The following is a 128162-nucleotide window of genomic DNA, read 5'->3' as shown; positions in this document are numbered from 1 at the left end:
AATAATAGAGTCTGGACCAGACAATACAGTGATCAGCGTGAGCGTTGATCTCCGCAACTGGGATACGATGACAGCTAGACTGACCACTCAATCCCGTTAGTCACTTCTCACTAGGAGCATAGGTTACTGAGCCCGACTCTAACCAGGATCTTCATGAAAAGTGAATGTGTATGGCACTGTTAGTATTCACTGCTAACATCCATGTGGGCACTTCATTTCGAACTTAAAATTTACACTGATTAAACAGAGAAGCGTGACCTCAAAGGACGGTCGTGACAAGAGGTCAGTGCCGGAACGCTCTAACCGGTCACGACCATTGATTAACGAGCGCTTGTCCAATTTCTTTCAAGGTCAGGGGCTGATTCATATTGCACTCGCTTTTCCAGTTCATCCCAAATGTTTGCAATCGGATTCCAGTCTGAGGACGGGAACGTTAGTTCTTGACATCGACGTCAACGTTACGTAAGAGTTGACCCTCAGAACTGCACCAAAGGACGACATGATGTCAGGAGTGTTGAAATATCTCTTCATGACCATGTTGATTGACTGATTGTTTGATTGTGGATTGAGGCCGCACTCAGCATTATTCCAACTACATGGCGACCGTCTGCAAATATAGCCATACAATCCAGTGATCAACAGTATAAGCATTGACCTACGCAGTTGGGATACGATGACATGTGTTAGCCAAGTAAGCCAGACTGACCACCCGATCTTCTTAGTCGCCTCTTACGACAAGCATGCGTTACACCCATTTGTTCGAGAGGTACGTGCTCACTGCTCACGTGCCTATCATGTGATTATTTCATCTTCCCGTGCTCCTTTGGTTCCTGTACATCCTTTCTCACACACCTGACTGTTCCTCTCTTTCCATTCCTTCCTCGTAACACATAGTGAACTGTGTAAACAAAACTACGTACTTTGTTAAACAACTTATTTTCAGGACATAAATTGTGCAAAAAAAGTCACAGAGCTGGTCTGACGTTTTGAGTAGGATCACTGTTTCATTGAGTTAGACTGCAATTTATCGGTCCGCTTTTGGACCAAACAGACTGTACTTGCATGCCGATTTACACTATATTATATCATAGTTCGGTGGGAACGTAACCAGACAAATCCAGGGCTGAACTGCAAAATCCTCTTCAGACTGACCTTCCACTAGACACACTGATAACCTTGAATATTTATATTTCTGGTTTACACCCTTGGACAACATCCATGTGCCCTGAGTAATACCTTCCCAACTGATAGACGTTGAAAAGGTACTACACCTTGATTTCCTGTGTGATTATGAGTCACGGTATAACTGCACACGTGCAATTCCCGAGAAAATGTCTTGCCGGAATGACTACAAAAGTACTACAAATGCTATCGTACTGGTAACAAGACCGGGACAACCAGTACGAAGTGATCATAGCATTGCAGCTACCTCAAAGCTCAGTTAGAGCATGGGAGTTACGACGCTGCAGAGCAAAGGTCGCTATGTGCATGTTGTCCCTGAAAGGTCGCACAAACTCGCATGTAAACTTAATGCCACAAACAAGACTATTGCGAACACACGTGTCAACAACATCGTCATGAAAGAACCTTCTTGTTTGTTTCTATCTAGCCTCTATCAAACATTGGTCTATACGTTCAATTGGTTCTCATTTCAGAACAGATATATGGGGTATACCAGATTAAAGCAGCATGGGTGCACTATTATCCGTTTGGTTGTATTAAAACATGTATCAAGCACATGTGATAAATGTGGTCTCACCTTAGGCAAGTGAGTTTGTTCAAAACTGCTCATGTTCCACGGGTACCCGGTGGAAGATCATTAACAATAACATACTTACAGGCATCAAAACTAACAGCTTGTGTGTCTGATTTGTTCTAAACGTGGGCAGGGTTGATCAAGTTGCCTGAGGCGTTAAGTCCTGACTTAAGTGTCCTTATTCTTGGGTTCGAATCCAAGATGGGGCCGAGAATGATAATTGGTTAGAAGGGTCATGCTCTTGTTCGTGCGCTGTGGCCATGGGTTCGAATCTAAGGCGTAGCGTGATTGTCATCATTGGCTCATACCGTAGCTAGCTCCTTAGCTCAATGTGATTTCGCGTTCGCCATTACCGTGTTGACATCACACATAGCCTGAAACCCAACGTACGCCTCCCATTCAGAAATGTCTCAAGAATAATATTACAAGATGCGTCAAAAGTATTTTCTCGTCAAGACGAAATTTCTGAATCAATTCTCCTCATTCACACCATGTGTCCACTACCCATTTCCGGCTGCAAATCCAAAACGCAACACTCACATAAGCACATCAATGCTGTTTTTAATAAGCTTACAACGCATATATTGTAACTTAACTGCAAACGGAAAAGTTGGACATTATGTATTAAGCCATTTTTGAGTGAGTGCGTTTAGTTTTACGACGCAATCAGCAATATTCCAGCTTTATGGTTTCGGTCTGTAAATAATCGAGTCTGGCCCAGACAATCCAGTGATCAACAGCATGAGCATCCATCTCCGCAATTGGGAACCGATGACATGTGTCAACCAAGTCAGCGAGTCTGACCACCCGATCCCGTTAGTCGCCTCTTTCGACAAGCACTGTCGCCTTTTATGGCAAGCATGGGTTGCTGAAGGCCTATTCTACCTCGGACCTTCACGGGTCAAAGCATACTTGAGATTGCATGTACGAGCTTACTGTGCTCAACATACAATAAGATTTTGCACTATTTATCTTGAAATATTTTTTATTTCTGCTGACCCGATGCTTTTGTTGAAAAACAGTTTGAGCGATTTAACGCCACAACATGAATATGTGGCCATTCTCGGGGAGAATTAGACGAATGGTCACTTCTTGAGTTGCATGTCAGTACACGTTGGTTTCGGCAACAAAAATAACAATGGCTTTAGTTTGTTCTTCTATTGTTTTTCGTCAAACTAGTTTCTGGACATCGAACTGTGTAGCACGTGTTGAATTTTACTTCCCAAACAGTTCTCACACTTTCATAGTCCGTTTAGATACAAAGCGAAGCGATAAATTGCAATCTATCTCGAAAACTAATAAACATAAAATACTCAGTGAAACACTGATCCTAATGAAATCACCAACACTATGAACCTTTTGTAGATTTTTTGTCCTATCAGTTGCTTAACAGACTATCATTAAAATGTTGACACAGTTCATTGCCTCCTACGAGAGAGGAGTGCAGAGACGGGGACAGGTGATCGAGAAGCACGTGCACAAAAGCTGACAAAGTTATTGCTTCAATAACCTGTGCTGTGCCGCCTCAATTCTTTCTCACACACCTGCCTGTCCCTTTCTCTGCACACCACCCTCGTAGCAAATAGTTAACTGTATCAATGTTTTTATGACAGTTTTTAAACAACATTTTTTCTCAATATAAAGACGAAAGAAAACCCATCCTCAGTGAAACGGCCATAAAAGCATTTGGTCTACATGACTGCGACCTCAAGGCTGTGGCACGATAAAAGTCCAGCATAGTTCAAAGCTAAAGTTCAGCGCTATGCTCGCAAGTCATAAAATCCTCACAACTGTCATGTTTAATGAAAATGACGACGACGACGACGACGACGACAGCAACAACAACAACGTGAATCTAAACGTGAAACCTCAGTGATTCTCATAAATGTTCAGCTGCAAGTACACAAAAGATATATTCAGCGTATCTGGAACTGGATCAGGTTAGAGCGAGGCCTGTTTACGAAGAAAAAATGATGGTTTTATGTTTGAATGTAAATAATAGTAAATACTTGTTTTGTTTTTGTTTGTTTTTTTAATTTCTTTCCTGCAGGAATGAAAATTATTCAACACTTAATCGTTTACTTGTATACAGAGCACAATAAAAAAATCAATAAAACAAACAACACAAAACAAAACGGTTATTTCCATGGGATATGTTCAACAGTTGAATAACAGTTTAAATTATTTCCGTGGCTTTGGTACGTTTTTGATAATCTCCATGCCACCCTACATACGCTCATAGCAAGGGTGAGTGAGTGAGTGAGTGAGTTTAGTTTTACGCCGCACTCAGCAATATTACAGCTATATGGCGGCGGTCTGTAAATAATCGAGTCTGGACCAGACAATCCAGTGATCAACAACATGAGCATCGATCTGCGCAATTGGGAACCGATGACACGCGTCAACCAAGTCAGCGAGCCTGACCACCCGATCCCGTTAGTCGCCTCTTACGACAAGCTGAGTCGCCTTTTATGGCAAGCATGGGTTGCTGAAGGCCTATTCTACCCCGGGACCTTCACGGGTCCTCATAGCAAGGGGGAAAAGGGAGAGAAAAAAAACCCAAAACACTTCGTATAAAAGATTCAAGCCCGAAGCCGCAAAGTTGTCAAAACCTTACTGTGTGCATACCACACCGCACTCAATCATACTCCACCTAAAGAGCGGTGGGCAACCCAGTGATCAACGGCATGAGCATTGTTCTACGCAAATTGGACACGATGACATTTGGCAAAAAAAAAGTCTGCGAGCTGACCACTAGGTTCCGTTAGTCGTCTCTTACGACAAGTATGGGTTACTGAAGATCAGTTATTATCCGGATCTTCACGGGACTGTGATTCATGAGTCTTGAAGCTGGAGACAGGTATATTAAAACAACATAACGTCCAGTCAAACGGGGTTGTGGAGAAGTTGGAGGGGGCAACACCGTTAATACAGACGTTTGACACAACCTAACATGGAGAATGAAGAAGTAAAACGCAAAGAACACTCTTTGGCTTCGAGACAGCTGTACATTCGACACATCAAAGTTCGAGACAGTAGTGTTTGACGATACGAGTGAGTTTAGTCATACGCCGCTTTCAGCAATATTCCAGCAATATCACACCAGAACGGGACGCCAGAAATGGATTTGGTGATACGAGTCTTCCTAAACAATTTAAGGGAATCTATCATCTGAAGAATCAATGGCGAACTACAGCATCCTTCAGCCACTTGCACAAAGCTGAAAGCGGTCTGCAAATAATCGAGTCTGGCCCAGACAATCCAGTGATCACAACATCGATCTGCGCAATTGGGAACCGATGACATGTGTCAACCAAGTCAGCGAGCCTGACCACCCGATCCCGTTAGTCGCCTCTTACGACAAGCACTGTCGCCTTTTATGGCAAGCATGGGTTGCTGAAGGCCTATTCTACCCCGGGACCTTCACGGGTCGACGGTGAATGGCAAGATACGCCAATTGTATTAAGCTGAAACCCTAACCCAGATTCGTAATACCTTCGCGGAACATGAGAAGATTACTTACACCGTTTATCCCCGGTTACAGAAGCTGAAGTAGCTGCATCATTTTGGTTGAATTGGTTCTTTATTTGGTGACAAGGTGATTTGGAGTACCTACATTTTCAATTTCAGACGAACAGTCTCATATTCTATAGTCAGCAGACATCACCATGCATAATCATACCCCAGTCAGAGCTTCAAAGCTCTTTAGGGACAAAAAGGCTGAAGATATAGTCTGACCTATTTGTGTAGCTTGACTGGTTTTTTTACGTCGCACTCAGCAATGTTCCAGCTAGGGTGGCCGTCTGTAAATAATCCACTCTGGACAACACAATCCAGTGATCAACAGCATAAACATCGATCTAGGTAACTGAAATAACCTAACCACCCGACCCCGTTAGTCTCCTGCATGAGACCAACTCTTACATGGATCTTCATGGATCTCTATTTGTGTGATTTTAAGATTTTATAATTTGCAAATTCAATTTGGCGTGACATTTATCATTTTTTTCACAGCGTGAGTTTCAACCCAGGCAGGTATGCACAGTACAATGTACTACGTATGGTTGACGATTCGAAGAGAGTTTTATACTTCCTCGGTATCTGTCTGTCTGTTTCTATTGCAAGTTGATGTCACTGATGTACATACTCTTGACTGCTCTCGGACACGTATTTGCTGGACTTGGAGTAACCTTCAGCACCTCCATGGACAAGTATCCCCTGCATGGCTCTTCCGAACTCACGCTTGGTCGCCGCGTTGTGACGTCTTCATATATGTGGGCCTCATCACAGTCAGAACTGCCACAACTTGCATTCACACGAGAAAATCTGTTTTTCCAACTTTTCTTCTGTGTCATGCTTTTCCTATTTCCCCCAGGATTGTAATTGACATATTCGTTCGCAACGGAAGACCTGCTCTCGTCGGCGGTTGTGTCAGCGTTGTCTTGGCAACACCAGTTGCTTGTGCACAGCCTAGAGAAGACATTTGTTACGTAAAATATTTAAATGTATGTTGGTTTGTTGTTAAATCTACATGGCGGCGGTCTGTAACTAGTCTGGACTAGACAATCAAGTGATCATCTTCATGAGCATTGTTTTACCCAACTTGGATACGATAACATGCGGCAACCAAGTCAGCCTGACCACCCGATCCCGTTAGTCGCCTCTTACGACAATATTGGTTACTGAAGATCAACTTTAACAGGATCTTCGCGGGTTGTTAAGTGAAACAGAACAAGCACAACATAAATAGTGATATAATCTACTAGTTGTCCTATAAAACACAACGGATATAAATTACAATAACATAATAATACACAATTTCAGTGACAGGCGACTAATATCAGTAATTTATACTAAAAAAATAAACGTTTGTTTTTTCTTGCTGATCGGAAGACATCAACTTTGTCACTAACTGTATTTGACAAAATACACAAAATATTGTCTGTTAATACTGAAAACATGAATACCAAAAACTGAAAATATTTGGTGAAATAATTTCGACGGTAGAATGCACATTATCTTTTCAAAAGTGGTCAGTAACATATTTGTTTTTCAAATACACTTTCTCAGTAGGTGCAGCTTCAGTCACATAACCGCCGGCAATCAAAGCCAGCCATCTAACCCGCTCAGCCACTGCGCCTTCCACAAAAATGGACGTGGGGCAACTGGTAGTCTAGACCACGCACTTTATATATCCATCTGACAAATTGTAATATTATTTTTTATTATTATTGAAAACTGTTGCAATTTTATTTCCGATTAATGTATCTAAATGGCATTGTGTACTCATTGCTGGTACAGTCGGACATAATCCATACACCGTCTGTATCTTTCTTGGAGAAGCTAAAATTACTGTTTCCACTGCGTACAGTGACTATGCCGATGTGAATAATACAATCTTTGCACAACTGGCGTCTCAAACCACCCCATCTGACAATCCTGGGCCCCGTTTCACAAAACTCTCGTAAGCCTAAGGTCTCGTAACTTTTCTCGTAGCATTTCCACCTCCTATGTTACAGTATACCAGGTACAAATGCTACGAGAAAAGTTACGATACCTTAGGCTTACGAGAGTTTTGTGAAACGGGGCCCTGTACCAATTAGCTAAAAAGTCCAGGCTAGCTATTCTCGAACGTTCGTAGCCCTACGAACTTCTTAGGCCTATTCGTAACACATTTGGTACGATCAAAGTTACGAATTCGTAGGGCTACGAACGTTTCGAGAATAAGAGCTCTGGGCCCCGTTTCACAAAACTCTCGTAAGCCTAAGATCTCGTAACTTTTCTCGTAGCATTTGCACCTCCTATGTTACAGTATGCCAGGTACAAGAGCTACGAGAAAAGTTACGAGATCTTAGGCTTGCGAGAGTTTTGTGAAACGGGTCCCTGGTCCACTTGCAGAGAGCGATCTTACCGCTAAGGCTGTCGTAAGTCTATGTTAATGTTTGGGGTAACGATCGTAGCAGGGCAAACATCGCGTTGTGCAAGTGGGTCATGAAGAGAACAGAATGTACGCACCCAGCAACGATGATGAGAACCACACCCGCGATGACGATGACGCTGACAACAACGGCTGCAACGTCGTACACCTGCATTCAGTACAACACACATGATCAGCGATCAGCAGAGTCCCAGACAGCATTCATAGTTGGTCCAACACTGGCCAAACGTTTCCCAATGTTGGGAAAACTATGAATGTTGTCTGAGGTAACTGTGAAATATGCATACAGGTAAGACCACAATAAACGGTCTCATCGCAGCGTAACAAAAGGCGAGTGAGCAAACGTTGATAAAGGACAAAACATTATGACTGCTCAATGAAATAGAAAACTATTTCCCAACAGCTGTTAATCACTGGATTGTCAGTCCCAGTTTTTATTATTAACATCCTGCAGGTATATAGCTGGAATATTGCTGAGTGCGACGTTAAAGAACAAACAAATAAGTACAAATTATAAGCCCGCCACATATTCTGACCTGGAATCCTAATAGAAGCTTGGTAATACCTGCAGACCAGACAGAACTTTTTACTGCCTCAGGTTAGCATTTCCTGGACGTCGAAGGAACAGTTTTAATTTCATTAGACTGCATAAAAAAATTAAATGTTTCTCGGGTACATTTTTTCAAACGGTGGTAGGACTTCTTTTTTCATTTGTTATAGAAACAATAAGTGACGAGGGAGGAACTTATTTTTATTTCTCTCAGAAATACAGCTTGGAAAGTTTAGCACGTGTTAATGAGTTGCAGATTCAGTCACACTCGTTCTTAAAGACACTCATTCTTATAGTGAGAAAATCAACATTATTGTTTTAAATGGCAATACAAAATGTTACGCGCACAAATGAAAGTGCCGCGCCGATGCTCGAGAGACATTTCACTTGTTTCATTCGTGTGCTTTCTTATAAAACCTGGTGATATTTGCAATAAGCTGTGACGTTCTGGTACAGATCATGAAGATCGCTTGACAAAGGCCATGGTATATATACAGCTCTATACCGCAACGTCCTTCTACGTGAACGTCAAAGAAAAGGTGTGGGGGTTGAGAATGGTTTTGCGCCGCTTCTAGCAACATTTCAGCAATATCAATGCGGGGGACACAAGAAAATGGGCTTGACACCTTGTACCTATGTGGGGAATCGAACCCGGATCTTCGGCGTGACTAGCACACACTTTACCCACTAGGCTTTCAATGTGGTCTGCATATGATTGTAGCTGGGATAGAGCAACTGAAATATATTTACTTGAGTTATATATTCGTTGATTTTGTTATTGTTCAAAGAGTGAGTGAGTTGGTTTTAGGCCGCTTTTGGCAATATTCCTGCAGTATCGGTTCTGGGGAACTGGTCTTCACATATTGTATTAATATATTCTTTAGCGATATTTTTCCCAAGTGTCTCCAGACAAAATATGTTTATTCGACCGTGTTTCATTTTCAATTTGTGAATGCCCAACATAGAACTCTTTCTGCTGTGAAACGGGAAATGTACATGTTCCTCAACAGAAGGAAATAGTCTATTTTACTGAACATTACAATTAAATGGGTCACTTCAAGTGGTCAGCTTATGTACCCAGCGGCTGTGTCGCATTAGTTTTTTACACGTTTTTTTTAAAAAAATGTACATCAATATAAAGACATTTATCAAGTAATATTTGACTTGCTGTGACATTAGCGACGACGGGAGTAGATGGGTGAGTGAGTGAGTGAGTGAGTGAGTGAGTGAGTGAGGTTTTATGTAGCTGTTAGCACATTCTAGCAATATCACTGTGAGAGACACCAGATGGACTTCACGCACTGTACCCATGTGCTGAATCGAACCCGGGTGTATAGCATGACGAGCGAGCGCTTTAACCATTTGGCCATCCCACTCCCCGCCTTCGAGAAACGGGAGACATCTCCAACACAGTGTTTACAGACGAAATACTTAATCAGATAAATTTATATTCAACTATGCCTCATAGGAAACCAAGCATTACCTTTAACCGGATAGATGTCAGACAAACAAAAATATAAGTAATCATGGTTATTGCTCTTGTAAATAACAATTTCGGACGTAATGAACAAGTCGCTTGGAGGAGTGATCTCCCTTTCTAATTGTTTCTTTATTGATTAACGCCACACAATATTCTTGCTTAATGGCGACAACTTTAAACACTCGTGCCAAGTGACCGATATAAATGGCAACGATACGATGAAATTGAATCAACCAAGTCACTATGCCAAATTACAAGCGTACGACAGCCATATTCTGACCAGATTCCTTATGTACAGGGTTATCCTATTACCTAGGTACAATATTATTATTGCTCATTTTATACGTGAAGATGTGGGTTAGAACTGATCTTCAGTTACCCTTGCTTGTCGTATAAGAGGCGACTAACGGATCGGGTGGTCAGGCTTTGTGGGCGGCTGACCATGTCTTCGTGTCCCCCTTGCCCAGATCGATGCTCATGCTGCTGTATTGAAGTGTCCGGTCCATATTGTTTAAAGAACAAACATAAAAATACTGTTATAGAGCCGATCCCAAATCTACGTACCCACTTCCCGTTTGTTCGCGCGTTACCTCCTAGCTTGCTTCCTAATTCCCAATGAGATGAGGTAGCCTAGTGGGTACAGCTTTCACCACAAGACCCAGGTTCAATTCCCTACATGGTATGGAACCAATTTCTGGCGTCCCCATCTGTGATATTACTGGAATATCGCCTCCAGCCACGTAAATCGTATCAGTAACTAATTTGCTGCTTATACCCTATCTAGGATTACACATACCATTATGCGTGGATTATCAGTCCGAGGATGTTACACCATTCCCATTAATCTGTACTCCTCGAGACTCCCATGAAGAACACCTTAAAAGAAAAGATGGAGTACACTGAACATATATTGTATCATACGTTTATACAAATAAAAGCAGATTCTTCCAAACTGACACATGTTAATCTCGCTTGGGGGGTTCCCTTTTAATGAGTTTCAGTTCCGGGTGTAATGAGTTCAGTTTCAATATTTAAAAAAAAAACAACATCAGTTATTTTGTGAACGAAACGAGTTCATGTTACCTTGTACAGAGTTCTATTAAGTAAATCTGATGTAGATACACAAAACACTTGTTAGAGTATTAAGTTTCGATTTCCGAAATAAGTGGAGCGTTATATAAAATATCCAGTGCGGGTGTTATATGGACAAATATTTGTATTCACATTCTCATCGACCTACCTGATTCTGACCAATTTCCACTTGGCATGTCGTGAACAATTACATGTCGGCTTCAGCTTCGGTTGATCTCGTTATGTTTTCGCGTCGTATTGGAGACAACGTAGCTTCCGGTTTTTATTTCCTAGGCGCAATCGTGTTTCTGACAGACTCTGTGCTTTGTAACACCGAGAACACAAAGTTCAGCGATAGCCTATTTCAAAACAAAGATGTGAAACTGTGGAAATGTTAGGTTGAACTATTTGGGAAGACCAATCCATATTTAGAGAAGGTTCATCTGGTAAATGGTTTAGGGATGTCATAATCACTTGAATTTATAATTAAAGGAAATATTGTTACAGACATGATGACACTGCTTTGTAATCAAAAGAACTATTTCTGTTCCGCTTATACAAAACTGTTAAAGTTAGGTTTCACTTGTTAAACGTGACAATCATGTGACCATATAATAGCCATTTCTGATTTTCACTTTTCAAAAGAAGTTAACCTCTTTTGAGGAAAAAAATGCATGTTTTCCAAAAGTGCATGCACCCTGATGGAAGTAAAAGATAATGTCCAATGTGGATTTGTTTTTAAACTAAATGTACTAAACCAAATTATGATACTCTTTTTTTTTAACGAGTTCCTATGTACCAGCCTACAATTTTGCAAAATATACAGAGTTTATTTATGGTATATGTCACACAACTGCTTGAACGTGTCAGTGGAGGATAAATGACAATGTTTACCGCTGGTTAAAATATTTTCTGTTGACCTATCTGTGGGTTACAGATTACTGACGGATCGAAACATCTGTTACCATGGCAACTGTACAAGGTACGCCTTTGTGATGGTTCACCAAATATACTTTATCATTTAGAAAAAAATCAAACGAGTTTAGTGCCGTAAATTTATTGGTCAGTATTGTCACACATGATCCACATATTCATTAGTTTGTTGTTTATCCTTGGAATCTGTAATATTTCATCGAGAGCTACCGTCTGTAAATAATCGAACATGGACCAGACAATCCAGTGGTTAATATCATGAGCATCGATCTGTGCAATTGGAATATGATGACGATGTGTCAACCACACTGTAAGCGTCGCTAAATGTGCATTATGGTTTATTTCTCGTATCATTCATGATACAGTTTCGGACCACCAAAATATGACTGATGACATTGTTACATGGACAAATAAATGATACATTTGTTGATATGTTTGAGTCTCAAATTAGTAGGAAAATATATTCTTGTACGGGTCTTACTACAAATTATTGGAACGTTAGTATGGTGTTATGCATGTACGTGTGTGTGTGTGTGTGTGTGTGTGTGTGTGTGTGTGTGTGTGTGTGTGTGTGAGAGAGAGAGAGAGAGAGAGAGAGAAAGATGGTGAAGTAATTATCCGCTCTTGATTGTTTAATTTTTTTGTTGATATATATGAATATAACTGTCAAGTTTTACCTAACACGACGTAAGACTATAAATAAATAAATAAATAAATAAATAAATAAATAAATAAATAAATAAATAAATAAATAAATAAATAAATAAATAAATAAATAAATAAATAAATAAATCTGTCATATCATTCATTATTTTCTGAAACTACGTCACTACAAGGAAACTGGCAGTAAACATTCTGTGTTCTGAAAAGCGACGTCTGTGCACGTTCGAGTCATTCCGTGAGGAGCCGAATTGACTATGTCCGGAAACTCACGAGTACTACCGAAGCATTTCTAATGTAGCTATATAAATTAGGATATTGTTCTGACATCACTGCTCTTATATGAAACGTATATGTTACATGTGTCAAACTTGGTATAGCTATATTTTTATAAATACCTTTTTGTTGACAGTTTTTATGCCGATGTTTAATTTTGTGCGGAGCTGTATCATGGTCGCCTACACGTGAAGTCGACGACCAAGAGAGTGTGCAACGATGAATTTACAGCGTCTTCGGTTACCTCATTTGAAATTATTGTTAGAATGTTCAAGGTACACGTAACATAATTTGCTTCTTTCACGCTTGATTTCAGAGTCTTGATGTAGTCACGTTTTTTCAGACACTTAGGCACCACACACGTTTGACATTGAACTTTCATTTAACAAGCCTGGTAATCACTAAATGAGTAAACTTGTGTGATAGTGCTGATACAACGACCTTGCAGTCAGAGTTTCTTAATGTTTCTTAATTCCTGCTTTGTTTATATTTGTCACTGACATACTGATCTGTCACAAATTACACATACCAGCTCTGTCGAACCAGCATGATAAATCTATTTACTAAATTGTTGTAAACATGAGGGAGTATGAGAAAAATGCTCCTCACTATTCCATTGGGCCCCTTCCATTGAATGGAGCACCTATAGAATTCAGCACCACAATTTCTCATGAGGACGTTCTCAGCCGTAGGTCACATGTCAGTGAGACAGGCAACCAGTTGTGAGAACCCGTCGGACGCTCACCCACGACTTCGGATTCTTAGCCCAACATCTAACCGACTGAGCAACGCCCAGATTGTTGCACAATGTGAAAATTTAGCAAATTCATTCATGTGAAGTCATGGAAATGAACGGAAAGAGTCCACTTGGTTTCAGACAATTACGAAGGTTACGGGTAGACTTGGTGTCTTGTGCTTTTAGTCTACTGACGGTTGCCGAACGGCCCCAGTATCATGTGGCAAAATCATACTATTCCATAATCTACATGATACCCTGTTGTATGGAAAGAGCCGACATGGTTCGAACTGAAAACGGCTGTAGACGTCAGACGTTGATTTCACGGTGCATGCATGAATGACGTGCTTGTATAAAAATCATTGTGTGCTTTTGTGACAGAAAAGTATTGAAGGGTACACAGTAAGGGTAATGTGAATTGTGCTAAGGAATGAGTGAGACATGGGCATGTCTGGTGACGGCATGAGGGTTAGTTAGACTTCGAATCATTATTGAAAATGTGTAGATCTAGAGGTGAAAGTTGCTGGAGGCTGATTTCCATCAGCCCAAAATTTCTACATTAAAACATTTCATTGTTTATTTAACTTTTGAAATTTTTGGTCTCCCGTTCTTTCTTTGTGAACAAGTATTAAAAATGGAAAATGAAAACAACTGGTACTCATGCATCTACCTACTATATTGTATTAGGTCCCTTACCCAAACCCTAAACCCTAAACCTAACACTAACCCTAACCCTAAACAATTGAAATGATTTTAATAAATAGAATATGTTGACCAAAATGGCATGAAAATGGCTGACGTCTCCAGTGTAATGCATTCTTACCGCTTCGAAAAGTAATTACGAATGGTACAAATTACTGAATGACAAAGATATATATGTATATTAGTTTACATTTATAATTCATTTGATCAAAATAGTTACGTTTGAAACTGAAATATAAAATATATTTAGATTAATTAAATTGATCAAAACTGTGAATGATGAAATATGGCAAAATGTGACCAATGTAAGTCATTCTTACTAAATTAAAAAAATACGCAAAATATAACACCTCAGCACCTCTTAGTACAAAGAAATAAGAGCATATTAGTCAAAAAAGAAAACTATTTAAAACTGGTGCTCACAAAAAATAGTGCATCTGCTGGTGAACAACTACTGGAAACTCGCAACATCATTTGGTTTCTTTAATGACATGGCTGGTAGAGATGAAACATCAATGAGAGGAGCTCATATGCACTTGCTGAGCTTGATGACCTTGTTGCTTTGCCGGCGTCATAGGGCATTGTTTCAAGAACATGCTTTTGAACAAAATCACCTGCAGTTACGTATTAATATTATGACATGTCTGTAAAGTTTGTGGTGCTGTATTCTAAAGGTAGGCCCATGGAATATATAACATATGATATGTTACAAGTGACATTTCAGTCACTTGTCACCAAGTCCTTACCTAGACGTAGAATGTAACAGTGTTTCCTGGACAATAAGCTCACACAATAAATAACAACATTTGTTTGGTCCCACAATTAATCCACCTCATCCCTTTAAACAAGTAGTACTCCAAACAAAAGTTCATGTCTCATATTCATTTGAATGCGCCTAACATTTCTCTGAAACAGCGCAAGTCATTTTGCGATGTTAAGTGTTTTGACACGCCGGTAACCTCTGATTTTGGTTTGGATCCTGGTTTGCTTGAGGATACTGAAGACACAGGCTCAATTCCACATATGGGTACAATGTGTGTACCTCATTTCTAGTGTCTCCTGCCATGATATTTGCTGGAATATTGCTAAAAGCAGCATAAAAAATAAACTCACTCACTCCAATATCTTGGTCATTGTGATATTCAGATACAGTTCATTCATCACAACAATAACCAGTAACCGCATATCATAAGAGCCTTGACTGTTATCCTGCTTTGCTTTTATATGTTCCATTTTGATGATAAATAAGACAGTCTAAGTAAACTTATCCTCAGTGCTTTTCGTTACACTCCACTACTGAGTCTAACGAAACCTTATGGGAGGTCGCGTCAGGTAACCTTTGAGATTGACCAATCAGAACACAGCTTACCAAATCGCGAAAGTGGACATTCACACACACCTTTTGAACTTTTTATCTCGAAAAGGTTCGGGCCCACGAAATACTCATGAGACTAAGTTTACTTAGACTGTAAATAAGACCAATTAAAGTAAAAAACATTCTTCATTATTCTGAATAGTTAATTCTTTAACAACAAATTGAATTCACCCAAAGATATAGTTCATATTTCTGGTGTTCCTGCTGTGATATTGTTGGAAAATTGCTGAACAGAGCACAGAACCATACTCAGTCCAGGTGGTGTTTGTCAACTAGAAGTACATCCAAGGGAGATAACTCAAAATGAGACCTGCAATTTCAGTCATATTCTTGCCTCAATACATCTCAACCATTTGCAAGCAACATCACTTTGAACAGTTATTTCTGCTATGTAACACTATGGATAGTGACATGATATGGGACACTGATCACTCAAACTGAAAATTATGCATCTATTTCAAAGTCATATTGTCAATTCAGTACGTGTAGTCAGCTATCATGCATCTTCATTATCATGTTATTCATCTAATTGTAAATAATTAGACATCATTTTATGCTGTTGACACTCATACAGGCGATTTTCAAATTTGCAGTCATAAAGGTTTCCAGTTGTTGGACTAATAGTTTGGTTTGTGTTTTCAGACAATGGATGACTAATGTTCCATCAAGCGTTGCCATTGGGGAGAGACTTGGGGCAGCCCGGCACTTCTCAGGCACACATCAACTGAATAGGAAGAAGAAGTTTCCTTCAGAGGAAGACACAGACACCAGGTGACACATTATACTTCATGATACACCTGTTGATGACTGCACTGATTGATGCTCATTATGTTGATCAATGGATTGCTTGGTCCAGACTTTTTAATTTATAGATTGTTGCCATGTAACTGTAATGTTGCTGAGTTTGCCATTAAACAACAAACCATTCGGAAACAAAACGCTAGTGATTCCCACTTGAATCCCAGAACATGCCTGCATCACACTGTATGTGCTTTAGCCATATTCATTTGTATTGTAATCTCGCAACATGATTCACTACTTCAGACATTTTTGTCTTTTAGTGTCAAAAACAACCAATGCCATTTCCACACAAGGGAATAATGTGTGAAGTCGATTTCAGGTGTCCTCCTCCATGTGATATTGCTGGACTATTTGCTAAAAGTGGCTTAAAACCCAACTAACTCCCTCCCTCACTCCCTCACTCACTTACTCAGTGGATGTTCACTTTAACTGCCATGTGAAATATGATTAAATTTGATAAGAAAATTATCACCCCGATTTTAAGCATCTTTTGAGTTCAGCTTAAAATTCACCATGTTGTCGAGTCAATCATTCTCATTTTCCAATGTTACAAAAACGTTTCAGATTTTACTGCAGGAAAATACGAAACGTATACCCGATTATGGTTGGAATATATCTTATCCACTCGCCTACTTGTCCTCAAAGGATATGAAAAAGGCACATGTGGGCACTCACTCATTCACTTGTCCTGAAAGGATACGTAAAAAGCTTATGTGTAAAGATGCAACATCATGCAAGTTCTTTACCGTTACCATAACTGCAGGGAGACAGATGGAGTTGACAGCTCCCTGAAGGAAGCAGCCAAAAGTGTAGCCAGTTCTCTGCCAGGTGATGCCAAACAGACGGAATCTGACCTCCTCCAACAACTGCACAACCAAGCCAAACTAGCACAGACTCAAAGACAAGGAAGGGAGGTAATCCCCAAAGGATCTCCTAAGCCAAGGTAATTTTGTTGATTGTCACCTAGAATGAGTTACTGTTCTCAGAGTGCCTGGTCACAATGAATATCTAAATAGACATTTACTGAAAATTGTTTTCTGTTCAATAATATATTGTATTGATAATAATGGGTCCTCCAGTGGGAGCACAGACCTTCTGACACTCTGGGTAATGCAGAAGTGCTACAGTGTTGGGGAGTGTTCTTATCCTCTGGAAAATTCCTGCTGCCATATAGCTGGAATATAGCTGAGTATGAGGTGACATTAAACTAAATCACTCGATCTCTCACTCTGGCAAGTTCTTGGTGGATTTGATATGGCAGCAAGTTCATGGGTGAAATCCCATTCGTAGTCCTAACTACATGAAGGGGCAAGGGCCCTGAGCTGATGATGAACCTTATCAGCCTGACTGTGCCAGGATCACCCAAACCCTTACCTCTGTATTGTCATCTTAATCTGTGAAACATAATAATAGTAATTATTTATATAGGAGTCATTAGGACCTATTTCCAGCCCATAGAAGTCTGCTGAAACGCACTTTTGAGGAAAAACTTTCTGTGGCAGAGGGTATTCACTTGTATGCCAACCAGAGCCTCCTTTCACAAGGCACTATGTAATCATAAGTCACTAAAGTAACCTTTGAGCAGTGTTAAAAAATGGGAGTTAAGTTGAACCTTAGTAAAGGTAGCTCTGTGAAAGGAGCCTCTGAAGAGGAGCATATTCAGGTATTGTAAAATCACCATGCATGTAAACCTTGAAAAGAAAATTTAACCAAATTTAATTTCACTTAATGTGGTCGCGACATTGCAACTGCCTTGTTAAGCTACAATCACTGATATATTTTGAGGGCTACACCCAGAACTTGATTCGATAACGTTTTATTCAATTCTTCATGCAAATGAACCATCAGATTCCATTCAGCACTCAGACTCTGCCTTTTTATTGTGAAATCCATTGTCAACTTGGCAGTATTTACTAACAACAGTTCTCATTTAATAATTAGCCTGGCCTCAATCAATCACATCTCGCCTCATTTTATCTCTCAAAACTGCTTGATTTGGAGTCAAAATTACGTTCTGGCTGTGAGGAAATGATTTAAATAGGTATTGAAAAATTAGTGATCATAGTTAATCAAAACTCAAAACTAATTTTTCAGATTCAATTTTTGATATAAATCAAACTGAATCATTGCAGCCAGAATGTTTTGGCTGTTACTTGCTGCAGGCTTCAATATCCAATCCAATAGGCCTCATGTCTGTGCATCAGCCCACCCTAAGTTATTCCATGTTGTGTCAATGAGCAGTATCTTTGCAAGGAAGTGTTCACCAACTAAACAGTAGTAAAAAGGATTCGTGAATGTGTAAACTAGCTGTTTCCTTGTGTTCCAGACAAAAGTCTCAGCGACCAGAGTCTGAATCCAAAACAGGTGAGTCTCTCTGATAATTAGGACTGCAAAGTGCAATGAATAAACTGAATATCAGGCAAATAAGATGTGTTTTAAGAATATATTTATGTGTTTTAAGAAATTATGAATATTTATTCATGAAAACCTTAGGGACCATTCATAATTTATGGGTTTAGGGGGTGATGATGATTTTTGCATGTACAGTGTGATCGCCCCCCCTAAAATTAATGTACAAAGTAAGTGACCCTGCTTGGGTGACACCCCAGCTTCTTTCAGCAACATATCACGACTGGGGACACCTTAAATGGACTTCATACATCGCACCCATATGGGAATCAAACCTGGGCCTGTGGCATGATGAACAAATGCTTCGACTGCTAGGTTTCCCAACTGCCCCTTCATTATGTAAATGCAGTGATTTTAACAGAGACATCTCATGCTACCTCACATATTCTGATTTGATTGTCTCTCGCCAGCTTCGAACACCAGACAAACCAGATCAAAACCCTTGGATTTTTATTTCCATGAAGATGAAAGCAGAGGCAAAGATACTGCCCCAAAAGACAGTTCACCCAGGGGTAAAGATTCATCGCCCAAAGGTTTCCCCAACTATGAAGAAGGCTCTGTAATATGGGAGTTGATGCAGAAAAAGAAATCTTCATCACAAGATAAGCCCAGACGTAAGGACTCAACATCCAGTAGAGATGCCTTGCAGCCAGAAAAGGCTAGGAGCAGAGATACAAGATCCAGGGAGTCTGGGTCCAGGGAGCTGAGATCCAGGCAAGAGTCCTTGCTTCAAAGCAAAGCTTCACATAGAAGCCCCACTCTGAGAGATGATCCAAGAGGCTGGGTTGAGGCGAGGGGTCAAGATTTATCAGCATGGCAAGACTCTGTCCTTCCAGACCGGCCTGGACAGAGAGGTCCCAGGACACAGAGTGCAGCAGCCAAACAGAGGTGAGTAGCAATTTTTAACAAAATGGCCACAGTACTAAAAGCATGATTACCTGGGATATTTGCGAACATTAAGTCCACAACAGTGTTAAGGACCCTGTGAAAATCCAGGTTAGGTCTTCAATAATGTTTGTTGTAAAAGGCAATTTAGGGGATTGGGTGGTCAGGCTGGCTGACTTGGTTGACATGTCATTAGAACCAAATTGTGTAGATCTTGTGTAGATCGATGACAATTCTGTTGAACACTTGATTTTCTGGTTCAGACTCAATTACGTAGAGACCACTGCAAAATAGCGGCAACACAAACCAACAATGATAGGCTGAGATTGTTTTGTTACCTTGGCACATTAATATTGCACTGCTGACGTCATTAATAAGTGAGAATTGTTTACCTCTAATTAGATTATGAAGATGAAACCAGTGCAGTATGTGACTGTATACGTAGCACATTTACGCAAACATCCCATATTAGATAGTCTCTGTAATGTTATCAAAATCAAATATGATCCATCTTTGAACTTGCCTAGAAGTAATTTGTAAAGATTACCTTTAGTTCCTGTATACTAAAAATAACCTTCAGTGTGCTTCCTAGCTAGCATGAACTTGCTTCATTTTGCAGACAGATCAGGAACTTCAAGCTTTTTGCTGGAGAAGGCCTTGGTATATTTGACCATGTGGCACTAGACAAAACAGGTACGGTCCATGAAAAGGTGAAAACACTGAGAGAGTCTGATGGGAGGTTTTCCCACAATTATTGGTTCATATGTGTATGTTGCCTGCCTGTTTTTCCATCCAGACGCATTCCTGATTTGAATTGGTTTTCAGTAAGCCATGCTCATTGTAAGAAGTGACTAAGGGGATTGGGTGGTCAGACTCGCTGACTTGGTTGAAAAATCATCGTATCCCAGTTGTGTAGATCGATGATAATGATGTTGCTCACTGGATTGTCTGGTCCAGCCTTGATTATTTACTGCGACCATGCAGTAGGACTATTGCTGAGTTAAGGGTTAAAAAGTAACCACACCAAATCCTTCCATTTGTTTTATTTATTATTTTTACATGGATGTATGGGAAGGCTATATGTTTCATCCGACTTTCAGAAAGCTCAAAGACAGTGGTGTGGCCTAGTGGTTAAAGTGTTCGTTTGTCATGCCAAAGACCTGAAGTTGATTCCCCACATGAGTATAATGTTACATGGCCATTTCTGGTGTAACCTGCAGTTATTTAATCAATTTCATGACTTGTTTTCAAACGTGTATGCCTGCTGTATTAGAATTCTGGCAATTCTGTAATTCATTCCTAGCTGTTCCAGAGACAACTAGGCAGAGATCCCTGTGGGATGAGGTGCAGGAGGAGACTCTGGCGGCTCTTCAACAGAATCCCACAAATGCATTTGAGGAGATGATAGAATGGACCAAAGAGGGCAAATTGTGGACATTTCCTATAAACAATGAAGCAGGTTGGTACTTCTCATAGCCAGTTAACTCTTGAAGATCTAGGTTAGAGGTGGTTTTTACCAGACTGGGTGGTCAGGCTTGCTGACTTGGTTGACATGCTATTGTTATGTTATGTTATTGTATCCCCATTTCATAGATTGATGCTCATGCTGTTGATGATAGGATTCACCATTCAGACTCAATTATCTACAGACCGCCACCATACAGCTGGAATTTTGCTGAATGGAGCGTTGAACAGCAAACCAACCTAGGTTTTGAACATTTAAGCTGACATATAAATGACTTAAAATCACACAGTCATTCAGGGTTTTAAAAGAGGACCTCTTGTTTGTCATTTGAACAGATTATGTGGTTGTCAATGGCTCAAGTTTTTCATGTTGGTGGACAGAGTTAGGTCCCTTCGCTAGATCAGTAACTATGGTTGGCATTTTCGATTTCATGTTGCTCTCAATTCTGGTCAAGACTCGATTCTTTACAGACATCATTGCCATGATATAACTGGAACATTGTGCCATAAAACTAAAGTCACTCATATGGTGTTCCAAAATATACAAAACTCAGAGATTGAAAAGAATTATTGACTGTAAAAAACACATTTTCGATTAATCAGAATTATGTTGTTGTAGTATATCACACTTAAATGAAAAAATGTAAGCATTCAATTTGATGAATATTCATGAACAAACATGGGCTTAACAGCGTGAAGCTGTGCATATTATAAAATTATATTTTAAACCCCTTTTATTGTTTTGTTACAATTCCAGTGTCATTCTTACGTTTGTTCATTTCCTTGGATAACAGTATTAGTTATAAAGAACAATAATTAGAAAATGCCTTGAATTTTCATTAAAATATATATATTTTGATCATAATCGATAATCATTCATCACAAGTTCTCTGATAATCAGTAGCGAATATTGTTGCTGATACCCAACACTATTCATCCACTCACTAAAAAAGAAGTTAAGTTGAGGCAATTTCATCTGACATCATCAATTTTCATTGGATATTTCTGTCCTGATGAGAATGTATTAAAGATTCGCATATTGTGTCTGTTTTGTTCATTCTGCATGTTCAGTCACCCGGTTGTGTTAAACATCAGTGGTGTATCATATTTTGATTTCAAACAAATAGACCCGCAAAGGTCCCGGCGTAGTATAGGCCTCCAGCAAACCATTCTTGCCATAAAAGGCACCTATACTTTTCGTAAGAGGCGACTAATGGGATCTGGTGGTCAGACTCGCTGACTTGACTGACTCATGTCATCGGTTTCCAATTGTGCAGATCGATGCTCATGCAGTTGATCACTGGATTGTCTGGTCCAGACTCAATTATTTACAGACCGCCGCCATATAGCTGGAATATTGCCGATTGTGGCGTAGAACTAAACTCACAAAATCACCGTGGAGATGTAATTGCATCTCAGTTAGTTGAAGACCAGTGTGACATCATCACTTACCATGACATCTCACCAATCTCTCTGCCACTGAAACTGGTCAGCCATTCTTTTACTCTTAGGACGTTTCTTTTTCAGATTTTAGACAAATTGTTGTCATATACTCATGGAAACAAATAAGGAAACACATGAAAGGTCAACCATTTCTTTCTATATTTTATTTACATATTTTCACCCACTGTGTTATAACTTATACATACCTTGTGAAGACACCTGGAAAAGAATAAAAGTACACCTGTACTTTTATGTGTTCCCTTATTCGTTTCCATCTGTATAAGAGATAAAAGGTTGAGTAACTGAGGTCCCAATTTGAATGCTTATTCATGATTATTATAAGGTACAGTGGACTCTGTTTATTGCGGACTGGCCTGGAACTGACTCATTAGGCCAGATTGTAAAGTAGTCCAGTTACGACAAATTTTGTCCGTTACTGTAGACACAGCCACATTGACTTACAATATGTTACCATAGATAAGCCAAATTGTGAGGATGCAAAAATTACATTCTGTAGAAGGTGGTCAAAATATGAGTTGTATTGTGGTCTATGTTGGCTGTGATAAGGACCCCAACAGAAGTAACAGAGATTTTTTTTGCAGCGGACTGTTATTTTAAATAGATAAGTCCAGATTACAAAGCATTGTTCTCATGGTAAGCTTATTTTTTGACTGTCATGTTAGTCCATAATACATAATTGACAGAGTCCGAATTATGATGCAAGCTTTAATGATAAATTAACAACAATTTTTCCAGGACCCAGAGTGTAGTCCGGATTATGGAGAAAACCAGATTACTCTGAGTCATTTTGTAAGATTCCACCGTATAGCCTATTTAGAAGTCCAGTCAATTCGTAGGACTCGTATCTATCTTTTACAGGAATGCTAGAGGAGCAGAATGTCAGCTTTAGTGAACATGTGTTCCTGGACCAGCATCTAGAGGGATTCCCCACGCGAGGTCCTGTCCGGCATTTCATGGACCTTGTAACCACTGGCCTGTCCCAGAACCCGCACTTGACTGTTCAACAGAAGAAGGATCACATTGAATGGTTCCGACGGTATTTCACGGAGAAGCAAGCGGTGCTGGAGGAGAACCTTGGACCTGATGGAGTCATGAAAGAAGTTGTGGACACGCAGCTTCAGTCACAGTAGAAGATGTGGAGATTGTGTGTGAATGCATGAACTGATGCTGTTGTAGATTCAAAGAGAGCCTGCTGGAGTGAATAAAGGCTACATTTATTTAAATTTTGTTTTTTGTGTATTATATTTTATTTCCAGTCTGACACTTTATTGTTTTGTTGTTGTTGTTATATATACACTGACTCGGCAATATTCCAGCTGTATTGTGTCAGTCTGCAAATAATCGATGACAATGTGTGTAAATCAGTGCTTATGCTGGAAGTCTTCAATAGCCATATGGAAGTCTTCAATAGCCATATGGGAGTCTTCAATAGCCATATGGGAGTCTTCATTAGCCATATGGAACTCTTCATTAGCCATAGTCATATGGAAGTCTTCAATAGTCATATGGAAGTCACGGAAATGATGAGTGATGACACCTCACATCAAATTCTGATGAAACTACTGTCGGAAATCGAGAAAAAAAAAAGTGTTTTATGACTGCTACTCTGGATCCCTAAAATGTACACAACTTCAAATAGGATATGTCGAAATAACCCACTTCAGCCTAACTGGGCGTTTAGTGGGATGTGTAATAGGATATCCAGAAAAGCATGTTTACTGGTGAAATCGGGCAAAACTTATACTGATGCTGAAAACAATTGATCAGACTATGGTTGGTAAAGAGGTCTCTCAACCAGCTATAAGGTCTGTTGACTCACTTGGCATGCAATGCATGTGCTGCCTAAGTGCACCAATGTCCATCTCAAAGATATTTCATGCCTTTCTGTGTGTGTAGATAGTCTCATCTGTTGATTAACATCCTGTATGTCTTTTTTCATAAAGGTTATGTTGAGATACTAAAGAGTGTATGATAACCATAGGAAATTCAGCCATCTTATTAAATGTCTCCAAAATATATAGGTGACATGACCACCCGATGATCGACAGGACTGGATATTATTTGTAAATTGTTAAGACATGCCTTTTGCTTCCCCAGTTTTAATCCCCAAAAGAATTATCTTATCTCAGCTGATATCTCTATTCTCCAGCCCGACCCTAACTACTATCTGTGACACCACGTCCTGACACAGTTTGAGACGATACCTCCGACCTGATTAGTTTTATAGTGATTGTGAGACTCCTTGATAACTACATCCTATTAAACTTGTTATTTGTACACCAACTATCGTTTATAATGAAGTTTATTTTTAGAAAGTGTCATTTGTAATACAATATCATCGCACACTAGTTTGCATACAGCCCTGCCCTGTTCCAAATGAGTTGCTCTGGATTTGTTAAAAAAAACCGCATTTCTCGTGTCTGCACTAATGTCTCCTCAACGAAGTCCTTTTTCTACATTCCCTATCTCTACCACGCAGACTGTAGTTAGTGTGTTTAACGGATATTTCACACTTTCACACATTACCTACATAAATTGTAGATACAAATGCGAAAAAAAACAGATTTTTTCTTTTTCCGACAGTACATTAATTAGGTGCAAGGGAAAGATATAATGATATTAATGAGTATTTATAAACCGCTGTAGCCATCCATGGGGTGCATTCTACGGTGCCATTGTTCCTACAGATTGACATTGTTTACTAGGCCATGAATTGTCCGAACGGATATTAACATTCGGTAAGGAAATATATATTTCCACAGCGGGTTAGGCCAGAAATTAATTTCGTGACTTCCTGATTGTGAACACTGAATATGCCTTTACTGGAGACCCAGTTTCAGGAACGATGAATGTTTCATCAGTATGCAAAGCTCGGCGCCACCGCGGTAACATAATACGCAAGCATTCGACCTGATCATTACAAATAGAGAGGGAATATATATACCACAAACAAAAAGTATGGGAATATTCTAATATTTGATAGTCATTTATACACTTAAACGTGGTGACCTCTTTTATTCTCTAAGATAAAAGCATCTCACGTCAAAATATTGATCACAATGTCTCGTTTCCCGTTAACCGGATTCCGTCCTGTTGCGCAACTTAGTGCAATAACCAGTACAGAAATTTTAAACTAATTGATAAAACTGGATACATAGATTATATTAATCAATGTGATTCGATTCATCTAGGCACTGGTGTATTGCAACACTACTCTCCTTCTGATTCATGTAAAGACAACGTACAGCGTGCTATTTCCTAGAGCGAGCTGTGACAAACGGAAACCTGGAATTCTTGGGAATCACAAAACGAGGCTCTACCCCTGAACAAGTTGACGGTCTGTTGCGGAATTGATATGATATCAGTCTCATCGTGCGCCACATAACTACATGGAATGAGCATAAAAATACACAAGTGTAACCAGTGAGCCTGATGCATTGTGAATCATTTTACTTCATCAACAATGGACAGTCTGTGACGTCTTCGTCATGCTGCCTAGAAATACGGTGTTATTAAAGTTTAAAATTACAATTCATTTGTAAATATAATTTTTTTAAATGAAAGATTGAATTTGAATTCAGTCTAACCGGAGTGTAACAAGATAAAATTTGTATCGGTTGAAAAGTAGGTTGACTGAATAGGTCAAGGAGAGTCATGTTTCTGTATGTGTAGACATAATGGTTGTTTCGACCACCTGGGAGTTTGAGTGAAATGAAACATCAAAAACTGCGAAAAAAGAGTGCTGAAACAAATCAGCCACGTTTGATTCACGGTATCCTAGTGGACAGCAGACTTCCTATGCAGCTTATGGCGACTGGGCACTGACAATCCCCAGGGCTTTGAGCACATCATATGGGCCATCTGCCCTTGGTGTTTTTCTGGGCATTCCAGAGGAATTTCTGTGGACTATCAGTGGACTGGAATCTGTCCCAAAATCTGTGAACAACAGAGGGGGGCACATGAAGATGGAGGGCAACATTCACCATCCTGTAACCATGCAATGATCGTGCTTCTGTCGCGAGCGTTTAATGGTCTGCATTGTGGCATGGTGAAGAAGCTGTGAGGCTGCAGGCCTGCTGACTTGGTTGACACATGTAATCGTATCTCTGTTGCCTAGATCGATGCTCATGCTGTTGATCTGGTCCGGACTTGATTATCTACAGACTGGAGACTGGAACATTGCTGAGTGCGTTTTTTTCTGAAACCTTTGAAGAGAGGCAATAGAATATGTCAGTTTTTGTTTTTAGTGTGAAGGAACTCTCCGCTGATGTCAATGTCTTCCTGATTGTCGACCAATATACAGGCAGGTCGAATATTTGATGCCAGCTTTTTACAAGTTTTCAGGATAAATCCAGTATAATGTGTGAATTATGAAAGAGAGTCATACGCCTCGGGTGGTTCGAAATTGCAAATTTTTCGAAATAAGTTACTTTGAGGTTTTTTTTCCAAATAGATATAAGATATTCATGGCGAAGTCTTTGCTTCATTTGAGTTTTAATGCTGATGATTACTCGCGAGAGACTGCCTGCATTAGTTTAACATGTTCACATTGTAAAGGTTTCCCACCCCTTGATTATCTTTAAATTCTACAAATTGCCTTTGGGGATGTAGGTTAGATTAATGGTTAAACCTCGGTCATCAGAACGGTGATGACCGAGGTTCGATTACTCTCATGGGTACAATGTGAGAAGCCCATATCTGGGGTCCTCAGCCGTTATATTGCTGGAATATTACTAAAAGCGACGTATAACTATACCCACAGACCAATTATCTCTGTTCATATGATACATTTACGGCATTTCCAAGGAAACTCACAGTTTCTCGAAACTCACGATTGTCGATTTCTCGGCACTTTTCATGTGTCTGTCAAGTGGTGGCATCCATATCATCTGTCAAATCTAATTGCTGAACATACAAACACATGTTTCTAGGGCCATTCAGCTGCTATGTGATTTTCCTCTCTCCTTACAAATAGTAGCTTGCGGCCCAGCTTGCTGACTTGTTTTCCGACAGTGGTACTGTGTGTAATGAGGTGATGATTAGCTTTGAGAGATGACGTGATGCCGGTGTCTGTTGATGGGTTGATCCACTGTTTCTGGTGTCTGGACAGTGGTGGAATGTTACTGGAGAGACATATTGTTTATTTACTACTCACCTTGTGTTCAACAATATTATGAACATATTTATTCATCTTACCTGACACATAAATGTCTCTTTCAGATTGATTTGAGCGCTTTTCTATCACATTCAACCGTACCCCGCTTACAAGCAAGTAACATTTCTTTTTACACCGCTGGGAATGGCGAAGTCATTTCGTACTTCATGGTCGGAATTGTTTATCTCGGATAACATTGAATCACGTATGATATACGGAAATTACCGATGTTTTTGCGAATGCAAATCGATGGAAAGGAGATAACTTTAAATCTGTTTTTCTTGTGGTCTGCAAAATCTAGCGACGGCTACAAAAAGGATTTGTACCCGTGCTTCAAACATTTCAAAATTAGCATTGTTCGGTAAGATAAATACGTTGATTACTGGTCCTGGTTTGAAGTACCCTCGATGTTTGTTTCTGTTCCCTTTACTGAATGGGGACATAAACAAACATCGAGGTTACCTCAACCCATGGTTCCCTCATGACCAGTGAATAGTTTAATGTACACAAGCCATTATTGTAGAATTGTGGGATACTGTTAGGGTAAATACATTTAAAACAATACATTTCTTCACATAATTATGCACGTGTGTAATATGCTCGTATGAAACGCCGGATATCAGTCACGGGTCAATATATACTGCTAGACACATATTAGATGACCCTGCGCACTAAACGCATTTGTGACAAGAGAGGCGGTACATCGAATTGGGCGAGTACACTTGGCTGCTGCGGGTAGCTTGACGATTATGCACGTGCAATACATGCTAACCGTGACATGAAATCAACACCGCATATTCCTTCGAATGATAAGACTGCAATTTCAAGCATAAGATACTGATATTCCACTCTAACCTTTAGTTAAGACTAAGACAAATAGATGATTGGGGCATTGACAAGCATTTAAGATATTCAACAATTTTGTTAAAAAAAACGCAGGAAAATGTCATTTGCTTCGTGAAATGGATCGGTGGTCCTAAACATATTTGCTCAGTATATTGTGTTGATTTAATTCGTTGGGATTGTACCTGTTCCCAAATCGAGTGTGCAACAACAATTCATGCGTGAAACGCACGGGGAAAATGAACTTCTCGATATTTATCAGACAACCTGTCTTCCTCTTGTTTCAAGTGGATAGTTCTGTGGAGCGTTCCCAAGTATGCACACTGGGGTCATTTGTCAGGTTGTGGATCATCTTATATGTGTTTACCAGCAGTTACATCACAGATACAATAAATCCTGACGTCGAGAGTATAGCAACGGTAAAATACATCTGAAAAAAGCTGAATTTGTGTACATCAGGTGAAAGTTCAGAATAAGTATTTGTAAACCAAACCAAACCTTAAATGTTCAAAGCAGATCAGAATAAATAGCACATTTGATTATGACGACGTGTAGCTTATCTTCTAAGCAGTTATTTGTACACAACGTGCCCTTTGAGTAACTGGACCATGTTTACAGGTTTATCACTTGTGTTAGTGCTGGTGCAGTGGGAATATATATCCAGGCATACTAACTTCTATTAATCCTTCTGTGCTGTTCTCAGGTGTTCTACTCATGATTCTCAGGAGCTCTAGTAATGTTTTGTATGCGTTCGAGTGATGTTTCTCAGGTGTTCTAGTGATGTGTCTTGGGTGTTATTATGTAGTAGGTGTTCTACAGATGTTTTGTATGTGTTCTAGTGATGTTTCTCAGGTGTTCTATAGGTGATTTTTCTAAGATGGTCAACTAATGTTTCTCAGGTGTATATTTGTTAACTTTATCTGTTGAAAAGACCTTATGACTTTTTTGTGTTTCCAATCTCCATTATGTTCCGAATTTTCATTCTAACGGAAATTAATAAAATAAAGTTTAAGAATATCCTAAAGTGAACTAAACATGAACAATTGTTTTCTTCGTCTGCTCTCGCCCTAGGTTGAGGTTGCAGATGAGAAATACTGAAGTTCTGATGGCCTCGCTGTGACCTGACTGTCACCTCCAAGTTGACCTCAGCTACGTTTAATTGGTATTTAAATGCATTATTGTGTCCCTGGAGTTTCTACTTCATCCATCGCTTGATGTATTCACAGGCCGCCGTTAGGCATCAGTACTGCTGTGATTCATCTTGCAATTTAAACGTATTCCTGCAAACAGCGTGAATGGGTATCGCAGGGAATGTTGATCATTTTGTGTACGGTGCCATTAGGACTGGGGGATAGACAAGAGTGGAAGTCCGAACCGTATTTGCTATTTAGCGACCCATGTTTGTAGTGAGAGGCGACTAACTGGATCTGGCTGACACTTGCCATTACATTCCCACTGCGTTCGTCGATGTTCATGCTGTTGATCACAGGGTTGTCTGGTCCAAACTCGATTATTTACTGACCGTCGATATGTAGCTGGAATGTTGCTGATTGCGGCGTTAGGCAACAAACCAAGACAAAAACTAAAATTGTTGTGTTGAGGAGGGGTTTACACGGCTGGAAATCGAGTGAAGAACTAAACGTAACTTTACTCTTTTCTGAAAATATGAAAAGGTCAAGCAAGCACTTTATTTTTGTAGAATTCATGGGCATTTTATTGAGCTTGTCTCAAATTCTTCATGTCATTAAATTGAATATGCTTCCTTGATTGTAAACAGGTTGAACTTGATCTTTGAGAGTGATGCGTCTGTATACATGAATTTAGCGATGTGTCGCCCTTTGAGCTGATTTTATCGAGCTTTGGTCTTCAGTGGATGAATGTGATGAACATGCCTTCAGTTTAAGTTAAGTGATGTATTGGTAGGCCTGACGCACGACTTTCTTGCTCTGTTAACCTTCTGAAATTTTGTGCAGCATTATCGATAGGTCTCTTATACCACTTTCATCTAGAACAATCCAGCAAGTAATGCACTGATGCTTAAATAAGATTAAATGTTAACTGAGACACTGTCAGTAGGAAAGAACTACTATGATTTTTTCGGATAGTAGTCGTGTCCAAATCAAAATAAATAATGTGAACTTAAATAAAATCTAGGCGATATCCGCGACAAGGTGATTCTGCAACACGATTGTGCGGACCATTGTGCGTTTGGGGGCACAACAAGCGATTTTGCGATATAGCGGAACGATACAGCGATATAGTGATACCAATCCATAGTCACATGTTTCGGTTCTGACGACCTTTTCGAAGGATTCCGGAGCAAATAAGAAGGTAATTATAGAGTGGGTGCGTTTAGTTATACCTCGCTTTCAGTACTATTCCAGATGGGAATTTCATTTTCACGACTGGGACACCAGAAATGGGCTTCAGACATTTTACGAATACACGGAATCGACCTGGGTCTTCGTGGTGGCGGGCGAACACTTTAACCACTAGGCTACCCACCAGATGATCTTCGAATCGTGTATCCTGGCGCTTAAATGATATTCTACCATGACTTCAGTAAATACTGGATTGTGATTGGTTAATCAAAATCATTCAGAGGTATATAATCACGTTATATACCTCTGATTTTCCAACACAGTATGTTTATCTCCTAAATATAAATACTCTGTAGATAATTCACAGATGATACTGAAACACATACGCTAGGTTAAACATTTTCTGGAGAATTTGAGTTTAGTGATATTGAGTGTTAAACAAAGAAATGATATTGAAGCCTGACGGATCGCTTATTAACCATAACCAGAAACACAGTTATTAACAATAACCATCAACAGCTTAGTTTCTTTCAATTCAGAATACCCGGGTTCGATTCCCCACGTGCGTACAAAGTGTGAAGAGCATGTCTGGTGTCCGACGCAGTGATATTGCTGGAATAGTGCTAGAAGTGGCGTAAACGCACCCCTGTCACTCAGTCGACCCGTGAAGGTCTACCCGGGGTAGAATAGGCCTTCAGCAACCCATGCTTTCCATAAAAAGCGACTATGCTTGTCGTAAGAGGCGACTAACGGGATCGGGTGGTCAGACTCGCTGACTTGGTTGACACATGTCATCGGTTCCCAATTGTGCAGATCGATGCTCATGTTGTTGATCACTGGATTGTCTGATCCAGACTTATTTACAGACCGCCACCATATAGCTGGAATATTGCTGAGTGCGGCGTAAAACTAAACTCACTAACTCACTCCCTGTCACTCAATCAGTTCAAAATGGATCAAATCTTCTACTCATATAAACGTTGTGTCTTGCACTGGATACAGAGATTGTATCATTTGCGGCTTGATCATTGTTCCCCGACAACCCATCAAAGAGTGAGTGAGTGAGTGAGTTTAGTTTTACGCCGCACTCAGCAATATTCCAGCTATATGGCGGCGGTCTGTAAATAATCGAGTCTGGACCAGACAATCCAGTGATCAACAACATGAGCATCGATCTGCACAACTGGGAACCGATGACATGTGCCAACCAAGTCAGCGAGCCTGACCACCCGATCCCGTTAGTCGCCTCTTACGACAAGCTGAGTCGCCTACTATGGCAAGCATGGGTTGCTGAAGGCCTATTCTACCCCGGGACCTTCACGGGTCTCCCATCAAAGAGCATGTGTTAAGTGTTTACAATGAGTCAATCCTAAACATCACTCAACCCTTTGCATCAAAGTTCGAATGTTAGAGAAGATTTACTTTGAATAGCACTACATGCAATGGACACTGGACATTGGAAAAAATAGATGAGTTATGTATTGACAAGAAAGAAACAAGTCTTCAAACATCGACCTGCCAACATCAATATATTGAGTTTCAGCTATGGTCACAAGACCAATACCTCTAATAAGGAAGATCGATTGACCTTCCCAGACCGATCTCTTGACCTCACAGTCCCAGGAATAAACAGATCCATTATACAAATCAAACTATTTCGGTTTCATTACTGATGTATGAGCTGTCAAACAGTAAGGAACGACCGCGTCAGGCAGAGTATATTTCTTGGAACTTGATCCGAAACCAGAGTACAGAAAAGGTCTAGATACATAAAACTGCATGATCAGAACAAACTGAAATAAATTGATGAATTTTATGGTCTAAACATTCATAACAAACGAATTCATTAACTTTATGGCAGCGTTGATTTGGATGCCCGAAGGTGAGTACAAGGTTGGTCTGCTGGTAGATGCTTAACTCCGTACTCTGTATTCCAGCAATATGGCGGCTGTCTGTGAATAATCGGGTTTAAACAAGACAATACAGTGATCAACAACATGAACATAGATCTACGCAATGAGGATACGATAACATATATGCCAATTAAGTCAGCGAGTCCATTTGTCGCGTCCTACGACAAGCATGGCTTATTGAAGATCAATTCTAATCCGGATCTTCAGTAGAGCTTACAATTTCAGCTTCCAGAAATGCTAAAACTTAACTGTATGGAAATAAAGCTATAAATAAATAAAATGGTGAAATGTTGTCAAACTAATTCTAACCGTGCATAGGTTAGCATAGCAGGACTAACTGACAAGTGGCGTTTCACGTACTCTAAATACCGTGCACAGTGAACCAGATTGGATATTGTGAAGTCCTGCTTAATATGTTTATTTGTATCCAAGTGCGTCTTTCAGTGGGATTTCGATTAAATGTAAATGCTTTACAAAACTTAAAAGTGAAACGTAAATGCCTAAGCTGGTTAGGAAGTTTGCGATTGGACAAATAAACAGTGTACATATGTTTTGTAGATTTCTAAGCACATATCTCGTTTAAACAGTTTTCTTAGATATCCTATTGAGCAGGGGGCTCTTTTTCATGATTGTTCTGATTGCCATGGGTTTTTGTAGCCCTGTTGTTCAACAACGCGGCGGCAGTCATTAAATTACTAGTATCAAGTAAAGACAATCCAGTGACCGACATCATGAGTATCGATCTATTCACTTGACCACCTGATCCTTTTAGTCGCCACTTTCAGCAAGCGTGGGTGTTTGATCTACTCACTTGACCACCTGATCCTGTTAGTCGCCACTTTCAGCAAGCGTGGATTTTTTATCTACTCACTTGACCACGTGATCCTGTTAGTCGCCACTTTCAGCAAACGTGGATGTTTGATCTACTCACTTGACCACGTGATCCTGTTAGTCGCCACTTTCAGCAAACGTGGATGTTTGATCTACTCACTTGACCACGTGATCCTGTTAGTCGCCACTTTCAGCAAGCGTGGATGTTTGATCTACTCACTTGACCACCTGATCCTGTTAGTCGCCACTTTCAGCAAACGTGGATGTTTGATCTACTCACTTGACCACGTGATCCTGTCAGTCGCCACTTTCAGCAAGCGTGGATGTTTGATCTACTCACTTGACCACCTGATCCTGTTAGTCGCCACTTTCAGCAAGCGTGGATGTTTGATCTACTCACTTGACCACGTGATCCTGTTAGTCGCCACTTTCAGGAAGCATGGATGTTTGATCTACTCACTTGACCACCTGATCCTGTTAGTCGCCACTTTCAGCAAGCGTGGATGTTTGATCTACTCACTTGACCACCTGATCCTGTTAGTCGCCACTTTCAGCAAGCATGGATGTTTGATCTACTCACTTAACCACCTGATCCTGTTAGTCGCCGCTTTCAGCAAGCTTGGATGTTTGATCTACTCACTTGACCACGTGATCCTGTTAGTCGCCACTTTCAGCAAGCGTGGATGTTTGATCTACTCACTTGACCACCTGATCCTGTTAGTCGCCACTTTCAGCAAGCGTGGATGTTTGATCTACTCACTTGACCACCTGATCCTGTTAGTCGCCACTTTCAGCAAGCGTGGATGTTTGATCTACTCACTTGACCACCTGATCCTGTTAGTCGCCACTTTCAGCAAGCGTGGATGTTTGAAGATCAATGCTAACCCAGGTGATGGAAAGTCATTTCATTTAATTCATCCACACAGTTGAGACTTGACGACTGTTTCAAGTGTAGTTAGACGGTTAAAAGTCACATGACTTACCCCACTGCTGGGTGAACAGAAGCAGTTTTGAGAAGAGATACAATCTTGACTAAGGTAGATACACATGTGTCAAATGTGTTTCGTTGTGGATCAGGACAGAAGTCCTAGAAACTCTCAGGGTCAAGGTGTCAAAGACGGTCACCCAACTAGGACTCTCCTTGACCAACGTTGCTTAACATCATCTCATTTGTGACCTGATCTATAGGCCACACGCCACCACGCTGTTTGATTGAATGCTGATTTTGCTAGGCGTATGTCAGTTTTTGTAAATTAATTACAAGATCCTGAAATGGGCCACGGTAGTTCTCGAATGGCCGCTATAGATATGTCTTATTTTACTGATGTAAGACATTCCCTTGTCTCGACATGAATCTTGATTAAACAGACGCTCATATCTATTGAAATATAATACAAATGACTACTGAAAGGGATACACTGCGTATGTTGGTATTGCCCTTAATGCACCGTAGCTAGGTGGAGGATTTAATTGTTGCGGGTCGCTAAATTATTAAACACGACCTAGTACCGCAACTGGATTCAGAAGCAAAATTGAATATCACTTTGAACATTGTCTGGTGATCTTCACTGCGAGACGACCTTTCCGCATTAAGTGGCTTTAAAGTCAGGACATGCAACCAGATACAGTAATTTAGTTATCTGGCATGTTAAAGATTAGTGCATTATTAAAGAGAATAGTATCTCGGGGATCCATTGAAACCTGTTTTTGTAGGATTTGTTTTCTTTCTTTGTTTGTTTGTTGTTTATTGCCACGTGTTATTAAAGAGAATGATATCTCGGGGATCCATTGAAACCTGTTTTTGTAGGATTTGTTTTCTTTCTTTGTTTGTTTGTTGTTTATTGCCACGCGTTATTAAAGAGAATGATATCTCGGGGATCCATTGAAACCTGTTTTTCTAGGAATTGTTTTCTTTGTTTGTTGTTTATTGCCACGCGTTATTAAAGAGAATGATATCTCGGGGATCCATTCAAGCCTGTTTTGTAGGATTTGTTTACTCTGTTTGTTTGTTGTTTATTGCCACGCGTTGTAGTCCAGCCATATGGCGGCAATGTGTAGATAAGCGAGTCTGGATCAAACGGTTTAGTGATTAACGTCATGAGCATCGATCTGTGCAGTGGGATCGCAAACTCATACATATCTTGCTTATGGACAGACAGACAGACAGACAGACAGAAAGAAAGACAGACAGACAGACAGACAGTGTTCGTCGTCGGTGACCGTTTCGATTACACCGATGTAGATGATGCCTCACAATATGGTTCACGGGAATTTCTGGTCCACATTTGATTTTTTAACGGTCAGCGAAATAGTTAATAATAAACAGAAATTATTTGCATACCGCTCCTAGAAAGTAACCACAGTGGTTTGGAGAATTCCATTCCCTCGCTGAGCTGAAACCGATTTTGTTTCAAGCAATGATAGCACCACACCCAGTCTCAGTGGGGTCCCCGAAAAGGTCAGCATCCGTGACCCGCATCACCTCCGGTTTTCCCCCATCAAGTTGACTGGACATCATGGTGTGAGAACACTCACTCATTCACTCACTCATTCACTCACTCATTCGCTCGCTCGCTCGCTCGCTCGCACGCACGCACGCACGCACGCACGCACGCACGCACATGATTGTACAAGCGGGAAGAGAATATTTAATTGTGAATAGTCACTTTCGAAACAGGGTTTCAGAATGTATTCGAAGGTGCTGGTTAACATATCCGTGAAGACAAAGATCCCTGACAAAGGCCTGGAAGCTCACTGCGAGCAGATATATGTAAAACAGTATTGGAGAACAGTATTATTCGAAGGTAGGGATTAAACATACGTGAATGCTATTTGTACAAAATGGGAAAGTGTCGAAAGACAACAGAGAAATGATATTTCAGAAATGCACTCGTAGGTATTGGTAAACTGGTGGAAAAATGCTGACTTAAACAAAGCTAAAAGCCCTCAATGATGAAATTTTTCAGAAACCTTTTCGAAGGTACAGTTAAATGGGTCATGAAGCTGGTTTGGACAAAACTGAAACTTGTTAAAAAGTCCACAGTTAAACGATATATCAGAAACACATTTGGAGGTACGGTTAAACGGGTGATAACGGTTGTTTAAACAAACCTGAAAGATGTCGACAGTCAGTGAAACACTACATCAGAAATGGATTTGGAGGTACGTTGGTGAAACTGATAGTTTATGAGGGCGACCTGTCTTCTGAAGAACAGGATTTCAAAACAATAATTGAGTCATTCATCAAAGGCGACGTAAATGGCCTTCGGCTGCCAGAAACCTATGATTGACTTTAATCATATCCATCTTCGTGGTTTTCCCCGAAGTGTTAAACTTGAGAGACCTGGCCTCGGATTTCCGTTCCCTCATGAGACTGACACATCGTCGTCAAAGAACCACATTAGGTAACCGCGATCTGAAGGTTGTGCTGCCTCCACTTCATACACGTCCCACAAAGCTAATACCTAGGTAATATTCTTGGACGTAGACACAACCGACAGTTCCTCTTGCACATATTCACTAAGTAACGAACAGAGAGATTGGTCACATCTAAGTCACATATCCAGGAAATGATTCTGTATAAATTACAGTTTGTAGTTATAGTTATCTAACTAACCGATATTAACCAACAGCATCCACGAGAATGTGAGCCAATGGTATTGGAGTAGAAACTCAGCTGAGTGGTCATTAGGCTGCAGACAGCCAGCCGCGTCGGAGGTTGGTCGTGATCGCTATGAACACTGGCTACACGGCATTAGAATCGGACAATGCTGATGAGCTCAGGCTGAAGCTGTCTAATAATGAAACAGATCTGGACTATTGGCACGAACTGATTAATGCATACAACATAAGGCCACTTAGCAGAGAGGGATATTTCTGGACCGGGATATATTTGGTTATTGTAGGTAAGTGTATTTGTCAAAGGGGCGTTATTTATTGAATGCGATTTGTATGCTTTATTAATGTGATTGTAGAATACATGGCGTTTAGTCATGTTTAACAAGGGATGGGAGACCGTGGTGAGTGTAACAAGGGGTTTGTGGTCATATCGTGTCTAAATCCTGGTGTCTTGTCAGAGTAAAATTCTCTAAAATTATTCTTGTCATGGCATGTGTCAGGCATTGTATTTGGTCTCACCATAAACGAGGTGTCTTGACAGGGTATGTGTCGGGCATAGTATATGGTCTTACCATGCATATAACACAAGGTGCCGTGATATGGCTTGTGCCGTACGTTGTGTTTGGTCTTTCCATGTATCTAACACAAGATGTCTTGATATGGCATGTGTCGGGCATTATGTATGATCGTACGATGTATCTAACACGAGGTGTCTTGTCTTGACATGTCTGTCATGCTGTTTGTTCGTATCACGAATCCAGCACGAGGTGTCCTGACATGAAATGTGACAAAAGTGTTTGGTCATACCGCGTGTCTTTTACGAGGTGTCCTGACATGCGACGTGCCTGGTTATATCAAGTGTGTGACATGAGTTGGTCTGATCATCATGTGTCTGACAGTTATGTCTCGTCCTGAAGTCCGCCACTTGCCTTCTGGTGTGACAAGTGTGAAAGGTTCTGACAATCACAGCATTTCATAGAACCTCATATCCACATCTAAATTTCAATGTAACAATTCACATCAGAGATTTTACTTGTCTTTTGTTGATCAATATGGCATGGACATTCTTGCAGATCTTTCAGCCTTGTTTCTTATGTTTGCGTTTGTACAATCACTCTCGAGCAATCGATATTGTGACAAGAAAGGTGTTTTAAGCGCCGTTGTTGTTAGATATCGGAAATGTATTTCACAACCTTTCCGTGCAAACATGAAGCCACTGTATGGTCGCTAAATACATGTCAGTGGAACGTATTGTTTAGTTTGTATCGAGTACTGAAACACCGATAACGTGTCCTGCTTCCTCATCCAACGCACATTCAGGAAATCCTTCGACCTGTAAAAGACCAAGTTACAATTGATCCCCAACAACCCACGCTTGTCGCAAGAGGTGACGAACGGGGTCGGTTGGTCAGACTCGTTGATTTGGTTGACACATGTATCAGACGGCATTCATCACTCGATTGCCTTGTCCATGCATGGCTGTTTACAGACCGCCACAGTACAAGGGGAAGGTTGTTGAGTGGTAGTCAAACAACAAACAAGACACAGCAATATTTGTCTCTTCGTTAAGCTGTCGGATGATTAGATCATATACTCTGCTCGTTTGACTTGCCACCTTTCAGAGTGATGTCCAAGCGTTAACTGGCGATCTGTTTCCAGCGATATATTTCATACGCACCTCTACCCTGACCTTGTGACTTGGCGTCATATATTGGCAATGTCAAGGAAACAAGCATGGCAATGGAGGAATCATTGTGATTAGTTTTACAAGAAGAGTACAATATGTGTGAAAAGAAAGTTTGTAAATTAATAGGGTTTGTAACCGGAAAAGTTGAAGTAGATACAAACACAGGAAAACAACCTATCTAGACCACCCATCTAAACAAAGTCTGTCAGTCATAAATGGCAAAGTACGACACTGAAGAACGTCAGTATGTCGCGTAGTACGGCATCAATAGAGCGAAGAGCTACAAATCTGCTTTAGGTGAATTCCAAAATATCAAAAATAACGACAAATGTGACGCTAGCGCTTTACGATTATTTCTGACAGACAGAGTACATCACAACCAAAACTAATGCCAAAGAATACTTTTTCAAACAAATAAAGAATTAAAGTGCTCTGCTAACCAAACGAATTCTCAACTCGTCTCTCTTCCTTAGCGACGCTTTTGGCTTTAGTATGACTCAAACATACGCCAACCCGCGAAAACCCGGGTTAGAGTTGATCTTCACTGCTCCATGCTTGTCATAAGAGGCGACTAACAGGAACAGGCGATCAGGCTCGCTGACCTGGCTGACACATGTCATCGTATTCCAACTGTGCAGGGCTCCTGAAAGTCAGGATTAGATTATTGTCCTTCAGTTAACCATGCTTGTCCTATGAGCGACTAACGGGGTCGCTAGTGAAACTCCATAACTTAGTTGAGACATGTCGTCGATGCGCATGCTGTAGATCACTGGATTGTCTGGTCCAGGCTTGAATATTCACAGCTACTACCATTTGGCTGTACTATTGCTCAATGCGGCGTAACACTAAATTCACTCACTCACACCATTTGCGTAGATAGATGATCGTGTTGTTGATATCACTGAATTGCCTTGTCCAGGCTTGTCTCCATCTTTTTGCTGCGTCCGGTGCAAAATAATAATCCAACCAAACACGCATACACCAAGGACACAGAACGTGTTTAATTATACGGTTTTATTTGTGTCGTTGTTCCTATTCATTTCACTCTTCTCGTGTCATGGAATTTGCTTTATACCAACCATACAACTTCAGTCCTTCAATCGTCAATACTTAATGAAAGGGGCATTGGCACCAGGTGTCCGTGTAAAATAGCGGCATTTTACTTTTACTGAAAAGGTAAGTTGTACACTTGCAAATCAGTTTATAACGTTTATAAGACAGAATGTCAGATGCTCAAATAACAAACACTTGGCCTTGTTGATTGGATTTCAAACGCAGCGAAATACCGAAAATTACTTGGCTTTTTGGAATGCTTGGGATGTTCGTATGTGCATTCGTTTTCTAAACATATGTAATTATTTTTTCACAATTACTGAACATATTGCTAATGTCTAAGGTTATGCCGATGGTGTTGGCCAAAGAGGGCCATTACCAAACCTGTTTTAAAAACACTTTGATACCTCCAGTTGAGTCAACAGTTTTCAAAAGAACCTTCCGGTGACCAAATACTCAATAACATCCTAAAACTGAATGTTTACCTCCTTAATGAAGGAGGCTGGATTGTGATCGTTAGTTTTGACAATCTACTGTGTCAAATCAATCAGTACCTCCGCAAAGTAACAATGCTGACCAGTAATTAGCTAATGAGTACATGTGTATAAGTATTTATGAGATGCAAGACCAAATTATATAGCAAACCCACGTCCATATTCCTGTACGCGGGTGACACGGTGATAATCGATAATCAATCACTAAACCACTGTAATCATTATACAAAGGACTATGTAAACTAACTGTTAATTTGGACTATATGGAGGTAGGATTGTCGGGGTTGGGATGTGTGTCGGGATGTGTGTGTGTGTGTGTGTGTGTGTGTGTGTGTGTGTGTCTGTTTAGGTGGTGGTGGAGGGGAGTTAGTGTTGGTGGGGAGAGGTGATGCTGCAAGGTGTGGTTGATTGTTGGAAGGGGGGGGGGATTGGGGGGGTAATGTTGGTAGGGGGAGCTAGTTGAAAGGGGAGGTGGTGTTGGAAGGGGAAGGAAGCTTTCGTTCAAATATCAGACGAGTGGTCTGTAACCTTCGATCTTGTTAGTGCTCATTTGTTTTTGTGTAACGCGTTGTTGTTACCGTGGCGACAGGGAGCACAAGGACGAACAGGCGTGAATGGGTACTCTATATGTGCATCGACTTAGACTTAACTAGACCCTTTATCAACTAGACCCTTTGTCAACAAACTCTACACTGGACAGGATAAAATGTCGGTCAAGGTAATTAAACTGATGGTGTCGAGTGAGACAACAGAAACGGGCTCACACATGGTACTCATGTTGGCAATCGAACCCGGCTCTTCTGCGCGACGAGCGACCGTTTTAACCACTAGGCTACCCAACTGCCTCATGCCGTTTAAGAATACAGAAACGATACTACCACATTTATTGAAGGCTGTAATTGTGTAGATGTCGAATTAAACAAACACTGTCGAATATTCCCGATATAAAGTGGCCATTTTACCAAGTGTCTACCGTATTACCTATAAGACGTGCGGTACAAAACTGTGAATAATGTTCATTTAAAAGGCACGGGGTGAATCTTTATCAAAGCGGGCCATGGATATCTTATGAAATATCCTTTTAAAATGAATGACTTAGCGTGGTTTTGAGCCGCGTTTAGCAATAGACAAGCATTATCATGGCGGTGGACATCGGAAATGGACTTCATACATTGTAACCATGTGGGGAATCGAACACGGGTCTTTAGCGTGGCGAGTGAACGCTTCAACCACTAGGCTACCGCACCGCCCCTCGTAACAGAGCTTATAGGTTATATTACACAGTTACCGTATTACATGTATTTTGTGTCCTGTGAATATTGTGAATCTAAAAAAAAACACCGGGGTGAACCAGGATGAGTGGCTACCATATTGCCCTGAGGCAATCGTAAGAAGCGATATTGTGGATTGTATGGTCAGGATCGTTGATTTGATTGGTCCTGTGCCCTTGATTTCCTTTACAGTGTAGTTCTTATTAAAAAGCACATTGTGAAAGCAAATCACCTGGACGGGCAGATACCGAAAATATTGATTTCATCCCTTTTGGGCAAGAAGAACCGTTACTTACTTACTTACTTACTTACTTACTTACTTACTTACTTACTTACTTACTTACTTACTTACTTACTTACTTACTTACTTACTTACTTACTTACTTACTTACTTTGAAGATATATAAAACTACTAGTGCAGAAACTTTTACACCACTTCGAAAAAAATTATCTTTGGTTAATTTTGGACACAAAGTTAACGCAAATTGAACAGATTGCTGTGGCCATGGTAACGGTCACGTATTTGAAAACAGGTCGTTGGTTTTGACTATCGATGTAAGTGTCCATTCCAGAACGTGTCCATTTCAGCAAAACAAGTCGGCTTGAAATGCCAAGGCAGGATGCTATTTCCTGTTATAACATGATCCAAATGTCATTATTGGTTTTCAGATACTGCATTGTGATCTTTAGTTTAATACAGGTAGTTTCACGTTTTTGAACCACACTGTATTACATTGTATTACATTGTTCATTTGTATAGCGCAAGTTTCAAGTTCCGTGTATAATCATCAAATGTTATTTTGGAATAATTAATAACACTGCCACAGTCACAATAGCCTAGTGGTTAAAGCGTTCTTTAATCACACCGAAAGCCCGGGGTCGAGTTCCTAACTGTTACAATATAAGAAGCCCATTTCCTGGTGGAAATTTGTTCGTTATGGGTAAGTGAGTTGGGTATTAAGCTGCTTTCAGCAATATTGCAGAAATATATCACGGTGGGTGACATCTAAAATGACCTTCACACGCTGTACCCAGGTGAGGAATCGATCCCGGATCTTCAGCATGACGAGTGAACGCATTAACCACTAGGCAACTCCACCACCCCTAACTTTTATAGCATTGATAAGCCATGCATTAATTTTCAGTTTGTATTCATTTTGTCTTGGTGATTGTTTTTAGCTTATTAACATTGTGATAACAACTGCACTTGATTGGTCAAATGGAAATGCAAGCGTATACTGCCTATGCCCAACAATCACCAAAGATAATGTAGATCAGATTATACCACAATAGTTAGCCCAACAATCACCAAAGATAATGTAGATCAGATTATACCACAATAGTTAGCCCAACAATCACCAAAGATAATGTAGATCAGATTATACCACAATAGTGATCCCAACAATCACCAAAGATAATGTAGATCAGATTATACCACAATAGTTAGCCCAACAATCACCAAAGATAATGTAGATCAGATTATACCACAATAGTGATCCCAACAATCACCAAAGATAATGTAGATCAGATTATACCACAATAGTGATCCCAACAATCACCAAAGATAACTTAGATCAGATTATACCACAAAAGTTAGCTCAACAATCACCAAAGATAATGTAGATCAGATTATACCACAATAGTGATCCCAACAATCACCAAAGATAATGTAGATCAGATTATACCACAATAGTGATCCCAACAATCACCAAAGATAACTTAGATCAGATTATACCACAAAAGTTAGCTCAACAATCACCAAAGATAATGTAGATCAGATTATACCACAATAGTGATCCCAACAATCACCAAAGATAACTTAGATCAGATTATACCACAATAGTTAGCTCAACAATCACCAAAGATAATGTAGATCAGATTATACCACAATAGTGATCCCAACAATCACCAAAGATAACTTAGATCAGATTATACCACAATAGTTAGCTCAACAATCACCAAAGATAATGTAGATCAGATTATACCACAATAGTGATCCCAACAATCACCAAAGATAACTTAGATCAGATTATACCACAAAAGTTAGCTCAACAATCACCAAAGATAATGTAGATCAGATTATACCACAATAGTGATCCCAACAATCACCAAAGATAACTTAGATCAGATTATACCACAAAAGTTAGCTCAACAATCACCAAAGATAATGTAGATCAGATTATACCACAATAGTGATCCCAACAATCACCAAAGATAATGTAGATCAGATTATACCACAATAGTGATCCCAACAATCACCAAAGATAACTTAGATCAGATTATACCACAAAAGTTAGCTCAACAATCACCAAAGATAATGTAGATCAGATTATACCACAATAGTGATCCCAACAATCACCAAAGATAATGTAGATCAGATTATACCACAATAGTGATCCCAACAATCACCAAAGATAACTTAGATCAGATTATACCACAAAAGTTAGCTCAACAATCACCAAAGATAATGTAGATCAGATTATACCACAATAGTGATCCCAACAATCACCAAAGATAACTTAGATCAGATTATACCACAATAGTTAGCTCAACAATCACCAAAGATAATGTAGATCAGATTATACCACAATAGTGATCCCAACAATCACCAAAGATAACTTAGATCAGATTATACCACAATAGTTAGCCCAACAATCACCAAAGATAATGTAGATCAGATTATACCACAATAGTTAGCTCAACAATCACCAAAGATAATGTAGATCAGATTATACCACAATAGTGATCCCAACAATCACCAAAGATAACTTAGATCAGATTATACCACAATAGTTAGCCCAACAATCACCAAAGATAATGTAGATCAGATTATACCACAAAAGTTAGCTCAACAATCACCAAAGATAATTTAGATCAGATTATACCACAATAGTTAGCCCAACAATCACCAAAGATAATGTAGATCAGATTATACCACAATAGTTAGCTCAACAATCACCAAAGATAATGTAGATCAGATTATACCACAATAGTGATCCCAACAATCACCAAAGATAACTTAGATCAGATTATACCACAAAAGTTAGCTCAACAATCACCAAAGATAATGTAGATCAGATTATACCACAATAGTGATCCCAACAATCACCAAAGATAATGTAGATCAGATTATACCACAATAGTGATCCATGTAATCTTCGAATTCCTCAAGGAAATTATCGTTACCATTATTCGTGAAGGAATTATCAGTCAATATAGGCGATTGATGTCCTTCCTTTGTCGGTGAAGCACAGAACAAACAGAGCAAGAGATCAGTGAACAAGAATTCATTCATTAATTATGCATTATACCTAAGGCAATCTATGACAGTGCTCTTTCCTCTACAATGCCACTGTTCTTGGAGCACTTATAGGACTTCCCCTAATGCTCTAATGGCACAGGCGTTTAGGTAGATTTTAAGGAACAATCATCACAAGAGGAAATGATTTCGTACTAACCTAGTTAATCACCGGTAATTTCCGCACAGACGCAAGTTAATAACTGTAACACTGATTAACGTCATTTCCATCGGAATTCCAATTTGTATAGGGAGGCAAGTTTGAGACGCACTCTTGATACCCGTGTCCTTCCTTTGCCTTTCTTTTATTTGTCTTTACTTTGCCTTTCCCTTTCTTTTCCCTTGTCTTTATTTTACCTTCCTTTTCCTTTGTCTTTAATTTGCCTTGTCCCTACTTTCTTTTTCCCTTTCTTTTCCTTTTATCTTTTCTTTGCCGTTCCTTTGTGTTTATTTTTCCTGTCTGTTCCTTTGTCTTTTCTTTGCCTTTCCCGTTCTGTTCCTTTGTCTTTAGTTCATCATTAAGCCCAATTCGCCTCACCTCACCCAACTACTTTGCAACTATGCGCACAACACACGTACGCGCACATGCACTCTCGCACACATATCCCCGCTCGTATATTTAATATTTTGAACCCATTTCACCTATCAGTGCTTGTTTATTTCTTACATGATTTTTCTTTCTACTCAGTAATCACGTGTAGATATATTACAGTCGAACCGGTAAATGCAGAAATACTTTACAAATGTCTTCCTCTTTCACAATACTTCATATGTGAGCGAGTGTAGGTTTACGCCGCACTCAGCCGTATTCCAGTTATGTGAGGGCGGGCTGTACATAATCGCGTCTGGGTCAACAGCACGAGCATCGCTCTGCACCCGATCCCGTTAGTCGCCACTATTTTTTTTTTTGCTTCAGCTAGGTGTTCAACATGTAACGACATTAACAGTCAAGATAACGCAAACTTATCATTACTTCTTTTCTTCATATATGAGCTCGTTAGAACATCACTCACTCACTCACTCACTCACTCACTCACTCACTCACTCACTCACTCACTCACTCACTCACTCACTCACTCACTCACTCACTCACTCACTCACTCACTCACTCACTGAGTTTGGTCCCGATTACGTAAATGCACCAACCGAATATAGGTGACGTGAGGTGACGATGTTGTTGATATATTGCTGTTGAGGTGAAGTCAGGCGTGGTCGACCGAGCAGTGACAAGGCAAGACATTGTCCTAAATATGGCCTCCAAAGAAAACGAAATTGTTTCGAAGAAAATAGTCTTGCAATTTCGTTTTGAACCACTTCCGTTTGCAGCATACGCGTTGCGCTTTGATTTTCAGCGAATCGCAGTTATTTTTATCGGTCAGTATAGATTAAAAATCTGTCAGTGTCGGAATTCGAGACGAATACAATTTAAAGTTAATCTATATTCCATTTATTGTATGTGGAAATGTCAGACAAACGAGCTTTACAATCGTTTAGTAAAGTCAATATCGAATGTCTTTTGAATGAGAATCGAATGAAGGTGTACGCAGCATGTAAATGTCCTTGGTATGAAGACTGCGGCTGAAGTGGTCACCGGGTCCATCAGTTGTAGGTTTGAATCTAAGATGAAACATTTCGTCAGTCAGCATCAGACACGCTACTATGAACATCACGTAAGTGACAGACGCAACCTGCATTTTCTCGCAATTCTCTTTCTGAACTATAAGACGATAATGGCCATTTATAAAGTTTTAGTATCCAGTCATTTGTGCATGCTCAAGCCACTGACACATTTCTGACCATGCTGTCTGTCAGGTTCAAATGACTTATCCCACCGGGTACCCATTGACTGCTCGGTGAGCAAGAATACACGTATCACATGGGCTATGATATGGGCAGTACTGAAATCCTGAAAACTTTCATGAGTCCAGCTGGCAAACATGATCACCCATACAAGATCTCTCCGTGCCCAACACATCTTCAGCTCAATTCATTTGTGACCTGAGCTCAACATATGGGACCACCAATCACCAGTTTAATCACTGACCAGATAGCAAGTGATTAGAGCGTTCGCTCGTCACACCGGCGACGCTGGTTCGATTTCCCACATGGGTGCAGTCTCTGAAGCCCATTTCTGGTACCCCAGCTGTGATGTTACTTTAGTATTGCTAAAGGCGGCGTAAAACCATACTCACTCACTCACACACGAATTACACATATGCGGCTTATAAAAGTCCTTAGGTCATACAATGCCTCCAAAGCAGCGAAAGGCGGTAAAGTCTCAATAGAGTGCTTAACTGTTCCTTTATGCTTAAACATGACTGGTGAAAAGAGAAATCAAACAAACAGCCAGCTAAGGTTACTGACTTTTTCGCGTCACAAATTAGTGTTGTTTTTTTAATGTTCTCATTTTATTGAATAAAGAATATGATGACTATCAACACGTGTTCAGTTGTGTTTTACGGCACACGGAATATTATTCGCAGGTTGAAAAGAGAAACGTTTGCTGAACCGGCACGCTCGCTATACCGGCGTAATGTGCCGGTGCCAACCCATGCCAGAAACGTATTGATCTCCGCTTTCATTAACTGAGCCTAACGACCACAAAGTATATTACTCATCAGAGACATGAGAGCTATCGGTGACAAAACATTATATTCTATGTATTCTAGGGCAATCACGTCAAAAGAAGACTGAATTTGCTTATCAAATATCTGATGGTAGCTACCAGTATGGTATTGTTTCTAACATTTCCTCTCTCTCTCTCTGTGTGTCTGTGTGTGTGTCTGTGTGTCTGTGTCTGTGTATGTGTGTGTGTCTCTGTCTGTCTGTCTGTCTGTGTGTGGCTATGTCTGTGTGTGTGTCTGTGTCTGTGTATGTGTCTGTGTGTGTGTCTGTCTCTGTGTGTGTATGTCTGTGTCTGTCTGTGTGTCTGTCTCTGTGTGTGTCTGTGTGTCTGTCTGTGTCTGTGTGTGTCTGTCTGTCTGTGTGTGTCTGTGTCTGTGTGTCTGTGTGTGTGTCAGTGTGTATGTCTGTCTGTCTGTCTGTCTGTGTCTGTGTGTCTGTGTGTGGGTGGGTAGGTGGATGTGTGTGTCTCTGTGTGTGTGTCAGTGTGTGTCTGTCTGTCTGTGTGTGTGTGTGTGTGTGTGTGTGTGTGTGTATGTGTGTGTGTGTGTTTATAATTCACTGTGAAAACACACCAGGGGTGCTCGAATGGTGGGGGTATCCTTTCCCACCAGCCACGTCCCGAACACACGAAAGGCTAGACCAGTAACAATTGTGAACGTAACAATGCACGACTTATGTTTCTGTGGTGGACGGGTGCTATTTTTTCCCTTTACTGTGATGTTATGTCCCTATCGTAGCCATGGTGAAATCTTATCTTTACTGGCATGTTATGTCCCCCGGGGTAGCCATGGTAAAATCTCCTCTTTATTGGCATGTTATGTCCCCCGGGGTAGCCATGGTAAAATCTCCTCTTTACTGGCATGTTATGTCCCCCGGGGTAGCCATGGTGAAATCTTCTCTTTACTGCGATGTTACGTGCCCTTGTAGCCACTGGGAAATCTTCTCTTCACTGTGGTGCTAAGTGCCCATGCAGCCAAGGTGAAATCTTTTCTTCACTGTGATGTTATGCGCCCTTGTAGCCAAGGTGAAATCTTTTCTTCACTATGATGTTGTGTGCCCTTGTAGCCATGGTGAAATATTCTCTTCACTATGTTTTTTGTTTGTGCCCGGGGTGGCCATGGTGAAAGTTTTACACTGTGAGCTTTTGCCCCCGAGGTAGTCAAGATTAAAATGTTCTCTTCACTGTGAACCAATGTCACCGTGGTAACCAAAGATAAATCTTCTGTTCACGTTGTAAGTTAACTTGAATCTTTTGGCCCGTCTTGCCGAAGACCCGGGCTTGATACACACGGTGTGATTGTGGAGTGTGTGAAACCCGTTTCTGGTGTTTACCGCCGCGATATTGCTGTAATAGTGCTAAAAGCGGCGTATTCACTCCCACCACCTAATTCTGACTTTCACATGAACAACCCCACACAGTACTACCACGTCATCGATACTCTCTTAATGTTTCAGGCACCATAGCAACAGTGGGCAACGCCCTTGTGATTCTCACGTTATGCCGGAACCGGAAGTTGCGCAGGAAACCTCACAACCAACTGCTTTTCAACCTGGCGATATCCGACATTGGAATTTCACTTTTTGGATATCCTTTAACAACAGCCTCCAGTTTTGCAGGTCGCTACTTGTTTGGTCGTGTGGGGTGCCTTATACAAGGGTTCACCTGCTTCACCTTGGCACAGGCAAACATCAACACGCTGGCATTCCTCAGTGTGTACCGCTATGTATCGGTATGCTATCCCGAACACAGTACGTATGTTTATTACATTGATCGATCACTCACTCACTCACTCACTCACTCACTCACTCACTCACTCACTCACTCACTCACTCACTCACTCACTCACTCACTCACTCACTCACTCACTCACTCACTCACTCACTCACTCACTCACTCACTCACTCACTCACTCAGACGTACTTGTATTTACATTGTGGGTAAGGCATTGCTCATCGCGCCGAAAATCCAGATTCAGTTTACCACGTGTACAATGTGCGAAGCCCCTTTCTGGTGTTCCCGTCTTGATATTGCGGGAATATTCTTAAAAGCGCCGTAAAACTAAAATCACACCCCTGTGTTTTACCCAGACATGTATACAAGGACTTGGTCTGCAAGGCACAAATTCACTTAAACATAAATGTACCTTTATCAAGCTGATTTAACAGTCGCCCCACGTGACACACACACACAGAGAGAGAGAGAGAGAGAGAGCTATATATAACTTCTATCACTTCTCCCTGAAACATAAAGGAGAAGATCCGTGTTGTGTTATTATTTAGGAAACAACTTCTTTTATAATGCAACTGTACGCTCGGTATTCTCATCACTGTCTTTATAGATATATGCTTTACATAATTTATATTACACCGACTCCCTTCAACTGCATGTATGCATCTTAGGACGCATAATTTTCATGTAAGCCCTCTCGGCATTTTTAGCAACTTACTTCATGCCTCGGGAAGTAATGGGGTAGTGATATGTCATGAATTCACTTGAACCGTGTAAGACCATATCCCACCGCAAATAGTTCGTATAACACGCTTCCGATCGGCGACAGATTAATGTCCACTACGCGTATCCATTAGAAACATAATACCCCGGCAGCATTAAAGAGTAGACTGGATTTACTTCAGCTCCTCACAGCAAAAGCCCATTCTGTAGCTCACTGTACTGCCGTTACCAGCAGTCACATCTCTGTACATCTTACAGTACCTAGCGTGGAACACACCACTAGTCGCCATGGTTACCAACATAAGAATAAAAACCATTTGTAAATTTATCTGTGAAATTGGGCAGGTCAAGGTCAGGGTCGTCATTGGCGAACGGGCACGACACAATCTTGTTTGCGATGAATAAATGTAAGGTGTAAGAATGGCTGTTTGTGCGCTGACAGGTACCATCAATTCAACATGTGTTGGTCCACGTATTTTGTGTATACTGTGAATTAAACAAGAAAAAGGTGAGTTACCGCTACAAATTCTGAGCAGGGATTTTGGCTCGGAATTGAGAAATCCCGATTTTTCGAGCTTCCGAAGAGCCTAGCTCTCAAAGTAGTGCTTCGATTTTTATGCTCATTTTGTAGCTAAATCTGTTAGCTTGAAATGTGTACAGACTTTTAATAGGATAGATGAAGCGATCATTATTGAATTTGTCCTGAAACGAATTTGGTGTGTTGATCTCGTTACGTCCCTTTCCTTTTATATAGAGCTAAGACCCCCTAAGTGACACCATGCACATACTTTAATCGCTGTATTTACCGATACAAGGCCCAGTGACTTCGGCCACAGGCACGTATTGTCCAAATATATCGTCTTCCATTTGTGCCAAGATCGTTTATTTGAGAGTCCAAATCGGGTTTCAGTCGACTTGTAGAAATAACAATAAAGAACTGGTAGGTGTCATGAGGGGTGCTAGATAGGTAAGTTACCCAAGATTATGTTTACATTAAGTCTTAATTGATTGAATACGATGGTAGCGTAGCGATCGGCAAAGCAGGCGGGTGGGGTACTCCGAACCTTGTCATTTTGTTTCGTACTTTGAAGTGTTTTGAGTCGGGAGGTCATCTCAAAAGCAATGTTTTTTAAAGCTTTTGTTTCTTTAATCGAGGGCACGCGGGTTACACGTCATTTTCGACAGCCCATACTTGTCGTAAGAGGCGAGTGATGGGATCGGGTGGTTAGTCTCGCTGACCTGGCTGACACATGTCCGAACTACGGACACCGATGTTCATGATAACAATACCTAGACAGATAATCATACATCTTCATCAACATTATTGTTTGGTTGCTTTGGCAGCTGGAGAGAGAATCCCCAAGAGAATCCCAAGGTGACTCGTGCGAAAATAATCTTGTATTCCGTCCATTTCTGCCATTCTGAAACTAATAAACGGCGTTTTTATGTCAGTAATGATAATTATTTAGTCTATTATATTACGTGCAACTGTTCACGAGCGCAGAATGTAGTTGTGGCGCCTTCTTATTTTGTTCACGAAATATGGATGACTGATTTTAAATGACCCCTTGTGAATGTCTGTGAGTGTGTATGTGTGTGTGAGAGAGAGAGAGAGAAAGAGAGAGAGAGAGAGAGAGAGAGAGAGATGTAGGTGGAGAGGGAGAGAGGAAGCGACTTCGTAATTCGCTTGACATAATACAGAATATTGGTACTGTAAAGTTGAAAAAGATAATTTTCCATATATACAGGGCATTTCTTTGAACATAAGGTAGTATGACTTTTCACTGGCGACATTCCGCTGCTCTGCGCATGATTTATATTTTGAAAATGGGATTAAGGATTATTGATCAAGAATTGGTTTTTTGTGTTTACCCAGCATACGTATGGTTAAGAAACAGATATGTAAACAATATTATCAAGACCATCCTGAAATTCTTACGGTTTGTATCAATGATGAATGGTTCCAGTATGAAATACAGACTGGAAGTATTGAACAGGGCCAGGATACCGTACATATTGCACTAGGTCGTTTTCGTTTCGTCAAATCGCCATTCATGTAGTTTGGTTTAGGTTTCTTTGATAAATAAATATCCTCTAACAATCAGACTGTGTGATTTGTTTAAACGTTGCTTTCATAACATTGCAGGGGATTCGCCTCTCTGACCTTCTCAACTGTCACAAGTGTTATATCACATGCGCGTGATATATTTATGTTTTTAGCACCTAATTACATGACTGAAATAGCTGCCACTTTGGGATGTAAATCCATGATGGTTGGTGTCCACAAATCTCCCTTGTCACCAAGACATGATCTCTTGAGTGAGTGAGGTCACTGTTTGAACAGTGTTCAGAGCCTGTTGATGCCTTCATAATGAAATTTAACACAATGATTCTGTATCCATTGTTTGTTAATCACTTAAGAGATCGGATAACAGTGCTGTCTTTCAAACCGTAAAAAGATTTCACATTTCATTAAATCAGTTGTCAATAGTAGTCACATTACATTAAATCAGTTGTCAGTAGTAGTCACATTTCATGAAATCAGTTGTTAATAGTAGTTACATTTCATTAAATCAGATGTCAGTAGTAGTTACATTGCATTATGTCAGATGTCAATAGTAGTCACATTTCATTAAATCAGCTGTCAATAGAAGTTACATTTCATTAAATCAGATTTCAATAGAAGTTACATTTCATTACATCAGTTGTCAATAGCGGTTACATTTAATTAAATCAGATGTCAATAATAGTCACATTACATTAAATCGGTTGTCAATAGTAGTCACGTTGTATTACGTCTGTTGTCAGTAATAGTCACATTACATTAAATCAGTTGTCAATAGCAGTCACGTTGCATTACGTCTGTTGTCAATAGCAGTCACATTACATTAAATCAGCAGTCAGTTGTCAATAGTTGTCATACTGAAGACCCAGGTTCAGTTCCCGTGTGTTGGGTCCATTTCTGGTATCCCCGCTGTGATATTGCTAACTCACTCACTCACTTACTCTACAAACATTTTGCTGTGAAAGTTCACTTTGACTACTGTGTGAAATATGCTGAAAGTTAATAAGATATTTCTCAACTCTGAATTTGTTCCATCTGGTGCGATCAGCATCTAATTTCCCATTTTGACGAGTCAGGCATTCTCATTTTCTGGCGTCACCCACCACTCAAACAGGTTGTATCGAGTTCGACTCAACGATGGTGGAATGCTATTGAAAATACGACAGTGACAAAATGCATAATGCTATCTGTTGCAGGTTACTATCTAAACTTCGCCACCAGGAAGGTGATCGTATGTCTGTGGGTGTACGCACTCATGTGGACGGTACCGCCACTGATAGGGTGGAGTGCGTACACCTTTGAGCCTTTCGGTACATCCTGCAGTGTGGACTGGTCTAGCACCGAGAAGGGCTCTGTAGCATACACCTGGTGCCTTATAGTGTACTGCTACACCGTGCATATAGTGTTGATGGCCTACTGTTACTACAAGATTGTGAAGAAGGCGTGGTCGGTGCGCGGCAACCTGAACACTACTGTGGTTGGAGGTCTGAAACTGAGCGAAGGAGCCTTTCTTCATAAGATGAGGAGGGAGAGGAGAGTGACTCTGGTGAGTACGCTCATGAACTGTAGTAGTAGCTGTCGTCGGTGTAGTGGTAGTAGTAGTAGAAGGTGTAGGAGTATTTGAAGTAGTCACAGTAAACGTTGTTGCAGCAACAGCAGTAGTGGTAGTAGTAGTAGTAGTAGTAGTTTTTGTTGAAACAGTAATAGTAGTAGCAACAGTAGCTGTAGCTATTATCGTAGTAGTTAATGTTCATGACGTCGTAGTTGTACGCGTAGTAGTTGTAACAGCAGCAGTTTTAGCAGTAGTTGTAGAACCAGTTGTTTCAGTAGTGACTGTGTTTCATACAAGTAGTAGTCGTAGTCATAGGACTTGGAGTTGTAGCAGCAATAGGTAGGAGTGTCATTGAAGTATTAACGATAGTAGTAGAAGAGACCCAGTAGTACCACTGGGAGTAGTAGTAGCTGTAGTGACAGCAGTAGCTGTAGCTGTAGCTGTAGTAGTAGTAGCTGTAGTAGTAGTAGCTGTAGTAGTAGTAGCTGTAGTAGTAGTAGTAGTAGTAGTAGTAGTAGTAGTAGTAGTAGTAGTAGTAGTAGTAGTAGTAGTAGTAGTAGTAGTAGTAGTAAAAAAACTGAAAAAAGAGCAATAGGCAGCTGTAGTAGTCATCAAAATCGTAGTAGTAGATCCAACGGGGCCGTGTAGGTTTACCTACTTCGTTTTTTACCTAAAATTGTTTGGCCTTTGATACCACCATCGGACAGGATTTGATGATCCGACCACACGTTTGAGAACTAACAATCGGCAAGTGTGTCAACATAATCCAGAAACGCTGTCTTTACGGTAATCCTTCCCTGTCCCTGCTGATAGAAATCCGCTGATAGAAACCGAAACAGTTACTGTCGTCTTCAGAATTCCAGACGAAGTCTGTGCCGTCTTGAAAAGGGCACGAAAACACGATACAGGAACGTCTATCGTTGGGCATAGTGCAAATAGAACACGTAGTGACAACGTATGTATCTCGTGTTGGCCTTTCCGGTTGTGACAGATGTTAATTGACGTCGAATAAGCGTTAGATCGATAACTACTTCCTGAAAGAAAAATTCTTTGGTTGAGGTGTAGTAAGGGATAAGGCCTCAACAGACGTTTTGAGCGCCAAAGAAGAAATCCGAACGTTGCCGTCGTTCAGCCCGTATCCCGGAACTACGTTAACGTCTCCGTTAACGCCAAATTACATACGATGTGCATTGTCCTGCAAATAATACGGGGAGACCAATAAGCAGGTGTTGTCGTGCACGGCTCGATCTGTAGATCCCAGTGAAGTAGACAGATGCCTTCAACGCCTAACGCAAATGTGTTCATAAATTGTCCTCAAGAAGGGATTAACATTCCATGATAATTTAACGTTGGGTTGGTTGTTTAAATAACATTCAAACTGGTGGTGTTTAGAAAAAGAAAACAAAACGAAACAAAACAAAAAACACCAACCAACCAACCAAACTTCTTTTTCAGCAATCGCAATGTGGACACCAATATATACATTTTTGTCCTGATCACTTCCCCTTCCGTGAGACAAAGGTGTTTAGATAAAAAATAAAATATTGAAAAAACAAATCTTCTCATTCAGCAGTCACTGTATCCCCACAAACACAGATGTAACGTCCTTACCACATTCTCTGCTCTTTTGTCAAAATGCGTAAATTAGGTAGGGTTACAACGAAGTAAATTCATTGTTCCTTTTGAGTTCGTTGCATCAGTAGTTTGTGTCTGGTATGCTTTATGTACGATAAATACCGTTTGTTATTCAGTACTGTGGCCGATCAGTTGATGAACGAATAATAAAACTGCCGACCGAAAGAAGATATGCATGTACAACTATGCCTGATAGTGGCTACCAATAAAACGAAGAAAACAATGGGTATTTTATGGCAACACACTTAAAACGTGTTAGTTGCATTCTGGACTTTGTATCCAATCAGTCAAGGAAAATTTTGATAACGTTCTTAATGTTTGGATCAAATGGGTTAAATTTTCAAGTGTTTATTTTGATCTGTAGTTTATGTCTTTATTTATTATAGTACCTTCCCCATATAGGTACAGTGTCTGAAGTCCACTCCTGGTCTCCCAGTCTTGATATCGCTGGTATATTGCTAAGAGCGGCGTACAATTAAACTCACTCACTCAATATTTCAGTACGATGAAGCTGGATTCGAACCCACTCTCTCAGAGTCCGGAACCTATTAGCCAGCAGACAAAATGAGACATATCTAATACCGGATGGGACTCAAAATATCAACAGTACTTAATATGTAGATTACTGAGAAAGTGTAATCCCAAATACAGCATAATCCAGATTTGACCACTTTCCAAATGAATTGTGAATTCATATCTTTCGGCCGAGGGAGTCATGCATGCCAGTTTACGCTTGTCAGAGAACACAAAGCCCGTGGTCTAATGTATAAGTTGCCCGACTTCCATTTTTGTGACAGCCGCGGTGGCTGACTGGATTAGATAACTGAGGCTTTTGACATTCGTATTTTACTGAGACAGCCGTATCCCCAATATACGTTGCATGAACATTTTTTGTCAAATGGCAGTGTGTATTCAGAAATACGCGTTGCGTCACCATATTTCATATTTGATATCCTCCCCCTCCCCCACCCCACCCCTCCTCCTCAAGGCTGGTGCAATATACACACGGCACCAATAATTAGTATTCTTTCCGTTTTAGATTGCCTTGGCGATAACCATATCATTTATCTTGCTATGGTCACCATACACCTTCGTGTCCCTGTGGTCAGTGTACTGCAGGGATCTGCCCATCTGGGTCACGACCCTGCCCACCATGTTCGCCAAGGCCTCCTGCATGATCAACCCTCTCCTCTACTACTTCACCAACCCCAGCTTCAGGCAAAACATCACCATCCTCTTCACGAAGGACCATCTTGGATCGCACATCAGGAAAAGGTAACTCCTAAATGATTGGTAGTATGAGCCACACACAAAAAAATAGGAATCATTATTTTGGCTGATAGTGTTTTATGTCGAAGACTGTTCGTTTTAATCAGCATCGTTTTATCAAATACTTTCATTTTTGTTTAGTATGTAAGCTTTGAAAAAGGTAAACATTAGTTAATGTTTAACAACGTTATGTTAATGTTTAAAGTATTGAACATTACATGTGTATACAATTTTCATTTCAATAAGAGATAAACTGTGTGATCGTTAGGTATTAGTGAGAATTTAAGAACCTAGTTTCGCAATCGGGCAGAGAATCGTAAACTGATTACTTGGAGACTCGATCAGAACCTCGCTCCGACAGTGCTGATATAGAACAGTATATCTGTCGCCATAGGGACTGTCAGGGAAAGGGACAAGATGTAATTAGTGTCACGTTGATGATGTTGCAGTCCATCTTTAGACTTGTCCGTGTCAGGTCAAATGACCATTGTCCTTGTCCCTGATGGAGTATGTAACAGCAGGACGTAAGGGAATCTGATTAATATCTTTAATCACATATTGTTCATGGACTCAGTTGTGGGTGTGTGTGGAATGAGCTGGTATGGCATTCAAAACATGAGCTATTATTTGTGTATATATACTCACGGAAATTAATAAGGGAACACATGAATGCACAAGTGCTCCTTCATTGTTTTCCAGGTCTCTTCACAAGGTATCAGTTTCACGGTCAGTGAAATTCTGGAAATAAATATAGGATCACTTGTACTTTCACGTGTTCCTTTATTTGTTTCCATGAGTATATAAAGATTATTAATGGATTCTTTGAGAGGTATTTTAGAAGTTGTATAAGTGAAGGAAACCCAAGTTCTATTGATAGAACAAACATGAAATGGCTTTTTGTTAGGGCGTTTCAAAGTCAACAATATCTTCAAATCAAACGAGATGTTAACTCACGCAAGAATGAACATGGTTTGCAAGAATTATGCGAAATTTATTGTTAGTTTATTTTAACCACTTTAACGAATATGTACCTGGCTGGCTATTCTTGAAACGTTCGTAACCCTACGAACTTCTTAAGCCCATTCTTAAGACATAGACTACGATCAAAGTTAAGAATTCTTAGGGCTACGAACGTTTCGAGAATAAGGGTCCTGCTCTGTTTGCCTTGATATACCTTTCTGAATACGGAGGAAACACAAATAGAGATTTTGTCTATATCAGTTTCATCTTAAATGAAACATACCACTTTATGGATAACAACGAGCGACGTTTCCATGTAGGTTTTTACATCGTTATGAAGATAAGAAGAATACAACCAGATGATGAGAGCTATATATACACAGCATGGTTTTGACAAACAGCAGATTTACATTAACAGCAAACAGGGGATTTACATTTACAACAAACAGCGTCGCTCTGTCCAATAAATAGGAAGTTGTCATCCATAGCGTATGTTTCATTTTTGAGTCACAACTTCTAGAATGCCGATCAAACAATCAGTTCAATCTAGATACTGGACTCATAAACTCAGTTTGAAGACACATTATATTTAAACAAAAACCTTTTTTCGTAAACTATAACGTTTAGTTAAGTTAAAACAAAATTTTAAATGAAAATGAAACATTTCAACTTTACGAAAAAAAAGCGGTCAAAATGGAATTACATTATCACAAGCAGACAAATCCACGCACTTAGGAGACCATGAATGGCTTTTTAATGAAGGAGCACAAATGCAAACAATAAACACGTGCTCTCCATAACAGTGGCTGTCTGAAGATATTATGAACCACACCTTTAACTCTGGCCTGTTTAAGAGGCATTGCAGAATCTGTAAACAATGTAAATGACAAGTGAGTGAGTGAGTTTAGTTTTACGCCGCACTCAGCAATATTCAAGCTATATGGCGGCGGTCTGTAAATAATCGAGTCTGGACCAGACAATCCAGTGACCAACAACATGAACATCGATCTGCGCAACTGGGAACCGATGACATGTGTCAACCAAGTCAGCAAGCCTGACCACCCGATCCCCTTAGTCGCCTCTTACGTCAAGCATGGTCGCCTTTTATGGCAATGGAAATGACAAGTCGTTATGGATGATCAGGTTCTTTATTGCGCAATAAAGAACTTGATCATCCATAAACAACTTGGAAGCTTCCAACTGTATACATGTTCATATACACTCAAGACTGGCTCCTCATCTCATAGGTCAGACTATTAAAACGTCTGTGTGTGTATTCGATGGACACAACCAAATATGTCTTCAGCTCCTTGTATTGAGACTATGTTTATTATTCCGGACCTTTCTCTTTTTTTAGATGGACAAGACCAAAGGTGTCTTCAACATCTCTTAGTAAGACCACTGTCATTATTTCAAACCTCTGGGTGTGTATTAGATGGACACAAGCAAGGGTGCATTGATCGTCCCTGATTCAGACAAATTTCATTTTTCCAGATTTTTGTGAGCGGGTCAGATAGTAATAACGGCAAATGTATTCAACATTAATTTTCTTCCTAATTCAGAATATTTTCATTTCTGCAGACCTCTGTACATGTACCGAGTGGACAAAACAAAGGATGGCGTCTACATCGGTCAAGGGACACTGATCAGAAGATGCGAATCTGTCATGTTCTGAAACACTTTTGATAGAAATTACAGTACTCTTCAAATCAAAGTTGCTTTAAGGAGTGACATGCCGCGAGAGACTTGTTTCTGATTGTTCAAGTTTGTAAAATATTGAGCAATTGTGGCTGGAGTTAACACTGATATTTTGTCAAATTACCAACAGTAGTTTCTGTATATTTAAAATGAGGACAAAGGTCCGCATTGCTTTTAGCATGTCCATCAGTACACATGTGCTGATTGTATATAAAATTATGAAAAGAAAATTATTTTTTGTCCACGTAATTATCGTTTTGTTTCTCGTCTATGATGCATTCATTAATGTCTAAAATCAATGACAGAATCTGTTTCATGCTGTATTGATATTTCAGGCTAATTCAGAATTGTATGTTGGAACTAAGATCCAAGTTTGAAGTACACACACACACACACACACACACACACACACACACACACACACACACACACACACACACACACACACACACACACACACACACACACACACACACACACACACACACATATATATATATATTATTTGTCTGGAACATGTGAGATTCAAATGCCTTGTTGGTGAATGTTATAGGATATTTATATAGCGCACATATCCAGGCCACTAATGCTTACTTAAGGTTCGCATATATACTGACTCAAACAAGAAACGTCACAAAATGTAACTTTTTAAAAATAATGAATATTTTTTTCTCTGATGATACATAATGGGATCCCTATCCTTCGACTCTAGGAAAACGTTAGCAAAACTCACTCAAACCCATCCATTCATCGTGCAATGACGTTAATGCCAAATCAGGTTTCGTAGTCGATCACGTGATCATCGCATAGAAGTTTTCTTCATTTGTACGTGTTTGCATTGGCCTCAAGAATTGGAAAAACACACCTTTAAACCACAGTTCTACGGGTACTTTAAATGTCATGATTGTCATATGTGCAACGTGAACGTGCCGTTGGCATGTTGCAAGTTATTGACGTCGCACGAGCAATCGCATGCAGCAGGTGGACTGTCCTCACAGACCATTCGAAATCGGTTGCGGGTTGCCAATCTCCATTCTCGACGTCCATATCGTGGGTCAATAGTGACGCCGTTTCATCAACCTCAACGTCTCCTGTGGGCCCAACGTCACCTCCTGAGGACCCAGAGAGACTGGAATCGAGTCGTCTTTAGCAATGAATCTAGGTTTACCTTCAGATTCGCGGACGGCACGCACAGAGTCTGGAGATGACGTCGTGAATGGTATGACCAGTGTTGTGTACAGTCGACAGATTCGGGGGCAGAAGTTGCGTGGTGTTGGGTGCTTTCAACGTCATGGACTGGGCATCGAGGTCCACTGACCTTAATCCAACAGAGCACGTTTGGGATGCACTTGGGAGAAGGCTTCGTGGTCTTAGGAACCGACCTCAGAATTTGCAGGAACTCGGCGCTGCTTTGCAAGAGCAATGGCGCAGAATCCCCAACCACGTTTTCACAAGCATCAAGCAGTCGATGAGGAGACGGTGTTTGGCAGTGGTGAATGCACGGGGCGGCCATACTCAATATCAAACTGAGAAATTTCAAATTTTTAATCTTGTGACTTGACATTCTGTATACCCATGTTTTGGAACGACGGTGTAGCCTAATGGAACTGATTGTGGCATTGTCAGAGTATCGAGTACATCACACACGTCTCAGCAATGAAATAATAACAATTTAACCATCTTACCATCTCCTGTTCTTTTTAGTGTCCTGAAGAAAGAATGTGAAGTTTCTTTTTTGACTCAGTATATTTCCCTCCATCATTGGATGTTAATATCATCTTCCAATCGTATTATCAGTCTCAACTCCCTGGTGAGTATACAGCTCTAGGCGCACCAACGTATTTATAGCTGTCTCATCCTATCGAGGTACCCATTCGAAGGGGGGACTTTGTCCTCAGCAGCCCATGGTTGTAATAGGGGCAGGTGAGTTTAGGGTTACGCCACACTCAGCAATATTCAAGCTATATGGCGGCGGTCTGTAAATAATCTGTCTGTAAATTGACCAACAACATGAGCATCGATCTGTGCAATTGGGAACCAATGACATGTGTCAACCAAGTCAGCGAGCCTGACCACCCGATCCGGTTAGTCGCCTCTTACGACAATCATAGTCGCTTTTTATGGCAAGCATGGGTTGCTGAAGACCCGTTCTACTCCGGGACCTTCCCGGGTCGGTTGTAATAGGCGATTACCGGGATCGGGTCGTTTGACTCTCTGACCTGTCATCGCATCCCAGTTGCGCACACCGATGCCCATGGTGTCAATCACTGGATTGGCGCAGACTCGTTCATTTACAGACCGTTGTAATATTACTGGATTCCTGCAGAGTATAAACAAGACACAAACACATCAATTGAGGGTTCAGCCTCAACGCTACTGGATATTAAAAGGTGTTCACTGGTCCACGAGATGACCATCGGGCTCAGGATGCATAAACAAACATCGAGGGTACCTCATCCCATAATCCCCGAGGGTCCAGTGAACAATGTATTTATCTTACCGAACACCTCAATGTTAATTCAGAACTGTTTGAAGCATGGGTATCTGATGGTACACTTCAGTCAACCTGTGTGGATGAAACGACTTGAATCTTGCATCTTGCTGTGTTCACCCCCCCACCCCACCCCCATCCCGGTAGTCTTAGTAATTTAGTAATGTCGCCGCGACGTAATTCCGCTTCTTAATATTCATAGGGACTACATTTGAACGTTTCGTCAAAATATATTTATTGGAAAGAGAGTCAAATGTTTTCGTAGATTTAGCGGACGTCACAAGATAAATATATTTAAAGTTGTCTCCCTTCCATCGATTTCCATTCGCAAAACATCTCTAATTCCGTGCATCATGCGTCATTTGATGTTAGTCGAGGTGAAAAAGTAACCAGAACGAAGTGCCGAATGAGTTGCTAATGGCAGCGGGGTGTATTGCAATGCAATGTCAATCGGAAAGCGACATTTATGTGTGAGGTAAGATAATATGCTAGATGGGCCTTACATGATTCAGTTTCTTTCATCCTCATCAGTATCGCTTTGTTTAGGCTTACAATGAAAGGTTTTCATGAGAAACAAGGAAGAAATTTTTCCTGTGCCTGCTCCTGTAAGGCCACGATTCACAACGCATTCGTAACGTTACGACGTGTTGTAACTCTATGGTGTACCATAAGCTTACAAATGTCGTAGCGCTGTGTACGTTTCGTGGATCGGGACGCCTATGCACTGAGGTGATCGTAAGTCACTGAGGTATCCTTAGTGCAATGATAAAGAAAGGGAGTTAGGTTAATCTTAGTAAGGGTTGCTTTGTGGAAGGAGCCCCAAGTCTCCCCACGTGCCCATTATGACACATAAGGTCAATATTCGTGGATATTGATTTTGAATCAGTGTATTTCCACAGCACTCATTTACTGTACGGCCATGTTGTGTTGAGTACATCTGGCAGGCGATCTATCACATTTCTCTCCAGCTGCTCTCCAGAGGTAGGAGTGTCATGTATGCGATATAATATGGCCAACTTTCAACCTTGTAAGCGTTCAATCATAGGAGGTAAAAGCTCTGGTCATTTTCATTCGTATGTGTACAAAATGGACTGAGTACTAGGGTGAGTTGGCTAAAAGCGCGAAGGACTTCGAAAGGAAGTGTCCCATGGAATCCGGTTGTCGATTTTGTTAAGCGTCCTCTGAGAGAATCAAATCCCGTGCATGTCGTTTCAGTACAGATGCGGTGGCTGGAAAGGGTAAAGGTGATAACATCACTTCCATTACTGATTAGCGGACTCTCTTGTTTCGGGAGCATGATCTTGACCATTACACTTTGTATGAGAAGATGCGTGTTTGTTGGGTTCTTTAACGCCTCACTCAGAAATATTCCATTTAAAATGTGGCGGTCTGGAACAGGCTAGTGATGGACATCGCGAGCATCGACCTACGCAGTTTGGATACGAGGACACGTGTCGTCGCCTCTTCAACAAGACCAATTCTCACTCGGGTCTTCAAGAGACAATACAACTGCACCTCGTGTATGAGTTGTTCCAATAAATTAACCAATATAATACTTACTTGATTTAGTTTATGAACAAAGATGTCAAGGAATGAATTAAACAAACTTAGTTGATTAATAAATGTTAGATTATCTGTCAGTGAGGTGACATCTCGTGACTTTATGGAATCCACCGAAGAGGAACATCACGGCACCACAAGTCACTCTATAGTCAGGAAGAATATCCCGTCCATCATAGGATTCCGACTATGACATATCTCAGTCAACTCCATACACACACCTGATGCGGCGTTAAGCAGTATTCACTCACTCTATCAAATACACTGTTGTGTCAAACACGAATGGACCAGCTTGTATATTAGAGGTATCCGAAGTTCGAAGCAACCAAAAATGGTGAATAAAGAAACAAAAATGAAGGACCAGCTTGTTTTTCAAGACAGCCTAACGGATCACAACTCATACATTTTGTACCATTGTCAAATATCTTCTGTGCCAAGCGGGGAGAGTACGGTAGTCTTATGGTTAAAGCGATCGCTCGTCAGACCCGGGTTCGATTCCTTACATGGGTATAATTTGTAAAGCCCATTTCTGGTGTCCCCATCCGGGGTATTGCTGGAATATTGCTAAAAGCGGTGTAAGCTCATTCACTGTCCCAAACCTAACCCACAATCAATCACTCAAAATACTGGCACCATCGGTAATTCTCTACAATATTCATATTAATGGGGGAATGCAATCCCATGCACAAGAATAATGGGACTTTTGTTATACATCTAACTTTTTTTGGGTAATTTGATACAATAAAAGCCTGTCGCACCAAAAGGAATTCTGTTGAAGCTATCCAGCTATATGTAGTTAATGGTTAGCTATGAAATACTGTAATACACACGTTCGCGTTCTCACGCATTCGTTAAATCGATTTCAGGGGATGAAAATATAGAAAGTTATTAGATCTGCTTACAAAACGGCAGCGCATCTTGTACACTACCTGGCAAAAAACGATTACACTTGAAAAAATAGAAACGTTTTGACGTGCATTCACGAGTATGAAGCAAATATGGTCTCAACAATATTAGCATCAGAATCGAATACGGCAGGATAGCCTAGTTGCTAAAGCGTTCGCTCATCACGAAGAAAATCCGAGGTCGATTCCAACAAGATTAAAGTAAGTGAAACCCATTTCTGGTGTCCCGTGTAGTGACATTGCCGGAATACTGCTTAAAGCGGCGTAAAATTTAAATCACTCTGCACAAGATCCTTTTCGGCTACCGTAATAATAGTGTACTTCTACCTTTTTCATTCTTTAACTTCAAGGGCAAGCTAGGATCAGAAACATCACCCAAATCTCGTTCACTTCATTTTTGCGTATTTGGCGATGCGGGAAAATGGAACATTTGAGATTGCAAACACCGAAACATGTTCCGTACAGTAGTCCATAGTTACTGCAAGGGTAATCACTATCGATAAAGAGCAAGTGCTCTTTTGATGGATGACAAAATGAGCTCTTCTGATGGCTCAGTCGGAGAAAGCCTATTATGGCACACCTTTGTAGGCAGGCTGGAATGAACGTGTCTGATGTCATTAGAGATGTTGCAAGAAAAATTTGATTAACCCTGACGATGGATGATCCTGGGATCTGGTGCGGTGATGTTCTGAGATGTGGGCGGGCTCCAAATGACTGTTCGTGTTGACACGAGGTGGTGTCACAGTATCCGTCAGTCGTACTTAATCACATCAATATAATACATGTACGGAATCTTAATCATCAAACTACTACTCCTGCTGCTACTCCTGCTACTACGACTTCTACTACAACTTCTGCTGCTGCTGCTGCTGATGATGATGATGACTACAAACTCCAGCTACTTCTCCTCTGCTACCGTGAGTGAATGAGTAAAAATTCTAAAATAGGCACTATTTCAGACCAGTAAACAGTGTTATTCGGTACACCCCCCACTGAGACTCAGGAGTGAAGTGTAACGAAAAGTACTGGGGCTAAGTTTACTTAGTCTGTATTATTTCAGACATACCAAGGCTGAAACAAGTTTTAATTTCAAAATAAGTAAAGGTAAATTGTAAAAACCTATCAGCAGAGGACAGTAAAAATAGCCAAAATATCACAGATATACTGTGTGAAATTCTAAAATATCTTAAGTATAGAGGACAATATAATATCAAAACGAGCTATAGATCGCAAACAACTGAATGCATATCACCATAGTGTGGGACTATGGGGATTTATAATGCCTTTCCTACCTTTATGGACCCTATCTGGATTTACACCATCCATTCAACCGCTGGCGACTGCGGGAACATTTAGCCAAAATTTAAAGAACAAAATTACTAGGTTTCGAAAAATTGGTACGGTAAAAATTTTTCTTTGAAAGTTTTGGGACTTACGTTTGGGACACTGTTTTAGGATATTTAACCCCCTTGGAGGATACAGCCACTAACAATCGGAGATGATAGTTTCTACTACCATTCACAAAGTGACAAGTGCTGGGCCTCCGGGTGGGCGGTTATTTCGCTGAACAAGGGATGCAGAATGGAGGATCTTCGCCTGTTAACAAATACTCATGAGTATATCTGCTGTGGTCAATGCGACATCGTCGCACGATGACCTCCTCAATTCTGAACTGACATCCAAGTAGGAGTAACCGACAGTAATTTCATGTGATTGATTGATTCCTACTTGGGTATCCCACTTCCTTTGCATCAGATCATCTGCTACTACTACTGCTACTGCTGCTGTTGCTGCTGTTGCTGCTGCTGCTTCTACCTCTACAACCACTACTGCTACCTCTCCTCTACTTCTACTAGTGCTGCTACCAACACCACTACTACAGATTTTATCCATGACGAGCTTGCTTAGAATCGATCTATCTTTAGTAACCGATGATTGTTTTAACAGGCAGCTAACGGGATCAATCACTCGCTAACCAACAGTTCCCACAACCACCCGGGTTCGATTCCTGACATGGGGACAATGTGTGAAACCCATTTATGGTGTCCATCCACAGTGAGACTGCGGGAATATTCCTAAAAGTGACGTAAAACTAAACTCGCTCACATAACACAATTGCCGTTTTCTGATCCAGCCTGACACAATCAGTGATCCGCCCCCTCAAACTCGCCTAGTTTCTGTGAGGCAACACCCACCTCTCATTCCGATCTCAAGAAGAAACATGACTGCACCTGATCCTCTTCGGCCACCGTAATAATAGAGTACTTCTACCTTTTTCATTCTTTAACTTCATAGGAGATGCTAACATCAACCTAGGATTTGCTTTCATCTAGAAGATACTTTCTCATTGCAGTATGTGATAGTGTATCGTATTTGTAATCTGACCGAGATACTGTCTTGAGAAACTGGATACAGTTTTTCTTAATCTTGGATATGATGCATTGAAATGTTAAGTAGCATATCTGTTGCTCAAGAGCAATGAGGGTGTTCTGACGGTCTTTGGTCGGTTGAGAGTTGAGAACCAAAGAACCAAAGGTTTCACGCTGTTTTTAGCACAATGTCATCAATATTACAACGCAGAACGCAAGCTTTTGTCGTTGTGCAATATATACTGAGCAGCAAAAGAAACGCAAGTTTTAAAAAACCTTTAAAAGTAAGCATTCAAGTTCATGTCTTCTATTTAAAGGCTTGAAAACCACCATCCCACCTCACTCTCCGAAAAAAGGGGGAAAAAAGAAAAAAAACTACCAAAACAGCCAAACAATAACAACAAACACCAGTTGCGTTTCTTTTGCTGTTCAGTACACATCGCTGATCTGAACCAGAGTCTTCCGTGAGACGAGCAAACGCTTTAACCAGGCTGATCACTGTAACACGAACCGAGCTAGGAAACTATGATAAGATTAGGGAAGTCACAAACAAGGACACAATCGATAAATACACAATCCCAGCTAGACAGTGGTCCAATGTGTCCTATGTGGAAGCTGCGGTGGCTTAGTGGTTAGGCGTTTGACTTTGTGGGCTGTTGATGACAGGTGCCTGACTCTGCAGGTGTGGGTTCGAATCCAAGATGGAACTCAACCCAACAAAAGTAACAGAATCTGTACTTTGCTTAGAAAGTGTAATCCCAAATATAACAAGATAATCCACATTTTCAATGGAACACAGCTAATCATGCACAGCAAACCAATGGCTACATACTGCGAGATTTGCTGTGTCTATTTCTTCACAGGACCCGGGAATATCCGGGATAGAATTGATCTTCAGCAACCCAAACTAGTTCCTACATGCTGCGAGATTTGCTGTTTAGATCCTCACATATCCCGTGAAGATCCGGGTTAGAATTGATCTTCAGTAACCCAAACTAATGGCTACATGCTGCGACATTTTCTGTGTCTAAATCCTCACATATCCCGTGAAGATCCGGGTTAGAATTGATCTTCAGCAACCCAAACTAGTGGCTACATGCTGCGAGATTTTCTGTGTCTAGATCCTCACATAACCCGTGAAGATCCGGGTTAGAATTGATCTTCAGCAACCCAAACGTGTCGCAAGAGGCTACTAACTGGTTCGGGTAGTCAGGCTCGCTAAATTGGCTAGCACATGTCATCGTATCCAAATTGCTTGATCACTACATTGTCTGACAGGGACTTGATTGCAAACCATTTCCATAGAGCTGGAATATTACTGAGCGCAGAGTAAATCTAAACCCACTCACTAACATATCCCGAATATCGCAATGCCCCTACGTGTGAGATAGTGAGTGAGTTTATTTTTATGCCTCTTTTGGCAATATTCCAGCAATATCACGGCGGGGGACACCAGAAATGAGCTTCACACATTGTACCCATCTGAAGAATCGAACCCAGATCATAGACGCGATGAGCGAATGCTTTAACCGCTAGGTTACCATATAGATGGAAGGGGTGATAAATACAAAAACGATCTTTTATGTGCTTGTGAGTTTAACAAAAATGGTAAACGGCTGAGGTCTGTATTATGTTGGCGTATATCATTGTATCCCAGTTGTGTTGATGGTTACCATGTCAATCACTGAATTGTCTGGTTTGGACTCGTTTATATACTGGTATGCTGATGAATGATATGTTAAACAAACAAACAAACTTCAAGCTTACCTCCGACATCAAGCTGCCACAACATAATATAGTAGAGAACAGTATTCAAAGTAATTCGAGATGTCGTTGTACGTAAAGAAGAAGTTTTGAGTACTCTTTGAACGAGAAGGACATTTCAAAGTGACTTTTTTCCACTGGCACCAAAAATATGAATGACGACGGAAGTTTCACGCAGGTGTTCAGTACCTAACATGAACCCACTGTTGACGGAGACATATTGGTTTCGTTCTTAAGACGCTGTACGTCGTTTTATAAAGCGATGTATCACTATTGATACGTCTGTATAAAAAGTTACGGAAATAGGGTACTCGATTCAGCTATATTCAGCTTATCAATAATGCTCCACTTTTGAAATGGGACAGTGACCTTGACATATCAAGGGAAATATCTAGTTTCGGATTAGCCGGTTTTGTCGAGCGTTCATCCAGGTTCCCGGGCCTCTCATTAACATTGAGAAACTGATGAGACGCCCGGGAACCTGGATGAACGCTAACATGGAGATCTTAATGAGAGGCCAGGGGAACCAGGATGTCGAGTTTTTTCGTAATGAAAGGCATAAGATATTGACAATATAGTGTGATGCAAAAGCCATGCTGTTTGTATCTCATGACGTTAATATCTGTTAATGCTAATATCAATGGTAATGTCATTAACAAGTTTAATCAGCAATTTATATGGATAAAATCCTTGAATTCGTGTAATAAACATCGAGATTAAATTCATATCTACTCTTGAATAGAAAACTATTAGACGCATCCTTAGAGATACATAAATATAAACTAAACGATGATTGTCAGACAAAAGGATATAGCTCCTGCTTCACATCGGCAATATTTTAGCCATATCGGGTCGAGAACAATCTGGGTTATATCAATATAAAAATCAATAAACTTAGAACATAAAAACCTATCATCGAAGGACAATAAAAATACTAGAGTATCACAGCTATATAACTTTAAAACTAGTACGCTATCGTAAAATTAAATCACTACAGACAGTATAAAATTAAAACGGGCTATAGATCACCAACAACAGAAGCTAGATCACCATACTAGGGACCATGGCAACTTACAGTAACTCTGCGTCCTGCATGGGCCCCTGCTTGTTTTCACCATCCCTTTAACCATTGCTGACAGAGCACAAATCTAGACATAAATTAAGAGCACACATTCTACGATTAAAAACGTGGCAGGTATAAGTTTACTTTAAATGTGTTGGGACTTACGTACCCCCTTAGAAGGACAATAATTTCACAATACTTCAAATCCCTTTGAGAGAAAAATGTCAAGACTTTTTTCCATTACGACATCATAACGTGTCCAAGTTCAGTCGGTATGCTGAACACGGAAATATCCTAGACATCATTGTACAACAGATTCGTGATAAATATGACCACGTTTTAGGTGCACTATTTCTGACACATACATCTTTTACACTGAAAGACCTTGTAAGCAATGACACAAAATGTTAACAGAGAAATAACATTGAAAAGAGTCATGTAAATTCTCGTTTCGTCAAATATTTCCTCGTTACTGTTTGAAAAAAACGTGACGTAACGAGAATATTTTCCAAGCACCAACGCGATAAGCAACGAGAAATGTCACTGGAAAAAATAGTTTACCTACAAATGTGGCAACATTAGGCGTAACTACTTACTGAGGATGGTTAGAAAATGGTAACGTGACAACAAAGATAATTATCACTTATTCATGCCATGTAATATGCACTGTTGATTGTGAAAAAAACCAAATAAACTTGTAAGCGTACATTCGCGAAATTCATGCCGATGATTCCAGCCAGTGGCGACACGAAAGGACGTCAACGTATCGCTGACCAGTCAAGGATCCATTAACGATGACCAGATCTGATCGTCTGTCGTGTATTCCCACCCACACCATGACACTACACCCCCATAATTCCGCCCTGGCATACCGCAACATTTTGGTTTACTGAACCCAGTGAGAGCTGTTGGGTGTGCATTCAAGTGTAACGAGGTCTTTAATTGGCCGACATTCTGAGGGCACAGTGTGTGTATAGAGATGCTCTGTTTGAAGTATGATGTTGAATAAGAACGTAAGATTCCTTATGGATAAGAACTTCTGTTGTATTTTGATGAGACAGCAAGACTGACAGCGGTATAAGAATCCATACTGAAACGTCGCATTATGTACAATAAAACAAGTCGTAATCCATAACGAATGTTCACAGAGATGTTGGGTTTTGTAAAATACATGCTCTCTGCATTTGTGTTCGATCCAGTCAACAAAATACTGAGATGGTGAACTACTGCTTGGCTAGAAACTCGGTAGTTCAAGTACAAATGTGAAAGGACTTAAAACTGACAATCTGAGTTTGCACCGGGTTCCGTCCGATCCAGAAATCCGAGAAAGACGGATACAGTTTTTTGGCAACCCACAGACAAAATGGCATGTCATGTATACAAGCATCACTTATGCATGTTTGTGTAATTACATAACGTGACAGATACAGAACTCAGGTGCACGAGCCATAAAGCAATGTACTTTATTTATGGTGCATCACCAGACAGGTGTTAAGTTAAAACTGCATGTGGTCAATGATCGCAGTTGTGTGTTGCATCCTGTCACTAGCAGTCACGCAGGCATAGGTGTCAATAAAGCAGACATCGCATTATGTGACAGACTGCTTATCACAATCATCAGACTTTCGATTTCCTTATATATGTGTTAAAATATTTCTGTTTCAAGCTGAGCAATTGTTTAACAATGAAATTGGTATTTATAATACTGCACTTTCTTGAAAACTTGGTTTGCAAATCTGCACCGTACCCAAGCATGAGACCAGTATCATTTTATTACTGCAGAACCCAAGATGTTTGTAGTAACAAGAAATATCTCTTATTCTTCGACCACAGCAATAACCCCTGCACGCATCACTTGCTATCTGTTTACGCGTCGCCTTCCCGGTTCAAGCCGCGCGAACCTATTTAGTTAATCACTGCATATGCGCTATGGGCGTAGCGCAGCATTGTTGAAATCCCTTTTCATCCGAGCCCTGGGGTGAAATTCGTGAATCGTTTGCATTTCGATTTTGTCGGGTTTTTTTCGTCTAGCTATTTTTCAAGTTTATAAATTCAATTTGCATTTTGGGCAATTTGTTGCTGTAACTCCATAACTCCATTCATGACACATAAACCGAGAACACAAAACCAGATCTACATTAAAACCGCCAGAAAAGCACTGATTTTAATGTAAAACCAGCATTTTAATCTAAAACCACACACAATACCACATATAAAACAAGTCAGACGAAACTGGTCGGTGAGCTGAAAGAGACACAAAACAATGAGGTCAGATTATTGCTAGATGGAAATAACACCATCAACAGAATGAGAATGCGTGACTGAGGGAGATAAAAGCTAACATCGCATCGCAAACTAATTAATTTAGAATATTTGTAAATAATGTATAGTAAAACCAAAAAGTCTATCACAGATATATATTTAAAACTAGTAATGAAATCTAAAATAGTGAGCGAGTGAGTGAATGAGTTAATATTTCACGTCACCTCTGCGATATCGTGACGAGAACAGTTAAGACTGAAAAGGACTATATAAAACCCTGTTGACGAAGGACAGTAAAACCACTAGAATACCACGCTTTGAATTCAAACTAGTGGAAAGTTAAAACTAATATCACTATTTGGACAGTGCAATATGAAAACAGGTTATAGATCGCTGACAACAGAAGGCAAATCACAAGTCTAGGGACCATGGGGACTTACAGTACCTCTCCTACCTACATGCATGGATCCTAGTTGGATTTACACCATCCCTTCAGCTGCTGATGATTGTGAGAAATGTTACTGTAGCAACAATTAAAATATAAGAATATGACGTCTAAAAATCCTTGTAAGTTTAAATTTACTTCAAAAGTTTTGGGACTCCCTCTCAGGAGGACAATAATTATATAATACTTCAACCCCCTTTGAGGATACAGCCACCAACAATTCAAGTAACTAATCTAGATTACCATAATAAAAAATTTTCTTACTTACAAGTCATTTAACAAATCAAATTATTTTATAAATGCAATAATTAAATAAGAATTTACGTCACTAAAAAGATCCTTCACAGTTCGTGATTTAAAATACTTATCCCTTGTGATGGAGTATTCAACACAGTCAAGCAGGACTTGCTTGACTGTGATTCTTTCATCACAAAGGATGCAGAAGGGAGGATCCTCACCGTTCACTAGGTAGTTATGAGGTTTATACTTACGGCAGAAATCTATACAACTAGTTTTTGCCTTAGAAAATTAAAAGCCGTTTTCAAGGCACCATTTATTTATTTTGTTTAAACACAACTGCAGTTGCCGTTCAATAGTATGCATATTCTTAAAGAGAGAAGAAATGTTAAAATCATCCACAGAACGCGATCCATCAACTGAATCATTTAAAACCTTGGATAAACTGTTTATCTTAACACTAAACAATCTTACAGAAAAAATACTGTATCGTGTGACACCCTGATCCTGATTATAATGGTCAGACAGGGTTGAACCCATTCAGACTTGAAATCGCCTATCTTTCAAAAGTTCCGATGTAAAAGAAGGCAAACGATCTCTCAAACCAAAATCATGTAAATCCTTCAAAATGCCATGCGTCCAGGTCGCATCATGAGCTTTCTCAAGATCAAAGAAAATTGACACTGCATGTTGTTTATTTACTATAGCACTTTTAACAATGGATTCTAAATGTACCAAATGACCAATGGTACTACGATTTTTCCTGAAACAACACTGAATATTTGTTATAAGGTTACAATATTCCATATTAACCTGTTGTTTACCCTTCATTCCATTGTTTTACAGACACAGTTCCATAAAGAGATTGTTCTGTAATTGATCCCGGCCAGGTTTTAGAATGGGGACTACAGTGCCATTGCGCCAGAAAGCTGGGAAATTCCCTGATATCCATATTGTATCAAAAATATTTGGCAACGTTTCCAACGTTGCTTCAGAAGCTGATAGTGGATATCATCAGCCCCTGATATCATGAGCTTGCTCAAGGACGGTATGTAGCTCATACAGTGAAAATAATTCATCATAATCTTCACCGTTGTCTGAGCTAAATTTTAATCTTTTCTTCTCCCGCTGTTTCTGACATTTTTGGAACTCAGGGACATAATTTGATAATGCTTGGCGAGAGTTTCATCAAGTTTATTGGCAATGTCAGATTTATTAGTTGACTTTGATATTTTTGGGATATTTTCCGCTTTCTACCTACACTTTCTGGCCTGTTTACATTCATTATTGAACCATGGCTTACGGATGTTTGGAACTGCACAGGACTTTGGTATACAATGTAGTTTGGTTAGCAGTGTTATTGAGTTTAGAACTGTATAGGATCTTCGCTGTTCACAAAAAAGCACCAGGTTTTAATTTTTCAGAACTAAGTGTTTTTGTATAATGACCAGACAGCCCTGGAGGAGTTTCGTCTGGATAAAGTTGGATCATCACCTAGGATGATGCCGTTGAGAATGGTGGGGAAGTGGCCACTCCCAAATAGGTCATCATGGACCTCCCATTCAACTTCATTATATAAATTAGAATCAGCAAGAGATATATCCAGGGAAGAGCATGTTCCCGTAGCTAGATGTAAATAAGTGGCTGAATCTTCATTGAAAATACATAAGTTATTATCGGATATGAATTCCCGATGATTTTACCTTCAGTATTTGTGTTGACACTTCCCCAAAGTGGGTTGTGTCCGTTAAGGCCACCCATAACGAGACATGACTTCGGAAGTTGATCCTATAGATTTTGAAGATCTGATTGTTGAATATTTGAAGAGGGTGGTATATACAAGCTGCATTGTCAGCTCCAAGTGTAGAATCAGACGAACAGCAATAGTTTGCAAATCTGTATTTAGAGTGACAGGGGTGCAAGTCTGTATTTAGAGTGACAGGGCTATGCATGACGCTCTGATGAACCAAAATAGAAGCACCTCCAGTAGCATTATCTCCTTTTTTCATAAGGAACACTCTTTTGACGAGGATGAATGTTGACCAGAACAGTTGACACGTTTCTTAAGTTTGCTACCATGTGCGCAGTCTTCGGTAACATATGGTTCCTCATCACAGTGAGCACAAGTAATAATATTTGTGCATGAATTTACTCCATGACCAAACGTTTAGCATTTAAAACACATCAGTGGGGATATATTGTTCAAATGCAAGGCTCCAATAACCTGCTTTGATAGTTTTGGGTGGAGACGGAGAGACGAAAGAAAACAGGTACGTGTTTGTTCCAAGTATTTCTGAATTTTTGATGAGTAGTATAACGTTTCACATGTGCTACACCTTGATATTTTAACTCACAAACTATATAAAGCTCAGACATATCATCTATGAGGTGATCACGGTCCTTTACTGTGTCTTTGCTTGAATTAAGTGACCCGTGGACAGATACGGAAACAGGGAGACCAGGTAATGTATCAACAGATAGTAAATTGGTAGCTTGCGGTCTTTTGGTACATTCAATTAGAGGTGATCCAGACCTCATACGTTTGATAGCCTGCCATGCCATAGACTCCTTTTAAAATCGCAAATTGATTCAATTTGATGGGTTGCTTGTCCGGGGATTCTAGAACCAGAAATCTCGGCCAGTTCTCAACTTGTGTAAGAGGTACGCAGCCTTCATTAGCACCATGACCAGTGTAAATTCGACGCTCTTTTTCAAGGGGGTTTCAAGCGCCATGATGAAGTATTAAAGACTCATCCCCCAGCTTCCCACCCACCTCAGAGTATTATACAGACCATGCTATATATAAGTAGATCTCCAACTTGCAGCATCAAGGATACTGGGATGATTTACTCCAGCAGAAGGATTAAACAAATAATCAATCTACCAGATTGGCCCATGGGCCACTGCCTTCTGGGCATTAGACTCAAGGCAAAGTTCATAGAATCTTATTTCTAAATATAAAAGTGTTCTAAAAATAATTAAAGAGGGTCAAGGCCAAAATTGAAACAATTCCAAATAAAATTACAGATATAATCTAAGCACAGGGAATGGCATGACCAGCCAGTTGGTTGAACTGGGCTCATTCAACCACCCATCTAGGTGAAGTCAGGGCCAAAGTGGTGTGTTGGGCAGTAGGAACACGGTTCCAAGCCCTCCACCACCAGGATCACTTCCACCACCGACACAGGGCCGCAACCCACGGCAAACGGGTTGGTGGACCAACTATGTCCTCGGGACCACAACTAGGGGTTGGCGTTACCCAGCACCCCCCACGAGGAGCTGACTCGCCACTGGTGCCTTATCATTTACAGACCGCCGCCATATAGCTGTAATATTGCTGAGTGCCGCGTAAAACTGAACTCACTCAGAATACAGCTTATCCTATGCTTGTTTTCGTCATCCATTATAAATCTAGATCCAGAATGCGTAAACGGTTTGTCTAATGACCAAGTTGCTTGGATTATCTTTGTTGTGATATCCAGAAGGTAGAAGAGACGAGACCGCCTGGCGTACGGCATTTGCCACACTACTCTAGCGTGAACGCTGCTTTACGTGGTCGAGGTTGAGGCAGATTCAAAATAGGTCCAAGACGTGGTCAAAACAAATGACACCTCAGAAGTCAAGCTGGTCAAAGTTATGATCGAAACGGAATATGAAGTCAATAAACACACCCAAACAAACCTAATATCTTATCCACAAAATAAAAACAACCGTGCTCTGTGGACACTCATTTCTTCAACGAGGCCGATGTCCGGCAAGAGGTAAACATGCAATATTTGTGGTATCAAGCATCATTTCGATAGCGTGTATAGACAGAGAGATATCCATGACATATTTAAATTACTTAAACACACCAAGAAAGACGTTTAAATGAATGAGAACCGACTGGGATGATGTTTTTCTTTATCTGTAGTTCACTTTTTACGGGTCCCCTAACAACCAAGCTGAGAGTGAAAAGACAGATTTTACGAAAGCTTCAAATTACTGTGGCTCGCACCGTCATTCTCACAATGAGGATATGTTTCTGAATGCCCCACGAGCTTGTTCACACATGCCTGTCACTCGGGTGACTAATGTGATCGGATAGTCAGGCTCGCTAACTTCGCTGACAACATGTCATCGTTTCCCAGTTGTGCAGATCGATGCTCATGCTGTTGATCACTGGATTGTCTGGTCCAGACTCGATGATTTACAGACTGCCGACATATGGTTAGAATGTTGCTGAGTGCGGCGTAAAACTAAACTCACTCACTCTCTCTTGAATTACACTCAAAATATGTTTAGGTACAAAGGGTTATCTACGACAATCTTTCTAGGATTTATGAGAGGCTGTAAAACATACTTACTGATAATACAGGAGGTGGCATAAGAAACGACCCCCGCGGTTTTACAAAGATTGGGCGTCTGCTTTAAGTGTGAGTTTTTTTGTTTTTTGTTGGGTTTTTTGTTTGTTTTGTTGTTTTTTGTTGTTGTTGTTGTTGTTTTTGGGGTTTTTTGTGAAATATAATGTCAGGCTTTTGATGCAATGAAGGCGGGGTTATGTCTCGACAAAGTTCATAATTTTTTATGTCATGAACTTAGGATGTGGTGTTTCGCTGAAAAATATTAGACAATTTGAGAACGCAGTGAATATAACGCACTTCTGTCATATTGTGGTACAAATAAATGGCATTTCATTTTTATGGCACCTATCCATATGTGATACTGGCAGTTAGTATCGGAAACTTTGAACTTTGGACCTTCCCTTGGCCTTTTCTCCTTTTCCTTGGCCCTTTTCACTTTTTCAGTTTTGGCCTTTTTTTACTTTGGCCCCATTGAGTACAAACCTTGTAATCATGGTTAAAACGACACTGAACTCCTGCGAACATAACATACATAAAAAGTGTAATTTACCAAAACTGGAGGCTTGTACCCGCCAAAATAATTTTAGTTTTTAAGTTTGAGAACTAAGTATATAATTATGTATTTGTTCATGCCTACTGTATGCCAGAGAGTGTATTGGAAAGATGTAGACTGTTCTTGCTGACACACGTTTTGTTTTCATATTTTTGGTCATGTTTTTTCTCATCACTCCGTCGAAAAAAACGCATTTTTGTTGAAACAATAATAAAAAAATTAAAAAAACTGACATCATGTCACTTTGTTGAACTTCTATTTCTTGCGGAAGTTTCCATGAAGCAAAGGAAGTGTCGTACAATCTCATTAATAACGTGACTTTCAACATGTGATCTTTAAAATGGCGGCCTCCATGTCAATAATATTTTCAACCTACCTCATCGGATTGATAACACCGCTACATGCCATATATCCCTTTAGGAACACGTCCTTGTCAATAGATGAGCGTGTTGCTGATCTCATTAACCGACTGTCACTTGAAGAGATTGCTGAGCAAATGGCGGGTGCTGGGGGTGGCGGTATGCATGGTGGCGAACCCTCCCCAGCGATACCTCGCCTGGGTATAGGGAAGTTCGTATGGTCTGTTGAATGCCTCCGAGGGGATGCCATGGCAGGAAATGCGACATCTTTCCCTCAAGCATTAGGCCTTGCAGCAACATTTAAGTGAGCTATTATTCATATTTTCATTGAATTCATTGATAAGTTTTGATTATTAACTTTTGTAGTTATCAGTGATAATCTGTGAAAGAGTTTCTTCCTTTCGCCCATATTCTGTCCTCCGCAGATTAACAGAGGTAACAATAAGTGGTTCAACCCTACATATTGTACTTATTTGGGAGCTGATGTGATTCCCTTAGTAATTGTTGTGTTACTATATGTTAATAATTCTAATGTATATCAATTTATAAATATTATTTGAGATAGGGGAACGGGAGGAACTCATGCCCAAGTTTTATTTACTGCTCTTTGTTGCCAGCTTTTTTTTTCAATTTTATTGTGTCTATATTTTATAACATTTTAGTCACGATGTGGCTCAAATGTTGCCATATTGTGACTATAAATTTCAACTTACTCATTTTGATAAAAGATCACAAATGCTATCAAAAGATTGAGGATTCAAGTAGTCCCTAACACTGTGTACAGTGCCCTAAATACTATTACAGAGCTGTTTCACTGAATTATACCATAGTTTCAAAACCAGGTCCAAGTACATAATTATTTATTTGTTTATTCCTTCTGTATAGTGGAGTGTTGTTGGGTGGATGAGAGATCTCTGGTCCTGTCCATACTGAAACATAAATTAGGTAAATATGTTGAAGAGGCAAGTTACTTAGTTAAAATATGTTACTCCCAACAGTGTGAATCAGTGCCTGGCATGGCTGATTGGTAAAGAGAATCATAACTTTTATAACCTCACAGGCAAATTTGGTTGTAGGAGCTATACATGAAAACTGTGTGCACTCCTTTGACTGAAATAGTAGTGTAGCTCAAGGAGTTCACATCAGGTCATGCATTGGCTGTTCATCACTACATGCTAAATTTGGACCCATGAATATTAGGGTTAGAACTGATTTTCAGCAACCTGTAAGTGTCATAAGAGACAACTAACAGGATCGGCTGTTTAGACTTGCTGACTTGACTGACACATATCATATCCCACTTGTGTAATTCAATGCTCATGCTCTTAATCACTGGATTGTCTGGTACGGACTTGATTGTTTACAGGTTTTTATAGCTGAAATATTGCTGAATGCTGCTTTTAAACAACAAACTATACAACCTCATATTAATGTCCATACACATAAATCTTACATGGAATAATGAAAATGGTGTTAAGCTAAAATAATTCACATGACAATTATCCATGGTGCCCATTTAATGTGATTATGACATACTATTGAATTATTCTGTCTTTGCAGCCGGGACATAATCTATCAGGTATCCACTGCCACAGCAGCTGAAGTGAGAGCTAAGAACAATGACTTTAAGAAACAAGGAATATTCCATGACCACACTGGCCTTGGCTGTTTCAGTCCAGTCATCAACATCATGAGACATCCGTTGTGGGGCAGGAACCAGGTGTGATACGGAAGGAATTTATATTCATTTGTTGCATTATCATTTTCAGGTCATTGGCGTACTCAGCCCTGAAACATGTTAAAGTAAATATCAACTCACCAGATTCTTTAAACATGGTATTTTTGTGATTTTAATTATGGCTAAATTTGACTACAATCATCAGAGGCAGAAGTGATGATATAAATCCAGCTGGGGTCCATGCAGGTAGCAAAGATACTGTAAGTCTCTATTGTCCCTAGTATGGTATTCTACCTTCTATTGTTTGCGATCAAACCTGTTTTACATTGTATGATCGAGAAATAGTTTTTGACATTTTAAGATGTATGCTAGATAGTTTTAAGTTATTTTGTGACGCTGTAGGAACTTTCCTGTCCCTCGTTGACAGGGTTTTATTTACATATGTATGTACATGTATTAGGGATTTAGAAGTAGAGCTGAGTCACAATATGGCTGACATATTGCCGAAGTGACTTTAAATTTAAACTTGCTCACTCAAGTCATTGGTGGAGTAAAATATAATTATGATCAAAATAAAATGTGAATCCAGTTTGGATTCTGATAAATACAAGGTTCCATTTGAGCTATGATATGGTGAGAGGAGATGCCTTGGAGTTTGTGGAGAAAGGTAATAGCTAAAAATTGTTCCTCCAAATGATTGAAAAAATTGTTTAGTGCTGGTTGATCACAATATGCAGATTGATAATCAGAGCTCATTAATTCGTCAATAATTGATTGTAATCGTGTACCCAACCAGACTCGCATATCACTGCTCATACTGTTGATCACAGGATTATCTAGTCCAGACTCAATTATTTACTGACCACCGCCATGTAGCTGGAATATCGCTGAGTGCGGCAAAAAACTAAACTCGCTCAATTATGTAAACCAAACCACAAAACACATGCAAGCAATAACAGGACACAATCAAAATATTGTGTTAACTATGATCAAGGATACTTCCTACTGAGAGACTTTGCGGACTACATTGTTAACTTTTCATTTTTATGATCAGGAAACTGCATCAGTTGTTAATGCCTTGATCTGACAAGCATAACTCTGAGAAATATGCTTTCTAAAATTATTTCAATGCTTCGTGTTTTATGAATATCTCAAGAGTTCATCAAGAATCGATCAAGGACTAAAACTAATGTCTTTCACACTGTTAGGGATCGGTGAAGAGCAATTTGTTTAGGACTAAAAACCACAAAGCTACAAGATGGCTATTTTTATTGTGGTTCACAATCTTAATTAAAAGATTAATGAAGATTTTGAGTTCTTATTGCAGATTTCTGACAAAGTTTCAAAACTATTTAACATCTATCATACAGTTTGTACAGCTTCAAGTAACTCACTTTGCTGAGTTGAACACTTACATACACAAGAAATATCAAAATTATTTCCTGAAGCATCCAGGATGTATTAATTGGAGGCCAACATTCAGCCAGCTCACATTCAGCAAATTGAATTGAAAGTTTGTCATTTCATGTTGTCAACACTACAACTGATTCTATTGATCAGGTTACCGATATTTCATTAACAGGTTTCAAGAACAGTAAAGAGGAAGAAATTTTCATTATTGCAAACAAAGCAATGTTAAACTACCTTCTTACCTTATGAAAATAACTACTGTGACAAATTAACTTTTGAAAACAGCGGAATTATGCCCAAGTTGACTCTTAAAGGCACTTAGATCAAAAGCGTAGTTTTTAATTTTCAGACAGAATGTTTTCTTTGTATCTACAAATGTGACTGACATTACAGGAAACCTATGGTGAGGACCCATACTTGACTGGCAAATTGGCGGCGTGGTACGTCCAAGGTCTGCAAGGATCTCACCCCCGCTACCTGGCTACTGCTGCCACCTGTAAACACTTTGCTGCATATGACGGTCCTGAAGACCTACCTGTAAGCAGAGAGTCCTTTGATGCCAAGGTATGCAGTAATTAGCTTGTATGGCCATATTTCCAGGTGAACAGTTAATTTGAATAAAATATGCAAACTAATTTGTTCTTCTTGCATATAAACAATACACATGAAGAATGTCAAGATTTCAATAGTTTATGAGCACCTTCAGTTAATGTAATTTTTTTTCAACTCACGTATATTAGTTGTTGATGACCTTTGTTTCCTGATCAATACAGGTATCAAATGAACATACCGTTACTTTCTAATTTACATATCTATATAATATCTAAACAAGTTCTTATATGTGGATAAAAATGAATCAGATTTTGTCTCTGTTGCAAGTTTATGAGAGACTTTAAACATATAGGGCAACAAAAACAGTTCAGTATTCACTGGATAAATGTATTCAATATGAATTTTTCTTTAAATGTCAATCTGTTTAAAATCAGATGTTTGTGTTGCATTGATTTCACTTGAGGGCAAATTTGATACATATCATGAATATTGGAACAAATTCAATAACAAGTCAACGGTTCATTACCTTCAGTGTAACAATCGTAAAACATTTTTGAAAAAATTAATGAATGTTTGTTTCTAGTGATCACAAATAATGAATTGAATTCATAAAAGAAACTGGATTGATTCACCAAATAAATGAGTTAATCATAACAGTGGTAGTTGCTAGCACAAGACGATGTGTGCAGCACTGTTGCATAAACTCCCATCATTTTATGTCTCTAATTTATGATGTCTAACGGTACAAGCAGTAAAGTGAGTTTTATCAAGATATAAAAAAAACAAACTGATTATCCTCATCCTACTTGTCATTGGTTTTAGTCTTTATCATGGCAATACACTATGTTAAATGGATACAAATAAGTCCACATGATGATAGGTAATAAAGCATTTTCCATTATTATGACAGGTATCCGAGTTCGACTTGCGGACAACGTTCCTGCCGCAGTTCAAGTCTTGTCTCAAGGCAGGAGCATCTGGAGTCATGGTTGGTGTGTTGGTTGTTTGGTGGTTTAGCTCTACACTCACAATATTCCTGCTATGTGGCAGTGGTCTGTACATAATTGAATCTGTACCAGGCAAACCAGTGATTAACAACATGAGCATCATTCTACACAGTTGGAATACAATGACATGTGCCAACCAAGTCAGCAAGCCTGACAAACTGATCCCAGTGTCACCTGTTACAACATGCACTGGGTTGCTGAAGATCAGTTCTAACTTGGATCTTCACGGGTTAAAACAGTTACTCTGACTCTAACTCAGAGTGGATCCAATGAATGTTACTGTTGATCACATGAAATATTATTTTGTAATAATGTTCAGAATCATCAATACCGAAACACCAGTATATATAATTTTATGTTGAGCAATTCGTGCAACCTGTTTTTTGTGGTGCAACATGGGTATTAAATAAGGTTGCACTGGGTGCAAGTAGATTACATTCCCTTAAAGATCCCAGATGACAGATGTTACAGTAAGACATATACAATACGGAATATACTTTTGTTATTCCAAGATCCAACACAAAATATTAACAGTTTTGATCTAGACAATTTTCCATCTTCCAAAGCTGCATGACAAAAACAATGTAAACTATAAACCATACTCAGTGTTTTTTAATACGGCGAGATGTCGTTCCACGAATTAGAAGTGGGAAGTGAAGTGAAGTGGGAAGTGAACACAATAATCAAGAGTTAAACATTAGAAACACAGAGAGAAATTGGGAATAAAGTTCTCATTAGTCCACCCTTTTTTTCCTGATGTTATCTGTTATAGCCAATTTCTTGTGTTCTTTACCATATTTTGTTGGAATGTTGATGAAGGCAGTTTTAAAACCATACTTGCTCATGAAGCAGGCTCACTGATCATGCGATCCAGCCCTCCGCCTGGTTCTCATTAGCTTTTAGCATCTGTAATGTAGCTGGAATCCTTCTGACATTATCTTAATTTGCTCAAGGAGTGGTCAGGTAGCCTAGTGGTTAAAGTGTTCACTCGTCATGCCGAAGACCCAGGTTTGAGTCCAGAGATGGGTACAGTGTTGGAAGCCCATTTCTAGTGTGCTCCGCCATGATATTGTTAGAATATTGCTAAAAGGGGCATGAAACTAAACTCACTCCCTCACTCCCTCACTCAGTAACCCACTCACTCACTCACTCACACTCGCTGTTTGAAAGAGGATGCTCATTAAGCATAGAATGTGATGTTTCTATTCTACATCTGTATCTTGTTTTACTACCAAATGCAACATTCCCATAATATCTTCAGTGTAAATGGCATCCCAGCATGTTTAAACAAATACCTGCTGACCGACGTGTTGAGAACAGAGTGGGATTTTCCTGGTTATGTGGTGAGCGATGCGGGGGCTCTAGAGTTCTCCATCCAGTTCCATCACTACCTCCCAAACTACATCGACACTGCAGCAGCTGGGGTCAACGCTGGACTCAACCTTGAACTGGCACCGGATCACTACAATGCTACAGGTATTTGTTACAGTAGGCCGCAGATCACTACAGTGCTATAGGTATTTGTTACAGTAGGCTGCAGATCATTACAGTGCTGTAGCATTGTGTTGATCTGCGGACTAGTGTAACGAATACATGTAGCATTTGTTACAGTAGGCCACAGATCACCAGTGCTACAGTTATTTGTTACAGTAGGCTGCAGATCACTACAGCACTACAGGTATTTCTTACATTAGGCCGCAGATCACCACAATGTTACAATAGGCTGCAGATCACTACAATGCTACAGGTATTTCTTACAGTATGCCGAAGATCACTACAATGCTAGGTCATTGACACAGATCTCTACACAAACAAAAATCCGTAGGTCACTACAGTGCTACAGGTATTTGTTACACTAGGCCACAGATCACCAAAATGCTACAGTTATTTTTTACACTAGGCCACAGATCACCACAATGCTACAGGTATTTGTTACACTAGACCGCAGCTCACCAAAATGCTACAGTTATTTTTTACACTAGGCCACAGATCACCACAATGCTTCAGGTATTTGTTACACTGGGCCAAAGATCACTACAATGCTACAGGTATTTGGGCCAAAGGTTGCCTTGTCTGGTTATACTGGCAATGGAACAAGGGTCTGCCAAGGAAATAGATCCTGTAAAGAAGCCACAGAACTATGTACCCTCCCTCATCCACTTTTATTGCGATGATCTTCACGGACACACACCTGTGAAGATCCAAGTCAGAATTGATCTTCAGTAACCCATGCTTGTTGTGAAAGTCAACTAATAATACAGGGTGGTCAGGCTCGCTGACTTGGTTGACATGTGTCATCGTATCCCAATTGCATAGTTAGATGCTCATGCTGTTGATCATTGTATTGTCTGGTCCAGACTCGATTATTTACAGATATGACTGGAATTTCGCTGAGTGCGCTGTTAAACTAAACTCACTCACTCACCACCAGCTCCCTTAAATACTGTTATCTACAAAGAACTAATGGCACCTTTTTTCACATATATTTGGGAAAAAACTAATACTGAAACCAAATGTGTTGATGTCTTTTGTCCTAAACGATGAAATCCATCTAACATTTCACAATACATGCTGGTTCTGGTTCTGATCTAAAGGCTGACGCTTTCAGTGTACAGGACAATCCCTGCAGCAGTGAAGAGAGGTCAGTTGTCCGAGAATCTAGTGAGAGAGAGGGCCAAGCCAGTATTTGCCACCCGGATGAGACTTGGGGAGTTCGACCCACCTGCCATGAATCCCTACACTAAGTACAACCTCTCCCTCATCCAGAGCCTGGAGCACCAAGAACTGTCTCTCAGAGCTGCAATCCAGTCGCTGGTTCTGCTGAAGAACGATGGCATCTTACCTCTCAAGAAGAAGCTAAAGACATTGGCTGTGAGTCCTTTTCGTTTCAGGGATTCAATTTTTTTTAAAAAGTCATTTGTCACAGGTCAAGTGACTTTAAGAAAGTAACTTGTCCTGACTAATTTACCACTTGCCCTGATGTTGATGATGTAATTATGAACGAATAAATCAACATGGTACATGTATTTGATGTTAATCTTTATTGAGAATTGATAAATAGCAAAGAAAGATGACTCTACTTCACAGTCATTGCTAATTTTAATATCTACATTTTGAGCAGATATGAAATGGAATACAAGTTTATTTGAAACCATATGCCAAAATTATCTAGTAGCCCACGAACATGTAAGATACCGTTATCTGATTGCCAGAAATGAAAACTGACTTGTCCCGGGCATCGGGCAATGGGATTTTCGAACCCTTGTGGTTATCACTTGGGGCCTCAAGTACGTTCAGTGTAGGTCCTTGCATGATTTAAATGTAAACACTTAGCGTAAATGTGACAGTCTGAATCCACATGAAATTTGATGTATAAAAGGTAACGCGACCAAGATGAATATCATGTGTTATTTCTGTGCAGTCACTGTGGAGACCTGCACAATAAATATCTTCCAAACTTATGTACAGGGTGTAAGGATCAACATTTTATGATAAATCTTTCAAATCTGTCTGTCTGTCTGTCTGTCTGTCTGCCTGTCTGTCTGTCTGTCTGTCTGTCTGTCTGTCATATAGGTCCTCAGTGCACCCCCAGTTGCGGTGAGTCCTATATATACAGGTGGATAAAAGTTGAGCACCCCCTGATAATTTTTCAGTGATGAAAGTAAGAATCCATTTCATGTAATAATCTACAGAATGAGATGATCTGAACTAATACTCCCAGTTTTCATGGACTAGGATTCTTGAAGTGTGTCACCAACGTTTTAATGTATGAATCATGTTAACTCTCTAACACTTGTGCTTCTAAGAAAATTATGTATTGTTCTTCCTAGCTGATTGGCCCAATGGCCAACACAACGAGTCAGATAATGGGAGACTACGCTGCCGATGTGGACACCAGGTTTATATCCACTGTGTTGCATGGCATCCACCTGAGCGAGACAATGCAGTACTCAGCTGGATGTGACGACACCTGGTGTCAGGAGTACATGTCAGGGAAGGTCATTCAAGCAGTGTCCTCTTCTGATGCTACACTCCTCTGTCTTGGCACAGGTGGGGAAATTAGCAGTTCTTGTGATTTTTTATGTTTTCTTGGAAGTATTCTTAAAAATTCCAGGTATTGCTAGATTTTCTTTTCATGATGAAAATTCTTGATGCATAGCATGGTACAGGTTGTTCAGTTTGACCTGATCAAGTGAACACTAATGTATTGCGTGACCCTGTCACAACTGGTTGGGTCTGTTATTGTGAAGGGGGGTGCCTTTGTCAGGTGATTGTTAACATGTCCGAACAGCCAAGACCAAATCGTCGTTTGACGACATCTCAGTGTCAAGAAATCGTGAGCAATGTGCTAGCTTTCTGTAAACAACTAGCTGCAGATGGTGTAATGTTTCCTATTCAGGTTTTTAGACAGCGAACAGCAGCAGTGAATCGGATTCTGAAAGTAACTGACTCAAGGTTGTAAATTTAATAAACCAAACTAGATGGCTTATGACTGTAAAACCAATGCAATTGAAACATGAAATGATTGGGGTTTTTTTCAGAAGAGTTGTTGTCCCGGGACAAGTTCTGTAACGAATCTATGTGTACATGTTTCGCTATAACGCAACAATGACAACATTCTCTGCTCCCCTCTTTGTTGAAGTTAATTCGACCAGCTGTTTGACCTCCCAGGTCATGCATTTGTAGAGTAGCTCAGGTCAAGCTGAACAACCTGTAGTGTATTTCTCCTTCCAGAAATAACTGTGTTTTGTTAGAAATGCATTAAATTAGTGTCAGTAGTTAGTTAATAGTTGGGCTCAACATACAAATTCTATTTTTAGTAATATTTTAGATTTTCAGAAAACACACAGCTTTCTGTAAAGCTGAAAGTTCACATGTTCTCCTACCAGTGAGTCAATGTCTTTGTCTTCTCTTTCTCTGGAATTAGGCTCCGGTACATGCTGTCATTTAGAAATCCTGATTTCACCATTAGGAAAATGCTGAGTGGGCATGTATATACGCCTCTACAGTGACTGAGGACAGTTTTATGCCTCTTGCAACATGCCAGCAATTTCATGCCCAAGGACACCAGACATGAGCTTCATAAATTGTACTGATGTGAGGAATCCGACACAGGTTTTCGGGTTGATGAGTGACCACATGGCTAGCTACTGCACACAACACTTGTTGACTATAAGCAAATACACCCAGTACTACTGTCTTTATGAACGTGGCAACATCCAAAGATGGAAAAGTATTCAAAAGTGATGGATGAAAGTGGTGAGCATGTTCCATGAATACTGACAAGATGTCATGTCAGCTTGTTTTCCTCCAACCAAACCAGAGAGTCGTCATTTGTCAGCGTGAACTGTCTGTCTCATCTGATGATCTGCATGAATATTTTCAGGCCAGGCAGTCGAAACTGAAAACATTGACAGAGCAGATATGCTGTTACCAGGGAAACAGAAAAACTTGTTGCAAGATGTCATCAAGTATTGTAAGTATGCTTTTTACCCCCAAAACATCTGTCCGTCTGCCCATGCACATACGTCTGTAAAACCTTTCACTTTTCTTCACTAAACTGGGCACATAGATGTCTGGTTGGGGACTAGTGACTGTTAGTATTTTGGGATTTCTGAAGGAAATATTTCATTGTTTTCATGCCAACAAGCCTGGCTTTGGCTGAATTTGGTGGTTGTACTCCTTTCTGGATCAGAACTTAAAAACCTTTCAACACTCTCTTTCCACTTTGCTGTATACATCCCAAGACATTTGACATGGTCATTAGCAGACATATTCATGATAAGTACTTACTATTGCGAATGAGGGTAATGTTTTCTTATCCTCATATCCTCAAGGTCTGTGATGACTTGTTGGGAGAGTCCAACTTGAGATAGCAAGTTTTCATTTGTTTATAATGGCTTGTATTGTTGATAGAAGGGGAACTAATTAAAGTATTCTGAACAATTGGAACAACTTGTTGGCCTTTTTGTCTTCGAATACAATTGATTTCAGCGAAAGGTCCTGTAATCCTGCTGCTGTTCTCAGGAGGTCCTCTGGATATCCGTCTGGCAGTTACTTCTGCAAAAGTGGCAGCCATCTTGCAATGCTTCTTCCCAGCTCAAGCAACTGGTAAAGCTCTGCAGAGTGTCTTGACTCTGAGTGAGCCCTACAGCAACCCAGCAGGGAGATTACCATTCACATGGTATGCCTCTCAAGAACAGGTATGGCATTCCTTTTCCAATGAAAATACTTGCTTGTCCGTATACCCATCCAGTGTACTGGGTGTTTTCTTACTATTTTTATAGTTTTATGTGGAATCTGCTCGGAAGCCATTTTGTAAAACTTTGATCAGGACCTTTGGTTCCTTTCAGACTACAGATGGCTCAGTTTTCCACTGTGATGCAGTTAACTGAACATATTTACTTTCCTTAGTCCCCCAAAAACCCTTTGTGCCAGGTTCGAATCCAAGTCTAGTCTTGATTTTGTGTGTACCTCCATCACTTACAGTCTATCTTTTAAATGTTGATTCCCGAGTTATACCAAATTGAAATCAGTCTGTAAATGAAACAGACAACAGAAAAAAAAAATTAACAATTGTATTCTGAAATTAGTTTACAAATCATGCTAAGGCCAGACCAATTTCTTTCGTATTTTACTGATTTTTCCTCTGTAAAAAAACCCCTAAAAGTAAAGAATCAACAATGAAAGCAAAATTCCTTCTATGTTAGTGACAGTCTTTTACTTTTTGCAATTTTTGAAGTGTATACAGGGCAAAAAACAATTTAAAAACACTGTCTTGTAAGTTTACATTTTTGGCCAACAAAAACACTAGGATTTACCAAATGTTTTTATTTTTGTTTCTTATTTTTGAAAAAATGTGACAGACACATCCATAAAACAAGAGATGAAATTGGTATGGCCTAATCACTAAAATACAGTTGTAAATAAGAGTCATGAGAAGGTGACATATCCCCCTGGCCCCCACATATTTGAAAGGACAAATCATCTGACAGTTTCTTGATGTTTTCTTAGAGTAAGTTTGAATGTTTCCATGCAAGTCATGAAAAATATAAATGCCATATATCTGTAAACAGCAAAAGGCACCACTTCAAGATCTGTCTCATATATCTGCTCTGTTGAAAGATATCAAATGGTTTTCAAGTTGTGCTCTGGAAATGAAGCCTTTCCCTCCATTTTGAGACTAAGACAGAATTGTTTTCATGGAAACCAGGAAAAATTAAACTGACAAAACATTGTAAATAGAAAAAGTCACCACTTTGTGGTCTGCTTCAAATATCTGCCAAGTTTTGCTGTAAGATATTGAATAGTTTTAGAGTTGTGCTCCGGAAACGAAGTCCATCCCTCCATTTTGAGACCAAGTCAGAATCGTTTCCATGGAAACTGGGAAAATGATAAATCACAAAAATTTGTAAATAGCAAAAGGCACCATTTTAGGGTCTCCCCTACATATGAGCCAAGTTTTGCAGAAAGATATTTAGAAGTTTTTGAGTTGTGCTCTGGAAACGAAGCCCATCCCTCCATTTTGAGACTAATTAAAAAATGTTTCCATGGAAACCCAGAAAATTATAAATCACAAAGACCTGTAAAGAGCAAGAGGTACCACTTTGAGATCTGCCACATATATCTAACAACTTTTGCTGACAGATATTACAAAGTTTTTGAGATGTGCTCTTGAAACGAAACACACCTCTCACTTTTGAATGTCCGAAACGTTTCCATGGAAACCGAGAAAATAATAAATCACAAAAACCTGTAAAGAATTAAAAGCACCACTTCAGGTTCTGATTGATATATCTGTCAAGTTTTGCAGAAAAATATAAAATGGTTCTTTAATTGTGCTCCAGAAACGAAACACACCTCTCACTTTTGAGACTATGTCCGAAACGTTTCCATGAAAACTGAGAAAATAGTAAATCATAAAAACTTGTAAATAGCAAAAGACACCACTTTTGGTCCTTTCTCTAAATACACGCTTTCTTTTGACTGCGGTATGCATGTGCTGCCATTACAGGGCTACTCCTGCTGGGTATGTGTGAATATAATGCTACACCAGGCGTAACCTTTTAACATTATGCCCGACATTACACCGATTTAACATTATGCCCGAGTGTACATTTTACTTATGCCTGGACCTGAATTTACACCCAACTTATACCTAGGGCCAGTGGAGTAAACCAAGACATTTCGTATCCTGGCTCCTCTTGTCTAGTCTGGTTACTCGCAAACCACTGGCTTCTACTGAATCTTAACAGAAACAGTATTTTAAAACTACAACACTCTTCTAAAATGTCTGCAAACATTGCAAACATGGGATTGTACACTTAAAATGGGATCGAAGTTTCATAAAATCTCTTCTTTCCACAAGGTCCCGAAGATGACAGACTATTCTATGAAGAACAAAACCTATCGCTACTTCACAGGGCACCCATTGTACCCGTTTGGATATGGCTTGTCATACTCCCAGTTCAAGTACACAGACTTCCATATTGAGCCTGTGAAGGTGAAGGCTGGGGAGAGTGTCACCATCACCTTCAAAGTGACAAACCTGGGACCATATGACGGGGATGAGGTGAGAAGCAGTAATGAGATTAAGAAATGACATGCTCAATGCAGTTAAGATAATTAGTCCCCGATGCACTGAGCTGAGATAACAGAAAGACTGTTAGAATGGCCAATTATCGCAACACATGCAACCCTCTTGTGAAGGGGTCTGGGTTGAATATTGACCTTCAGAAACCCTGCTTGTTGTAAGAGGCAACTAACAGGATCGGGTGGTCAGACTCACTGATTTGGTTGGCACATGTCATCAGTTTCCACTTGTGCAGATCGTGGCTCATGCTGTTGATCACTGGCTTGTCTGGTTTAGACTTGATTATTTACAGCCTGCCATCATATAGCTGGGATTTTGGTCAGTGCGGCATAAAACTAAGCTCACTTACTTATCTCACTCTTGTGAAGGTACATGTCTGAACTGGCATTCAGCAACCCATGCATGTTGTAAGAGGCGACTAACAGAATCAGGCATCAAGCTCACTAAGTTGCCACGTGATTGTATCCCAATAGCATAAAAAGATGCTCATGCTGTTGATCACTGGATTGTCTGGTCAAGACTTGAATATTACAGACCGCCGCCATATGGCTTAAATATTGCTGAGTACTGCGTTAGACAACCAACCAGTCAATCTTTCAAGTGTATCACACAAGTTCTTTCATTTCCAGGTGGTACAGGTGTACATGTCCTGGCAGAACTCCTCTGTGCCTGCTCCTCGTATACAGCTTGTATCGTTTGATAGGATCCACTTGAAGAATGGACAGACTGTCAGCCAGAAGTTCACTGTCACTTCAGAACAGATGGCTGTGTGGGTGACCGAGAAGGGTTTTGTGGTGGAGCCAGGTGGGTGGATTTCAGAAGAGATGGCGGTTCTTGAGGCAGAGTTTCCTCAATGTTATTAGGTTTGATTGCAGTGTGGAAAAATTGTCAGAGCAGAATATTCAATTATACTGTACAAATTCATCATAGATTATCATGAAGTTGTTACAAAGAAATACTGAGGATAGTATCACAAAGATTCTAAGATATGTCCTTGGTGACCAAATGCCCTGTTATGTTTACAGGTGTGATGACCTTGTACACAGGACCAACACCAGCCACGATCACAATGCAGGGTGTCCAGTCTAGACTACTGGAGGGGCATTTCAGTGTGTACAGATGATACTGAGGGTGCTCCACATGATCCAGGGATTAGAAGTTTAACTCTACGATGAAAGGACTGTCTGGTCAATGCGATTATGGGTATAGGAATATGTCAGGGCAACCCTTCAGTAAGAGGTCAACACAATCATGGTTTTGGGAATATGTCAGGGCAACCCTTCAGTAAGAGGTCAATACAATCATGGCAACAAGAATATGTCAGGGCAACACTTCAGTGGGAGGTAGACACAATCATGGGATTGGGAATATGTCAGGGCAGCCCATCAGGGGGTCAACAATCCAGGATGGGGAATATGTCAGGGCAGCCTTTCAGGACATCAACAATCCAGGGATGGGGAATATTTCAAGGCAGTATTTCAGGACGTCAGCAATCCAGGGATGGGGGATATGTCAGGGCAGCCCTTCAGGACATCAACAATAAAGGGATGGGGAATATGTCAGGCGCAGCCCTTCAGGAGGTCAACAATCCAGGGAGGGGGGATATGTCAGGGCAGCCCTTCAGGAGGTCAACAATCCAGGGATGGGGAATATGTCAGGGCAGCCCTTCAAGAGGTCAACAATCCAGGGATGGGGAATATGTCAGGACAGCCCATCAGTGGGAGGTCAACAATCCAGGGATGGGGAATATGTCAGGGCAGCCCATCAGTGGGAGGTCAACAATCCAGGGATGGGGAATATGTCAGGGCAGCCCTTCAGTTGGAGATCAACAATCCAGGGATGGAGAATATGTCAGGGCAGCCCTTCAGTAGGAGATCAACAATCCAGAAATACATGAGAGTTACTCTTCATTGAAACTGTGTGTGATGTATAGGACTATCTGTGATAAGTGTTTATTATATTCTCATTATATTTTGTATAAAGTCAACACACTTTACACAATATGTCACATTATATTTCTCAGGGATGCTCATGTAACCTCATGGTGTTCATGTCAGTTCTAAACAAGACATGTTATTTCTGTCATGATCAGCTGAAACTATTTGTGAAGAATTATGAATCATAAACATAATGACTCATAATGTTTCATCTGTGGGCAAATAAACTATGGTTTTTTATCTGTTTTTATTAGAATTTTAAAAGTTGGTGAGTAATAACACACTACATAATGCAAGGGCAGATGCAGCGTTTTGAGAAAGGTGATTTGCTCACAACTGAGAAAGGTGGGTGGGGGTGTTGTGTGCACACTTCATTTTCGAGGCGTCGAGTTGACATGCACTTGTACTAACATACCTCTTAAACCATAAACAATTTGAACGATCGCCAAGTGGCTTAAGTGTTGACTGGCCACCCTGAACACCCGGTTCTATTCCCCACATGGGTACAATGTGTGAAGCCCATTGCTGGCGACCCAGCATTAAATTTCTGTAATATTGCTAGTGTGATAAAACCGTACTCACTCACTCTAATGGAATACTGTGGAACGTGGTTTGGGAAAAACAAATTGGTTTACTGGTCAGTCTCAATTTAGTAAATATTCATCCACAACACATGCAATATCCCAGTTTATCACCGGATTAATAGAATCCCGAACTTGTTTTTCTCCCTGCTTCATGCTATAACCGACTTCATCATTGATAGTCTTGTTTCCAATGGTATCGTGTTACTTCATCTCTCACAACGCGTGCAACGGCCAATGTACTCTTTGGAACGAGTAAAGGGAGCGGTGTTATCGCTGTCAGGAGTTTGACCTTGCAGGCGTGCACGCCTTTGAAGTGTATTGTCCTGCAACTCCCTACACGTGTACTGACTTAAAACAGAAAGATCGACACCTGTACGGCACTTGCTTCGTGGTTTCCATCTTTGGGGCACGTGCGTCTGAGCGCAATCAAAGGATAATTTAGATGAAAATTACTCGTGTGGTTCTCTTTCGCCAGCACCCTCTCTTTTCCTGTTTGAGGTTGGTTTTGTTGATGTTGAACGCCGAATTTAACTACATTCCAGCTATTTGACAACGGTCTGTGAAATAAATCGAACCTGGACCAAACAATCCAGTGATTAACACTGTGGACATCAATTTACGCAAACACGTATATATAGGTAGCATGACCACCAGGAGATCGACAGGACTAGATATTATTTGTAAATTGTTATGATACGCCGTGTATTTCCCCAGTTAAATCTCCCTAAAGGATTATCACATTTCAGCTGATATATCTATCTGGGCCCCTAACCGGACCCCAACCATCGTCTGCGACACCCGGCCTAGTTTTTCTTTTGAGACGACGCCTCCTACCTATTTCTTCTTATGAGGATAGTAAGGCTCCATGGTAGCTACGTTCTTAATAGTTTCAGCGTGAAGGTTATTATTTTTACGACAGCTATCGTTTATAAGTCTACGCTATGATAAGTCTAGTTTTAAAATGGGTATTTGAAAAGTACCGTTTTAATACAAAATCATCGCACACCAATTTGCAGTAAGTCATAGTCTGTTCCAAATAAGTCGCTATGGATTGAAAAAAATCCGCATTACGCATTTCTGCACTAATCTCTCCTCAGTAAAGTCCATTTTAACGCTTCCTATCTCCCTGCCACTGGTACTGTAGTTAGGCCAAACTTATTTTGACAGATATTTGACATTTACACATTAATTACATAAATTGTAGACATAAACGTGAAAAAAAAACATTGTTTTTTTCTATTTACGACAGTACTGTAATGAGAAGTTATTTCCGATTTCAGTATTCATGTATTACTCCAGTTTGAAGTGTATTCAATTTCAAAGCACGACAGATGTCTTTTTAACCAGGAAGACATTCAGCACATGGAATGAAGTATTTTAAAGTTCCGTCAGCTTACTGACACAATTATTGCACAAATGACCGATTGTAGTTGCGTGTCAATGAAAGGCATAAGTTCCAAATAAACGTGCTTGTCTCGAGTGTGGGAGTTGCGTGCTAATGAGAGGCACTAGTTCCATGTAAACGTGCTTGTCTCGAGTGTGGGTGTGTCGTTTCTCTCAGGTATTTGCTCATCGCTGAACATAACCTCCTTTCATTGTCTTTCACATTTTATGTCCCTAAACGACAGTTAGGCAACTTTGTACTTTGCACGACTCTTATACGCCAGGAAAAATATTTGTACCGTTTCTCACTCGGGCTGGGGCGGGTAACCCGGATACCAGGAACGGGTCGGTAATGAGTTGGACCCGACCTTTTCAATACCCGAACCGTTATGATCATGCGTCTGCAGTCCGTTTGACTCAAAATCGGACCTATAAATTACAATGTACCTCGAAAACTAATAAAAATATAATGATAGTCCTAAAAACATTGATCATATTCAGAACTTCAGACCAACTCTGTGGGGGCTTTTTTCAGAATTTGTCCTAAAAGTTAAAAAGTTGTTTAACAAATGTTACGAGTGTGTATTTTCTAAAATTGTATTATTGATTAAGTGATAATTATTGGGTCACAATGTTTAGAGTTTTGAGTGATAGTTATTATGGGTCACATTTCGTATCATAAATGTTCAGTGCTATTGGTACTTTAGCGTCAGGCCTTTAAGGTAGTGCTCTAGAGTTGCCTCCCTTGACCAGTTATGTTTACTTCCTCGGGACGGTGAGAAAGTTCTAAGTTGGTGGCAGTGTTGTCGCAATGTGCTCGAATATTCAGGAATCTGTGACTTTGTATATATAAGGCTGGTTACTATGTTGACACACGGGCACACCGATAACTTGAGTACCTTATTCGGCCTGCCTACTATACCTGCCTCTTCGTCAACGCTTGACCTACATGGCCGCTCGCCGTGTAACATTCAGTATAACTGTTTCTCAGCCGCAAACCAAGTCTTTGGTGAGTTGATATTATATTTGTGACCCATTACTTTTGATTTGACTCAGTTGCATGGTACATAAAACCTCTATTGTGAATCTTTGTATCTAGCTCTTGTTTGATCAATACACAATGCTATATTTGTGACGCATTACTTTAGGTTTGACTCAGTTGCATTGTAAAGAAACCTCTGATGAGAATCTTTGTATCTTGCTCTTGTTTGCTGAATACATAATACTGAATATTTTAGACTTGTCTTTTTTTATATATTTTGCTGGTTCGGGAGGAGGGGGATTTCTTTTACCATGAAACATGAAACTCGAGGTGGATTCTGTATTCACTTGGTTTTGAATTTGGCAGATGTAATTGCTAAAGCAGCAATGATCAAAATGGTGATAAAAAATATCCCTCTGATTTTCTTTTGATTTGTTGTTTATCGCAGCACTCAACAACGCTAGATGCTGCTTTCTGTAAATAATCGAGTCTAGACCAGACAATCCAGTGATCAACATCATGAGCATTGGGATACAATGACATGTGTCAACCAAATCAGCACGCCTGGCCAACTGATCTCACACCTTAGCCGCCGATGATCATAGGTTGTCATGGACCAATCCTGTACCGGATCTTCACTAGTGGTTGAGGCTGAATGTGTGTGAGCTGTGGTAATCTTAATGTTCCAGCCCTGTCAGCTGACTGTGTGATTCAAACCCGAGATGGTGCTGTCTCAAACCCATAACCACATGTACGGGCCGACCAGCCTGGAGAGAACGGGATTAGAACCCCCGATCGATTCCAGGGCTACCAAATGGACGTAACTCGGTAAGTTACTTGAGGCGTCTTAAACGTCTACGCTCCTCTGTCCCTGAACCAGCTTTTGTGCGTTGATGTTTAAATGTACGATTTTTTTTTTTTTTTTTTTTTTTTTTTTTTTGTCAACAAGTCAGCGAGCCTGACCTCCCGATCCCGTTAGTCGCCTCTTACGACAGGCATGGGTTACTGAAGATCAATATTCTAACTCGCACCTTCACGGATCTCTTATACAGTAATGAGAAACAAGTGTTTTTGTTTATCAGGCCTACAGAGCTCTGAGCTGCTCTCTATAACCAGCTCGTATCTATCATGACTGTCGACTGATATCGTGCTGATTCTCATTTACGGCTTAGGGTGATTTGAGGAGGCATATGGCCTTGGACCGAAATAGTATTTTTAGACTCATTAAAAACGTGTTCGGAATTAGCGATGTTTTCAAGTATTGGTGACAAAGCACCTCAAGAACTGTAATTCAATACTGTAACTTTCGCTTGGGAAAGCAAATCTATTATACTCCTCAAAGCCTTTTAAGCAGGGGTGGCAAAAGGTGAAAGTGATTTTAGCTGGGGATGTGGGGACAGCAGGCCCCCAACGGGGTCTAGGATTGATTGACTTGCATTTAAATCCGATTCGCTGAAAATTGCCACACCTGTTTAAGAAAACATACAGTACGAAGGCTGTGCGTTGCAATACCCACCGCGACAGAATCATAAGGAAAAGAGTTTTCTTAACTTCTTTTGAGCAGAACTCCTCTGTGCCTGCTCCTCGTATACAGCTTGTATCGTTTGATAGGATCCACTTGAAGAATGGACAGACTGTCAGCCAGAAGTTCACTGTCACTTCAGAACAGATGGCTGTGTGGGTGACCGAGAAGGGTTTTGTGGTGGAGCCAGGTGGGTGGATTTCAGAAGAGATGGCGGTTCTTGAGGCAGAGTTTCCTCAATGTTATTAGGTTTGATTGCAGTGTGGAAAAATTGTCAGAGCAGAATATTCAATTATACTGTACAAATTCATCATAGATTATCATGAAGTTGTTACAAAGAAATACTGAGGATAGTATCACAAAGATTCTAAGATATGTCCTTGGTGACCAAATGCCCTGTTATGTTTACAGGTGTGATGACCTTGTACACAGGACCAACACCAACCACGATCACAATGCAGGGTGTCCAGTCTAGACTACTGGAGGGGCATTTCAGTGTGTACAGATGATACTGAGGGTGCTCCACATGATCCAGGGATTAGAAGTTTAACTCTACGATGAAAGGACTGTCTGGTCAATGCGATTATGGGTATAGGAATATGTCAGGGCAACCCTTCAGTAAGAGGTCAACACAATCATGGTTTTGGGAATATGTCAGGGCAACCTTTCAGTAAGAGGTCAACACAATCATGGTTTTGGGAATATGTCAGGGCAACCCTTCAGTAAGAGGTCAATACAATCATGGCAACAAGAATATGTCAGGGCAACACTTCAGTGGGAGGTAGACACAATCATGGGATTGGGAATATGTCAGGGCAGCCCATCAGGACATCAACAATCCAGGGATGGGGAATATTTCAAGGCAGTATTTCAGGACGTCAGCAATCCAGGGATGGGGGATATGTCAGGGCAGCCCTTCAGGACATCAACAATAAAGGGATGGGGAATATGTCAGGACAGCCCATCAGTGGGAGGTCAACAATCCAGGGATGGGGAATATGTCAGGGCAGCCCTTCAAGAGGTCAACAATCCAGGGATGGGGAATATGTCAGGACAGCCCATCAGTGGGAGGTCAACAATCCAGGGATGGGGAATATGTCAGGGCAGCCCTTCAGGACATCAACAATCCAGGGATGGGGAATATGTCAGGGCAGCCCATCAGTGGGAGGTCAACAATCCAGGGATGGGGAATATGTCAGGGCAGCCCTTCAGTTGGAGATCAAAAATCCAGGGATGGAGAATATGTCAGGGCAGCCCTTCAGTAGGAGGTCAACAATCCAGAAATACATGAGAGTTACTCTTCATTGAAACTGTGTGTGATGTATAGGACTATCTGTGATAAGTGTTTATTATATTCTCATTATATTTTGTATAAAGTCAACACACTTTACACAATATGTCACATTATATTTCTCAGGAATGCTCATGTAACCTCATGGTGTTCATGTCAGTTCTGAACAAGACATGTTATTTCTGTCATGATCAGCTGAAACTATTTGTGAAGAATTATGAATCATAAACATAATGACTCATAATGTTTCATCTGTAGGCAAATAAACTATGGTTTTTTATCTGTTTTTATTAGAATTTTAAAAGTTGGTGAGTAATAACACACTACATAATGCAAGGGCAGATGCAGCGTTTTGAGAAAGGTGATTTGCTCACAACTGAGAAAGGTGGGTGGGGGTGTTGTGTGCACACTTCATTTTCGAGGCGTCGAGTTGACATGCACTTGTGCTAACATACCTCTTAAACCATAAACAATTTGAACGATCGCCAAGTGGCTTAAGTGTTGACTGGCCACCCTGAACACCCGGTTCTATTCCCCACATGGGTACAATGTGTGAAGCCCATTGCTGGCGACCCAGCATTAAATTTCTGTAATATTGCTAGTGTGATAAAACCGTACTCACTCACTCTAATGGAATACTGTGGAACGTGGTTTGGGAAAAACAAATTGGTTTACTGGTCAGTCTCAATTTAGTAAATATTCATCCACAACACATGCAATATCCCAGTTTATCACCGGATTAATAGAATCCCGAACTTGTTTTTCTCCCTGCTTCATGCTATAACCGACTTCATCATTGATAGTCTTGTTTCCAATGGTATCGTGTTACTTCATCTCTCACAACGCGTGCAACGGCCAATGTACTCTTTGGAACGAGTAAAGGGAGCGGTGTTATCGCTGTCAGGAGTTTGACCTTGCAGGCGTGCACGCCTTTGAAGTGTATTGTCCTGCAACTCCCTACACGTGTACTGACTTAAAACAGAAAGATCGACACCTGTACGGCACTTGCTTCGTGGTTTCCATCTTTGGGGCACGTGCGTCTGAGCGCAATCAAAGGATAATTTAGATGAAAATTACTCGTGTGGTTCTCTTTCGCCAGCACCCTCTCTTTTCCTGTTTGAGGTTGGTTTTGTTGATGTTGAACGCCGAATTTAACTACATTCCAGCTATTTGACAACGGTCTGTGAAATAAATCGAACCTGGACCAAACAATCCAGTGATTAACACTGTGGACATCAATTTACGCAAACACGTATATATAGGTAGCATGACCACCAGGAGATCGACAGGACTAGATATTATTTGTAAATTGTTATGATACGCCGTGTATTTCCCCAGTTAAATCTCCCTAAAGGATTATCACATTTCAGCTGATATATCTATCTGGGCCCCTAACCGGACCCCAACCATCGTCTGCGACACCCGGCCTAGTTTTTCTTTTGAGACGACGCCTCCTACCTATTTCTTCTTATGAGGATAGTAAGGCTCCATGGTAGCTACGTTCTTAATAGTTTCAGCGTGAAGGTTATTATTTTTACGACAGCTATCGTTTATAAGTCTACGCTATGATAAGTCTAGTTTTAAAATGGGTATTTGAAAAGTACCGTTTTAATACAAAATCATCGCACACCAATTTGCAGTAAGTCATAGTCTGTTCCAAATAAGTCGCTATGGATTGAAAAAAATCCGCATTACGCATTTCTGCACTAATCTCTCCTCAGTAAAGTCCATTTTAACGCTTCCTATCTCCCTGCCACTGGTACTGTAGTTAGGCCAAACTTATTTTGACAGATATTTGACATTTACACATTAATTACATAAATTGTAGACATAAACGTGAAAAAAAACATTGTTTTTTTCTATTTACGACAGTACTGTAATGAGAAGTTATTTCCGATTTCAGTATTCATGTATTACTCCAGTTTGAAGTGTATTCAATTTCAAAGCACGACAGATGTCTTTTTAACCAGGAAGACATTCAGCACATGGAATGAAGTATTTTAAAGTTCCGTCAGCTTACTGACACAATTATTGCACAAATGACCGATTGTAGTTGCGTGTCAATGAAAGGCATAAGTTCCAAATAAACGTGCTTGTCTCGAGTGTGGGAGTTGCGTGCTAATGAGAGGCACTAGTTCCATGTAAACGTGCTTGTCTCGAGTGTGGGTGTGTCGTTTCTCTCAGGTATTTGCTCATCGCTGAACATAACCTCCTTTCATTGTCTTTCACATTTTATGTCGCTAAACGACAGTTAGGCAACTTTGTACTTTGCACGACTCTTATACGCCAGGAAAAATATTTGTACCGTTTCTCACTCGGGCTGGGGCGGGTAACCCGGATACCAGGAACGGGTCGGTAATGAGTTGGACCCGACCTTTTCAATACCCGAACCGTTATGATCATGCGTCTGCAGTCCGTTTGACTCAAAATCGGACCTATAAATTACAATGTACCTCGAAAACTAATAAAAATATAATGATAGTCCTAAAAACATTGATCATATTCAGAACTTCAGACCAACTCTGTGGGGGCTTTTTTCAGAATTTGTCCTAAAAGTTAAAAAGTTGTTTAACAAATGTTACGAGCGTGTATTTTCTAAAATTGTATTATTGATTAAGTGATAATTATTGGGTCACAATGTTTAGAGTTTTGAGTGATAGTTATTATGGGTCACATTTCGTATCATAAATGTTCAGTGCTATTGGTACTTTAGCGTCAGGCCTTTAAGGTAGTGCTCTAGAGTTGCCTCCCTTGACCAGTTATGTTTACTTCCTCGGGACGGTGAGAAAGTTCTAAGTTGGTGGCAGTGTTGTCGCAATGTGCTCGAATATTCAGGAATCTGTGACTTTGTATATATAAGGCTGGTTACTATGTTGACACACGGGCACACCGATAACTTGAGTACCTTATTCGGCCTGCCTACTATACCTGCCTCTTCGTCAACGCTTGACCTACATGGCCGCTCGCCGTGTAACATTCAGTATAACTGTTTCTCAGCCGCAAACCAAGTCTTTGGTGAGTTGATATTATATTTGTGACCCATTACTTTTGATTTGACTCAGTTGCATGGTACATAAAACCTCTATTGTGAATCTTTGTATCTAGCTCTTGTTTGATCAATACACAATGCTATATTTGTGACGCATTACTTTAGGTTTGACTCAGTTGCATTGTAAAGAAACCTCTGATGAGAATCTTTGTATCTTGCTCTTGTTTGCTGAATACATAATACTGAATATTTTAGACTTGTCTTTTTTTATATATTTTGCTGGTTCGGGAGGAGGGGGATTTCTTTTACCATGAAACATGAAACTCGAGGTGGATTCTGTATTCACTTGGTTTTGAATTTGGCAGATGTAATGGCTAAAGCAGCAATGATCAAAATGGTGATAAAAAATATCCCTCTGATTTTCTTTTGATTTGTTGTTTATCGCAGCACTCAACAACGCTAGATGCTGCTTTCTGTAAATAATCGAGTCTAGACCAGACAATCCAGTGATCAACATCATGAGCATTGGGATACAATGACATGTGTCAACCAAATCAGCACGCCTGGCCAACTGATCTCACACCTTAGCCGCCGATGATCATAGGTTGTCATGGACCAATCCTGTACCGGATCTTCACTAGTGGTTGAGGCTGAATGTGTGTGAGCTGTGGTAATCTTAATGTTCCAGCCCTGTCAGCTGACTGTGTGATTCAAACCCGAGATGGTGCTGTCTCAAACCCATAACCACATGTACGGGCCGACCAGCCTGGAGAGAACGGGATTAGAACCCCCGATCGATTCCAGGGCTACCAAATGGACGTAACTCGGTAAGTTACTTGAGGCGTCTTAAACGTCTACGCTCCTCTGTCCCTGAACCAGCTTTTGTGCGTTGATGTTTAAATGTACGATTTTTTTGATTTTTTTTTTTTTTTTTTTTGTCAACAAGTCAGCGAGCCTGACCTCCCGATCCCGTTAGTCGCCTCTTACGACAGGCATGGGTTACTGAAGATCAATATTCTAACTCGCACCTTCACGGATCTCTTATACAGTAATGAGAAACAAGTGTTTTTGTTTATCAGGCCTACAGAGCTCTGAGCTGCTCTCTATAACCAGCTCGTATCTATCATGACTGTCGACTGATATCGTGCTGATTCTCATTTACGGCTTAGGGTGATTTGAGGAGGCATATGGCCTTGGACCGAAATAGTATTTTTAGACTCATTAAAAACGTGTTCGGAATTAGCGATGTTTTCAAGTATTGGTGACAAAGCACCTCAAGAACTGTAATTCAATACTGTAACTTTCGCTTGGGAAAGCAAATCTATTATACTCCTCAAAGCCTTTTAAGCAGGGGTGGCAAAAGGTGAAAGTGATTTTAGCTGGGGATGTGGGGACAGCAGGCCCCCAACGGGGTCTAGGATTGATTGACTTGCATTTAAATCCGATTCGCTGAAAATTGCCACACCTGTTTAAGAAAACATACAGTACGAAGGCTGTGCGTTGCAATACCCACCGCGACAGAATCATAAGGAAAAGAGTTTTCTTAACTTCTTTTGAGCAGAACTCCTCTGTGCCTGCTCCTCGTATACAGCTTGTATCGTTTGATAGGATCCACTTGAAGAATGGACAGACTGTCAGCCAGAAGTTCACTGTCACTTCAGAACAGATGGCTGTGTGGGTGACCGAGAAGGGTTTTGTGGTGGAGCCAGGTGGGTGGATTTCAGAAGAGATGGCGGTTCTTGAGGCAGAGTTTCCTCAATGTTATTAGGTTTGATTGCAGTGTGGAAAAATTGTCAGAGCAGAATATTCAATTATACTGTACAAATTCATCATAGATTATCATGAAGTTGTTACAAAGAAATACTGAGGATAGTATCACAAAGATTCTAAGATATGTCCTTGGTGACCAAATGCCCTGTTATGTTTACAGGTGTGATGACCTTGTACACAGGACCAACACCAGCCACGATCACAATGCAGGGTGTCCAGTCTAGACTACTGGAGGGGCATTTCAGTGTGTACAGATGATACTGAGGGTGCTCCACATGATCCAGGGATTAGAAGTTTAACTCTACGATGAAAGGACTGTCTGGTCAATGCGATTATGGGTATAGGAATATGTCAGGGCAACCCTTCAGTAAGAGGTCAACACAATCATGGTTTTGGGAATATGTCAGGGCAACCTTTCAGTAAGAGGTCAACACAATCATGGTTTTGGGAATATGTCAGGGCAACCCTTCAGTAAGAGGTCAATACAATCATGGCAACAAGAATATGTCAGGGCAACACTTCAGTGGGAGGTAGACACAATCATGGGATTGGGAATATGTCAGGGCAGCCCATCAGGGGGTCAACAATCCAGGATGGGGGAATATGTCAGGGCAGCCTTTCAGGACATCAACAATCCAGGGATGGGGAATATTTCAAGGCAGTATTTCAGGACGTCAGCAATCCAGGGATGGGGGATATGTCAGGGCAGCCCTTCAGGACATCAACAATAAAGGGATGGGGAATATGTCAGGACAGCCCATCAGTGGGAGGTCAACAATCCAGGGATGGGGAATATGTCAGGGCAGCCCTTCAGGAGGTCAACAATCCAGGGATGGGGAATATGTCAGGACAGCCCATCAGTGGGAGGTCAACAATCCAGGGATGGGGAATATGTCAGGGCAGCCCTTCAGGACATCAACAATCCAGGGATGGGGAATATGTCAGGACAGCCCATCAGTGGGAGGTCAACAATCCAGGGATGGGGAATATGTCAGGGCAGCCCTTCAGTTGGAGATCAACAATCCAGGGATGGAGAATATGTCAGGGCAGCCCTTCAGTAGGAGGTCAACAATCCAGAAATACATGAGAGTTACTCTTCATTGAAACTGTGTGTGATGTATAGGACTATCTGTGATAAGTGTTTATTATATTCTCATTATATTTTGTATAAAGTCAACACACTTTACACAATATGTCACATTATATTTCTCAGGGATGCTCATGTAACCTCATGGTGTTCATGTCAGTTCTAAACAAGACGTTATTTCTGTCATGATCAGCTGAAACTATTTGTGAAGAATTATGAATCATAAACATAATGACTCATAATGTTTCATCTGTAGGCAAATAAACTATTGTTTTTTATCTGTTTTTATTAGAATTTTAAAAGTTGGTGAGTAATAACACACTACATAATGCAAGGGCAGATGCAGCGTTTTGAGAAAGGTGATTTGCTCACAACTGAGAAAGGTGGGTGGGGGTGTTGTGTGCACACTTCATTTTCGAGGCGTCGAGTTGACATGCACTTGTACTAACATACCTCTTAAACCATAAACAATTTGAACGATCGCCAAGTGGCTTAAGTGTTGACTGGCCACCCTGAACACCCGGTTCTATTCCCCACATGGGTACAATGTGTGAAGCCCATTGCTGGCGACCCAGCATTAAATTTCTGTAATATTGCTAGTGTGATAAAACCGTACTCACTCACTCTAATGGAATACTGTGGAACGTGGTTTGGGAAAAACAAATTGGTTTACTGGTCAGTCTCAATTTAGTAAATATTCATCCACAACACATGCAATATCCCAGTTTATCACCGGATTAATAGAATCCCGAACTTGTTTTTCTCCCTGCTTCATGCTATAACCGACTTCATCATTGATAGTCTTGTTTCCAATGGTATCGTGTTACTTCATCTCTCACAACGCGTGCAACGGCCAATGTACTCTTTGGAACGAGTAAAGGGAGCGGTGTTATCGCTGTCAGGAGTTTGACCTTGCAGGCGTGCACGCCTTTGAAGTGTATTGTCCTGCAACTCCCTACACGTGTACTGACTTAAAACAGAAAGATCGACACCTGTACGGCACTTGCTTCGTGGTTTCCATCTTTGGGGCACGTGCGTCTGAGCGCAATCAAAGGATAATTTAGATGAAAATTACTCGTGTGGTTCTCTTTCGCCAGCACCCTCTCTTTTCCTGTTTGAGGTTGGTTTTGTTGATGTTGAACGCCGAATTTAACTACATTCCAGCTATTTGACAACGGTCTGTGAAATAAATCGAACCTGGACCAAACAATCCAGTGATTAACACTGTGGACATCAATTTACGCAAACACGTATATATAGGTAGCATGACCACCAGGAGATCGACAGGACTAGATATTATTTGTAAATTGTTATGATACGCCGTGTATTTCCCCAGTTAAATCTCCCTAAAGGATTATCACATTTCAGCTGATATATCTATCTGGGCCCCTAACCGGACCCCAACCATCGTCTGCGACACCCGGCCTAGTTTTTCTTTTGAGACGACGCCTCCTACCTATTTCTTCTTATGAGGATAGTAAGGCTCCATGGTAGCTACGTTCTTAATAGTTTCAGCGTGAAGGTTATTATTTTTACGACAGCTATCGTTTATAAGTCTACGCTATGATAAGTCTAGTTTTAAAATGGGTATTTGAAAAGTACCGTTTTAATACAAAATCATCGCACACCAATTTGCAGTAAGTCATAGTCTGTTCCAAATAAGTCGCTATGGATTGAAAAAAATCCGCATTACGCATTTCTGCACTAATCTCTCCTCAGTAAAGTCCATTTTAACGCTTCCTATCTCCCTGCCACTGGTACTGTAGTTAGGCCAAACTTATTTTGACAGATATTTGACATTTACACATTAATTACATAAATTGTAGACATAAACGTGAAAAAAAACATTGTTTTTTTCTATTTACGACAGTACTGTAATGAGAAGTTATTTCCGATTTCAGTATTCATGTATTACTCCAGTTTGAAGTGTATTCAATTTCAAAGCACGACAGATGTCTTTTTAACCAGGAAGACATTCAGCACATGGAATGAAGTATTTTAAAGTTCCGTCAGCTTACTGACACAATTATTGCACAAATGACCGATTGTAGTTGCGTGTCAATGAAAGGCATAAGTTCCAAATAAACGTGCTTGTCTCGAGTGTGGGAGTTGCGTGCTAATGAGAGGCACTAGTTCCATGTAAACGTGCTTGTCTCGAGTGTGGGTGTGTCGTTTCTCTCAGGTATTTGCTCATCGCTGAACATAACCTCCTTTCATTGTCTTTCACATTTTATGTCGCTAAACGACAGTTAGGCAACTTTGTACTTTGCACGACTCTTATACGCCAGGAAAAATATTTGTACCGTTTCTCACTCGGGCTGGGGCGGGTAACCCGGATACCAGGAACGGGTCGGTAATGAGTTGGACCCGACCTTTTCAATACCCGAACCGTTATGATCATGCGTCTGCAGTCCGTTTGACTCAAAATCGGACCTATAAATTACAATGTACCTCGAAAACTAATAAAAATATAATGATAGTCCTAAAAACATTGATCATATTCAGAACTTCAGACCAACTCTGTGGGGGCTTTTTTCAGAATTTGTCCTAAAAGTTAAAAAGTTGTTTAACAAATGTTACGAGCGTGTATTTTCTAAAATTGTATTATTGATTAAGTGATAATTATTGGGTCACAATGTTTAGAGTTTTGAGTGATAGTTATTATGGGTCACATTTCGTATCATAAATGTTCAGTGCTATTGGTACTTTAGCGTCAGGCCTTTAAGGTAGTGCTCTAGAGTTGCCTCCCTTGACCAGTTATGTTTACTTCCTCGGGACGGTGAGAAAGTTCTAAGTTGGTGGCAGTGTTGTCGCAATGTGCTCGAATATTCAGGAATCTGTGACTTTGTATATATAAGGCTGGTTACTATGTTGACACACGGGCACACCGATAACTTGAGTACCTTATTCGGCCTGCCTACTATACCTGCCTCTTCGTCAACGCTTGACCTACATGGCCGCTCGCCGTGTAACATTCAGTATAACTGTTTCTCAGCCGCAAACCAAGTCTTTGGTGAGTTGATATTATATTTGTGACCCATTACTTTTGATTTGACTCAGTTGCATGGTACATAAAACCTCTATTGTGAATCTTTGTATCTAGCTCTTGTTTGATCAATACACAATGCTATATTTGTGACGCATTACTTTAGGTTTGACTCAGTTGCATTGTAAAGAAACCTCTGATGAGAATCTTTGTATCTTGCTCTTGTTTGCTGAATACATAATACTGAATATTTTAGACTTGTCTTTTTTTATATATTTTGCTGGTTCGGGAGGAGGGGGATTTCTTTTACCATGAAACATGAAACTCGAGGTGGATTCTGTATTCACTTGGTTTTGAATTTGGCAGATGTAATGGCTAAAGCAGCAATGATCAAAATGGTGATAAAAAATATCCCTCTGATTTTCTTTTGATTTGTTGTTTATCGCAGCACTCAACAACGCTAGATGCTGCTTTCTGTAAATAATCGAGTCTAGACCAGACAATCCAGTGATCAACATCATGAGCATTGGGATACAATGACATGTGTCAACCAAATCAGCACGCCTGGCCAACTGATCTCACACCTTAGCCGCCGATGATCATAGGTTGTCATGGACCAATCCTGTACCGGATCTTCACTAGTGGTTGAGGCTGAATGTGTGTGAGCTGTGGTAATCTTAATGTTCCAGCCCTGTCAGCTGACTGTGTGATTCAAACCCGAGATGGTGCTGTCTCAAACCCATAACCACATGTACGGGCCGACCAGCCTGGAGAGAACGGGATTAGAACCCCCGATCGATTCCAGGGCTACCAAATGGACGTAACTCGGTAAGTTACTTGAGGCGTCTTAAACGTCTACGCTCCTCTGTCCCTGAACCAGCTTTTGTGCGTTGATGTTTAAATGTACGATTTTTTTTATTTTTTTTTTTTTTTTTTTTGTCAACAAGTCAGCGAGCCTGACCTCCCGATCCCGTTAGTCGCCTCTTACGACAGGCATGGGTTACTGAAGATCAATATTCTAACTCGCACCTTCACGGATCTCTTATACAGTAATGAGAAACAAGTGTTTTTGTTTATCAGGCCTACAGAGCTCTGAGCTGCTCTCTATAACCAGCTCGTATCTATCATGACTGTCGACTGATATCGTGCTGATTCTCATTTACGGCTTAGGGTGATTTGAGGAGGCATATGGCCTTGGACCGAAATAGTATTTTTAGACTCATTAAAAACGTGTTCGGAATTAGCGATGTTTTCAAGTATTGGTGACAAAGCACCTCAAGAACTGTAATTCAATACTGTAACTTTCGCTTGGGAAAGCAAATCTATTATACTCCTCAAAGCCTTTTAAGCAGGGGTGGCAAAAGGTGAAAGTGATTTTAGCTGGGGATGTGGGGACAGCAGGCCCCCAACGGGGTCTAGGATTGATTGACTTGCATTTAAATCCGATTCGCTGAAAATTGCCACACCTGTTTAAGAAAACATACAGTACGAAGGCTGTGCGTTGCAATACCCACCGCGACAGAATCATAAGGAAAAGAGTTTTCTTAACTTCTTTTGAGCAGAACTCCTCTGTGCCTGCTCCTCGTATACAGCTTGTATCGTTTGATAGGATCCACTTGAAGAATGGACAGACTGTCAGCCAGAAGTTCACTGTCACTTCAGAACAGATGGCTGTGTGGGTGACCGAGAAGGGTTTTGTGGTGGAGCCAGGTGGGTGGATTTCAGAAGAGATGGCGGTTCTTGAGGCAGAGTTTCCTCAATGTTATTAGGTTTGATTGCAGTGTGGAAAAATTGTCAGAGCAGAATATTCAATTATACTGTACAAATTCATCATAGATTATCATGAAGTTGTTACAAAGAAATACTGAGGATAGTATCACAAAGATTCTAAGATATGTCCTTGGTGACCAAATGCCCTGTTATGTTTACAGGTGTGATGACCTTGTACACAGGACCAACACCAGCCACGATCACAATGCAGGGTGTCCAGTCTAGACTACTGGAGGGGCATTTCAGTGTGTACAGATGATACTGAGGGTGCTCCACATGATCCAGGGATTAGAAGTTTAACTCTACGATGAAAGGACTGTCTGGTCAATGCGATTATGGGTATAGGAATATGTCAGGGCAACCCTTCAGTAAGAGGTCAACACAATCATGGTTTTGGGAATATGTCAGGGCAACCTTTCAGTAAGAGGTCAACACAATCATGGTTTTGGGAATATGTCAGGGCAACCCTTCAGTAAGAGGTCAATACAATCATGGCAACAAGAATATGTCAGGGCAACACTTCAGTGGGAGGTAGACACAATCATGGGATTGGGAATATGTCAGGGCAGCCCATCAGGGGGTCAACAATCCAGGATGGGGGAATATGTCAGGGCAGCCTTTCAGGACATCAACAATCCAGGGATGGGGAATATTTCAAGGCAGTATTTCAGGACGTCAGCAATCCAGGGATGGGGGATATGTCAGGGCAGCCCTTCAGGACATCAACAATAAAGGGATGGGGAATATGTCAGGACAGCCCATCAGTGGGAGGTCAACAATCCAGGGATGGGGAATATGTCAGGGCAGCCCTTCAGGAGGTCAACAATCCAGGGATGGGGAATATGTCAGGACAGCCCATCAGTGGGAGGTCAACAATCCAGGGATGGGGAATATGTCAGGGCAGCCCTTCAGGACATCAACAATCCAGGGATGGGGAATATGTCAGGACAGCCCATCAGTGGGAGGTCAACAATCCAGGGATGGGGAATATGTCAGGGCAGCCCTTCAGTTGGAGATCAACAATCCAGGGATGGAGAATATGTCAGGGCAGCCCTTCAGTAGGAGGTCAACAATCCAGAAATACATGAGAGTTACTCTTCATTGAAACTGTGTGTGATGTATAGGACTATCTGTGATAAGTGTTTATTATATTCTCATTATATTTTGTATAAAGTCAACACACTTTACACAATATGTCACATTATATTTCTCAGGGATGCTCATGTAACCTCATGGTGTTCATGTCAGTTCTAAACAAGACATGTTATTTCTGTCATGATCAGCTGAAACTATTTGTGAAGAATTATGAATCATAAACATAATGACTCATAATGTTTCATCTGTAGGCAAATAAACTATTGTTTTTTATCTGTTTTTATTAGAATTTTAAAAGTTGGTGAGTAATAACACACTACATAATGCAAGGGCAGATGCAGCGTTTTGAGAAAGGTGATTTGCTCACAACTGAGAAAGGTGGGTGGGGGTGTTGTGTGCACACTTCATTTTCGAGGCGTCGAGTTGACATGCACTTGTACTAACATACCTCTTAAACCATAAACAATTTGAACGATCGCCAAGTGGCTTAAGTGTTGACTGGCCACCCTGAACACCCGGTTCTATTCCCCACATGGGTACAATGTGTGAAGCCCATTGCTGGCGACCCAGCATTAAATTTCTGTAATATTGCTAGTGTGATAAAACCGTACTCACTCACTCTAATGGAATACTGTGGAACGTGGTTTGGGAAAAACAAATTGGTTTACTGGTCAGTCTCAATTTAGTAAATATTCATCCACAACACATGCAATATCCCAGTTTATCACCGGATTAATAGAATCCCGAACTTGTTTTTCTCCCTGCTTCATGCTATAACCGACTTCATCATTGATAGTCTTGTTTCCAATGGTATCGTGTTACTTCATCTCTCACAACGCGTGCAACGGCCAATGTACTCTTTGGAACGAGTAAAGGGAGCGGTGTTATCGCTGTCAGGAGTTTGACCTTGCAGGCGTGCACGCCTTTGAAGTGTATTGTCCTGCAACTCCCTACACGTGTACTGACTTAAAACAGAAAGATCGACACCTGTACGGCACTTGCTTCGTGGTTTCCATCTTTGGGGCACGTGCGTCTGAGCGCAATCAAAGGATAATTTAGATGAAAATTACTCGTGTGGTTCTCTTTCGCCAGCACCCTCTCTTTTCCTGTTTGAGGTTGGTTTTGTTGATGTTGAACGCCGAATTTAACTACATTCCAGCTATTTGACAACGGTCTGTGAAATAAATCGAACCTGGACCAAACAATCCAGTGATTAACACTGTGGACATCAATTTACGCAAACACGTATATATAGGTAGCATGACCACCAGGAGATCGACAGGACTAGATATTATTTGTAAATTGTTATGATACGCCGTGTATTTCCCCAGTTAAATCTCCCTAAAGGATTATCACATTTCAGCTGATATATCTATCTGGGCCCCTAACCGGACCCCAACCATCGTCTGCGACACCCGGCCTAGTTTTTCTTTTGAGACGACGCCTCCTACCTATTTCTTCTTATGAGGATAGTAAGGCTCCATGGTAGCTACGTTCTTAATAGTTTCAGCGTGAAGGTTATTATTTTTACGACAGCTATCGTTTATAAGTCTACGCTATGATAAGTCTAGTTTTAAAATGGGTATTTGAAAAGTACCGTTTTAATACAAAATCATCGCACACCAATTTGCAGTAAGTCATAGTCTGTTCCAAATAAGTCGCTATGGATTGAAAAAAATCCGCATTACGCATTTCTGCACTAATCTCTCCTCAGTAAAGTCCATTTTAACGCTTCCTATCTCCCTGCCACTGGTACTGTAGTTAGGCCAAACTTATTTTGACAGATATTTGACATTTACACATTAATTACATAAATTGTAGACATAAACGTGAAAAAAAACATTGTTTTTTTCTATTTACGACAGTACTGTAATGAGAAGTTATTTCCGATTTCAGTATTCATGTATTACTCCAGTTTGAAGTGTATTCAATTTCAAAGCACGACAGATGTCTTTTTAACCAGGAAGACATTCAGCACATGGAATGAAGTATTTTAAAGTTCCGTCAGCTTACTGACACAATTATTGCACAAATGACCGATTGTAGTTGCGTGTCAATGAAAGGCATAAGTTCCAAATAAACGTGCTTGTCTCGAGTGTGGGAGTTGCGTGCTAATGAGAGGCACTAGTTCCATGTAAACGTGCTTGTCTCGAGTGTGGGTGTGTCGTTTCTCTCAGGTATTTGCTCATCGCTGAACATAACCTCCTTTCATTGTCTTTCACATTTTATGTCGCTAAACGACAGTTAGGCAACTTTGTACTTTGCACGACTCTTATACGCCAGGAAAAATATTTGTACCGTTTCTCACTCGGGCTGGGGCGGGTAACCCGGATACCAGGAACGGGTCGGTAATGAGTTGGACCCGACCTTTTCAATACCCGAACCGTTATGATCATGCGTCTGCAGTCCGTTTGACTCAAAATCGGACCTATAAATTACAATGTACCTCGAAAACTAATAAAAATATAATGATAGTCCTAAAAACATTGATCATATTCAGAACTTCAGACCAACTCTGTGGGGGCTTTTTTCAGAATTTGTCCTAAAAGTTAAAAAGTTGTTTAACAAATGTTACGAGCGTGTATTTTCTAAAATTGTATTATTGATTAAGTGATAATTATTGGGTCACAATGTTTAGAGTTTTGAGTGATAGTTATTATGGGTCACATTTCGTATCATAAATGTTCAGTGCTATTGGTACTTTAGCGTCAGGCCTTTAAGGTAGTGCTCTAGAGTTGCCTCCCTTGACCAGTTATGTTTACTTCCTCGGGACGGTGAGAAAGTTCTAAGTTGGTGGCAGTGTTGTCGCAATGTGCTCGAATATTCAGGAATCTGTGACTTTGTATATATAAGGCTGGTTACTATGTTGACACACGGGCACACCGATAACTTGAGTACCTTATTCGGCCTGCCTACTATACCTGCCTCTTCGTCAACGCTTGACCTACATGGCCGCTCGCCGTGTAACATTCAGTATAACTGTTTCTCAGCCGCAAACCAAGTCTTTGGTGAGTTGATATTATATTTGTGACCCATTACTTTTGATTTGACTCAGTTGCATGGTACATAAAACCTCTATTGTGAATCTTTGTATCTAGCTCTTGTTTGATCAATACACAATGCTATATTTGTGACGCATTACTTTAGGTTTGACTCAGTTGCATTGTAAAGAAACCTCTGATGAGAATCTTTGTATCTTGCTCTTGTTTGCTGAATACATAATACTGAATATTTTAGACTTGTCTTTTTTTATATATTTTGCTGGTTCGGGAGGAGGGGGATTTCTTTTACCATGAAACATGAAACTCGAGGTGGATTCTGTATTCACTTGGTTTTGAATTTGGCAGATGTAATGGCTAAAGCAGCAATGATCAAAATGGTGATAAAAAATATCCCTCTGATTTTCTTTTGATTTGTTGTTTATCGCAGCACTCAACAACGCTAGATGCTGCTTTCTGTAAATAATCGAGTCTAGACCAGACAATCCAGTGATCAACATCATGAGCATTGGGATACAATGACATGTGTCAACCAAATCAGCACGCCTGGCCAACTGATCTCACACCTTAGCCGCCGATGATCATAGGTTGTCATGGACCAATCCTGTACCGGATCTTCACTAGTGGTTGAGGCTGAATGTGTGTGAGCTGTGGTAATCTTAATGTTCCAGCCCTGTCAGCTGACTGTGTGATTCAAACCCGAGATGGTGCTGTCTCAAACCCATAACCACATGTACGGGCCGACCAGCCTGGAGAGAACGGGATTAGAACCCCCGATCGATTCCAGGGCTACCAAATGGACGTAACTCGGTAAGTTACTTGAGGCGTCTTAAACGTCTACGCTCCTCTGTCCCTGAACCAGCTTTTGTGCGTTGATGTTTAAATGTACGATTTTTTTGATTTTTTTTTTTTTTTTTTTTGTCAACAAGTCAGCGAGCCTGACCTCCCGATCCCGTTAGTCGCCTCTTACGACAGGCATGGGTTACTGAAGATCAATATTCTAACTCGCACCTTCACGGATCTCTTATACAGTAATGAGAAACAAGTGTTTTTGTTTATCAGGCCTACAGAGCTCTGAGCTGCTCTCTATAACCAGCTCGTATCTATCATGACTGTCGACTGATATCGTGCTGATTCTCATTTACGGCTTAGGGTGATTTGAGGAGGCATATGGCCTTGGACCGAAATAGTATTTTTAGACTCATTAAAAACGTGTTCGGAATTAGCGATGTTTTCAAGTATTGGTGACAAAGCACCTCAAGAACTGTAATTCAATACTGTAACTTTCGCTTGGGAAAGCAAATCTATTATACTCCTCAAAGCCTTTTAAGCAGGGGTGGCAAAAGGTGAAAGTGATTTTAGCTGGGGATGTGGGGACAGCAGGCCCCCAACGGGGTCTAGGATTGATTGACTTGCATTTAAATCCGATTCGCTGAAAATTGCCACACCTGTTTAAGAAAACATACAGTACGAAGGCTGTGCGTTGCAATACCCACCGCGACAGAATCATAAGGAAAAGAGTTTTCTTAACTTCTTTTGAGCAGAACTCCTCTGTGCCTGCTCCTCGTATACAGCTTGTATCGTTTGATAGGATCCACTTGAAGAATGGACAGACTGTCAGCCAGAAGTTCACTGTCACTTCAGAACAGATGGCTGTGTGGGTGACCGAGAAGGGTTTTGTGGTGGAGCCAGGTGGGTGGATTTCAGAAGAGATGGCGGTTCTTGAGGCAGAGTTTCCTCAATGTTATTAGGTTTGATTGCAGTGTGGAAAAATTGTCAGAGCAGAATATTCAATTATACTGTACAAATTCATCATAGATTATCATGAAGTTGTTACAAAGAAATACTGAGGATAGTATCACAAAGATTCTAAGATATGTCCTTGGTGACCAAATGCCCTGTTATGTTTACAGGTGTGATGACCTTGTACACAGGACCAACACCAGCCACGATCACAATGCAGGGTGTCCAGTCTAGACTACTGGAGGGGCATTTCAGTGTGTACAGATGATACTGAGGGTGCTCCACATGATCCAGGGATTAGAAGTTTAACTCTACGATGAAAGGACTGTCTGGTCAATGCGATTATGGGTATAGGAATATGTCAGGGCAACCCTTCAGTAAGAGGTCAACACAATCATGGTTTTGGGAATATGTCAGGGCAACCTTTCAGTAAGAGGTCAACACAATCATGGTTTTGGGAATATGTCAGGGCAACCCTTCAGTAAGAGGTCAATACAATCATGGCAACAAGAATATGTCAGGGCAACACTTCAGTGGGAGGTAGACACAATCATGGGATTGGGAATATGTCAGGGCAGCCCATCAGGGGGTCAACAATCCAGGATGGGGGAATATGTCAGGGCAGCCTTTCAGGACATCAACAATCCAGGGATGGGGAATATTTCAAGGCAGTATTTCAGGACGTCAGCAATCCAGGGATGGGGGATATGTCAGGGCAGCCCTTCAGGACATCAACAATAAAGGGATGGGGAATATGTCAGGACAGCCCATCAGTGGGAGGTCAACAATCCAGGGATGGGGAATATGTCAGGGCAGCCCTTCAGGAGGTCAACAATCCAGGGATGGGGAATATGTCAGGACAGCCCATCAGTGGGAGGTCAACAATCCAGGGATGGGGAATATGTCAGGGCAGCCCTTCAGGACATCAACAATCCAGGGATGGGGAATATGTCAGGACAGCCCATCAGTGGGAGGTCAACAATCCAGGGATGGGGAATATGTCAGGGCAGCCCTTCAGTTGGAGATCAACAATCCAGGGATGGAGAATATGTCAGGGCAGCCCTTCAGTAGGAGGTCAACAATCCAGAAATACATGAGAGTTACTCTTCATTGAAACTGTGTGTGATGTATAGGACTATCTGTGATAAGTGTTTATTATATTCTCATTATATTTTGTATAAAGTCAACACACTTTACACAATATGTCACATTATATTTCTCAGGGATGCTCATGTAACCTCATGGTGTTCATGTCAGTTCTAAACAAGACATGTTATTTCTGTCATGATCAGCTGAAACTATTTGTGAAGAATTATGAATCATAAACATAATGACTCATAATGTTTCATCTCTAGGCAAATAAACTATGGTTTTTTTATCTGTTTTTATTAGAATTTTAAAAGTTGGTGAGTAATAACACACTACATAATGCAAGGGCAGATGCAGCGTTTTGAGAAAGGTGATTTGCTCACAACTGAGAAAGGTGGGTGGGGGTGTTGTGTGCACACTTCATTTTCGAGGCGTCGAGTTGACATGCACTTGTACTAACATACCTCTTAAACCATAAACAATTTGAACGATCGCCAAGTGGCTTAAGTGTTGACTGGCCACCCTGAACACCCGGTTCTATTCCCCACATGGGTACAATGTGTGAAGCCCATTGCTGGCGACCCAGCATTAAATTTCTGTAATATTGCTAGTGTGATAAAACCGTACTCACTCACTCTAATGGAATACTGTGGAACGTGGTTTGGGAAAAACAAATTGGTTTACTGGTCAGTCTCAATTTAGTAAATATTCATCCACAACACATGCAATATCCCAGTTTATCACCGGATTAATAGAATCCCGAACTTGTTTTTCTCCCTGCTTCATGCTATAACCGACTTCATCATTGATAGTCTTGTTTCCAATGGTATCGTGTTACTTCATCTCTCACAACGCGTGCAACGGCCAATGTACTCTTTTAAACGAGTAAAGGGAGCTGTGTTATCGCTGTCAGGAGTTTGACCTTGCAGGTGTGCACGCCTTTGAAGTGTATTGTCCTGCAACTCCCTACACGTGTACTGACTTAAAACAAAAAGATCGACACCTGTACGGCACTTGCCTCGTGGTTTCCATCTTTGGGGCACGTGCGTCTGAGCGCAATCAAAGGATAATTTAGATGAAAATTACATGTGTGGTTCTCTTTCGCCAGCACCCTCTCTTTTCCTGTTTGAGGTTGGTTTTGTTGATGTTGAACGCCGAATTTAACTACATTCCAGCTATTTGACAACGGTCTGTGAAATAAATCGAACCTGGACCAAACAATCCAGTGATTAACACTGTGGACATCAATTTACGCAAACACGTATATATAGGTAGCATGACCACCAGGAGATCGACAGGACTAGATATTATTTGTAAATTGTTATGATACGCCGTGTATTTCCCCAGTTAAATCTCCCTAAAGGATTATCACATTTCAGCTGATATATCTATCTGGGCCCCTAACCGGACCCCAACCATCGTCTGCGACACCCGGCCTAGTTTTTCTTTTGAGACGACGCCTCCTACCTATTTCTTCTTATGAGGATAGTAAGGCTCCATGGTAGCTACGTTCTTAATAGTTTCAGCGTGAAGGTTATTATTTTTACGACAGCTATCGTTTATAAGTCTACGCTATGATAAGTCTAGTTTTAAAATGGGTATTTGAAAAGTACCGTTTTAATACAAAATCATCGCACACCAATTTGCAGTAAGTCATAGTCTGTTCCAAATAAGTCGCTATGGATTGAAAAAAATCCGCATTACGCATTTCTGCACTAATCTCTCCTCAGTAAAGTCCATTTTAACGCTTCCTATCTCCCTGCCACTGGTACTGTAGTTAGGCCAAACTTATTTTGACAGATATTTGACATTTACACATTAATTACATAAATTGTAGACATAAACGTGAAAAAAAAACATTGTTTTTTTCTATTTACGACAGTACTGTAATGAGAAGTTATTTCCGATTTCAGTATTCATGTATTACTCCAGTTTGAAGTGTATTCAATTTCAAAGCACGACAGATGTCTTTTTAACCAGGAAGACATTCAGCACATGGAATGAAGTATTTTAAAGTTCCGTCAGCTTACTGACACAATTATTGCACAAATGACCGGTTGTAGTTGCGTGTCAATGAAAGGCATAAGTTCCAAATAAACGTGCTTGTCTCGAGTGTGGGAGTTGCGTGCTAATGAGAGGCACTAGTTCCATGTAAACGTGCTTGTCTCGAGTGTGGGTGTGTCGTTTCTCTCAGGTATTTGCTCATCGCTGAACATAACCTCCTTTCATTGTCTTTCACATTTTATGTCGCTAAACGACAGTTAGGCAACTTTGTACTTTGCACGACTCTTATACGCCAGGAAAAATATTTGTACCGTTTCTCACTCGGGCTGGGGCGGGTAACCCGGATACCAGGAACGGGTCGGTAATGAGTTGGACCCGACCTTTTCAATACCCGAACCGTTATGATCATGCGTCTGCAGTCCGTTTGACTCAAAATCGGACCTATAAATTACAATGTACCTCGAAAACTAATAAAAATATAATGATAGTCCTAAAAACATTGATCATATTCAGAACTTCAGACCAACTCTGTGGGGGCTTTTTTCAGATTTTGTCCTAATAGTTAAAAAGTTGTTTAACAAATGTTACGAGCGTGTATTTTCTAAAATTGTATTATTGATTAAGTGATAATTATTGGGTCACAATGTTTAGAGTTTTGAGTGATAGTTATTATGGGTCACATTTCGTATCATAAATGTTCAGTGCTATTGGTACTTTAGCGTCAGGCCTTTAAGGTAGTGATCTAGAGTTGCCTCCCTTGACCAGTTATGTTTACTTCCTCGGGACGGTGAGAAAGTTCTAAGTTGGTGGCAGTGTTGTCGCAATGTGCTCGAATATTTTGGAATCTGTGACTTTGTATATATAAGGCTGGTTACTATGTTGACACACGGGCACACCGATAACTTGAGTGCCTTATTCGGCCTGCCTACTATACCTGCCTCTTCGTCAACGCTTGACCTACATGGCCGCTCGCCGTGTAACATTCAGTATAACTGTTTCTCAGCCGCAAACCAAGTCTTTGGTGAGTTGATATTATATTTGTGACCCATTACTTTTGATTTGACTCAGTTGCATGGTACATAAAACCTCTATTGTGAATCTTTGTATCTAGCTCTTGTTTGATCAATACACAATGCTATATTTGTGACGCATTACTTTAGGTTTGACTCAGTTGCATTGTAAAGAAAAACCTCTGTTGAGAATCTTTGTATCTTGCTCTTGTTTGCTGAATACATAATACTGAATATTTTAGACTTGTCTTTTTTTTTATATATTTTGCTGGTTCGGGAGGAGGGGGATTTCTTTTACCATGAAACATGAAACACGAGGTGGATTCTGTATTCACTTGGTTTTGAATTTGGCAGATGTAATTGCTAAAGCAGCAATGATCAAAATGGTGATAAAAAAATATCCCTCTGATTTTCTTTTGATTTGTTGTTTATCGCAGCTCTCAACAACACTAGATGCTGCTTTCTGCAAATAATCGAGTCTAGACCAGACAATCCAGTGATCAACATCATGAGCATTGGGATACAATGACATGTGTCAACCACGCCTGGCCAACTGATCTCACACCATAGCCGCCACTTACGATGATCATAGGTTGTCATGGACCAATCCTGTACCAGATCTTCACTAGTGGTTGAGGCTGAATGTGTGTGAACTGTGATCATCTTAATGTTCCAGCCCTGTCAGCTGACTGTGTGATTCAAACCCGAGATGGTGCTGTCTCAAACCCATAACCACATGTACGGGCCGACCAGCCTGGAGAGAACGGGATTAGAACCCCCGATCGATTCCAGGGCTACCATATGGACGTAACGTAAAGTTACTTGAGGCGCCTTAAACGTCTACGCTCCTCTGTCCCTGAACCAGCTTTTGTGCGTTGATGTTTAAATGTACGATTTTTTTTTTTTTTTTTTTGTCAACAAGTCAGCGAGCCTGACCTCCCGATCCCGTTAGTCGCCTCTTACGACAGGCATGGGTTACTGAAGATCAATATTCTAACTCGCACCTTCACGGATCTCTTATACAGTAATGAGAAACAAGTGTTTTTGTTTATCAGGCCTACAGAGCTCTGAGCTGCTCTCTATAGCCAGCTCGTATCTATCATGACTGTCGACTGATATCGTGCTGATTCTCATTTACGGCTTAGGGTGATTTGAGGAGGCATATGGCCTTGGACCGAAATAGTATTTTTAGACTCATTAAAAACGTGTTCGGAATTAGCGATGTTTTCAAGTATTGGTGACAAAGCACCTCAAGAACTGTAATTCAATACTGTAACTTTCGCTTGGGAAAGCAAATCTATTATACTCCTCAAAGCCTTTTAAGCAGGGGTGGCAAAAGGTGAAAGTGATTTTAGCTGGGGGTGTGGGGACAGCAGGCCCCCAACGGGGTCTAGGATTGATTGACTTGCATTTAAATCCGATTCGCTGAAAATTGTGACACCTGTTTAAGAAAACATACAGCACGAAGGCTGTGCGTTGCAATACCCACCGCGACAGAATCATAACGAAAAGAGTTTTCTTAACTTCTTTTGAGCAGGATACGATAGCCCGAGTATTAGTTACTCAGAGCTGGATCGGGGCAGGGGAGTTAGGTATATAGGATATAAATATATTACATCAATATATTTTATTCACTTCAAGTTTGGCCTTTGACAGAATGAATCAGTGAGAGAGGAGGACACCAGAAATGTGTTTCACACGTTGTGGCAAATCGAACCCGGACCTTCGGCGTGGCGAGAGGACGCTCTAACCATTAGGCCACCCCATCGCCCTTGTTTCTAAAAGAACATAAAACCACAACGTGCACCGTGCATAATGTTATACTTTATTTCACACCATCCAAAACTGAGGTCGACAATATTCATTTGTAAGTCTATGACAGTGGTGAGTGAGAGAGTATGGTTCTACGCTGCTTTTAGCAATAATCCACCAATATCACGACGGGGGGCACCAGAAATGGGCGTCACATGGTGCACCAAGGTGGGAAATCGAACTCCGGTCCCCAGCGTGACAAGCGGTGGACCTAACCATCATTCTACCCACCACCCCTATCACAATGCAGTGACAGCACATATGGAACATTCTTCACACACGTCATACTATCATCCATTGTATTTTCGTTGCAGTATGATTACTGCTTTCAAGACACTCTATTTTTAAACAGTCTGTTTCACATAACTCTAAATACGTATCCCAAGTACCAAACATAGAACACCTACATGTTCTATTATAAGAACACACTACCAACATTGATCATAGCGACCGATAATCGTTGACTAAATATCGATCAATTATCGATAAATATCGCAGACATACCTTTAAGTAAAAGTGCAAAAAAACATCTAAAAGTTCAAAATGTATTTCACATCACGACGGTGACTCTTTGTTACAGTCCATCAACAAAACAACCTCTTGTAGTCCAGGAGGAGACAGCTGAATATAATAGATGTCGTACTGTACTGATTTGGTTTGACACTATTTTCAGTTAGCGTGATGTCTTGGGCTCATGAAAAGGCCTATGATACTTTCATTAGTGTTTTTCACAGGCCATCTTATGTGGTTGGGGTCTGTGAGCATTTTCATGACATTTGATAGCTGCCCATGGAAATGTGTGGTGGTGATTTATTTATTTATTGAAAGTTTACATTATTATCGTAACTAGAACCAGTTGTTTTTGTTTCCTCTTTACTTCTAGAGTGACAGCATGTTATATGGAATTATTTCATATTACCCAGAATTCAAAATGGCTGCCAAGATGGCTGCCATTGTAGTTTGACTACTTATACCAAGCAGATTACTAAATTTGTACTGATATATAAAACAAGCAATGTATTTGGTATCACATGTTTAACACTGTATAGAAAAAAACACTAAATTTCAATGGTATGGCTAATAAAAGCTTCACATTCCTAAAATATTTAATGAAATAACATTATCCAAAGTATGAGAAAACTATGCTTCATGGTCGATAACTGCGTCTAAGCTCTTGTTGTACCTATACAAAGTGGTCTGTCAGATAACTCTTAATCACGTTTTATACATTCCGAAGCTTACAATTAACTCTCCTCTTCACTCTCTTTCATATCATATGTTAAGTCAGGTCAGAATTGTAACATCATCTCTAAAGCAGTCAGTTCGATTCCGAATCATCTCAATGCATATCAGCCAAGTCTCCAAATTTTGAAGCAGTTCCCTTTCTGCTCATTTGCCATTTTGCCATTCCATTAACTATATGAAGAGCCAGCATTCTCTCCTCTGCTAGTAGGCAGTGAAGGACCAAAAACTCCCGTTTAAAGTTCCTCTTACAAACCGCATTTAAATGTTTTTCTTAATGTTCCAGCTGAATGAGCCATTGTAAAAGGAACACCAGAAATGTCAATGTGCTAATCAGGATTGATGGAAAATCCATTCAGTCCTCCAAATGAATGACGTGTCATGTCTGTATATTATGAACATTGCAAGTGGAGTTGTCCAAAAGGATATAATTCACAGTTTCTTAGTGTTGAACAGAGCAAAAGGATTAATATCATATGTAGTCAGCTGAACTAATCCAAGACAAAGTTTTGGTCACCTTTACATCGATTGAACCTGAAACTGAAAACCTCCTCTTTAACATTCATTCCCAAAAAGGCTGTAAAGCCCAAGGCTGAGAAGCTCCACACAACAAATGGGTCACCACTCTGATGTTCACGAAACAGTCTTTACAACTTGTGGACAGGTTTTTGTAATGCTATGTATGTACCAAATAATCCAGTGATGCTTGTAGATGAAGTATTTAAAATAAACTCCCACCAACATCCAACAGTCTAAAACGTCTTATTGAGCGAGGTAACCACAATGTGCATGTGTGGATAGAACCAATCATGAAGATTCCTTCACTAGCCGGCCCTGGTTGGAGCATTTGTGATGGTCAGCTTATCCCTTTTCTGATGTCGAGAGATCCTGGTCCCAATGGATTGGTTGAAATGACGTCGTGTAAATGCCAAAGCTCAGCATTCCAGCAAAGAGATCTATTTCAATGCAGATCTATTGTGCACAGAGACATGTCTTTTCGTATGACAGGTGATTGTTGCCTGAACAGCTTTGACTTGTAGATAACTCCAATTCTGACATGATGTAACATATGATGTGAAAGAAAGTGAAGAGGAGAGTTAATTGTAAACTTCTGAACGTATGAAACTTTGAGTAGGTACAACAGGGCTGAAGTTAACATTTCTAAATTAAGGGGCACCATCAACAGTAAAAGAGTGTTATATCAATACGTTTATGCATAAAACGTAACCTGTAAAATATTTATAAGGGGGAAGGGGGCAGCTGAACCCCTGCTTCCCCGGCCCTCTACAACCAGAGCTCAGACACAGGTATCGGCCTTGAAGTATATTTTCTAACACTTTGAGTGATGCTATTTCATCAACTATTTTAGCCAAGTGAAACTTCCATTAACCATACCAAAGAAATTTTGTTCTTTTTCTGTATTGTTTTAATAACATTTCACATCCAATGAACTGTGTGTTTACATATCAGTACAAACTTAGTTTTCTGTCATACATAAGTAGTAAAACTACAATGGCGGCCATATTGGCAGCCATTTTGAATTCTGAGTAATATGAAATCATTCCATATAACATGCTGTCACTCTAAAGGGACCGGAACAGGTTACGAAATCCTATTTCTAGGCCCCTTTTGAGATTTTCCACCTGGACTACAGGACATTATTTAGATTCATAACATGAAGAAAGGCCTAATATTGTATACATTATAAGAAAATGAAAACATTTTTCTATCACAAAAGCTAATGTACGATGTCATTAATAACACAGTTTTCAACTTGATAATCATTAATAACGTTTCCATGGTGATATTTCCGATTATCGATCATTTTAGCCCTACCTGTTACAGTACCTCTTGCTTCTTTGAATCAGGTTCCAAGACGCTCATTCTAACACTACTCTCACGAACTGACAACACGGAAGTCCCCAGTGCAGTAGAAAGGAAAAAGGCTGATCAATATCACCGTGACAGATGTACATTGTCCATGTGTAATTAGATGCGTAAGGACCGTTATACAAATCACAGCATCAGTAACACGTTCTCCCAGCTTGAATGCTTGCCATTTACCGGTTGCCCTTAACAACAAGACGCCGGATGTGTTTACATCTGACGGGTCACCTCCAACAGCTGATTCAAGATATTTATTTGTAGAAAACCATCTGACCCATGGTACAAATGATACAACAAACATTTTTTTTCTTTTTTCTCTTTTCATCATACATTCAAATTCGTGTTTAAGAACTTTAGCAAGATCTAACAGAAAATGTCATTATTTGATTAACACAGGTTTGAAATATCACTTTGATGACCACTTCTACAGTTCGCGATCTTTGTTACGATCGTACAGTCCATGTGTTTCATTCATTCAGCATTGCATTAGTGTGTGTCCAGAGACATACCGATTATTACTAAAGACATTTATCTTACTCAGGTATCCACTTCTAAATAAATTTAATACACATCTGTGCTCACTGGAACTAACGTTTAACAAATATTTTTCACAGTTAAACAAAGGCTTATGAGAATGATAAAATGTGAGAGAATAACTCTGGTGGGATTATGGCCAGTTCTGATAAGCACATTCTATAACACGTTGACTGAAGACATAAACAAAATGGTCTGAATCTTGGCTTATCAAGATCCAACTATAGACTCAGTGGTGTAAATGTGGTCATTTACTTCAGTCAACTATTCTAAACTAGATTTTGCAAAGTGCGCCATACTGTTTAAAGTTCCGGTGTACAAACGAACTGACAAAACAAATTCGTAATGGTGAAAAGATTATCAATGTCATGAAAACAATAAATGATGAATTAAGTAAAGGTAGGCGAATTCTTAACAAAACTGTACATCAAAATGCAACTGTTCACATGCACGATATTTGCATATGCTTTTCAGCAATTTGATGCATGATCATCCTACTATTCATCTGCATAAGGTTTGCAGTTGATTCCCCCAGGTCAGTGGAGAAATTAATCTTCGTTGTATATAAACATATGTACATAGTGAGTGCTTTAAGAGAGACTAAACTTTTGATGAGAAGTATACATCTTTTTGGCACGCAACCAACAAGTTCGTTTCTGTTCTAGTCTATCTTACCCATTCCCGTTACTTTCACTCTGGCCCTAACCGATTCGTCAAAGGGTATCAGTAATAACGCTACCCTGGTTTATGAGACGATGCTCATTGTATCGACCATTGGTTTGGGCCATTGTACATTTCGTTACGAACATCTGCTTTGATCTCTATTCCATGTTGATTCGTTAACACATGCTCTGTCATAGTATCGCAAGATGACAATCACTGGATTATCTGGTCCAGCCTCGATTTGTTTACAAACAACATCATACAGTTGTAATGCTGCTGAAATATATATGTGCTTTTTCCAGAGACTTCTATGAATGCGGAAAGGGTTTTGTCGCTTCTGTTTTAAGGCTAAATTGTGTCATACAAGACTCTGCCACCAACAGAATCCGAAGTTGTGATTTTATGGAGAAATCATACGTTCAAGCAATGAATAGTATCTGCCATGTGGTGTAGTGGATAAAGCTTCCGTCCGATGAGAGGAAGGTCATGTTCGATCCCCGACCTCGAGATAGGAAATGACGTTCAAACATGATATTACACTGACTGGCGCTCGAATGGCATTAAGACATTAACGCAAAGACAGATGGCTGTGAGTGAGTGAGTGAGTTTAGCGCCGCTTTTAACAATAATATTCCAGCAATTTTACCGGGGGAGAAGAGGGTGGCGCTTTAACCACTAGACTACCCCACCGCCCTTCGAAAAGGGATATCACGTACACAAAACGAACGCATACTCAAATAGATGCTCATACCCAGGCGCTCGCACGCAAACAGAAGTATGCTGACACGCACCTGTACGCACATATGGAACATTGACAGGTTCACACAAGCACATGATCATACACGTGCTCCCTGCCCCCCACCCCACCACCACCCCACCCTACCACCACTCCCCACCACAAGCACAAATGCTTACACACACACACACACACACACACACACACACACACACGCACGCACGCACACACACACTTTAACACATGTCATGCACACATATATTTAACAATGTGGTTACATACCGCTATAATCTGAGCGCAATGTTGAACCACATCTGTTCTTACCAACTATCAAATACCCCTTTCCACCAAACAAATAAATCCGCTGATCAAAAGTTCGGACACCTATATCGTGCTATTACCAACCCAAACAATGACTTCAACACACAGCCAGACGCTGCAGCCTGATGCATCATTCTTTCTTCAGCAACTTAATTCATCTCAGCCGAATAGTCCTCCAAATGTGACACCCACAACGACGTCACGTGCATCACCCTGGTTCTCGAGGTCACGACCAGAGGTCACGGGTATGCCAAGCTGGACAACACTGATAACATGGTGAGCGAAGTTACCAGTTAAAAGAGGATTCTGTTGTCAGGCCTGACCTCAACTTCAGCATTCCCGATGTAAACGCCTTCCCTTGTACGGTCCACGATGATTACTCGTTTGATTGGCCTGCAAGCAGTAATAGTAATATTTTTAATAAATGACAAATCTTACTATCAAACAAAAACAAAACGAAAACGAGAAACGCATAGACGAGAAATCTGTTTCAAAAATGTTGTAAACATGTATAACTCGTCCACAAATAGACTTTAGTGCATGAAATGTTACACCAGTTTAAGTGATATTTTGCCCTACCTTTTTCATACGATGCCCTAGGGCAAAATATCACTTTGTCCTGGTAACTTGACGTCATGAACAATGCCATGACGTCGCGGTTCTTTTGTGAGGTTACGTTTTACAAGCGGCGACGGCGAGTAGTCGGTCCATATTTGAAATTGTAAACCAAAAGTCACTGTGTTCTGTAATCTGATTGGTTGAAAAACATGATCAAATGGGATTTGATTCCCGGAAATTGCAAGACTATTCGCTGCGTATTAACATGTAGAAGCATCGCAAACAATCGTTTTGTTGCGTCATCCTCAGTGGTGACGTCATTCAAATCATATTGTGATGTACAGTCAGAGTGACGTCACAAATAAGCAGATGCTAACATGGGAACCAGATGAAACGACCAGCTGATGACACTTCACCGAGTACTCGATGTAAAGGAGTGCAGACAGTAAAACCCTTTGGTTTACTTTTTTGTTTACAGTCTGTGTAAACGCCGTCGGTTCCAAATGTATTCCCGGGTTTCAAATACACAGTAACACCTAGAAACTGGCCAACATATGATGTTTATCTCTTAAGTAGATTTGGATTCATTTTCCTCAATTTAAAGACTTCGGTAATAAACTGAATATTATATCAGTGCCCATAACATACCATGTTTACGACACTCGTGCCGAAATATCTGTTACAGTATATCCCTCGCTCGCTATCCCTCATTAAATACCAACATTTAGGCACTCGTGCCGTAAACATAGTACGGCATGGGCACTCATATAATACCCTCTGTATCCGAATCTAAGTAGCATATGAAACTCCTAAACATTTGAGCCAGGCCACAGGGCTGGTTAGATGTCAATCTTGCTAGGCCTGACCAAAATATACCTCCTCACAAAATTATATATGTCTAAATTTTAACACTACTGTCGGGCAGCTGAATTCGAGAATCTAGCAGTCCGTGTTGAAAAAACTCGTCTTGGACGGTCGGACCCCTTGAAACCCCATGGAACTTTATGAATGTAATACATCCAAACATTTAAGGGTAAACCATGTCCCATTCCACATGAGCTTAGTCATTTCTTGCATTACGGGGTTAATCGTGGACTGACAGAGCAAAATACAGCAAGACGTTGATGCTGGTCACGTGAGACCCGTGAAGATTGGCTTTAGGAATGGTCCTCAGCAGGCCATTCTTGTTAGAGGCTACCTGGAATCTGGTGGTCAGGGTCGTTCACTTCATTAACTTGATCTCACCGCATCCCTCTTGCGTAGATCCATGCTACATGTTACATGGTACTTGTTTCAAGATGGATGCGGCTAGGTAGCATAGTGGCTAAAGCGTTCGC

At 40.5% G+C, this 128162-nt stretch overlaps 4 protein-coding genes across 6 annotated transcripts in view; 3 read left to right on the top strand and 1 right to left on the bottom strand.

The window, feature by feature from the left end:
* Window positions 1-12642: 12642 nt before the first annotated feature.
* On the top strand, window positions 12643-23763 carry LOC137286401 (small ribosomal subunit protein mS31-like). Of its 3 annotated transcripts, XM_067818245.1 has the most exons (9): window positions 12643-12685; window positions 12801-12939; window positions 16120-16248; window positions 17042-17221; window positions 18605-18642; window positions 19098-19575; window positions 20192-20265; window positions 20876-21031; window positions 23359-23763. In XM_067818245.1, the coding sequence occupies exons 2-9, from the start codon at window positions 12884-12886 to the stop codon at window positions 23628-23630; spliced, it is 1383 nt and encodes a 460-aa protein (XP_067674346.1). In that variant the 5' UTR covers window positions 12643-12685; window positions 12801-12883; the 3' UTR covers window positions 23631-23763. The 3 variants fall into 3 exon arrangements, with proteins under 3 accessions (XP_067674346.1, XP_067674348.1, XP_067674347.1); XM_067818247.1 differs by lacking the exon at window positions 12643-12685 and having other exon boundaries at window positions 12823-12939; window positions 19152-19575; window positions 23359-23723; XM_067818246.1 differs by lacking the exon at window positions 12643-12685 and having other exon boundaries at window positions 12823-12939; window positions 20885-21031; window positions 23359-23723.
* A 13510-nt stretch (window positions 23764-37273) lies between these two features.
* LOC137286404 (rhodopsin, G0-coupled-like) lies at window positions 37274-60918 on the top strand. Its single transcript, XM_067818250.1, has 5 exons — window positions 37274-37468; window positions 49065-49358; window positions 53323-53672; window positions 56353-56588; window positions 59124-60918. Exons 1-5 carry the CDS (start codon window positions 37297-37299, stop codon window positions 59215-59217), a joined length of 1146 nt encoding a protein of 381 aa, XP_067674351.1. The 5' UTR covers window positions 37274-37296; the 3' UTR covers window positions 59218-60918.
* Window positions 60919-77537: 16619 nt separating this feature from the next.
* On the top strand, window positions 77538-93008 carry LOC137286547 (uncharacterized). Its single transcript, XM_067818470.1, has 13 exons — window positions 77538-77895; window positions 79152-79311; window positions 81073-81243; window positions 82142-82227; window positions 82602-82607; window positions 83500-83714; window positions 84847-85109; window positions 86069-86288; window positions 87625-87714; window positions 88233-88441; window positions 90607-90810; window positions 91461-91635; window positions 91857-93008. Exons 1-13 carry the CDS (start codon window positions 77573-77575, stop codon window positions 91952-91954), a joined length of 2220 nt encoding a protein of 739 aa, XP_067674571.1. The 5' UTR covers window positions 77538-77572; the 3' UTR covers window positions 91955-93008.
* A 33552-nt stretch (window positions 93009-126560) lies between these two features.
* LOC137286138 (opsin-5-like) overlaps window positions 126561-128162 on the bottom strand; it is a 20270-nt gene continuing 18668 nt past the window's right edge. Inside the window, exon 5 of the mRNA XM_067817806.1 lies at window positions 126561-126660. Within this exon, the coding sequence (XP_067673907.1) occupies window positions 126561-126660 (100 nt within the window). The remainder of the gene's footprint in view (window positions 126661-128162) is intronic.

This window comes from Haliotis asinina, chromosome 6 (genome assembly GCF_037392515.1).
Source record: "Haliotis asinina isolate JCU_RB_2024 chromosome 6, JCU_Hal_asi_v2, whole genome shotgun sequence".
In the NCBI taxonomy this organism is placed as follows: Eukaryota; Metazoa; Mollusca; class Gastropoda; order Lepetellida; family Haliotidae; genus Haliotis; species Haliotis asinina.
This window is presented reverse-complemented; position numbering and strand designations above follow the sequence as displayed.

Bases quoted from the DNA above. Each gene is read 5' to 3' on its own strand.
- LOC137286404 (XM_067818250.1), top strand. From the start codon at position 37,297: ATGAACACTGGCTACACGGCATTAGAATCGGACAATGCTGATGAGCTC. The intron at 49,359-53,322 runs GTACGTATGTTT...TATCTGTTGCAG, and splicing joins GGTATGCTATCCCGAACACA to GTTACTATCTAAACTTCGCC. The intron at 56,589-59,123 runs GTAACTCCTAAA...TCATTTCTGCAG, and splicing joins GGATCGCACATCAGGAAAAG to ACCTCTGTACATGTACCGAG.
- LOC137286547 (XM_067818470.1), top strand. From the start codon at position 77,573: ATGGCGGCCTCCATGTCAATAATATTTTCAACCTACCTCATCGGATTG. The intron at 83,715-84,846 runs GTATTTGTTACA...TGACGCTTTCAG, and splicing joins GGATCACTACAATGCTACAG to TGTACAGGACAATCCCTGCA. The intron at 86,289-87,624 runs GTGGGGAAATTA...GAATATTTTCAG, and splicing joins ACTCCTCTGTCTTGGCACAG to GCCAGGCAGTCGAAACTGAA.
- LOC137286401 (XM_067818245.1), top strand. From the start codon at position 12,884: ATGAATTTACAGCGTCTTCGGTTACCTCATTTGAAATTATTGTTAGAA. The intron at 17,222-18,604 runs GTAATTTTGTTG...CTTGTGTTCCAG, and splicing joins AAAGGATCTCCTAAGCCAAG to ACAAAAGTCTCAGCGACCAG. The intron at 19,576-20,191 runs GTGAGTAGCAAT...TTCATTTTGCAG, and splicing joins AGTGCAGCAGCCAAACAGAG to ACAGATCAGGAACTTCAAGC.